The sequence below is a fragment of the Oncorhynchus nerka genome, linkage group LG5 (assembly GCF_034236695.1).
Source record: "Oncorhynchus nerka isolate Pitt River linkage group LG5, Oner_Uvic_2.0, whole genome shotgun sequence".
Classification (NCBI taxonomy): Eukaryota; Metazoa; Chordata; class Actinopteri; order Salmoniformes; family Salmonidae; genus Oncorhynchus; species Oncorhynchus nerka.
In genome coordinates, this window is record NC_088400.1 from 11892908 (window position 1) to 12002568 (window position 109661).

The following is a 109661-nucleotide window of genomic DNA, read 5'->3' on the forward strand; positions in this document are numbered from 1 at the left end:
CTCTTTTGTATTTTAACCATTTGCACATCGTTACAACACTGTATATAGACATAATATGACATTTGACCTGTCTTTAGTCTTTTGGAACTTCTGTGAGTGTAATGTTTACTGTTCATTTTGATTGTTTATTTGACTTCTGTATATTATCTAGTTCACTTGCTTTAGCAATGTTAAAATATGTTTCCCATGCCAAGAAAGCCCCTTGAGAGAGAGAGAGAGAGGCTGTACAAAGAGAGGGAGAGAGGGGCTGTAGAGGAGAGAGAGAGAGAGAGAGAGAGAGAGAGAGAGAGAGAGAGAGAGAGAGAGAGAAGAGGCCTACAGACAGAGTGGATGCCAGAATGTGCTGAAGGGAGGGAGGAAGAGGGTGGGAGTGGGGAGCTCCTCTGAGTGGTTCCTTCTGCATGCATAGCACTCTCTATGTTCTGTTCTAAACACGTGGTGCTTCTTACTCACTCTTACTCTCTCTCCTTCTTACTCACTCTTACTCTCTCTCCTCTCTCTCTCTCTCCTTCTCTCTCTCTCCTTCTCTCTCTCTCTGCTTCTCTCTCTCTCTCTCTCCTTCTCTCTATCGCTCTCTCTGTTTCTTCACTCTTGTCCTGAATTCCAGGGAGACGTCCTCACGGTCATCAGAGGAGCGAATGAAAACTGGATTGAAGGAAAGCTGGAGAGACAAAGTTGTCATTTTCCCTTTCCAGTTCACTGAGGTTAGTCCTTTCTGTTCCTATCTGTCTATGTCGTGTATAGTGAGAGTACCGTGCGGTTAGATATGATCAACGTTGTGATACCTACCCTCTCAGGACCCTATACATTGGTATTATGTAATAAAGTCTTTAATGTGGTTAATACTGGCTCAGTGCTGGGGCAGTACTTTGATTCCTCTCAAATCTCTCCTCCTTGATTAATACTTAAATGTCAGGCCTTCTGCACTGCAGTGTAGTGAGGCGAATAGAGCAAATCCTGCTCTCCCTACTGAGTCTGGCTCAAATTGCTCCCTGATCCCTATAAAGAGCACTACTTCTACCAAGGGCCCTCTTCTCTTTCCTCCTTTCCTATATGCCACTCTTCTGTTCTATATTTAACCTTCCTTTCTTCTATCTAACACTCTCTTTCCTCCTACCTCCTCTTCTTTCCTCTCCTCCTCTCCTCCTCCTCTCCTCCTCTTTCCTCTCCTCTTCTTTCCTCCTACCTCCTCTTCTTTCCTCCTACCTCCTCTTCTTTCCTCTCCTCCTTCTCTTTCCTCTCCTCTTTCCTCTCCTCTTTCCTCTCCTCTCTGTCCTGATGTTACATCTCATATCTCCTCTCCTCTTTCCTCATGTTTCCTCTCCTCTTTCCTCTCTCTACTCTTTCCTCTCCTCTTTCCTCTCCTCTTTCCTCTACTCTTTCCTCTCCCCTTTCCTCTCCTCTTTCCTCTCCTCTTTCCTCTATTCTTTCCTCTCCTCTTTCCTCTCCTCTTTCCTCTCCTCTTTCCTCTACTCTTTCCTCTATTCTTTCCTCTCCTCATATCTCCTCTCCTCTTTCCTCTACTCTTTCCTCTATTCTTTCCTCTATTCTTTCCTCTACTCTTTCCTCTACTCTTTCCTCTGCTCTTTCCTCTCCTCATATCTCCTCTACTCTTTCCTCTCCTCTTTCCTCTCCTCTTTCCTCTACTCTTTCCTCTCCTCATATCTCCTCTACTCTTTCATCTCCTCTCCTCAAATCTCCTCTCCTCTTTCCTCTCCTCTTTCCTCTCTCTACTCTTTCCTCTACTCTTTCCTCTCCTCTTTCCTCTACTCTTTCTTCTCCTCATATCTCCTCTCCTCTTTCCTCTCCTCATGTTTCCTCTCATATCTCCTCTCCTCTTTCCTCTCCTCCTCTTTCCTCATGTTTCCTGTCATATCTCCTCTCCTCTTTCCTCTCCTCATGTTTCCTCTCATATCTCCTCTCCTCTTTCCTCTCCTCTGCTTCCCTGCTCACCTGCTCTGCCTGTGTAGCAGCATCACTCTGCTCCACTCTGCCTCCTGCTTGTCTCAACATCCGTCACGACTGACTGCCTGCCTCAACGGGGGCTTTTCTGCCTGCCTGCCTGCCTAACTGCCTAGAGAGCCTAGAGAGCCAAGAGAGCCAACAAGTGCAGCATGACTGCTAAGGAGTGAGAGAATACAGGCTTCTTTAAAACAGCTGCGTCACAGATCAGAGATGACCACAGTGGTGATCCAAGGGATGGCAGGTAAAGTGGCTGAGAGAGGGTGAAGGAGGAGGGAGGAGGGAGAGGAGGAGGGAGGAGGGAGAAGGAGGAGGGAGGAGGGAGAAGGAGGAGGGAGGGGAGAGGAGGGAGAAGGAGGAGGGAGAAGGAGGAGGGAGGGGAGAGGAGGGAGAAGGAGGAGGGAGGAGGGAGAAGGAGGAGGGAGGAGGGAGAGGGAGGAGGGAGAAGTAGGAGGAGGGAGAAGTAGGAGGAGGGAGAGGGAGGAGGGAGAAGTAGGAGGAGGGAGAGGGAAGAGGGAGAGGAGGAGGGAGAGGGAAGAGGGAGAGGAGGAGGGAGCGGGAGGAGGGAGAGGAGAGGAGGAGGGAGAGGAGAGGAGGAGGGAGAGGAGGAGGGAGAGGGAGAGGAGGAGGGAGAGGGAGAGGAGGCGGGAGCGGGAGGAGGGAGGAAGGAGCGGGAGGAGGGAGGAAGGAAGGAGGATTTCCTGTCTCTCGGTCTCTCCCTGTCACTCGGTCTCTCACTCTCTCGGTCTCTCCCTGTCACTCGGTCTCTCACTCTCTTGGTCTCTCCCTGTCACTCGGTCTCTCACTGTCCCTCGGTCTCTCACTCTCTTGGTCTATCCCTTTCACTCGGGCTTTCACTCACTCGGTCTCTACCTGTCACTCGGTCTCTCCCTGTCACTCGGTCTCTCCCTTTCACTCGGTCTCTCACTCTCTCGGTCTCTCCCTTTCACTCGGTCTCTCACTCTCTCGGTCTCTCCCTGTCACTCGGTCTCTCACTCTCTCGGTCTCTACCTGTCACTCTGTCTCTCCCTGTCACTCTGTCTCTCCCTGTCACTCGGTCTCTACCTGTCACTCGGTCTCTACCTGTCACTCGGTCTCTCACTCTCTCGGTCTTTCACTCTCTTGGCCTCTCCCTGTCACTAGGTCTCTCACTCTCTCGGTCTCTCCCTGTCACTCAGTCTCTCGGTCTCTCCCCGTCACTCGGTCTCTCACTCTCTCGGTCTCTCCTTGTCACTCGGTCCCTCAGTCTCTCAGTCTCTCCCTGTCTCTCAGTCTCTCGGTCTCTCCCTGTCACTCAGTCTCTCGGTCTCTCCCTGTCATTCGATCTCTCACTCTCTCAGTCTTTCCCTCTCACTCAGTCTCTCCCTGTCACTCGGTCTCTCACTCTCTCGGTCTCTCACTCTCTTGGCCTCTCCCTGTCACTAAGTCTCTCACTCTCTCGGTCTCTCCTTTTCACTCGGTCTCTCAGTCTCTCAGTCTCTTCCTGTCACTCAGTCTCTCGGTCTCTCCCCGTCACTCGGTCTCTCACTCTCTCGGTCTCTCCTTGTCACTCGGTCTCTCAGTCTCTCAGTCTCTCGGTCTCTCCCTGTCTCTCAGTGTCTCGGTCTCTCCCTGTCACTCAGTCTCTCAGTCTCTCCCTGTCACTCAGTCTCTCACTCTCTCAGTCTCTCCCTGTCACTCAGTCTCTCATTCTCTCGGTCTCTCACTCTATCGGTCTCTCCTTGTCACTCGGTCTCTCAGTCTCTCGGTCTCTCCCTGTCACTCAGTCTCTCGGTCTCTCCCCGTCACTCGGTCTCTCACTCTCTCGGTCTCTCCTTGTCACTCGGTCCCTCAGTCTCTCAGTCTCTCCCTGTCTCTCAGTCTCTCGGTCTCTCCCTGTCACTCAGTCTCTCGGTCTCTCCCTGTCATTCGATCTCTCACTCTCTCAGTCTTTCCCTCTCACTCAGTCTCTCCCTGTCACTCGGTCTCTCACTCTCTCGGTCTCTCACTCTCTTGGCCTCTCCCTGTCACTAAGTCTCTCACTCTCTCGGTCTCTCCTTTTCACTCGGTCTCTCAGTCTCTCAGTCTCTTCCTGTCACTCAGTCTCTCGGTCTCTCCCCGTCACTCGGTCTCTCACTCTCTCGGTCTCTCCTTGTCACTCGGTCTCTCAGTCTCTCGGTCTCTCCCTGTCACTCAGTCTCTCAGTCTCTCCCTGTCACTCAGTCTCTCACTCTCTCAGTCTCTCCCTGTCACTCAGTCTCTCATTCTCTCGGTCTCTCACTCTATCGGTCTCTCCTTGTCACTCGGTCTCTCAGTCTCTCGGTCTCTCCCTGTCACTCAGTCTCTCGGTCTCTCCCTGTCACTCGGTCTCTCACTCTCTCGGTCTCTCCTTGTCACTCGGTCTCTCATTCTCTCGGTCTCTCCCTGTCACTCAGTCTCTCATATAAGTCTCTCATTGTCACTCGGTCTCTCCCTGTCATTCAGTCTCTCCCTGTCATTCAGTCTCTCCCTGTCATTCGGTCTCTCCCTGTCACTCGGTCTCTCAGTCCCTCATCTCTCCCTGTCACTCGGTCTCTCACTCTCTCAGTCTCTCATTGTCACTCGGTCTCTCAGTCACTCGGTCTCTCCCTGTCATTCAGTCTCTCCCTGTCATTTGGTCTCTCCCTGTCACTAGGTCTCTCAGTCCCTCGTCTCTCCCTGTCACTCGGTCTCTCGGTCTCTCCCTGTCACTAGGTCTCTCTCTGTCATTCGGTCTCTCAGTCTCTCCCTGTCACTCAGTCTCTCAGTCCCTCATCTCTCCCTGTCACTCGGTCTCTCACTCTCTCAGTCTCTCATTGTCACTCGGTCTCTCAGTCACTCGGTCTCTCCCTGTCATTCAGTCTCTCCCTGTCATTTGGTCTCTCCCTGTCACTAGGTCTCTCAGTCCCTCATCTCTCCCTGTCACTCGGTCTCTCAGTCTCTCCCTGTTATTTGGTCTCTCCTTGTCACTCAGTCTCTCCTTGTCACTCGGTCACTCCCTGTCACTCGGTCTCTCAGTCCCTCATCTCTCCCTGTCACTCGGTCTCTCAGTCTCTCCCTGTCACTCGGTCACTCACTCTCTCGGTCTCTCCCTGTCTCTCAGTCTCTCACTCTCTCGGTCTCTCCCTGTCACTCGGTCTCACAGTCTCTCCCTGTCATTCAGTCTCTCCCTGTCATTCAGTCTCTCCCTGTCAGTCGGTCTCTCCCTGTCATTCAGTCTCTCCCTGTCATTCGGTCTCTCCTTGTCACTCGGTCTCACAGTCACTCCCTGTCACTCGGTCTCTCCCTGTCACTAGGTCTCTCCCTGTCACTAGGTCTCTCTCTGTCACTCGGTCTCTCAGTCTCTCCCTGTCACTCGGTCTCTCTCAGTCTCTCGGTCTCTCCCTGTCACTAGGTCTCTCCCTGTCACTCGGTCTCTCACTCTCTCAGTCTCTCATTGTCACTCGGTTTCTCAGTCTCTCGGTTTCTCCCTGTCACTCGGTCACTCCCTGTCACTCGGTCTCTCACTCTCTCAGTCTCTCATTGTCACTCTCAGTCTCTCATTGTCATTCGGTCTCTCCCTGTCACTCGGTCTCTCCCTGTCATTCAGTCTCTCCCTGTCATTCGGTCTCTCCCTGTCACTCGGTCTCTCAGTCCCTCGTCTCTCCCTGTCACTCGGTCTCTCGGTCTCTCCCTGTCACTAGGTCTCTCTCTGTCATTCGGTCTCTCAGTCTCTCCCTGTCACTCAGTCTCTCACTCCCTCATCTCTCCCTGTCACTCGGTCTCTCAGTCTCTCCCTGTCATTTGGTCTCTCCTTGTCACTCAGTCTCTCCTTGTCACTCGGTCTCTCAGTCCCTCATCTCTCCCTGTCACTCGGTCTCTCAGTCTCTCCCTGTCACTCGGTCACTCACTCTCTCAGTCTCTCCCTGTCACTCGGTCTCTCAGTCCCTCATCTCTCCCTGTCACTCGGTCTCTCAGTCTCTCCCTGTCACTCGGTCACTCACTCTCTCGGTCTCTCCCTGTCTCTCGGTCTCTCACTCTCTCGGTCTCTCTCTGTCACTCGGTCTCTCTCTGTCTCTCGGTCTCTCACTCTTTCGGTCTCTCCCTGTCACTCGGCCTCTCCCTGTCTCTCACTCTCTCGGTTTCTCACTCTCTCGGTCTCTCACTCTCTCTCTGTGTCTCTCTCTCTCAGATCCTGTAATGTGTTTCATTTTCACAGAGAGAATAGGAGTGAGTGGGTTCTCTATGTATGTTCTCTCACTTTCTCTCACACTCGGTCTCTCTATCACTCTCTCTCGGTCTCTCCCTGTCACTCCGTCTCTCCCTGTCACTCGGTCTCTCATTCTCTCGGTCTCTCCCTGTCACTCGGTCTCTCATATCAGTCTCTCATTGTCACTCGGTCTGTCCCTGTCATTCAGTCTCTCCCTGTCATTCGGTCTCTCCCTGTCACTCGGTCTCTCAGTCCCTCATCTCTCCCTGTCACTCGGTCTCTCATATCAGTCTCTCATTGTCACTCGGTCTCTCCCTGTCATTCAGTCTCTCCCTGTCATTCGGTCTCTCCCTGTCACTCGGTCTCTCCCTGTCATTCGGTCTCACCTTGTCACTCGGTCTCACAGTCACTCCCTGTCACTCGGTCTCTCCCTGTCACTAGGTCTCTCTCTGTCACTCGGTCTCTCAGTCTCTCCCTGTCACTCGGTCTCTCTCAGTCCCTCGGTCTCTTCCTGTCACTCGGTCTCTTCCTGTCACTCGGTCTCTCACTCTCTCAGTCTCTCATTGTCACTCGGTCTCTCAGTCTCTCGGTCTCTCCCTGTCACTCGGTCACTCCCTGTCACTCGGTCTCTCACTTTCTCAGTCTCTCATTGTCACTCGGTCTCTCAGTCACTCGGTCTCTCCCTGTCATTCAGTCTCTCCCTGTCATTCGGTCTCTCCCTGTCACTAGGTCTCTCAGTCCCTCGTCTCTCCCTGTCACTCGGTCTCTCGGTCTCTCCCTGTCACTAGGTCTCTCTCTGTCACTCAGTCTCTCAGTCCCTCATCTCTCCCTGTCACTCGGTCTCTCAGTCTCTCCCTGTCACTAGGTCTCTCTCAGTCTCTCGGTCTCTCCCTGTCACTAGGTCTCTCCCTGTCACTCAGTCTCTCAGTCCCTCATCTCTCCCTGTCACTCGGTCTCTCAGTCTCTCCCTGTCACTCGGTTACTCACTCTCTCGGTCTCTCCCTGTCACTCGGTCTCTCAGTCCCTCATCTCTCCCTGTCACTCGGTCTCTCAGTCTCTCCCTGTCTCTCGGTCTCTCACTCTCTCGGTCTCTCTCTGTCACTCGGTCTCTCTCTGTCTCTCGGTCTCTCACTCTCTCGGTCTCTCCCTGTCACTCGGCCTCTCCCTGTCTCTCACTCTCTCGGTTTCTCACTCTCTCGGTCTCTCACTCTCTCTGTGTCTCTCTCTCTCAGATCCTGTAATGTGTTTCATTTTCACAGAGAGAATAGGAGTGAGTGGGTTCTCTATGTATGTTCTCTCACTTTCTCTCACACTCGGTCTCTCTATCACTCTCTCTCGGTCTCTCCATCTCTCCCTGTCACTCTGTCTCTCACTCTCTCGGTCTCTTCCTTTCTCTCTCTCTCTCTCTCTCTGTCTCTCTCTCTGTGTCTCTCTCGCTCTCTCTCTTTCTCTCTGTCTCTCTCTATGTGTCCTCTTGGTCTCTCTCGGTCTCTCTCTGTCTCTCTCTCTCTCTCTCTCTCTGGCTCTGTCTCTCTCTGTGTCCTCTCGGTCACTCTCAGTCTCTCTCCATCTCTCTCTCTCTCTCTCGGATCCTGTAATGTGTTTCTTCTCTCCTAGCCAATCACAGCGGCAGCAGCCAAGCTTCTGGAGGGAAAGCCTTGGAAGGGGAGTGACATCTCGGCTGGATCTTGCCCATGGATCAGGAGTGAGAGTGGGTTTAGCAACAGCGGGACCGGTGACTCAACAAACCCCAACTGGACAACCTGCTTCAACCTGCCCCCAGAGCCCCACAAAGACCCCCAATATTTCTGCTCTCAATCCCCCCCCCCACCACCACCCAGGAAAAAAACCTAACAAGCTGCTAATATCAACAGTGTGTACCAGCCGACCCAGGGGCAGGCTCAGCCACCCAGCGTTAGTGCCTTCAACAGCCTGAACCAGCCCCCCCCCTCTGCCAATCACAGCTCCTCTAACCGCTCAGGCTCAGGTGTGACCTCCCAGCGCGTGAAGCGAAGCACTGGCGGACACCTGTCACAAAAGGTGAGTCCTCAGATGTGTGTGTGTGTGTGTGTGCGTGTGTGCGTGCGTGTGCGTGCGTGCAGGGGAGCGTAGAGGATTTGGATAAAGCTTAAAGCCATTTACTCTGTTGCTTAGTGTCTTGGTGTTGACTTTGTGCTTCTTACATAGTCCGATCTGGTTTGCTGTTGGTTATATTCTTCCTCCTTGGAATTCCCCTATAAACTGTCTCTCTATTGCTGTTGTCTCAAGATCTCTGTGGAATGCCAGGGTTTTCATCGACTAGAGAGAGAACACGTCCCCACCCCTCTCCTTCCTTGCCTTATCTCCTCCTCTCCTCATCTCCTCCTATTCTCCTGTCTTCCACCCTCTTCTTTCTCTCAGTTTTCCTTTCATATCCATATCTACACTGTTTTCAGACTAACTAGTCCTTTAAGACCGTCTGTTTTCAGACTAACTAGTCCTTTAAGACCGTCTGTTTTCAGACTAACTAGTCCTTTAACACAGGCTGTTTTCAGACTAACTAGTCCTTTAAGACCGTCTGTTTTCAGACTAACTAGTCCTTTAAGACCGTCTGTTTTCAGACTAACCAGTCCTTTAAGACCGTCTGTTTTCAGACTAACCAGTCCTTTAAGACCGTCTGTTTTCAGACTAACTAGTCCTTTAACACAGGCTGTTTACAGGATAACTATGATAGATGGATGGAGGGAGTGAATGATAGATAGATGGAGGGAGTGAATGATAGATAGATAGAGGGAGTGAATGATAGATAGATGGAGTGAATGATATATAGATGGAGGGAGTGAATGATAGATGGATGGAGGGAGTGAATGATAGATGGATGGAGGGAGTGAATGATAGATGGATGGAGGGAGTGAATGATAGATAGATGGAGGGAGTGAATGATAGATAGATGGAGGGAGTGAATGATAGATAGATGGAGGGAGTGAATGATAGATAGATGGAGGGAGTGAATGATAGATAGATGGAGGGAGTGAATGATAGATAGATGGAGGGAGTGAATGATAGATAGATGGAGTGAATGATATATAGATGGAGGGAGTGAATGATAGATAGATGGAGGGAGTGAATGATAGATAGATGGAGGGAGTGAATGATAGATAGATGGAGGGAGTGAATGATAGATGGATGGAGGGAGTGAATGATAGATAGATGGAGGGAGTGAATGATAGATAGAGGGAGGGAGTGAATGATAGATAGATGGAGGGAGTGAATGATAGATGGATGGAGGGAGTGAATGATAGATAGGAGGGAGTGAATGATAGATAGATGGAGGGAGTGAATGATAGATAGATGGAGGGAGTGAATGATAGATAGATGGAGGGAGTGAATGATAGATAGAGGGAGGGAGTGAATGATAGATAGATGGAGGGAGTGAATGATAGATAGAGGGAGGGAGTGAATGATAGATAGATGGAGGGAGTGAATGATAGATAGGAGGTATTGGAAGATGGAGCATAGTGTATAGGAAACAGCAAGGAAGCTGTATAGGAAACAGCAAGGAAGCTGTATAGGAAACAGCAGGGAAGCCCAGATTCCAATCAGAGTTTTTAGTAAGAGGCCAGGCTTTCCTAAAGCTGATGAGCAGCAGTCTGAAAGTACATTGCATGGTCCTCCTGTGGTCTGGCCTGGGAGATGGAATACACCTGTGTCCAAAATGGGACCCTATACCCCTATATAGACCAGGGCTCTGGTCAAACGTAGTGTACTATGTAGGGTGCAATTTGGTATGGAGACACAGACAGGAAGGGTGCTTAACGATGCTTCCCAGGTGCTCATTTAGCAGAGGTGCATCTGAGAAGAGATGGAGGGCACAACAACCTTGACCTTCCTTGGTGTACCATAAACATCATCTGGACTGCTGGTGCAGAGTTAGCTACGCAGCTACGCTAACTCGGGTGCAGTACCTAACGTGTGTTATGTTGTACCTGGTCCCAGATAAAGAAATGAATCCTCTACCTTTTAACCCAAAGTGAAACTGTACTATGCTGTGTAGCCTTAGTCGTTTCAAAGCAGGTTATTCTGACGCTAGTGCTATGCCATCCTTACCAACACAAAAACACACCTGCAGAGATTTAATTTCAAACCTCAGGGCTCTGCACTGAACTTTTTTTTAATACTGAACAAAAATATAAATGCAACATGTAAAGTGTTGGTCCCATGTTTCATGAACTGATATAAAATATTGCATATTTTTTTCCATGCACACACAAATCTTATTTCTCTCAAATGTTATTAACAAATCTGTTTACATCCGTGTTAGTGAGCATTTCTCCTTTGTCAAGAAAATCCATCCACCTGTGTAACGGTTTTCTAGGTGTGGTGAAGGAGAGTCGGACCAAAACGCAGCGTGTAGATTGCGATCCATGTTTAATCAAACAAACGTAAACACGAAATAGTACAAACACTACAAAACAATAAACGTAACGAAAAACCGAAACAGCCTATACTTGTCAACTAACACAGCGACAGGAACAAAGACACTAAGGACAATCACCCACGACAAACTCAAAGAATATGGCTGCCTAAATATGGTTCCCAATCAGAGACAACGATAAGCACCTGCCTCTGATTGAGAACCACTCCAGACAGCCATAGACTTTGCTAGATAACCCACTAAGCTACAATCCCAATACCACCACCAAAACCCCAAGACAAACACACCACAATTACAAAAACCCCATGCCACACCCTGGCCTGACCCAATACATGAAGATAAATACAAAATACTTCGACCAGGGCGTGACAGAACCCCCCCCCCCTAAGGTGCGGACTCCCGAACGCACCTCAAAACAATAGGGAGGGTCCGGGTGGGCGTCTGTCCATGGTGGCGGCTCCGGCGCGGGACGTGGACCCCACTCAGTCAATGTCTTAGTCCCCTCTCCTCGCGTCCCTGGATAGTCCACCCTCGCCGCCGACCATGGCCTAGTAGTCCTCACCCAGAAACCCACTGGACTGAAGAGCAGCTCGGGACTGAGGGAAAGCTCGGGAGTGAGAGAAAGCTCGGGAGTGAGAGAAAGCTCGGGAGTGAGAGAAAGCTCGGGAGTGAGAGGAAGCTCGGGAGTGAGAGGAAGCTCGGGAGTGAGAGGAAGCTCGGGAGTGAGAGGAAGCTCAGGCAGGTTGATGGATCTACCAGATCCTGGCTGGCTGGTGGTTCCGGCAGATCCTGGCAGACTGGCAGATCCTGGCTGACTGGCGGATCATGGCTGACTAGCAGATCTGGCGGATCCTGGCTGACTGGTGGATCCTGGCTGACTGGCGGATCCTGGCTGACTGGCGGATCCTGGCTGACTGGCAGATCCTGGCCGACTGGAAGTTCTGGCGGATCCTGGCCGACTGGCGGATCCTGGCCGACTGGCGGATCCTGGCCGACTGGCGGATCCTGGCCGACTGGCACTTCTGGCGGATCCTGGCTGACTGGCACTTCTGGCGGATCCTGGCAGACTGGTGGATCCTGGCTGACTGGTGGATCTAACTGATCCTGACAGACTGGCGACGCTGGGCAGACTGGCAGCGCTGGGCAGACTGGCAGCGCTTGGCAGACTGGCAGCGCTTGGCAGACTGGCGACGCTGGGCAGACTGGCGACGCTGGGCAGACTGGCGGCGCTGGGCAGACTGGCGGCGCTGGGCAGACTGGGGGCACTGGCGGCGCTGGGCAGACTGGCGGCACTGGCGGCGCTGGGCAGACTGGCGGCACTGGCGGCGCTGGGCAGACTGGCGGCTCCTTGCAGACTGACAGCTCTTTGCAGACTGACATCTCTGTCTGCTCCATGCAGACTGACATATCTGGCTGCTCCATGCAGACTGACAGCTCTGGCTGCTCCATGCAGACTGACAGCTCTGGCTGCTCCATGCAGACTGGCAGCTCTGGCTGCTCCATGCAGACTGGCAGCTCTGGCTGCTCCATGCAGACTGGCAGCTCTGGCTGCTCCATGCAGACTGGCAGCTCTGGCTGCTCCATGCAGACTGGCAGCTCTGGCTGCTCCATGAAGGCTGGCAGCTCTGACTGCTCCATGCAGGCTGACAGCTCTGGCTGCGCTGAACAGACAGGAGACTCCAGCAGCGCTGTAGAGGAAGAAGGCTCCGACAGCGCTGGAGAGGCGAGACGCACTGTAGGCCTGATGCGTGGTGCTGGCACTGGTGGAACTGAACCGAGGACACGCACAGGAAGCCTGGTGCGGGCAGCTGCTACCGGAGGGCTGGGGTGTGGAGGTGACACAGGAAGGGCTAGACCGTGAAGGCGTACTGGAGATCTTGAGAGCAGTGCTGGCACAGGACATGCATGCCTAGGGGTGTGCACAGGAGGCCTGGTGCGTGAGGCTGGCACCAACTTCACCAGCCGACTAACACGCACCTCAGGACGAGTATGGAGCGCTAACTCAGGTGCCATCAAATCCCTGACACGTTCCGTCGGGCGAATTCCATGCTTAAACCACCAACACAGCAACTCCCTCATTTCTCTCTCCTCCAATTTCCCCATTAACTCCTTCACAGTCTCTGCTTCGCTCACCTCCAACACCGGCTCTGGTTCTGGTCTCCTCCTTGGCTCCTCACGATAAACAGGGAGAGTTGGCTCAGGTCTGACTCCTGATTCTGCCACACTCTCCCTGAGCTCCCCCCCCCAATACATTTTTGGGGCTGACTCTCAGGCTTCCATCCGCGTCGCCGTGCTGCCTCCTCATACCAGCGCCTCTCCGCTTTCTTCGCCTACAGTTCTTCCTTGGGGCGGCGATATTCTCCAGGCTGAGCCCAGGGTCCTTTACCGTCCAGTTCTTCCTCCCATGTCCATTTCTCCAGGTGGTGCAGCCTCTCCCACTGCAGCTGCTGCTGCTCCTGCTGCTGCTGCCTCTGCTGTGGCTCCTGCCTGTTAACACGCTGCTTGGTCCGTTGGTGGTGGGTGATTCTGTAACGGTTTTCTAGGTGTGGTGAAGGAGAGTCGGACCAAAACGCAGCGTGTAGATTGCGATCCATGTTAAATCAAACAAACGTAAACACGAAATAATACAAACACTACAAAAACAATAAACGTAACGAAAAACCGAAACAGCCTATACTTGTCAACTAACACAGCGACAGGAACAAAGACACTAAGGACAATCACCCACGACAAACTCAAAGAATATGGCTGCCTAAATATGGTTCCCAATCAGAGACAACGATAAGCACATGCCTCTGATTGAGAACCACTCCAGACAGCCATAGACTTTGCTAGATAACCCACTAAGCTACAATCCCAATACCACCACCAAAACCCCAAGACAAACACACCACAATTACAAAAACCCCATGCCACACCCTGGCCTGACCCAATACATGAAGATAAATACAAAATACTTCGACCAGGGTGTGACAACCTGACAGATGTGGCATATCAAGAAGCTGATTAAACAGCATGACCATTACACAGGTGCACCTTGTGCCGGGGACAATAAAAGGTCTCTTTAAAATATGCAGTTTTGTCACACAACATAATGCTACAGATGTCTCATTCTGATTGGCTGGACCTGGCTCCCAAGTGGGTGGACCTATGCCCTACCAAGCCCACACATGGCTGCTCCCCAGCCCAGTTATGTGAAATCTATAGATTAGGGCCTCATTTATTTATTTCAATTGATTTCATTATATGAATTGTAACTCATTAAAAGGAATTTAGGAACACATTTTATTGGAGGTGGGAGACTTTTAAAAAAAACTCTTATTTTTAGGTACACTGATAGTCCAGGTCGCACGGCAAAATATTTAGCCGTATATGTGAGTAAAATGGTCACACTGCAGAGTCCTGCATCCTCCTTCTCATTGACTGTTGCCAGCTGACCTACCCTTTAAGATAATGACTTTGATTAAATAGAAACATCACTGCTCTGCCCTGCAGTTATACATGTCAGGGAGGGAGAGAATCATGTGCAGATGTAGACTCATGCTCTCAGGCAGGGATGAAGAGAAGGAGGAGGAGGGTCCAGAGCACCCCACTGTCTCTCTGTTGATCCCTCATAGGAGGAGTAGAAAGAGGAGGAGGAGGGGGAGGGTCCAGAGCACCCCTCTGTCTCTCTGTTGATCCCTCATAGGAGGAGTAGAAAGAGGAGGAGGAGGAGGGGGAGGGTCCAGAGTACCCCTCTGTCTCTCTGTTGATCCCTCATAGGAGGAGTAGAAAGAGGAGGAGGAGGAGGGGAGGGTCCAGAGCACCCTCTGTCTCTCTGTTGATCCCTCATAGGAGGAGTAGAAAGAGGAGGAGGAGGGGGAGGGTCCAGAGCACTCCTCTGTCTCTCTGTTGATCCCTCATAGGAGGAGTAGAAAGAGGAGGAGGAGGGGAGTGTCCAGAGCACCCCTCTGTCTCTCTGTTGATCCCTCATTGGAGGAGTAGAAGAGGAGGAGGAGGAGGAGGGGAGGGGGTCCAGAGCACCCCTCTGTCTCTCTGTTGATCCCTCATAGGAGGAGTAGAAAGAGGAGGAGGGGAGGGGAGGGTCCAGAGTACCCCTCTGTCTCTCTGTTGATCCTTCATAGGAGGAGTAGAAAGAGGAGGAGGATGAGGAGGAGGGGGAGGGTCCAGAGCACTCCTCTGTCTCTCTGTTGATCCTTCATAGGAGGAGTAGAAAGAGGAGGAGGAGGAGGAGGGTCCAGAGCACCCCTCTGTCTCTCTGTTGATCCCTCATAGGAGGAGTAGAAAGAGGAGGAGGAGGGGGAGGGTCCAGAGCACCCCTCTGTCCCTCTGTTGATCCCTCATAGGAGGAGTAGAAAGAGGAGGAGGAGGAGGGGGAGGGTCCAGAGCACCCCTCTGTCTCTCTTTGATCCCTCATAGGAGGAGTAGAAAGAGGAGGAGGAGGAGGGGGAGGGTCCAGAGTACCCCTCTGTCTCTCTGTTGATCCCTCATAGGAGGAGTAGAAAGAGGAGGAGGGGGAGGGTCCAGCACACCCCTCTGTCTCTCTGTTGATCCCTCATAGGAGGAGTAGAAAGAGGAGGAGGAGGGGGAGGGTCCAGAGCACTCCTCTGTCTCTCTGTTGATCCCTCATAGGAGGAGTAGAAAGAGGAGGAGGAGGGGGAGTGTCCAGAGCACCCCTCTGTCTCTCTGTTGATCCCTCATAGGAGGAGTAGAAAGAGGAGGAGGAGGGGGAGGGTCCAGAGCACCCCTCTGTCTCTCTGTTGATCCCTCATTGGAGGAGTAGAAAGAGGAGGAGGAGGAGGAGGAGGGGGAGGGTCCAGAGCACCCCTCTGTCTCTCTGTTGATCCCTCATAGGAGGAGTAGAAAGAGGAGGAGGGGAGGGGGAGGGTCCAGAGTACCCCTCTGTCTCTCTGTTGATCCTTCATAGGAGGAGTAGAAAGAGGAGGAGGAGGAGGAGGAGGGGGAGGGTCCAGAGCACTCCTCTGTCTCTCTGTTGATCCTTCATAGGAGGAGTAGAAAGAGGAGGAGGAGGAGGAGGGTCCAGAGCACCCCTCTGTCTCTCTGTTGATCCCTCATAGGAGGAGTAGAAAGAGGAGGAGGAGGGGGAGGGTCCAGAGCACCCCTCTGTCCCTCTGTTGATCCCTCATAGGAGGAGTAGAAAGAGGAGGAGGAGGAGGGGGAGGGTCCAGAGCACCCCTCTGTCTCTCTGTTGATCCCTCATAGGAGGAGTAGAAAGAGGAGGAGGAGGGGGAGGGTCCAGAGCACCCCTCTGTCTCGTTGTTGATCTCTCATAGGAGGAGTAGAAAGAGGAGGAGGAGAGGGAGGGTCCAGAGTACCCCTCTGTCTCTCTGTTGATCCCTCATAGGAGGAGTAGAAAGAGGAGGAGGGGGAGGGTCCAGAGCACCCCTCTGTCTCTCTGTTGATCCCTCATAGGAGGAATTGAAAGAGGAGGAGGGGGAGGGTCCAGAGCACCCCTCTGTCTCTCTGTTGATCCCTCATAGGAGGAGTAGAAAGAGGAGGAGGGGGAGGGTCCAGAGCACCCCTCTGTCTCTGTTGATCCCTCATAGGAGGAGCAGAAAGAGGAGGAGGGGGAGGGTCCAGAGCACCCCTCTGTCTCTCTGTTGATCCCTCATAGGAGGAGTAGAAAGAGGAGGAGGGGGAGGGTCCAGAGCACCCCTCTGTCTCTCTGTTGATCCCTCATAGGAGGAGTAGAAAGAGGAGGAGGGGGAGGGTCCAGAGCACCCCTCTGTCTCTGTTGATCCCTCATAGGAGGAGTAGAAAGAGGAGGAGGAGGAGGGGGAGGGTCCAGAGCACCCCTCTGTCTCTCTGTTGATCCCTCATAGGAGGAGTAGAAAGAGGAGGAGGGGGAGGGTCCAGAGCACCCCTCTGTCTCTGTTGATCCCTCATAGGAGGAGTAGAAAGAGGAGGAGGGGGAGGGTCCAGAGCACCCCTCTGTCTCTCTGTTGATCCCTCATAGGAAGAATAGAAAGAGGAGGAGGAGGGGGAGGGTCCAGAGCACCCCTCTGTCTCTCTGTTGATCCCTCATAGGAAGAATAGAAAGAGGAGGAGGAGGGGGAGGGTCCAGAGCACCCCTCTGTCTCTCTGTTGATCCCTCATAGGAGGAATAGAAAGAGGAGGAGGAGGGGGAGGGTCCAGAGCACCCCTCTGTGTTGATCCCTCACATGATGACGATGGTGAGTCACTGTAGTCAGTTATATAACAAAACCTCTCATCTCTCTCCCTCTCTTTCTCTCTCATTCCTGATCTCCCTCTCTCTCTTCATTTCCCTCTTTCTCTCCCTCCCGCTCTCATCTCTCTCTCTCACTCCCTCTTTCTCTCCCTCCCTCTCTGATCTGCCTGAGAGCTCCTTCCTCTTCACTGAGCAGGTAATACTCCTTCACATTGCTGTGCCTAGTCCTGCCCTTCCTTCCTTCCCTCCCACCCAGCTAAACAGAAGGAGGTTGTTGATGTTACGTGTTTTCTTCCCACCTCAGCACTATTGTTGTGATGTCATGATGTTGATGGTGGTATTATAGGGAGTAAAACAATCTTTAACATGGCTGTTTATTTAACGTTAATGTTATACAGTACGGGCTTCATAATCAGAGAACCAACATTTCCAACATGTCAACAACGGCTATAAAATGCTATGAGGCTGTCTGTGGAGAAGAGTTTATTTATTGACATGTTTCTTTGCCAGATCTGATTTGTGTGAGTGCCAGTCATGTTTGGGATGACAACCAAAGGAAGAGGTGTTGGCGTATGAAGCACAAACAAACAGATCTGTGCTAACAGTCACTAACAGTTCAACAGTTGCTCAGAAGTTACCTGCGGCAAACAGTTGACTTGTTATGTTGCTGGAGATGGTATGAGATTATACCAAGTGGAGAGACAGTAGGAACACCCTGCTAGGCTGTGTTTCTAGAGGTGTGATGCTAATAGCCTGGGTCTGGAACACCCTGCCAGGCTGTGTTTCTAGAGGTGTGATGCTAATAGCCTGGGTCTGGAACACCCTGCTAGGCTGTGTTTCTAGAGGTGTGATGCTAATAGCCTGGGTCTGGAACACCCTGCCAGGCTGTGTTTCTAGAGGTGTGATGCTAATAGCCTGGGTCTGGAACACCCTGCCAGGCTGTGTTTCTAGAGGTGTGATGCTAATAGCCTGGGTCTGGAACACCCTGCTAGGCTGTGTTTCTAGAGGTGTGATGCTAATATCCTGGGTCTGGAACACCCTGCTAGGCTGTGTTTCTAGAGGTGTGATGCTAATAGCCTGGTTCTGGAACACCCTGCTAGGCTGTGTTTCTAGAGGTGTGATGCTAATAGCCTGGTTCTGGAACACCCTGCTAGGCTGTGTATCTAGAGGTGTGATGCTAATAGCCTGGGTCTGGAACACCCTGCTAGGCTGTGTTTCTAGAGGTGTGATGCTAATAGCCTGGGTCTGGAACACCCTGCTAGGCTGTATTTCTAGAGGTGTGATGCTAATAGCCTGGGTCTGGAACACCACTATGTAGTGTTTCTAGAGGTGTGATGCTAATAGCCTGGGTCTGGAACACTCTGCCAGGCTGTGTTTTTAGAGGTGTGATGCTAATTTGCTGGGTCTGGAACACCCTGCCAGGCTGTGTTTCTGGAGGGGGCTCTGGTCCTGGGTCTGGAACACTATGCTAGGGGGCTGTGTTTCTAGAGGTGTGATGCTAATAGCTCTGGGTCTGGAACACCCTGCCAGGCTGTGTTTCTAGAGCATTATGTAGGGGGGCTCTGGTCAAAAGTAGTGCACTATGTAGGGGGATCTGGTCAAAAGTAGTGCACTATGTAGGGGGATTGGTCTAAAGTAGTACACTATGTAGGGGGCTCTGGTCTAAAGTAGTGCACTATGTAGGGGGCTCTGGTCTAAAGTAGTGCACTATGTAGGGGGCTCTGGTCTAAAGTAGTGCACTATGTAGGGGGCTCTGGTCTAAAGTAGTGCACTATGTAGGGGGTTCTGGTCTAAAGTAGTGCACTATGTAGGGGGCTCTGGTCTAAAGTAGTGCACTATGTAGGGGGGCTCTGGTCTAAAGTAGTGCACTATGTAGGGGGATTGGGTCTAAAATAGTGCACTATGTAGAGGGGCTCTGGTCTAAAGTAGTGCACTATGTAGGGGGATTGGGTCTAAAGTAGTGCACTATGTAGGGGGATTGGGTCTAAAGTAGTGCACTATGTAGAGGGGCTCTGGTCTAAAGTAGTGCACTATGTAGGGGGTTCTGGTCTAAAGTAGTGCACTATGTAGGGGGCTCTGGTCTAAAGTAGTGCACTATGTAGGGGGCTCTGGTCTAAAGTAGTGCACTATGTAGGGGGCTCTGGTCTAAAGTAGTGCACTATGTAGGGGGCTCTGGTCTAAAGTAGTGCACTATGTAGGGGGCTCTGGTCTAAAGTAGTGCACTATGTAGGGGGATTGGGTCTAAAATAGTGCACTATGTAGAGGGGCTCTGGTCTAAAGTAGTGCACTATGTAGGGGGCTCTGGTCTAAAGTAGTGCACTATGTAGGGGATTGGGTCTAAAGTAGTGCACTATGTAGAGGGGCTCTGGTCTAAAGTAGTGCACTATGTAGGGGGTTCTGGTCTAAAGTAGTGCACTATGTAGGGGGATTGGGTCTAACGTAGTGCACTATGTAGGGGGCTCTGGTCTAAAGTAGTCCACTATGTAGGGGATTGGGTCAAAAGTAGTGCACTATGTAGGGGGCTCTGGTCTAAAGTAGTGCACTATGTAGGGGGATTGGGTCTAAAGTAGTGCACTATGTAGAGGGGCTCTGGTCTAAAGTAGTGCACTATGTAGGGGTTCTGGTCTAAAGTAGTGCACTATGTAGGGGGCTCTGGTCTAAAGTAGTGCACTATGTAGGGGGATTGGGTCTAAAGTAGTGCACTATGTAGGGGGATTGGGTCTAAAGTAGTCCACTATGTAGGGGGATTGGGTCTAAAGTAGTACACTACATAGGGGGGATCTGGTCAAAAGTAGTGCACTATGTAGGGGGGCTCTGGTCTAAAGTAGTGCTCTATGTAGGGGGGTTCTGGTCTAAAGTAGTGCACTATGTAGAGGGGCTCTGGTCTAAAGTAGTACACTATGTAGGGGGGCTCTGGTCTAAAGTAGTGCACTATGTAGAGGGGCTCGGGTCTAAAGTAGTGCACTATGTAGAGGGGCTCTGGTCTAAAGTAGTGCACTATGTAGGGGGTTCTGGTCTAAAGTAGTGCACTATGTAGAGGGGCTCTGGTCTAAAGTAGTACACTATGTAGAGGGGCTCTGGTCTAAAGTAGTGCACTATGTAGGGGGGTTCTGGTCTAAAGTAGTGCACTATGTAGGGGGGCTCTGGTCTAAAGTAGTGCACTATGTAGGGGGGATTGGGTCTAAAGTAGTGCACTATGTAGAGGGGCTCTGGTCTAAAGTAGTACACTATGTAGGGGGGTTCTGGTCTAACGTAGTGCACTATGTAGAGGGGCTCTGGTCTAAAGTAGTACACTATGTAGGGGGGTTCTGGTCTAAAGTAGTGCACTATGTAGAGGGGCTCTGGTCTAAAGTAGTACACTATGTAGGGGGGTTCTGGTCTAAAGTAGTGCACTATGTAGAGGGGCTCTGGTCTAAAGTAGTACACTATATAGGGTACAATTTGTTTGCATCCATTGACTAATTGTCAACCTTTCAAGTGTTTCTAAAGAAGAGCCTAAATAGATGGCTCTCTCTGCTGTCTACCCTATTCCCTGGATGGTGGAACTGTAATGAACTGTCACCATTCACCCTTCCAGAATCCTCTTAAACAACAGCAGCATGTCTCCAGGACATGCCATGGGACGCTCACCTGGTGTCACGTTACTTCTGCCTCATAGCATTGCTTTTTATATTGCAAAGTGCATGTCATGCAGGAGACTGTGGCTGATTGTATAGCTACTGTATAGCAGGCATGCATCCCAAATGCCACCATGTATTATTTTTTTTTACATAGGGCACTACTTTTGACCAGAACCCTATGGACCATGGTGAACGATGTAGGAGATAGGGTGGCATTTGAGACTGTCAGGATCTTAATCAGGACTTCCTTTGTCCCTCTTCAGGGTACAATGAGAACATAATGCTGCCTAATGGGGGGGACATAATGCTGCTAATGGGGGGGGAGAACATAATGCTGCCATAATGGGAGGGGGGAGGGGAGAAGGGAGAACATAATGCTGCCTAATGGGGGGGAACATAATGCTGCCTAATGGAGGGGAGGGAGAACATAATGCTGCCTAATGGGAGGGGGAGAGGGAGAACATAATGCTGCCTAATGGGGGGAAACATAATGCTGCCTAATGGGAGGGGGAGAGGGAGAACATAATGCTGCCTAATGGGGGGGGGGGAACATAATGCTGCCTAATGGGGGGGGGGAACATAATGCTGCCTAATGGGGGGACGGAGAACATCATGCTGAGGTTAGAAAGGAGTCTGCTGGCAGAGACCATTGCTGAGATTATTATAATTTTTTCTCTACCCGTCATCAAATAACAATTACAGGGGCTTACTAGGTGGAGCAGTGAGTGTACGTCCCAAATGCACCCTATTCCCTATGTAGTGCACTTCCTTTGACCAGAAGTACACTTCCTTTGACCAGAAGTACACTTCCTTTGACCAGTAGTGCACTTCCTTTGACCAGTAGTGCACTTCCTTTGACCAGTAGTGCACTTCCTTTGACCAGTAGTGCACTTCCTTTGACCAGTAGTGCACTTCCTTTGACCAGTAGTGCACTTCCTTTGACCAGTAGTGCACTTCCTTTGACCAGTAGTGCACTTCCTTTGACCAGTAGTGCACTTCCTTTGACCAGTAGTGCACTTCCTTTGACCAGTAGTGCACTTCCTTTGACCAGTAGTGCACTTCCTTTGACCAGTAGTACACTTCCTTTGACCAGTAGTACACTACATAGGGAATAGAGTCCCATTCGGGATACAGATTGCTACTTCATCACCTGGTATCTACAGTATGGGGTAAATCCCCTTTTGATAGGGACGAAACCTTCCATACATATTTGCCCATTGTAGAAGTGCTCAGAACGTGACTTTCTGGACCTGAATGACAAAACATTGAAGAGATAAAGGTGTTCAAAGTTGACCCATTTTGCATACCCCACCATACCATGAGACATCCGTGTCTTCATCACTGGAAAAAATACAAACAACAATGTTATTGTTTAACCTTTCAACCTTTTTATTTAAAAACTCTGTTTTCATATTCACATTTGTTGACCTTATTGTACGTCATCTAAGGTTTTTGTGTTGTGCCCGCAATCTGTTGAGACACAACATGCTCTTGAATTTCTTTAAATATTTGTATTTATTTCACCTTTATTTAACCAGGTAGGCCAGTTGAGAACAAGTTCTCATTTACAACTGAGACCTGGTCAAGATAAAGCAAAGCAGTGCGACACGAACACAGAGTTACACATGGGATAAACAAATGTACAGTCAATAACACAATAGAAAAGTCTATATACAATGTGTACAAATGTATTTAAGATTAGGGAGGTAAGGCAATAAATAGGCCATAGTGGCGAAATAATGACAATTTAGCAATTAAACACTGGAATTATAGATGTGCAGAAGATTAATGTGCAAGTAGAGATACTGGGGAGCAAAAAATAAATAAATATGGGGATGAGGTAGTTGGGTGGGCTATTTACAGATGGGCAATGTACAGGGGCAATGATCGGTAAACTGCTCTGACAGCTGATGCTTAAAGTTAGTGAGGGAGATATGCATCTCCAGCTTCAGTGATTTTTGCAATTTGTTCCAGTCATTGGCAGCCAAGAACCGGAAGGAAAGGCGGCCAAAGGAGGAGTGGACTTGAGGGTTACGCGTAGGTATTTGTAGTTGTCCACATATTATATCTCACTGGTCATCCCCAAAGCCAACACTTCCTTTGGCCGCTTTCCTTCCAGTTCTCTGCTGCCAATAACTGGCACGAATTGCAAAAATCACTGAAGCTGGAGTCTTAATTCTCCCTCTCTAACTTTAAGCATCAGCTGTCAGAGTAGCTTACTGATCACTGTACCTGTACACAGCCAATCTGTAAATCGCCCACCCAACTACCTCATCCCCATATTGTTATTTATCCTCTTGATCTTTTGCACCCCAGTATCTCTACTTGCACATCATCTGCATGTCTATCACTCCAGCGTTAATGCCACAGATTCTGTAACGGCTTTCTTGTGGTGAAGGAGAGTCGGACCAAAATGCAGCGTGATGATGATTCATGATATTTTAATGAAGGAAAAAACTATACATAAAGAAACTACAAAATAATGAAATGTGAAAACCGAAACAGCCCTATCTGGTGCAAACACAAAGACAGGAACAATCACCCACGAAACACTCAAAGAATATGGTTGCCTAAATATGGTTCCCAATCAGAGACAACGATAATCACCTGCCTCTGATTAAGAACCGCCTCAGGCAACCATAGACTTTCCTAGACAAACCTACTCAGCCACAATCCCAATACCTACTAAAAACCCCAATACAAAAACACACCACAAAATAAACCCATGTCACACCCTGGCCTGACCAAATAAATAAAGAAAACACAAAATACTAAGACCAAGGCGTGACAGAACCCCCCCCCAAGGGGTGGACTCCCGGCCGCACACCTAAACCCATAGGGGAGGGTCCGGGTGGGCGTCTGTCCACGGTGGCAAGCTCGGGGAAGCTCGGGACTGAGGGGTAGCTCGGGACTGAGGGGTAGCTCGGCACTGAGGCGTAGCCCGGTACTGAGAGGAAGCCCGGTACTGAGAGGAAGCCCGGTACTGAGAGGAAGCCCGGTACTGAGAGGAAGCCCAGTACTGAGAGGAAGCCCAGGCAGGTAGTAGGCTCTGGCAGATCCTGGCTAGCTGGTGGTTCTGGCAGATCCTGGCTGACTGGCGGATCCTGGCTGACTGGCGGATCTGGAAGATCCTGGCTGACTGGCGGATCTGGAAGATCCTGGCTGACTGGCGGATCTGGAAGAGTCTGGCTGACTGGCGGATCTGGAAGAGTCTGGCTGACTGGCGGATCTGGAAGAGTCTGGCTGACTGGCGGATCTGGAAGAGTCTGGCTGACTGGCAGATCTGGAAGAGTCTGGCGGATCCTGGCAGACTGACGGATCTGGCTGCTCCATGCTGACTGGCGGCTCTGGCTGCTCCATGTAGACTGACAGCTCTGGCGGCTTCTTGCAGACTGGCAGGTCTGGCGGCTCCTTGCAGACTGGCAGCCCTTGTACTGGCAGCTGGCAGCTCTGGCTGCTCCATGCAGACTGACCGCTCAGGCTGCTCCATGCAGACTGACCGCAGGCTGCTCCATGCAGACTGGGCTGCTCCATGCAGACTGACATCTCAGGCTGCTCCATGCTGGCTGCTCCATGCAGACTGGCAGCTCTGGCTGCTCCATGCAGACTGGCAGCTCTGGCTGGCTCCATGCAGACTGGCAGCTCTGGCTGGCTCCATGCAGACTGGCAGCTCTGGCTGCTCCATGCAGACTGGCCGCTCTGGCTGCTCCATGCAGACTGGCCGCTCTGGCTGCTCCATGCAGACTGGCCGCTCTGGCTGCTCCATGCAGACTGGCCGCTCTGGCTGCTCCATGCAGACTGGCAGCTCTATGCAGACTGGCAGCTCTGGCTGCTCCATGCAAACTGGCAGCTCTGGCTGCGCTGAACAGGCAGGAGACTACAGCAGCGCTGTAGAGGAGGAAGGCTCTGGCAGCGCTGAACAGGCGGGAGACTCCAGCAGCGCTGTAGAGGAGGAAGGCTCTGGCTGCGCTGAACAGGCGGGAGGCTCCGGCAGCGCTGTAGAGGAGGAAGGCTCTGGCTGCGCTGAACAGGTGGGAGACTCCGACAGCGCTGGAGAGGAGGAAGGCTCTGATAGCGCTAGACAGGCGAGGCGCACTGAAGGCCTGGTGCGTGGTGCTGGTACTGGTGGTACTGGACCGAGGACATGCACAGGATGCCTGGTGCTGCCATCGGAGGACTGGTGTGTGAAGGTGGCACAGGATGGACCGGACCGTGAAGGCATACTGGAGAGCCTGAGAGCAGGACTGGCACAGGACGTGCAAGGCTAGGTAGGTACACAGGAGGCCTAGTGCGTGAGGCTGGCACAATTTTCACCAGCCGACTAACACGCACCTCATGACGAGTATGGAGTGCTGACCCAGGTGCCATCAAATCCCCGACACGCTCCGTCGGACGAATATCGTACCTAAAGCACCAAACTAGCAACTCCCTCATTACGCTCTCCTCCAATTTCCCCATTAACTCCTTCACAGTCTCTGCTTCACTCACCTCTAACACCGGCTCTGGTTCTGGTCTCCTCCTTGGCTCCTCACGATAAACAGGGAGAGTTGGCTCAGGTCTGACTCCTGACTCTGCCACACTCTCCCTGAGCCTCCCCCCCAATACATTTTTGGGGCTGACTCTCGGTCTTCCGTCCGTCCGCGCCGCCATGCCTGCTTCGCCAACTCCATTCTCCGATAACCTGCTTCGCACTGCTCCAGCGAATCCCAGGCGGGCTCCGGCACTCTCTCTGGGTTGACCGCCCACCAGTCTATTTCCTCCCAAGTAGTGTAGTCCCGATATTGTTGCTCCTGCTGCTGCTGTTGCTTCTCCTCATATCAGCGCCTCTCAGCTCTCGCCGCCTCCAGTTCTTTGGGGCGGCGATATTCTCCAGGCTGATCCCAGGGACCTTCTCCGAACAATTCATCCTCCCATGTCCGTTCCTCCTTTCGCTGCTTCTGCTGTCGCTGCCTGTTGACACGCCGCTTGGTCCAGTTGTGGTGGGTGATTCTTTAACGGCTTTCTTGTGGTGAAGGAGAGTCGGACCAAAATGCAGCGTGATGATGATTCATGATATTTTAATGAAGGAAAAAACTATGCATGAAGATACTACAAAATAATGAAATGTGAAAACCGAAACAGCCCTATCTGGTGCAAACACAAAGACAGGAACAATCACCCACGAAACACTCAAAGAATATGGTTGCCTAAATATGGTTCCCAATAAGAGACAACGATAATCACCTGCCTCTGATTAAGAACCGCCTCAGGCAACCATAGACTTTCCTAGACAAACCTACTCAGCCACAAACCCAATACCTACTAAAAACCCCAATACAAAAACACACCACAAAATAAAACCATGTCACACCCTGGCCTGGGGCCTGTTGCACAAAACTAGGATAAGGGATTAAGCCAGGATATCTTGGTGATCCTGGCTCAATTGATCCGTAATCCGGTTGCACTAAAGATGGATAGGGGGCAGGAGGATATGTTATGGTATAAATTACCATGGAGATTTATTCTGTGGAGCTAGCCTGCTCCAGACCAGGCTAAATTCCAGGATCTATTTAATCTCATCCCTAATGTCAGTCAGCAGTCACCACAAATGGAAACCAATAGTTATTTCACTGCTCACTATACATTGTTATCACATATAACTAGACCCACTGTTATTATTTAAACGTTTGTGATCATTAATTTCAATGATTTTGGATAAAAAATGATTTTTAGATGATGTTGCTATCATTAGATAATTTACAGTTTCCCATAGACTATAAGGCTATATATAAAATGATAGAATATTAGGGCCACAGAGGGGAAAAAAACACAAGTCATAATATTGTAACCAGTTGTTTTAAAGGAGGACAGTTGTTAAAATGACAGATGTGGGGCATTTCGTGAAATTGTACTTCAGTATGGTTTCATAAACAAAGACATGCTGATGTGCCAGAATATTAAGTATCACATTGTCATAAGTATCAAAACTGTAAAAACAATATGTAGCTTTTCTGCAGAAAGAACCAGCCTCATAAATTTATGACTTTATCCTTTTTCTTCAGTGTGGCCCTAGTACTCTGTCATATAAACAAATACACATTCCATATGAATATAAAAACACAATGTGTAACATTATGTTCCTTTATTGAATAAGGACAAAACAAAGCAGGTAAACCATCAGCTCCTTTCGAAACTGAAGTTACAGTGACTCTACAAGATGGAAAGCACAGAATCCAAGCATATTATACAAAATGATACATACACATTCAAAGGTCTGTATATAACACACCCTGCATGTCTGCACACTAAAATAAATGCAGGACAAATCCATACACATCAACTGAACAGACAAATGAATGGATGCAGTAGCCTCCCTGCAGCCTTGTATTACACACAGTATACCGCACAAACATCATAAGAGGCCAAATTCACAAAAACGAACCCAAAAAACCCAAATTCCTCTGCCACCGCAGGACATATTTAACCAAAATTGAAAGCACACATACTAACTAAAATAATTCAACACATATTGGTCCCTCAGCAGCCGACCACTGTCGTCATCAGGGAAGATTGCCGGATTGTCCCAGTCCATGGCTGGTGGCACTCTGGGGGCCCTCTCCTTCCTCAGGCAGGCCACATTGTGGAGGACAGCACAAGCCACAGTAATATCACATGCCCTAACAGGGCTGACCCTTAATTTGTGAAGGCAGTGAAAGCGTGCCTTCAGGAGGCCAAAGGTCATTTCAACTCTGGCCCTGGTCCTGGCATGGGCATGGTTGTAGGCCTGATGTGCTTCCTGGGGGTCTGTGAAAGGTGTCAGGAGAAAAGGCTGGCAGCCATACCCCCTGTCTCCCAGCAACACACCAGAGAATTCACCTGTCAACACAAAATCTCATCATTACTACCTCATAAACACAGTGATATTCTTGACACAGCCATGATGGTTATAAATAGGGGTTGTGTGGCTTACCTTGTGATAGGCACTGATAGATTTCAGAGGCCCGAAAGATTCTGGAGTCATGGACTGAGCCAGGCCATTTTGCCACAACATTGCTGATCACACAGTCAGCATTGCAGACCATCTGAAATCATAAGATGAGGAATATTACACCAATCAATGCACATCACTGGCAATGCAGAGTGTTCGTCAATGGACAATATCAAAAGTTATGTTCACCTGAACATTAATGCTGTGAAAGGATTTCCTATTCACAAAATCGGCCTCATGGGCACCTGAGGGGCTTTTATCCTTATGTGTGTGCAGTCCACTGCACCAATGACATTGGGGAAACCTGTCACACAAAGTAATGAGTATCCTACTATGTGTTAACAGTTGTCCTGTAATTTGTAGATCCTCTTACCTGCAATCCTATAGAACTCCTCTTTGATGTCACAGAGTCTTCTGTGGCCAGGGAAGGAGATGAAGACATCTGCTAATGCTTTGATAGCCAGACACACACTCCTCATTGTGCGGCAAATTGTGGCCTTGTTCAGCTGTTCTGCATCCCCCACTGAGTACAGGAAGGCTCCACTAGCAAAAAAGCGCAAGGCCACACAAACCATTTGCTCCACACTCAGTGCATGGCTCCGTGCAGTGCGGTGCTTAATCCTGGGACCCAGTAGTCTGCATAGATACCTGATGCCATCTGCAGAAAACCTGTATCTTTCATATAGATGGTCATCAGGGAAGGCCAGTGGGTCCAACCGGTCCCTGAAGACCCTTTCTCGCCTGAAGGCTCTCCTCAGCACAAGTGCTTCTTCATCCACCACATCTCGCACGAATGGGCATGCCATTGTCAGAGCAGAAAGGAACACACAATTTTGGGCCTTCATATAGGCTAGTGGCCACACCTGGTGCTGGGGGGTGGGCAAAAGAGGGCGATGCCTTATAACGATGACTTGGTTGTACTGATTGCTGGGAAAATAAAAAATCTTAGAAAGATGCCACCGTCCTGTGTGCTCACAATAAGAGCTCATATGTCATGGCTCACTTGACTTTACGAGAATATACCTAATTTTTATTTTGAGCTGTGTCATCTTCTTGGAGCTGGGGAGGAAAGAAAAATAATGATTAATACATTTGTGTTACAGTTAGCATACAGTGTACATTGAAGGCATATCTCACCTCCCTCTCAAGTTTTTTTATTTCAAGGTCCAGTTTCCTAATTGTCCTCTTTTTTATTTCGACTCCAGTGCAAGATTTTCCATCTTTTTCTTCTTGTACTGAATGTCTATGTCTGCCAGTTCTATTTGGCGCCGGAGGTGGTTGCCATACAACTTTCTGATAGCTTGTGAGCTCTGTGAACACAATACAATTAGCGCAGCTGGAATTTGGCAGGATGTGGTGTCCTTTTATTAATACGCACTATGTTGCCAGGCTGGTTTTCCCACTGTATAGCATCTGGGTCCTGTAAAAGAAATTAGATTTTTTGATTTTGATGAGGACTCCTCACCATTGTAGAGTAAATAGTACTTTCACAGTCTTAACATGATACCTCATGCCTTCTGGAATCCAGAGAGATGGTCTCCTCCTCATCATCGTCTCCATCATGTGCTGTTGCTGCTGCACTGGGGCCTTCACCCTATCACATTTAATCGGATTCATATTGAAGCTAGTAGACAAGACATGCCAGGCCTACAGTATGCCTTTGATGGAGTACTCACTGGATCAGCATCGTCTGGTGCTTGTGCTGGTGGCTCTAACAGGAACACAGTGCTGCCAGGCACTGCAAGGCAATAGGTAAACCAAAGTCAGACAGTCCAAATTGATTCAATATGAATGTGGTTGTATCCCATGTAGAGATGGAAGGACATACCTTGAATGAAGCGGGTGGCATCTTGGGAGGAACCTATGCTCGTCTCTTTCCCCCCAGGGATCCCCTCTAAGACGGGCCTGCCTTTATTTAGCTCCAAGGCCATGTCCTCTGCTGGGGTAAGGTCAGCCTTTGGTGACCCACCACCCGTGCCTTGTCTGTGGGTATTCTTTTTCACTGCTAAAACAGTACAGACAATGTGTGAGCAGGCACCTTCTGGGTACAATATATGCTTGTGCTTTGTTAAATATTAGTCAGGGACCATACCATTCTGCAGAATGTTCTTGTATTTGATTTTGACCTGCTGCCATGTCCGTTTTGGCCCGTTCATGTTTAATCTACACACACACACACACACACACACACACACACACACACACACACACACATTTAATGGAGTCACACTGCAAAAAATTACTTGGTATTTTTGTCTTGTTTTCAGTAAAAATATCAAAAAATGTATCATAGCTTTATACAGTGTGATGGAGATACTTTACACAATTTCACTCATATCTGCAGTGCATTTCAATTAAAAATTTAACCGTTTCATAATTACAGTACAACTGCATTTTTGGAGATGTGAATTAAATATTTGAATTGTAATTGTGATGTTTCAGCGGAGCGGTGAGTGTGTAATTGTGCACTACTTACGCATTCAGGCGGTCTGCAATACTTTGCCACGCTTTTTCTCTTTGCTTTATCACTGTGGCGGTGTTGCCTTTCTTCTTAATTATATATTTTACCTCCTCGTATGCCTCCATGAGGATTTGTGCTTCCGACGGGGAAAAGTACGCGGCTCTAGTTGCCATGGTAAATCAGTTAATCTGTGATCTGTGGCGGGGTCTATTTGAGTGAGCCGTGAGCGCGCACCTATCCAGGATTGGTTTCACCTGGCTTAATGAATCCGTGTCTGCTCATCCTGGCTTGGTCTTTGTGCAACCAATTAAGCCTGGACGCACATGTTTTGGCTTCATTGAGCTCAGCTGAGTCATTTATCCCGGATGTCTTAATTCTACTTTTGTGCAACAGGCCCCTGATCAAATAAATAAAGAAAACACAAAATACTAAGACCAAGGCGTGACAACATTGTAATTATTTCACCTCTGTGTCCTATTTATTGCTTTACCTCCCTACTCTTCTACATTTGCACACACTGTACACAGATGTTTCTATTGTGTTATTGACTATACATTTGTTTATGTGTAACTCTGTGTTGTTTTTGTCGCACTGCTTTGCTTTATCTTGGCCAGGTTGCAGTTGTAAATGAGAACTTGTTCTCAACTAGCCTACCTGGTTAAATAAAGGTAAAACCATTTTTTTTTTAATGGTGGGGTATCGTTTACCTTTATGTTCTGGCATTGGCAAACATGCATGTAGTTGTTTGTTGAAATCAAAAGGGATGCTGTCAAAGAGTGACTAAATTCAATGACTTGCATTCATATCCTATTTTTAAATCATACAGGTTTACGTCTGTCTATCTTCCTGTTTCCTGTTTCCTGTCTCTCCCACGTTCTCTTTCTAGCAGTCCTGCTTTAAAGTCTACTTTATTTCTCCTTTATACCTCATAAATGCCCTTTTCCACATTTAATATGAGGGCATCTTAGTCGTCCACTGTCAGTTTACATGATATCTTCTCCGACTTTACTGTTTGAATTCTTCCTCTTTTTTTCTATATAGAGTGAGAGGAAGAACACTATGGCAGTATACATATTTACATCCTGGTCTTCCTCCTCTGTTTCTATAGGGCGAGAGGAAGATGAGTAGTGGTGAAGCTCCTCCCACCATCACCATGGCTCTGATCAACCCCCAGACCCCCTCCGCCTCAGCCGACACCAAACAGTCTTCCACTCAGCAGCTCTCCATCAGTGTGTGAGTAAAACTGGAGAAACATTAGAGTAACGTAGTAGTAACATAGTAGTAACTATGGAGTAATACAGTAGTAAAATGGTAGTAACAACCTCCGCTGATACCAAGCAGTTCGCCGCCTAGCAACTCCATCAGCTTTTGAACACTGGACTAACACTGGACTAACACTGGACTAACACTGGACAAACACTGGACAAACACTGGACTAACACTGGACTAACACTGGACTAACGCTGGACAAAAGCTGGACTAACACTGGACAAACGCTGGACTAACACTGGAGAAACACTGGACAACCACTGGACTAACACTGGAGAAACACTGGACTAACACTGGACTAACGCTGGACTAACACTGGACTAACACTGGACTAACACTGGAGAAACACTGGAGAAACACTGGACTAACACTGGACTAACACTGGACTAACACTGGACTAACACTGGAGAAACACTGGAGAAACACTGGAGAAACACTGGACAAACACTGGACTAACACTGGACTAGCACTGGAGAAACACTGGAGAAACACTGGACTAACACTGGACTAACACTGGACTAACACTGGACTAACACTGGAGAAACACTGGAGAAACGCTGGACAAACACTGGACTAACACTGGACTAACACTGGACTAGCACTGGAGAAACACTGGAGAAACACTGGAGAAACACTGGACAAACACTGGACTAACACTGGAGAAACACTGGACTAACACTGGAGAAACACTGGAGAAACACTGGAGAAACACTGGACTAACACTGGACTAACACTGGACTAACACTGGACTAACACTGGACTAACACTGGAGAAACACTGGAGAAACACTGGACTAACACTGGACTAACACTGGAGAAACACTGGACTAACACTGGACTAACACTGGACTAACACTGGACAAACACTGGACTAACACTGGACAAACACTGGACTAACACTGGACTAGTAACAGCTGTAGCGTTGGAGCAACACTGCAGGAACACAGTAGTAATAACCAGTCTACAGCATCTACCGTGACTTCCTTAGTGTGTCTGTATCTACAGTGACTTCCTTAGTGTGTCTGTATCTACAGTGACTTCATTACAGTGTCTCTGTATCTACAGTGACTTCATTAGTGTCTCTGTATCTACAGTGACTTCATTACAGTGTCTCTGTATCTACAGTGACTTCCTTAGTGTGTCTGTATCTACAGTGACTTCCTTAGTGTGTCTGTATCTACAGTGACTTCCTTAGTGTGTCTGTATCTACAGTGACTTCCTTAGTGTGTCTGTATCTACAGTGACTTCCTTAGTGTGTCTGTATCTACAGTGACTTCCTTAGTGTGTCTGTATCTACAGTGACTTCCTTAGTGTGTCTGTATCTACAGTGACTTCCTTACAGTGTGTCTGTATCTACAGTGACTTCATTACAGTGTCTCTGTATCTACAGTGACTTCGGAAAGTATTCAGACCCCTTGACTTTTTTCCACATTTTGTTACTTTACAGCCTTATTCTAAAATGTATGACTTTTTTTTTGCTTATCAATCTACACACAATACCCCACAATGACATCACAATACCCCACAATGACATCACAATACCCCATAATGACATCACAATACCCCATCATGACATCACAATACCCCACAATGACATCACAATACCCCATAATGACATCACAATACCCCATAATGACATCTCAATAGCACATAATGACATCTCAATACCCCATAATGACATCTCAATACCCCATAATGACATCTCAATACCCCATAATGACATCTCAATACCCCATAATGACAAAGCAAAAATAGTTGTTTATACATTTTTGCTACAAGCTTGGCACACCTGTATTTGGAGAGTTTCTCCCATTCTTCTCTGCAGATCCTCTCAAGCTCTGTCAGTTTGGACGGGGAGCGTTATTGCACAGCTATTTGCAGGTCTCTCCAGAGATGTTAGATCGGGTTCAAGTCCAGATTCTAGCTGGGCCACTCAAGGACATGTCCCAAAGCCACTCCTGCATTGTCTTGGCTGTGTGCTTAGGGTTGTTGTCCTGTTGGAAGTTGAACCTTTGTGAGCGCTCTGGAGCAGGTTTTCATCAAGGAACTCTCTGTACTTTGCTCTGTTCATCTTTCCCTCAATCCTGACTAATCTCCCAGTCCCTGCTGCTGAAAAACATCCTGTCTCGGAGCTCTACGGACAATTCCTTCCACCTCATGGCTTGGTTTTTGCTCTGACATGCACTGTCAACTGTGGGACATTGTATAGACAGGAGTGTGCCTTTCCAAAGCATGTCCAATCAATTGAATTTACCACAGGTGGACTCCAATCAAGTTGTAGAAACATCTCAAGGTTGATGTATGGAAACAGTATACCCCTGAGCTCAATTTGGAGTCTCATAGCAAAGGGTCTGAATACTTATGTAAATAAGGTATTTCTGTTTTTCATTTTTAATAAATGTGCACCAAATTTGTCATTATAGGGTATTGTGTTTAGATTGGTGAGGGGAGAAAATGATTGAATCCACTTTAGAATAAGGTTGTAACGTAACAACATTTTGAAAAAGTGAAGGGGTCTGAATACTTTCCGAATGTACTGTATGTGAGATTGTTGTAACCTAACATATAATTCGTTCTTCAGGTGTGCTGCTCTGTACTCCTACAAGCCCCGTCGTTCTGAGGAACTGGAGCTGAGGAAGGGGGAGATGGTGGGGGTGTATGGGAAGTTTAAGGAGGGCTGGCTCCGAGGCCTCTCTCTACGGACGGGCAAAGTGGGCATCCTCCCCGGCAACTACGTCACACCTGTCCTCAGGTAAGTGGGCATTCTGCCCAGCAACTACGTCACACCTGTCCTCAGGTAAGTGGGCATTCTGCCCAGCAACTACGTCACACCTGTCCTCAGGTAAGTGGGCATTCTGCCCGGCAACTACGTCACACCTGTCCTCAGGTAAGTGGGCATTCTGCCCGGCAACTACGTCACACCTGTCCTCAGGTAAGTGGGCATTCTGCCCGGCAACTACGTCACACCTGTCCTCAGGTAAGTGGGCATTCTGCCCGGCAACTACGTCACACCTGTCCTCAGGTAAGTGGGCATTCTGCCCGGCAACTACGTCACCCCTGTCCTCAGGTAAGTGGGCATTCTGCCCGGCAACTACGTCACCCCTGTCCTCAGGTAAGTGGGCATTCTGCCCAGCAACTACATAACACCTGTCCTCAGGTAAGTGGGCATTCTGCCTAGCAACTTCGTCACACCTGTCCTCAGGTAAGTGGGCATTCTGCCCGGCAACTACGTCACCCCTGTCCTCAGGTAAGTGGGCATTCTGCCCGGCATCTACGTCACACCTGTCCTCAGGTAAGTGGGCATTCTGCCCGGCATCTACGTCACACCTGTCCTCAGGTAAGCGGGAGAGACATTTCTGCCGGTTTCATTACGCAGACCATGAGAAACGAGTGGCAATTGATATTTGGATTGTAATGCTGTGGTTAAAGTTATCAGAGGGATCAGCCTTTCTGTTAGCTGATGTGGGGGTCATCAGTGACACTACTTTCCTACAGTGGTTCTATCTTTTTTTTACTTTCATTTGTGTCATGGACACCTAATTAATTGATTTTGACACCAATATCTATTTATTCCCTGTCTAACACAGAACTTCTGCCAGGCTCTTGGATTCCAAGGCAGTGACAGCAGGCCCTGGTACAGTCTCTGGAAGAAGAACCTCCTCGTCCTCCAAAACGCCAGCGGTGGTTCTAGCTCTCGACAGGGTCAACTCAGATGGCACTAGTTACTCTACTGGACAACGGCTACCGCAGCAGTCTGTTCCCATGGCCACGCAGCCTATGATATCATCAGGCGGCGCCACCAGACAATCCCTGCATGGGGTGAGCTCGGAGGGATGGGACACAGTGAGGAGGGTCTTCCATCGTTCACACAGAGGTAAGAGTGAAGGAAGTTTGGAACTCTACAGTTCAATTTTCAGGTGTTGGGTGGTTCCACAGTTCCATAGTGCTGTATTCTCAGTCTCAACCATGTTGGTTGGTTATTATCCTAACATTATGCAGTATTGACCAGTCAGAGATAGTACACCTGTAAAGAAGGCTTCTCTATTCAGTATTGACCAGTCAGAGACAGTAAACCTGTAAAGAAGGCTTCTCTATTCAGTATTGACCAGTCAGAGACAGTAAACCTGGAAAGAAGGCTTCTCTATTCAGTATTGACCAGTCAGAGATAGTAAACCTGTAAAGAAGGCTTCTCTATTCAGTTTTGACCAGTCAGAGATAGTAAACCTGTAAAGAAGGCTTCTCTATTCAGTATTGACCAGTCAGAGATAGTAAACCTGTAAAGAAGGCTTCTCTATTCAGTATTGACCAGTCAGAGATAGTAAACCTGGAAACAAGGCTTCTCTATTCAGTATTGACCAGTCAGAGATAGTAAACAAGGCTTCTCTATTCAGTATTGACCAGTCAGAGATATTAAACCTGGAAAGAAGGCTTCTCTATTCAGTATTGACCAGTCAGAGATAGTAAACCTGGAAAGAAGGCTTCCCTATTCAGTTTTGACCAGTCAGAGATAGTAAACCTGGAAAGAAGGCTTCTCTATTCAGTATTGACCAGTCAGAGATAGTAAACCTGGAAAGAAGGCTTCTCTATTCAGTATTGACCAGTCAGAGATTAAACCTGTCTATTCTAGTTGATATGTCAGATCGTACAATGTGGAACCCAGAACAGTGCAGTGGAAATTACATTGCGTTGATTTGACAAGGGATCCATTTTGAGTGACTTCAAAGTATGTTTCATGTCCTCTCAGGCTCATCTCAGCGGGGAAAACACTACCCCCACACCACCATCTCATCCAGCTCAGCCCTTCAATCCCAGACCCACAGTCAGAGCTCATCCCAGTGCAGTAACCACTACCCCCACACTACCACCGCCACCTCGGGCCTTCAGCCCCATTCTCAGTCCCAATCTCACAGCCAGAACTTTAGTCACATCCAGGGCCCTGGCTTCTCCCCTGCTCTGCTCAAGAAGAAACAACACATGAGCATCCTGCCCAATCACTACAGAACTCTGGCCTGGATGTCTGAAGGTCAAGCGCCCCCTAGTGGTAGTTCTATGAAGGACAGGGACACGGCTGCCAGAGAGGTATTTGATAGGCAGGTGTTGGAGACGAGGCAGGTGTTGGAGACGAGGCAAGCAGCATCGAATGGTCAGCACCCCATACACTCTATCCTAGTGAGACCAGACGCCCTCAAGAACAACACAGAGAAGGTAACACGCACACCTGCCTTCTAGATCTTATTAAGTAGCTTAGAGGGATAGTTGACTGGTTTCATGTCTACTTTGACTTCTATTTCGTTTTTATTTATTTTGAAATTCTCTCTAACCATGATCTCATTCACGTAGCACAAGCTGACTACCACAGTCTGCTATATCCAGCATCAATCTTCTGTATTCCTATTCCACTGCTGTATCAGAATGTCAACATTGTGTTTTATCCCTCAGCCCACCAAGTCAGTGCGGTTCCTGACCCAGCCTGATTCCCCTACACCACGGCCCAGGACCACCTCCCTGCCCTCGGGTAGCCAGCCCCCCGCCAGTACCCGGCCTGGTCCACCTCCCCTGGAGGTCTGGGCTCCATCACTCACACTGGGGCGAGATGGGCCTGGGATCATCCTGAAAGAAGGCAAGGCTCCTGTTCTTAGGAAAGGTCTGGAGACAAACCCCTCTGATGTTCTGACTTCCAATCAGAAACCTACCTCTTCATTATCATCATCAGCACCACCTGCGTCAATGCAGTCCAGCAGCCCTAGCAGGTAGGAGAGGAACCAGCACCTCCTTTTTCACAAACTGGCATGCTTAGTGTCTGGCTTCAGGAAGTAGGATTTCTGTATTCTGTATGTGATGGTGGTCCTCTGTGGCTCACTTGCATCACAAGGGTCGTGAATTCAATTCCCGCTGGGGCCCCTCCATACGTAAAATATATGCTTGACTATAAGTATTTTTGAATAAAAGCGTCTACTAAATGGCAAACGTCCTCTTACTGTCAACTGCAGTGGGAGGACAGTTCTTTTTTGGGGGGGGCTGCAGTGGGCCTAGTGGTTAGAGTGTTGGTTTTGTAACCGAAAGGTTGCAAGATCAAATCCCTGAGCTGACAAGGTTAAAAAAATGTTTATTTTAATTTTAAATCTGATGTTCTGCCCCTGAACAAGGCAGTTAACCCACTGTTCCTAGGCTGTCATTGTAAATAAGAATATGTTATTAACTGACTTGCCTAGTTAAATAAAGGTTAAAAAAAACTGTTTATTTTCAGCAAACGTGTAAATATTTGTATGAACATAACAAGATTCAACAACTGATACATAAACTGAACAAGTTCCACAGACATGTGACTAACAGAATAATGTCTCCTTAAACAAAGGGGGGTCAACATCAAAAGTAACAGTCAGTATCTGGTGTGGCCACCAGCTGCATTAAGTACTGCAGTGCATCTCTTCATGGACTGCACCAGATTTGCCGGTTCTTGCTGTGAGATGTTACCCCACTCTTCCACAAAGGCACCTGCAAGTTCCTGGACATTTCTGGGGGAAATGGCCCTAGCCCTCACCCTCCGATCCAACAGGTCCCAGATGTGCTCAATGGGATTGAGATCCGGGCTCTTCGCTGGCCATGACAGAACACTGACATTCCTGTCTTGCAGGAAGTCACGCAAAGAATGAGTAGTATGGCTGGTGGCATTGTCATACTGGAGGGTCGTGTCAAGATGAGCCTGCAGGAAGGATACCACATGAGGGAGGAGGATGTCTTCCCTGTAACGCACAGCGTTGAGATTGCCTGCAATGACAACAAGCTCAGTTCGATGACGCTGTGACACACCGACCCAGACCATGACGGACCCTCCACCTCCAAATCAATCCCGCTCCAGAGTACAGGCCTCGGTGTAACGCTCATTCCTACGACAATAAACTCGAATCCGTTCATCACCCCTGGTGAGACAAAACCGCGTCTCGTCAGTGAAGAGTTCTGTCTGGTCCAGCGATGGTGGGTTTGTGCCCATAGGCAACGTTGTTGCCAGTGATGTCTGGTGAGGAACTGCCTTACAACAGGCCTACAAGCCCTCAGTCCAGTCTCTGTGAGCCTATTGTGGACAGTCTGAGCACTGATGGAGGGATTGTGCGTTCCTGGTGTAACTCAGGCAGTTGTTGTTGCCATCCTGTACTTGTCCTGCAGGTGTGATGTTCGGATGTACCGATCCTGTGCAGGTGTTGTTTCACGTGGTTTGCGACTGCGAGGACGATCAGCTGTCCACCCTGTCTCAATGTAGAGCTGTCTTAGGCATCTCACAGTTTATTGCAATTTATTGCGCTGGCCACATCTGCAATCCTCATGCCTCCTTGCAGCATGCCTAAGGCACGTTCACGCAGATGGGTGGGGAACCTGGGCATCTTTCTTTTGGTGTATTTAAGAGTCAGTAGAAAGGCCTCTTTAGTGTCCTAAGTTTTCATAACTGTGACCTTAATTGTCTGCCTTCTGTAATCTGTTAGTGTCTTAATGACCGTTCCACAGGTGCATGTTCATTAATTGTTTATGGTCCATTGAACATGCATGGTAAACAGTGTTTAAACCGTTTACAATGAAGATCTGTGAAGTTATTTAGATTTTTATGAATTATCTTTGAAAGACAGGGTGCTGAGTTTATGTTGTGTTAGATAGACAATCTCTTTCTCTATTCCACTCATTCCCCTTTCTCTATCCCCCCCTCAGACACAGAGTAGCGACGTCCTACCAGGCCCAGACAGAGTCAGAGATGAGCCTGATGCAGGGTGAGCCTGTCCTGCTCCACAGACATCGGCCTGACGGACGGGTTCTGCTCACCCAGGAGAGCAGTGGCCACACGGGCCTCTTCCATAGCAGTGTTCTACAGTTCCTAGACCGGTTCAGTTGACGGCCTGTAGTGTTTAGTTATTATAGGTGTGTTTTTCACATAGAAATAGAATGACTAGAATGGGGGAAGCTCCTTAGAACGTGACAATTTGATATGCAACTCGTACACTCAATATGGCCACCGGCCCACCCCATCACGTGACGTTGACTTGAAAAGGAATGTCCATTCTAGAAATTCTATTTCTATGGATCTCCACCTGTTGACACTGCCAAACGAGATGCCAAATCTGTGGAAGAGCGTGCGTGTGTATTTTATGTGTGTTGAAAATAATATATTATATTACTGCCATATAGTGACCAAAATGCAAAGGGAAACAAGTTTCCCCCTTGAGATTCATTGGACCAGTTTTAAACTGTAGACAGATAATTATAAGGTTCTGAGATATATTTGTGTATATGTTGATGTGCAGAAGCATGAGTTGCACATAGATCTACTGTATACAGTTATTTTTACCAATCCGTTGCACAAAACCACCTCAGACCAATGTTTTGCACAAAGATTGAGTGTTTTCTTTATTCAAGAGCTAAAGGACACACTGGTCAGTGCCTTTGCAAAGCCCACAGAGTCTAGATTTGAAAAACAACAACAGTGCTCTTACCAGAGGCTAAATGTATATCATATAGTGGTAATAAACAATGCTTTCGTCAACTATAGTATGCGTTTGTTACATTCTCAACATGATTTTGCTGAATAACTGCACATCCATGTTATGTATCAGACTTTTCTGATAAGAGACACACATGTCCTCTAAGGGATTCTCCTTCTCTGCTCTTTGAGTGCTGAAAATAAATCATTTATGACACATTATAGCAAAAAGACTCGTTTATTGGCTGTTGCATGGGATCGTGTTCTCCTGTTCTGTTTTTCATCTTACTCTTTCTTACTCACATTTTAGGTGAATACAAAACGGTGACGTTGTTCACTAAGACAAACATAGTGAGCCAGGCCTTTTGCCTCCACTTATAGCTATGCCATCTCTACTGTCCTCTACTGTACACCACCAAGCTATTGCCCCCCATCATTTTACTGCGCAGCCGCAGATTCAATGTGTCCAGACGTGACAACAAACGTTATCAGCATTGGAGAAAATGGGCACAGCATTGGCATCTAAATCATTTTGATAAGATAAAAACTTCCATCAAACCATCAAAACGCGTTTGCTTTTGTCTCATATGATTTAATAATCAAAACTGAAGTCTTAAAATGCCGGTAAGTGGGCTCTTTTGTATTTGTCTGTATTTGTGTTTTTCAGAGGGGTCCTCCCTTTTTTTGGATGTGATGCTAACTACCTTACCTTGCTATAGTTAGCTTCGTCTTGTGTTTTGGATGAGTTAGCATTAGCTATTTTATATCTGTTTTCAGACCAGTGTCATTATATTTGATAGAGATGTAGCCACGTTAAAACTAGGATGCAACAAGCTCTTCCAGCCAAGTTGTTGTGTTAACTACGTTTTATTCGTTGTGCATAGCGATGCTGCAGCTGGTTAGTTAACATGCTAACATTAGCTTCCTTGCGTGCAATACATTGCAGTATAGCGAGCCAGCTAACTAACTAGCTACGTGCCAGCACGTATTGATTGGTCATCCATTGAACTAGCGACTAGATGTTTCAACTATCTTGACAGTTAATTAGCTACCTAACTAACTATCTTTGCTAACGTTAGCTGTACTGTAATGTTAGCTTGCTAACTGAATTCATTGAGACAAGTTAGCCAGCCAGTTTGATCTCTCCCTTTGCTGTGGTGAGGTTAATAACGTTAGCTATGAGCAGTGGTTTCATATTGCATTACATGACATCATGCTGAGCCATCGGCTCTGACATCACGTAGCTACTAGGTGGCTGGCATCATGCATAGTTATTCCCCTTTGCAGAGCAACAAGATGGACAAATCTGACAAGCCGGAGGTCATGGACAACGTCAAAGTGGTTGTGCGATGTCGACCGCTGAACCAGAAGGAGAGGAGTATGGGCCACAAGCAGGCCGTCAGTGTGGATGAGAACCGAGGGACCATAACCGTCAACAAATTAGAGACCACCCACGAACCCCCCAAGACCTTCACATTTGACACGGTGTTCGGACCAGACAGCAAACAGCTGGACGTTTACAATCTGACAGCCCGCCCCATCATAGACTCAGTATTAGAGGGTTACAATGGTAAATGCAGAGAGGATTTGAAATGATCTGAATGATGGAAACGCTTTTTCCTATTTGCTGTTGCTGACGCGCCATGTCAAACGACACAACTGCATGTGTTGACTGACTGAAAATGACAGGCCTATTATCAGATGGCTTTTGTGAATACCTTGTCAGCATAGCCCCCCCCCTTCCCCATTGTTTATAAGTGATAGCCTCCATTCAGTTGTAGTGATGTGTGCTGTCAGTGTGTATTCAGATTAGGAGGGTTTCTGTTTCATCCACCACGAGGAGGTGGTTTCCCAGACACAGATTAAGCCTAGTAGATATTCTCCATGGATGCGTTTTAGTCCAGGGCTAGGCTCAATCTGGCTGGGGAACCGCCTCCTCAGTGTTTTAATACTGACCCTGTGTTTTCTCCAGGTACCATCTTCGCGTACGGACAGACAGGGACAGGAAAGACATTCACCATGGAGGGCGTGAGGGCAGTGCCAGAGCTCCGAGGAATAATCCCCAACTCCTTCGCTCATGTGTTCGGCCACATCGCCAAAGCAGAGGGCGACACCCGGTAAGGACATTTAACACAAACAGGCAAAAACAATGAAACAATACTAGTTTATTGGCAATTGTTTGATGCACCATGATAAGACTGACTTGACTTATTCCTTTCAGCCCATAGGAGAGCAAAATGCCTCAATCACTCTGGTTAAGACACTGGTTGGAGTCAATGTAAACGGAACATTCTTAGGCATATAAGAAAAAAAAGACAGGCACTGTTTTTGACATGCTTGTTGCTCACTGTCTCTCAGTTGAAGGTTGATCTGAAATAAGTAGCTTTCCTGTCAACCGCAGGTTCTTAGTTCGCGTCTCTTATCTGGAGATTTACAATGAAGAAGTGAGGGACCTGCTGGGGAAGGACCAGATGCAGAGGCTAGAGGTAAGAGGATATGACATTACATGCTTCTCAGAATAAACATCCCATTCATTTAGCAAGAAGTAGCCGTATGCCAATGCTGTAGAAATGAAGAACATGACCCATAATTATGATCGTTCATTAGATTAACCATACAAGAATATAAGGCACTAAACCATGGCGCTAGGTAGTAGTTTATTGGTTGGATTTGAAGACCACAGTGATCAAATGATAAAGTGGAGTATGATAACGTTGTTGGTTCCGTGAAGGACAGAACAGGACATTACATCATACTAAGGGGCCCAGAAAGGGAACTAAAGATGATTTCCTTATCATAACTAATCTCCATTGGTTTGTCAATAATACAGCAATGTTGTTGGTTCCTGAAAGGAGACAACAGGACATAGCACATGACTGTGGGATGTTCTCTGTTAAGGGAACTATAGACGATTAAACCTCTCATAATTCACTTCTTAGTTTCTAATACAGATGAGCATGATAACGTTGTTGGTTCCCAGGAGGGAATTTAAGATATGAATGTAAAATAGGAATTAGAGAGTATTGCCGGCTCCTAACTCATGTCATTGCTTTGTGTTGGTGTGACCGCCAGGTGAAGGAGAGGCCAGATGTGGGTGTTTACATCAAGGACCTGTCTGGTTATGTGGTGAACAACGCTGATGACATGGACCGGATTATGACAATGGGGCACAAGAACCGTAAAGTTTCACATTAAACATTTTATAAGTGTTCTAAGTATTCAAATTCATGAGCATTTATACCATTTTCAAGGCCCCCCCTCACAAAAGAGGTTTATGGGGCGGCAGGGTGGCCTAGTGGTTAGAGCGTTGGACTAGTAACCGGAAGGTTGCAAGTTCAAACCCCTGAGCTGACAAGGTACAAATCTGTCGTTCTGCCCCTGAACAGGCAGTTAACCCACTGTTCCTAGCCCGTCATTGAAAATAAGAATTTGTTCTTAACTGACTTGCCTAGTTAAATAAAGGTAAAATAATAAAAATAACCTCAAGGGTCTTTTCCTGCTTGAATAAAGGTTACACCAACACTCATGGAAGTGTAACCAAGAAAATGCAATCTGATGAATTTAGGTTTCTGAAAGTGTTCTTTATCCCACCCAGGCTCGGTTGGCTCCACCAACATGAATGAACACAGCTCTCGCTCTCATGCCATCTTCACCATCACCATCGAGTGCAGCGAGAAGGGTGTGGATGGGGACCAGCATGTACGCATGGGAAAACTCCACTTAGTGGATCTGGCGGTAAGGAAGTCGCATGAAGAATTAAAAATATCATTTTTTTCTCAACAGATGGAATCTCCCATAGAGGATTGGTAACTGTTTTTTGAGATATAAGAACATCATCTGTATAGATTACTTTCATACATTACTCTGCCTTGGGTCTTCTTAGTCTCTGCAATGGGAATTATAATTATAATTTCAATACAGGACTTTTATGAACATTTTGACTCCAATGATGAGTTTTTAAAGGCCGCTAGGGGAAGTCAGTAAGGCATGTTGAGCGTGTTCTTATCACATTCAACATTTATTGTGGAATAGAAATGCATCTGTGGCTTTATAAGGTGTGGCCCCTCTGTCTGTCTCTGTCTCTCTGTCTGTCTCTCTGTCTGTCTCTCTGTCTCTCTCTCTGTCTCTCTCTCGGTCTCTCTGTCTGTCTCTCTGTCTGTCTGTCTGTCTCTGTCTGTCTCTGTCTTTCTGTCTCTCTGCTGTCTCTCTATCTCTGTCTGTCTTTCTGTCTCACCCCCCCCCCCACATAGCAAACGGAAGAAAACATAAAAACACCAGTTAACCCACCACACTGTACCCTGTCCCCTCCCAGGGTTCTGAGCGTCAGGGGAAGACAGGAGCGACGGGCCAGCGGCTGAAAGAGGCCACTAAGATCAACCTGTCTCTGTCCACGCTGGGTAACGTCATCTCCGCTCTGGTGGACGGGAAGAGCACCCACGTCCCCTACAGGAACTCCAAACTCACCCGCCTGCTGCAGGACTCACTGGGGGGAAACTCCAAGACCATGATGGTAACTAACAACACTTCCTGCTTTTACTTCCGTCTGCTTTAATGCTATGGGTACACCCCATTAGTGTCAATGGTAGCAATGACTCAAGTTAATGATTCAAGTTAATGTCACATGCACAAGTACAGTGAAATGCCTTTCTTGTCAACTCAGAACCCAACAATGTAAATCTAGAAAAAACACATCAGAGAAATATGAAGAACACAATAAGTAAGTAAGTATACTATATACAGGGTCAGTTCAATACCATACTATATACAGGCTCAGTTCAATACCATACTACAGTGCCTTGCGAAAGTATTCGGCCCCCTTGAACTTTGCGACCTTCTGCCACATTTCAGGTTTCAAACATAAAGATATAAAACTGTATTTTTTTGTGAAGAATCAACAACAAGTGGGACACAATCATGAAGTGGAACGACATTTATTGGATATTTCAAACTTTTTTAACAAATCAAAAACTGAAAAATTGGGTGTGCAAAATTATTCAGCCCCCTTAAGTTAATACTTTGTAGCGCCACCTTTTGCTGCGATTACAGCTGTAAGTCGCTTGGGGTATGTCTCTATCAGTTTTGCACATCGAGAGACTGAAATTTTTCCCCATTCCTCCTTGCAAAACAGCTCGAGCTCAGTGAGGTTGGATGGAGAGCATTTGTGAACAGCAGTTTTCAGTTCTTTCCACAGATTGGATTCAGGTCTGGACTTTGACTTGGCCATTCTAACACCTGGATATGTTTATTTTTGAACCATTCCATTGTAGATTTTGCTTTATGTTTTGGATCATTGTCTTGTTGGAAGACAAATCTCCGTCCCAGTCTCAGGTCTTTTGCAGACTCCATCAGGTTTTCTTCCAGAATGGTCCTGTATTTGGCTCCATCCATCTTCCCATCAATTTTAACCATCTTCCCTGTCCCTGCTGAAGAAAAGCAGGCCCAAACCATGATGCTGCCACCACCATGTTTGACAGTGGGGATGATGTGTTCAGGGTGATGAGCTGTGTTGCTTTTACGCCAAACATAACGTTTTTGCATTGTTGCCAAAAAGTTCAATTTTGGTTTCATCTGACCAGAGCACCTTCCTCCACATGTTTGGTGTGTCTCCCAGGTGGCTTGTGGCAAACTTTAAATGACACTTTTTATGGATATCTTTAAGAAATGGCTTTCTTCTTGCCACTCTTCCATAAAGGCCAGAATTGTGCAATATACGACTGATTGTTGTCCTATGGACAGAGTCTCCCACCTCAGCTGTAGATCTCTGCAGTTCATCCAGAGTGATCATGGGCCTCTTGGCTGCATCTCTGATCAGTCTTCTCCTTGTATGAGCTGAAAGTTTAGAGGGACGGCCAGGTCTTGGTAGATTTGCAGTGGTCTGATACTCCTTCCATTTCAATATTATCGCTTGCACAGTGCTCCTTGGGATGTTTAAAGCTTGGGAAATGTTTTTGTATCCAAATCCGGCGTTAAACTTCTTCACAACAGTATCTCGGACCTGCCTGGTGTGTTCCTTGTTCTTCATGATGCTCTCTGCGCTTTTAACAGACCTCTGAGACTATCACAGTGCAGGTGCATTTATACGGAGACTTGATTACACACAGGTGGATTGTATGTATCATCATTAGTCATTTAGGTCGACATTGGATCATTCAGAGATCCTCACTGAACTTCTGGAGAGAGTTTGCTGCACTGAAAGTAAAGGCACTGAATAATTTTGCACGCCCAATTGTTCAGTTTTTGATTTGTTAAAAAAGTTTGAAATATCCAATAAATGTCGTTCCAGTTCATGATTGTGTCCCACTTGTTGTTGATTCTTCACAAAAAAATACAGTTTTATATCTTTATGTTTGAAGCCTGAAATGTGGCAAAAGGTCGCAAAGTTCAAGGGGGCGAATACTTTCGCAAGGCACTGTATATACAGGCTCAGGTCAATACCATACTATATACAGGCTCAGGTCAATACCATACTATATACAGGCTCAGGTCAATACCATACTATATACAGGCTCAGGTCAATACCATACTATATACAGGGTCAGTTCAATACCATACTATATACAGGCTCAGGTCAATACCATACTATATACAGGCTCAGGTCAATACCATACTATATACAGGCTCAGGTCAATACCATACTATATACAGGGTCAGTTCAATACCATACTTTAAACAGGGTCAGTTCAATACCATACTTTAAACAGGGTCAGTTCAATACCATACTATATACAGGGTCAGTTCAATACCATACTATATACAGGGTCTGTTCAATACCATACTATATACAGGGTCAGTTCAATACCATACTATATACAGGGTCAGTTCAATACCATCCTATATTCAGGGTCAGTTCAATACCATACTATATACCATACTATATACAGGGTCAGTTAATACCATACGATGTACAGAGTCAGTTCCATACCATATTTACAATGTGCAGGGATACTGGAGTGATGGAGGTAGATGTGTATAGGGGGAAGGGGACAGAGCTACTGGAGTGATGGAGGTAGATATGTATAGGGGTAAGGGTACAGGGAGGTAGATATGTATAGGGGTAAGGGGACAGGGAGGTAGATATGTATAGGGGTAAAGGGACAGGGAGGTAGATATGTATAGGGGTAAGGGGACAGGGATACTGGAGTGATGGAGGTAGATGTGTATAGGGGTAAGGGAACAGGGAGGTAGATATGTATAGGGGGAAGGGGACAGAGATACTGGAGTGATGGAGGTAGATATGTATAGGGGTAAGGGAACAGGGAGGTAGATATGTATAGGGGTAAGGGAACAGGGAGGTAGATATGTATAGGGGTAAGGGGACAGGGAGGTAGATATGTATAGGGGTAAGGGGACAGGGAGGTAGATATGTTTAGGGGTAAGGGGACAGGGATACTGGAGTGATGGAGGTAGATGTGTATAGGGGTAAGGGGACAGGGAGGTAGATATGTATAGGGATAAGGGGACAGGGATACTGGAGTGATGGAGGTAGATATGTATAGGGGTAAGGGGACAGGGAGGTAGATATGTTTAGGGGTAAGGGGACAGGGATACTGGAGTGATGGAGGTAGATGTGTATAGGGGTAAGGGAACAGGGAGGTAGATATGTATAGGGGGAAGGGGACAGAGATACTGGAGTGATGGAGGTAGATATGTATAGGGGTAAGGGGACAGGGAGGTAGATATGTATAGGGGTTAGGGAACAGGGAGGTAGATATTTATAGGGGTAAGGTGACAGGGAGGTAGATATGTATAGGGGTAAGGGAACAGGGAGGTAGATATGTATAGGGGTAAGGTGACAGGGAGGTAGATATGTATAGGGGGAAGGGGACAGGGAGGTAGATATGTTTAGGGGTTAGGGAACAGGGATATTGGAGTGATGGAGGTAGATATGTTTAGGGGCAAGGGGACAGGGAGGTAGATATGTATAGGGGTAAGGGGACAGGGAGGTAGATATGTATAGGGGGAAGGGGACAGGGAGGTAGATATGTTTAGGGGTAAGGGAACAGGGATACTGGAGTGATGGAGGTAGATATTTATAGGGGTAAGGGGACAGGGATGTAGATATGTATAGGGGGAAGGAGACAGGGAGGTAGATATGTTTAGGGGTTAGGGAACAGGGATATTGGAGTGATGGAGGTAGATATGTTTAGGGGCAAGGGGACAGGGAGGTAGATATGTATAGGGGGAAGGGGACAGGGAGGTAGATATGTATAGGGGTTAGGGGACAGGGAGGTAGATATGTATAGGGGTTAGGGAACAGGGATACTGGAGTGATGGAGGTAGATATTTATAGGGGTAAGGGGACAGGGAGGTAGATATGTATAGGGGGAAGGGGACAGGGAGGTAGATATGTTTAGGGGTTAGGGAACAGGGATACTGGAGTGATGGAGGTAGATATGTATAGGGGTAAGGGGACAGGGAGGTAGATATGTATAGGGGGAAGGGGACAGGGATACTGGAGTGATGGAGGTATATATGTATAGGGGTAAGGGGACAGGGAGGTAGATATGTATAGGGGTAAGGGGACAGGGATACTGGAGTGATGGAGGTAGATATGTATAGGGGGAAGGGGACAGGGAGGTAGATATGTTTAGGGGTAAGGGAACAGGGATACAGGAATGATGGAGGTAGATATGTATAGGGGTAAGGGGACAGGGAGGTAGATATGTATAGGGGGAAGGGGACAGGGATACTGGAGTGATGGAGGTATATATGTATAGGGGTAAGGGGACAGGGAGGTAGATATGTATAGGGGTAAGGGGACAGGGATACTGGAGTGATGGAGGTAGATATGTATAGGGGGAAGGGGACAGGGAGGTAGATATGTTTAGGGGTAAGGGAACAGGGATACAGGAATGATGGAGGTAGATATGTATAGGGGTAAGGGAACAGGGAGGTAGATATGTATAGGGGTAAGGGGACAGGGAGGTAGATATGTATAGGGGTAAGGGGACAGGGATACTGGAGTGATGGAGGTAGATATGTATAGGGGTAAGGGAACAGGGAGGTAGATATGTATAGGGGTAAGGGGACAGGGAGGAAGATATGTATAGGGGTAAAGGGACAGGGAGGTAGATATGTATAGGGGTAAGGGGACAGGGATACTGGAGTGATGGAGGTAGATGTGTATAGGGGTAAGGGGACAGGGAGGTAGATATGTATAGGGGTAAGGGGACAGGGATACTGGAGTGATGGAGGTAGATATGTATAGGGGTAAGGGGACAGGGAGGTAGATATGTTTAGGGGGAAGGGGACAGGGATACTGGAGTGATGGAGGTAGATATGTATAGGGGTAAGGGGACAGGGAGGTAGATATGTTTAGGGGGAAGGGGACAGGGATACAGGAATGATGGAGGTAGATATGTATAGGGGTAAGGGAACAGGGAGGTAGATATGTATAGGGGTAAGGGGACAGGGAGGTAGATATGTATAGGGGTAAAGGGACAGGGAGGTAGATATGTATAGGGGTAAGGGGACAGGGATACTGGAGTGATGGAGGTAGATGTGTATAGGGGTAAGGGAACAGGGAGGTAGATATGTATAGGGGGAAGGGGACAGAGATACTGGAGTGATGGAGGTAGATATGTATAGGGGTAAGGGAACAGGGAGGTAGATATGTATAGGGGTAAGGGAACAGGGAGGTAGATATGTATAGGGGTAAGGGGACAGGGAGGTAGATATGTATAGGGGTAAGGGGACAGGGATACTGGAGTGATGGAGGTAGATATGTATAGGGGTAAGGGGACAGGGAGGTAGATATGTTTAGGGGGAAGGGGACAGGGATACTGGAGTGATGGAGGTAGATATGTATAGGGGTAAGGGGACAGGGAGGTAGATATGTTTAGGGGTAAGGGAACAGGGATACAGGAATGATGGAGGTAGATATGTATAGGGGTAAGGGGACAGGGAGGTAGATATGTATAGGGGTAAGGGGACAGGGAGGTAGACATGTATAGGGGTAAGGGAACAGGGAGGTAGATATGTATAGGGGTAAGGGGACAGGGAGGTAGATATGTATAGGGGTAAGGGAACAGGGATACAGGAATGACGGAGGTAGATATGTATAGGGGTAAGGGGACAGGGAGGTAGATATGTATAGGGGTAAGGGGACAGGGAGGTAGATATGTATAGGGGTAAGGGGACAGGGAAGGTAGATATGTTTAGGGGTAAAGGGACAGGGAGGTAGATATGTATAGGGGTAAGGGGACAGTGAGGTAGATATGTTTAGGGGTAAGGGGACAGGGATACTGTGAGTGTGCGTGTAGGGCCCTGTGAGTGTGCGTGTAGGGCCCTGTGAGTGTGTGTGTAGGGCCGGCCCTGTGTGTGTTCGTGTAGGGCCCTGTGAGTGTGCGTGTAGGGCCCTGTGAGTGTGTGTGTAGGGCCGGCCCTGTGTGTGTGTGTACGGCCCTGTGAGTGTTCGTGTAGGGCCCTGTGAGTGTTCGTGTAGGGCCCTGTGAGTGTGCGTGTAGGGCCCTGTGAGTGTGCGTGTAGGGCCCTGTGAGTGTGCGTGTAGGGCCCTGTGAGTGTGCGTGTAGGGCCCTGTGAGTGTGCGTGTAGGGCCCTGTGAGTGTGTGTGTGTAGGGCCCTGTGTGTGTGTGTACGGCCCTGTGAGTGTGCGTGTACGGCTCTGTGAGTGTGTGTGTGTGTGTGTGTAGGGCCCTGTGAGTGTGCGTGTACGACCCTGTGAGTGTGCGTGTACGACCCTGTGAGTGTGTGTGTGTGTGTGTAGGGCCCTGTGAGTGTGTGTGTGTGTGTGTGTGTAGGGCCCTGTGAGTGTGCGTGTACGACCCTGTGAGTGTGTGTGTATGTGTGTTGGGCCCTGTGAGTGTGTGTGTGTGTGTGTATGACCCTGTGAGTGTGCGTGTACGACCCTGTGAGTGTGTGCGTACGACCCTGTGAGTGTGTGCGTATGTGTGTAGGGCCCTGTGAGTGTGTGTGTGTGTGTACGACCCTGTGTGTGTACGACCCTGTGAGTGAGTGTGTGTGTGTACGACCCTGTGAGTGTGTTTAGAGACAGGGCAGTAATAAAAGGTCAATAAAGATACAAGCTTAACTCAGTCTGTGTATCTATGTTGTTAGCTATTTATCAGTCTTATTGCCTGGAGATATATTAGATTAAATAGCAACTTACATCCAACTGGAATCAAATTAGAACACTATTATAAATACATATAAATAAACACACAAATATGACATGTATTTGGATCAAGTCTACTCTCGTTCCTTGCTGTTCTCTCAAAGAAAGGTTTTGCTCTCGTCATATGTATTGTCATAAACCTTCTCCACGGTCAGTGTGCGAACATCGGCCCGGCGGACTACAACTACGACGAGACCATCAGCACGCTGCGTTACGCCAACCGGGCCAAGAACATCAAGAACAAAGCCCGGATCAATGAAGACCCCAAGGATGCCCTGCTACGGCAGTTCCAGAAGGAGATCGAAGAGCTTAGGAAGAAACTCCAAGAAGGTCAGTTAGTGGTCCTCTCTATTGATGCTGTCTTCATTTGGGACAGGAGTTGTAATATGACAAACACACTTCTGGACTAAGGGTTTGATGAGAGTTAGCCTGGACTAAGGGTTTGAGGAGAGTTAGCCTGCACTAAGGGTTTGAAGAGAGTTAGCCTGCACTAAGGGTTTAAGGAGAGTTAGACTGCACTAAGGGTTTAAGGAGATTTAACCTGCACTAATGATTTAAGGAGAGTTAGCCTGCACTAAGGGTTTAAGGCAGGTTAGTCTGCACTAAGGGTTTAAGGCAGGTTAGTCTGCACTAAGGGTTTAAGGCAGGTTAGTCTGCACTAAGGGTTTAAGGAGAGTTAGCCTGCACTAAGGGTTTAAGGAGAGTTAGCCTGCACTAAGGGTTTAAGGAGATTTAACCTGCACTAAGGGTTTAAGGAGAGTTAGACTGCACTAAGGGTTTAAGTAGAGTTTAGAACTGAATTCTGTTCTGCTGTTCCAGGGGAAGAGATCTCCGGGTCGGAGGCCAGTGGATCAGAAGAGATGGATGAAGGAGATGACGAGGGAAGAGAGGGACGAAGGAAGCGGAGAGGTAAGGGGCCCCTTTCTCCCTCTCTCCCAACAGGACTGTGCTAATAGTACTTTGGCTCCTTATGAAGTTCACTAGGCTACTTTGAAGGGTACTAGTTCTAGTTCTCTGTGAAGCGCCCTTGGCTTCTAAACTGTACTGGGCTTTGGTTAGAAGGAGTCCACTATATAGGGAACAGGATGCTATTTGGGATGCGGCAGATGACTGTTCCCCATGTTGCTTTTTAAAAACGGAATATATGAATAAAATATGTTTCAGAGAAGTTGGGGTTTGTTTATGGAAACTTGCTTCCAGCACTACAGCAGAAAGATGCAATCTGAGGGGGGGGGGGGAAGCTGATGCATGAATGCTTCTACATACGCTTATCTTAACCATTTGTGGTTGATGCTATCATCAAAGTGTTAACCCTCCCACATGTAAAACATATTGGCCCTAAAAGTTGTCAGCGAGATGTTTGTCATGATTATTTAATGTGGGCTTATTTCCTGATGACTAAAATGAGTCAGCGTCCCCTTATCTAATTAATCGCACTAAAAGTACCTAGAAGACGTGTAGAGAGAGAGTGAACCATGGCATCTGCCCTTTATGTTAGACAAAAGGTAGAAAATATGAATCTGTGAAACTGTTCACACTTACTTCAATGTCTTTACATCCTTTTATTTATTCCACATTTTGTTACAGCCTGAATTCAAAATGGATTAAATATGTTTTTCTCTCACCCATCTATACACAATAGCCCACAATGACAGGGAAAACATGTCTTTTGAAATGTTTGCACATTTATTGAAAATGAAATACAGAACTATCTCATTTACATAAGTATTCACACCCCTGAGTCAATATTTTGAAGATGCACCTTTGGCCGTGATTACAGCTGTGAGTCTTTCTGGGTAAGTCTCTAAGAGTGATTACAGCTGTGAGTCTTTCTGGGTAAGTCTCTAAGAGTGATTACAGCTGTGAGTCTTTCTGGGTGAGTCTCTAAGAGTGGTTACAGCTGTGAGTCTTTCTGGGTAAGTCTCTAAGAGTGATTACAGCTGTGAGTCTTTCTGGGTAAGCCTCTAAGAGCTTTGCACACCTGGATTGTACAATATTTGCCCGTATTTCTTTTCAAAATTCTTCAAGCTCTGTCAAATATGAAGTCGATCGTTACTAGACAACCATTTTCAAGTCTTGCCATAGATTTTCAAGCTGATTTAAGAAGACAAAAATGAAACTTGGCCATCCAGGAACATTCACTGACTTCTTGGTAAAGAACTTCAGTGTAGATTTGGCCTTGTGTTTTAGGTTCTTGTCCTTCTGAAAGGTGACTTCATCTCCCAGTGTCTGATGGAAAGCAGACTGAACCAGGTTATTTTCTTTCTGAAAGGTGACTTCATCTCCCAGTGTCTGGTGGAAAGCAGACTGAACCAGGTTTTTGTCCTTCTGAAAGGTGAATTCATCTCCCAGTGTCTGGTGGAAAGCAGACTGAACCAGGTTATTGTCCTGCTGAAAGGTGACTTAATCTCCCAGTGTCTGGTGGAAAGCAGACTGAACCAGGTTATTGTCCTTCTGAAAGGTGACTTCATCTCCCAGTGTCTGGTGGAAAGCAGACTGAACCAGGTTATTGTCCTGCTGAAAGGTGACTTCATCTCCCAATGTCTGGTGGAAAGCAGACTGAACCAGGTTATTGTCCTTCTGAAAGGTGACTTCATCTCCCAGTGTCTGGTGGAAAGCAGACTGAACCAGGTTATTGTCCTGCTGAAAGGTGACTTAATCTCCCAGTGTCTGGTGGAAAGCAGACTGAACCAGGTTCTTGTCTTTCTGAAAGGTGACTTCATCTCCCAGTGTCTGGTGGAAAGCAGACTGAACCAGGTTCTTGTCTTTCTGAAAGGTGACTTCATCTCCCAGTGTCTGGTGGAAAGCAGACTGAACCAGGTTATTGTCCTGCTGAAAGGTGACTTCATCTCCCAGTGTCTGGTGGAAAGCAGACTGAACCAGGTTCTTGTCCTGCTGAAAGGTGGCTTCATCTCCCAGTGTCTGGTGGAAAGCAGACTGAACCAGGTTCTTGTCTTTCTGAAAGGTGACTTCAGCTCCCAGTGTCTGGTGGAAAGCAGACTGAACCAGGTTCTTGTCTTTCTGAAAGGTGACTTCATCTCCCAGTGTCTGGTGGAAAGCAGACTGAACCAGGTTATTGTCCTGCTGAAAGGTGACTTCATCTCCCAGTGTCTGGTGGAAAGCAGACTGAACCAGGTTCTTGTCCTTCTGAAAGGTGACTTCATCTCCCAGTGTCTGGTGGAAAGCAGACTGAACCAGGTTCTTGTCCTTCTGAAAGGTGAATTCATCTCCCAGTGTCTGGTGGAAAGCAGACTGAAGCAGGTTCTTGTCCTTCTGAAAGGTGACTTCATCTCCCAGTGTCTGGTGGAAAGCAGACTGAACCAGGTTCTTGTCCTTCTGAAAGGTGACTTCATCTCCCAGTGTCTGGTGGAAAGCAGACTGAACCAGGTTCTTGTCCTTCTGAAAGGTGAATTCATCTCCCAGTGTCTGGTGGAAAGCAGACTGAAGCAGGTTATTGTCCTTCTGAAAGGTGACTTCATTTCCCAGTGTCTTGTGGAAAGCAGACTGAACCAGGTTATTGTCCTTCTGAAAGGTGACTTCATCTCCCAGTGTCTGGTGGAAAGCAGACTGAACCAGGTTATTGTCCTGCTGAAAGGTGACTTCATCTCCCAGTGTCTGGTGGAAAGCAGACTGAACCAGGTTATTGTCCTGCTGAAAGGTGACTTCATCTCCCAGTGTCTGGTGGAAAGCAGACTGAACCAGGTTATTTTCATTCTGAAAGGTGACTTCATCTCCCAGTGTCTGGTGGAAAGCAGACTGAACCAGGTTCTTGTCCTTCTGAAAGGTGACTTCATTTCCCAGTGTCTGGTGGAAAGCAGACTGAACCAGGTTATTGTCCTGCTGAAAGGTGACTTCATCTCCCAGTGTCTGGTGGAAAGCAGACTGAACCAGGTTATTGTCCTGCTGAAAGGTGACTTCATCTCCCAGTGTCTGGTGGAAAGCAGACTGAACGAGGTTCTTGTCTTTCTGAAAGGTGGCTTCATCTCCCAGTGTCTGGTGGAAAGCAGACTGAACCAGGTTATTGTCCTGCTGAAAGGTGGCTTCATCTCCCAGTGTCTGGTGGAAAGCAGACTGAACCAGGTTCTTGTCTTTCTGAAAGGTGGCTTCATCTCCCAGTGTCTGGTGGAAAGCAGACTGAACCAGGTTATTGTCCTGCTGAAAGGTGGCTTCATCTCCCAGTGTCTGGTGGAAAGCAGACTGAACCAGGTTCTTGTCTTTCTGAAAGGTGACTTCAGCTCCCAGTGTCCGGTGGAAAGCAGACTGAACCAGGTTCTTGTCTTTCTGAAAGGTGACTTCATCTCCCAGTGTCTGGTGGAAAGCAGACTGAACCAGGTTATTGTCCTGCTGAAAGGTGACTTCATCTCCCAGTGTCTGGTGGAAAGCAGACTGAACCAGGTTCTTGTCCTTCTGAAAGGTGACTTAATTTCCCAGTGTCTTGTGGAAAGCAGACTGAACCAGGTTCTTGTCCTTCTGAAAGGTGACTTCATCTCCCAGTGTCTGGTGGAAAGCAGACTGAACCAGTTTATTGTCCTGCTGAAAGGTGACTTCATCTCCCAGTGTCTGGTGGAAAGCAGACTGAACCAGGTTATTGTCCTGCTGAAAGGTGACTTCATCTCCCAGTGTCTGGTGGAAAGCAGACTGAACCAGGTTCTTGTCCTTCTGAAAGGTGACTTCATCTCCCAGTGTCTGGTGGAAAGCAGACTGAACCAGGTTCTTGTCCTTCTGAAAGGTGAATTCATCTCCCAGTGTCTGGTGGAAAGCAGACTGAAGCAGGTTATTGTCCTTCTGAAAGGTGACTTCATCTCCCAGTGTCTGGTGGAAAGCAGACTGAACCAGGTTATTGTCCTGCTGAAAGGTGACTTCATCTCCCAGTGTCTGGTGGAAAGCAGACTGAACCAGGTTATTTTCTTTCTGAAAGGTGACTTCATCTCCCAGTGTCTGGTGGAAAGCAGACTGAACCAGGTTCTTGTCCTTCTGAAAGGTGACTTCATTTCCCAGTGTCTGGTGGAAAGCAGACTGAACCAGGTTATTGTCCTGCTGAAAGGTGACTTCATCTCCCAGTGTCTGGTGGAAAGCAGACTGAACCAGGTTATTGTCCTGCTGAAAGGTGACTTCATCTCCCAGTGTCTGGTGGAAAGCAGACTGAACCAGGTTCTTGTCTTTCTGAAAGGTGACTTCATCTCCCAGTGTCTGGTGGAAAGCAGACTGAACCAGGTTATTGTCCTGCTGAAAGGTGGCTTCATCTCCCAGTGTCTGGTGGAAAGCAGACTGAACCAGGTTCTTGTCTTTCTGAAAGGTGACTTCAGCTCCCAGTGTCTGGTGGAAAGCAGACTGAACCAGGTTTTCCTCTAGGATTTAGCCTGTGTCTAGCTCCATTCCATTTCCAGTCTCCGGTCCTTAAGGGTTACAAGCATAACAATTACCCACAGTATAACATGATGCAGCCACCACTATGCTTGAAAATATGGAGAGAGGTACTCACTAATGTGTTGTATTGGATTTGCCCCCAAACATAACACTTTATATACAGGACAAAAAGAGAATAGCTTTGCCACATTTTTTGCAGTGTTACTTTATGCAAAGTGTAATTAATATCACCATGCTCAAAGGGATATTCAATGTCTGCTTTTTACATTTTTTACCCATCTACCAATAGGTGCCCTTCTTTGTGAGTCATTGGAAAACCTCCCTGGTCTTTGTGGTTGAATTTGTGTTTGAAATTCACTGCTTGACTGAGGGACCTTACAATTATCTGTATGTGTGGGGTGCAGAGATGAGGTAGTCATTCAAAAATCATGTTAAACACTATTATACAGAGTGAGTCCATACAACTGATTATGTGACTTGTTAAGCACATTTTTACTCCTGAACTTATTTAGGCTTGTCTTAACAAAGGGGTTGAATACTTATTGGCTCAATACATTTCAGATTTTCATTTTTAAATTAAATGGTTAAACTTTCTGAGAAACATAATTCCACTTGGACATTATGGGGTATTGTGTGTAGGCCAGTGACAACAAATCTCAATTTAGTCCATTTAAAAACTCAGACTGGAACAACAACAAAATGTGGAAAAAGTCAAGGGGTGTGAATACTGTCTGAAGGCGCTGTCATCATTCTCAAAGTATTGCGGTATTTATTGGGACCTTCTGATACTCTTTCTATCGTGGTATAGCTAGTGCCTTGACAGTTGTTCTTGGTCATGTGACCTGATCAGTAAACTGTCTGGATGTAGCCTTTGTGCTCTTAGTTTTAAATTAGATGCTATGGTCCTGCACTGTACATTATTTAGTGTATTAGGGCTGGGTGATATGACCTAAAAATATATATTTTATTTATTTACTTATGGACGATTCACATTATACACAGAGGACACCTGCTGTTTTAATGAAATAGACTGACCAGGTGAATCCAGGTGAAAGATATGGTCCCTTTTTGATGCCATTTGTTAAATCCACTTCAATCAGATTTTCAATTATTGAGACAATTGAGACATGGATTGTGTACGTGAGCCATTGAGGGTGAATGGACAAGACAAAATATTTCAGTGCCTTTGAACAAGGTATGGTAGTAGGTGCCAGGCGCACCGGTTTGTGTCAAGACGTGCAACGCTGCTGGGTTTTTCACGCTCAACAGTTTCCCGTGTGGATCAATAATGGTTCACCACCCAAAGGACATCCAGCCAACTTAATACAACCGTGGGAAGCATTGGCGTCAACATGGGCCAGCATCTCTGTGTAACGCTTTCGACACCTTGTAGACTCCATGCCATGACAAATTGAGGCTCTTCTGAGGGGGACGCTCTGAATGTTTAATGTTTAGTACACTGTATATCTAGATTTGTTTGAATGTTTTCTCAAAATGAACTTTGTTGTACAATTTAAGTCAAATAGGCCGCATTTCAAACAGTCAGCAATAATCTGATGAATTCACGATTTATAAAGCCTTCCAGAACCATCAGACCCACTAATAATTTATAAGCCTTCCAGAACCATCAGACCCACTAATAATTTATAAGCCTTCCAGAACCATCAGACCCACTAATAATGTATAAGCCTTCCAGAACCATCAGACCCACTAATAATTTATAAGCCTTCCAGAACCATCAGACCCACTAATAATTTATAAGCCTTCCAGAACCATCAGACCCACTAATAATTTATAAGCCTTCCAGAACCATCAGACCCACTAATAATGTATAAGCCTTCCAGAACCATCAGACCCACTAATAATGTATAAGCCTTCCAGAACCATCAGACCCACTAATAATTTATAAGCCTTCCAGAACCATCGGACCCACTAATAATTTATAAGCCTTCCAGAACCATCAGACCCACTAATAATTTATAAGCCTTCCAGAACCATCAGACCCACTAATAATTTATAAGCCTTCCAGAACCATCAGACCCACTAATAATTTATAAGCCTTCCAGAACCATCAGACCCACTAATAATGTATAAGCCTTCCAGAACCATCAGACCCACTAATAATTTATAAGCCTTCCAGAACCATCAGACCCACTAATAATTTATAAGCCTTCCAGAACCATCAGACCCACTAATAATTTATAAGCCTTCCAGAACCATCAGACCCACTAATAATTTATAAGCCTTCCAGAACCATCGGACCCACTAATAATTTATAAGCCTTCCAGAACCATCAGACCCACTAATAATTTATAAGCCTTCCAGAACCATCAGACCCACTAATAATTTCATTATTTTATAAAAAATAGTTGAATCTGCGTTTTTGCAATAGTCACTGATCTGTCCATGAAAATGCCCCTTTGGTTACAAATCTGCCTGCAATTTGAGGAGTTGAAATGTTAACTTCCCTATTGGTGTTTTTTTTTTAACATCGATTCTTGTTATTCAGGCGTGTGGAACATGGAACTAAAATATACATTCAAATTAAAGTAATATCGCCCAGCCCTAGTGTGTGTACATCCACTCTCCCAGCACTAGTGTGTGTGCATCCACTATCCCAGCCCTAGTGTGTGTACATCCACTCTCCCAGCCCTAGTGTGTGTACATCCACTCTCCCAGCACTAGTGTGTGTGCATCCACTCTCCCAGCCCTAGTGTGTGTGCATCCACTATCCCAGCCCTAGTGTGTGTGCATCCACTCTCCCAGCCCTAGTGTGTGTGCATCCACTCTCCCAGCCCTAGTGTGTGTGCATCCACTCTCCCAGCCCTAGTGTGTGTGCATCCACTCTCCCAGCCCTAGTGTGTGTGCATCCACTCTCCCAGCCCTAGTGTGTGTGCATCCACTCTCCCAGCCCTAGTGTGTGTGCATCCACTCTCCCAGCCCTAGTGTGTGTGCATCCACTCTCCATGCCCTAGTGTGTGTGCATCCACTCTCCCAGCCCTAGTGTGTGTGCATCCACTCTCCCAGCCCTAGTGTGTGTGCATCCACTCTCCCAGCCCTAGTGTTTGTGCATCCACTCTCCCAGCCCTAGTGTGTGTGCATCCACTCTCCCAGCCCTAGTGTGTGTGCATCCACTCTCCCAGCCCTAGTGTGTGTGCATCCACTCTCCATGCCCTAGTGTGTGTGCATCCACTCTCCATGCCCTAGTGTGTGTGCATCCACTCTCCCAGCCCTAGTGTGTGTGCATCCACTCTCCCAGCCCTAGTGTGTGTGCATCCACTCTCCCAGCCCTAGTGTGTGTGCATCCACTCTCCCAGCCCTAGTGTGTGTGCATCCACTCTCCATGCCTTGCTAAATGTTGCTGGCTGTATAAAGCATTTAGGATTGGCCTCTAGGCTCATTGGCTACAGGTTATACAAAGCATTTAGGATTGGCCTCTAGGCTGATTGGCTAAAGGTTATATAAAGCATTTAGGATTGGCCTCTAGGCTGATTGGCTACAGGTTATATAAAGCGTTTAGGATTGGCCTCTCGGCTGATTGGCTCCAGGTTATGTAAAGCATTTAGGATTGGCCTCTAGGCTGATTGGCTACAGGTTTGTTGCTCTTTTTACAGGATCCCATCCCCTGATCTTCCTCGCTTTCTCCTCTCTCTTTCTCTCTCTCCCCATCCTTCCATCGCCCCCCCTCTCTCCATCTCTCTCTGTGTTTGACGTGTCCCTGTTGAGTGTCTACTCTACTCTGTGTTGCAGGCAGTGGCAGCAGCATCAGTAGCTCAGACTCCTCTATAGAGGCACATACCACTGAGGAGAAACCCAAGGCTCAGACTAGTGAGTGGGAGCAGCTTGCTGTCTGCACTACCAACCCTACCACCAACTGCTAGTTAATATGTTCCAGGGACTGTATTCACAAAGCATCTCTGAGTTGATAGTGCTGATCTAGGATCTGTTTTGGCTTTTAGGCCTATATCATAATGCTTTTATGGACAGGGTACCTGCTCCTAGATCAACACCTACTCTGAGGAGCCTGTATACATCAGGAACAGGCTAACCAACTACCCCTTCTTAATGTTAAACTCCCCTGCCTGCCCGTCCTAATGTTAACCTCCCCTGCCTGCATGCCTCCCCCTGCCAGTCCTATAGATAGAAGGTACCCAGCCTGTCCTATAGATAGAAGGTACCCAGCCTGTCCTATAGATAGAAGGTACCCAGCCAGTCCTATAGATAGAAGGTACCCAGTCTCCCCCTTCCAGTCCTATAGATAAAAGGTACCCAGCCTGCCCTGCCTGTCCTATAGATAGAAGGTACCCAGCCAGTCCTATAGATAGAAGGTACCCAGCCTGCCCTGCCAGTCCTATAGATAGAAGGTACCCAGCCTGCCCTGCCAGTCCTATAGATAGAAGGTACCCAGCCAGTCCTATAGATAGAAGGTATCCAGCCGGCCCTGCCAGTCCTATAGATAGAAGGTACCCAGCCTGCCCTGCCAGTCCTATAGATAGAAGGTACCCATCCTGCACTGCCAGTCCTATAGATAGAAGGTACCTAGCCAGTCCTATAGATAGAAGGTACCCAGCCGGCCCTGCCAGTCCTATAGATAGAAGGTACCCATCCTGCCCTGCCAGTCCTATAGATAGAAGGTACCCAGCCAGTCCTATAGATAGAAGGTACCCAGCCAGTCCTATAGATAGAAGGTACCCAGTCTCCCTGCCAGTCCTATAGATAGAAGGTACCCAGCCTGCCAGTCCTATAGATAGAAGGTACCCAGCCTGTCCTGCCAGTCCTATAGATAGAAGGTACCCAGCCTGTCCTGCCAGTCCTATAGGTAGAAGGTACCCAGCCTGTCCTGCCAGTCCTATAGGTAGAAGGTACCCAGCCAGTCCTATAGATAGAAGGTACCCAGTCTCCCTGCCAGTCCTATAGATAGAAGGTACCCAGCCTGCCCTGCCAGTCCTATAGATAGAAGGTACCCAGCCTGTCCTGCCAGTCCTATAGATAGAAGGTACCCAGCCTGTCCTGCCAGTCCTATAGGTAGAAGGTACCCAGCCCAAACGCCTCTACAAACAGCAATACAAACTGCTTTCTACAACCTTCATTGTATTGCTGGCTGTAAGTCATATTGTACATGAAAGATGGTTTCACAGAAGTCGGTTGGTGCTAGACTGACTGGGGTGGATAGAGTTGAACCTAAGAAGGATGATGTCTCAGCTGACACTACTGCTACATGTCAATCTATCTAACCACTATATCAACACTACTGTTACATGTCAATCTATCTAACCTCTATATAAACACTACTGTTACATGTCAATCTATCTAACCACTATATCAACACTACTGTTACATGTCAATCTATCTAACCACTATATAAACACTACTGTTACATGTCAATCTATCTAACCACTATATCAACACTACTGTTACATGTCAATCTATCTAACCTCTATATCAACACTACTGCTACATGTCAATCTATCTAACCACTATATAAACACTACTGTTACATGTCAATCTATCTAACCACTATATAAACACTACTGTTACATGTCAATCTATCTAACCTCTATATCAACACTACTGTTACATGTCAATCTATCTAACCTCTATATCAACACTACTGCTACATGTCAATCTATCTAACCTCTATATCAACACTACTGCTACATGTCAATCTATCTAACCTCTATATCAACACTACTGTTACATGTCAATCTATCTAACCTCTATATCAACACTACTGCTACATGTCAATCTATCTAACCACTATATAAACACTACTGTTACATGTCTATCTAACCTCTATATAAACACTACTGTTACATGTCAATCTATCTAACCTCTATATCAACACTACTGCTACATGTCAATCTATCTAACCACTATATAAACACTACTGTTACATGTCAATCTATCTAACCTCTATATAAACACTACTGTTACATGTCAATCTATCTAACCACTATATAAACACTACTGTTGGGTTTCTGTGTCTCAATTTGTCTGTCTCTCCCTCGTTCTGTCTGTCTGCCTCTCTCCCTCTGTCTGTCTGCCTCTCTCCCTCTGTCTGTCTGCCTCTCTCCCTCTGTCTGTCTGCCTCTCTCCCTCTGTCTGTCTGCCTCTCTCCCTCTGTCTGTCTGCCTCTCTCCCTCTGTCTGTCTGCCTCTCTCCCTCTGTCTGTCTGCCTCTCTCCCTCTGTCTGTCTGCCTCTCTCCCTCTGTCTGTCTGCCTCTCTCCCTCTGTCTGTCTGCCTCGCTCCCTCTGTCTGTCTGCCTCGCTCCCTCTGTCTGTCTGCCTCTCTCCCTCTGTCGGTTTATCTCTCCCTTTATCTCGTTCTGTCTCTCTGTTTGGGTGTGTCTGTGCCTCCTCTCTGTAGAATCTATAAGACTGTTCCAGCTCACTGTGTAATCTCTTCTTTCTCCTGCTGGTGCTAAATGCTTCCTGTTTGACTCTGACTCGCTATTCTCCTCTTAATACAAGAAGACAGAGGTTGGTGCCAAAACATCCTCTATAGATAAATAACTCTCAACTGACCACAATCAATGGCTGTGTTCCAAACTGTACCCTATTCTCCACATTTTTGGCCCGGGTCAAAAATAGTGCACAAAATAGTTAAGGAGCCGTTTGGGATACAACCAATGTCTCTGGTCTGGTCTTGGATCTGTATGTGCCCAGGCAACTTCTTTACTCTGGTTGTCAGACAGATCTGGGACCAGGTTATATTTGCAATGTCTTTCAGTGAACTATAGAATGTTTTTAAATGATCCAACTAATATAATTGAATTGACTAACCAGCTTTTAAAGCGAAAAAAAGACAAGAAAATCGGCAACGGAATGAAATCTATGGTTGAGTCGGTCAGTCAATATGAATGAAGGTTCTCTACTGTACTGCCACTCTGTCTGTCAAGGTCTTTCCCATCACGTACGTCTTCATGTCTCTGAGAGAGAGACGTGCTTGACGTATGAATAGCTGAAGAGGAAATAACTGCCCTGAGCTTAAGTTAGAAGGCCTGAGGCCTGCACGTTGTTTAGCAACCGGTTCTCAGATGGCACACTGTTCCCTTTATGGTGCACTACTTTTGACCAGGGTTCATAGGGTAGTGCCCCTACTTTTGACCAGGGTTCATAGGGCTCTGTGCAAATGTAGTGCACTATAAAGGGCACAGGGTGTCAGTTGGGACATACACAGAGGTTCTTTTAAAATCACCCTTCAACTTCCTGCTCTTAATCTGATGAATATCTTCTCCAGAAAGTACTGACTGCTGTCTCATCAAGGAGCTAATTCATGTCGATAGTGTTTTTACTGCTCTGTAGAAGAGCAGCTACTATCTAACACGTTGAGAGTGTATTAAATGTAATAATTGACTAATTGACCGTTGTAATATGGTGTGTTGTCTTAGCCTGGTCCCAGGTCTGTTTGTGCACAGTGTGACAACGACCATAGGAGTTGGCAAGATAAGCACCAACAGATCTGGAATCAGACTAGTGCTGTCTAAGCAAACCTACGAATCAGACTGGGTTGGGTGTAGGGTGATGTTCGCTCTGAGATGCAGATCTTATTTCAGCATTCTGTACCTACTTCCACCCTTAGTGGGTGGGTTGAGGTGGTGGGTGGGTTGAGGTGGTGGGTGGGTTGAGGTGGTGGGCGGGTTGAGGTGGTGGGCGGGTTGAGGTGGTGGGCGGGTTGAGGTGGTGGGAACTAAACAATGACACAGCATTAAGAAACATCCATGATGTTATCATCTACATGTACTCTCAATTACCTCGACTAACCGGTGCCCCCGCACATTGACTCGTGTACCGGTGCCCCCGCACATTGACTCGTGTACCGGTGCCCCCGCACATTGACTCGTGTACCGGTGCCCCCACATTGACTTTCACTGTGGTCTACCTACACCTGTTGGTTAGCCCCACTGTAAGGCACATTGAGGGGCTCATAAGTAAGCATTTCACTGTACCGGTGCCCCCGCACATTACACAGGCTCATAAGTAAGCATTTCACTGTAAGGTCTACCTACACCTGTTGGTTAGGGGCTCATAAGTAAGCATTTCACTGTAAGGTCTACCTACACCTGTTGGTTAGGGGCTCATAAGTAAGCATTTCACTGTAAGGTCTACCTACACCTGTTGGTTAGGGGCTCATAAGTAAGCATTTCACTGTAAGGTCTACCTACACCTGTTGGTTAGGGGCTCATAAGTAAGCATTTCACTGTAAGGTCTACCTACACCTGTTGGTTAGGGGCTCATAAGTAAGCATTTCACTGTAAGGTCTACCTACACCTGTTGGTTAGGGGCTCATAAGTAAGCATTTCACTGTAAGGTCTACCTACACCTGTTGGTTAGGGGCTCATAAGTAAACATTTCACTGTAAGGTCTACCTACACCTGTTGGTTAGGGGCTCATAAGTAAACATTTCACTGTAAGGTCTACCTACACCTGTTGGTTAGGGGCTCACATTTCACTGTAAGGTCTACCTACACCTGTTGGTTAGGGGCTCATAAGTAAACATTTCACTGTAAGGTCTACCTACACCTGTTGGTTAGGGGCTCATAAGTAAACATTTCACTGTAAGGTCTACCTACACCTGTTGGTTAGGGGCTCATAAGGTTTCACTGTACTACCTACACCTGTTGGTTAGGGCTCATAAGTAAACATTTCACTGTATCTACCTACACCTGTTGGTTAGGGGCTCATAAAACATTTCACTGTAAGGTCTACCTACACCTGTTGGTTAGGGGCTCATAAGTAAACATTTCACTGTAAGGTCTACCTACACCTGTTGGTTAGGGGCTCATAAGTAAACATTTCACTGTAAGGTCTACCTACACCTGTTGGTTAGGGGCTCATAAGTAAGCATTTCACTGTAAACACCTTTGGTTAGGGGCACTGTAAGGTTTCACTGTACCTACACCTGTTGGTTAGGGGCTCATAAGTAAGCATTTCACTGTAAGGTCTACCTACACCTGTTGGTTAGGGGCTCATAAGCATTTCACTGTCTACCTACACCTGTTGTTAGGGGCTCATAAGTAAGCATTTCACTGTAAGGTCTACCTACACCTGTTGGTTAGGGGCTCACTGTAAGTAAACATTTCACTGTAAGGTCTACCTACACCTGTTGGTTAGGGGCTCATAAGTAAACATTTCACTGTAAGGTCTACCTACACCTGTTGGTTAGGGGCTCATAAGTAAACATTTCACTGTAAGGTCTACCTACACCTGTTGGTTAGGGGCTCATAAGTAAACATTTCACTGTAAGGTCTACCTACACCTGTTGGTTAGGGGCTCATAAGTAAACATTTCACTGTAAGGTCTACCTACACCTGTTGGTTAGGGGCTCATAAGTAAGCATTTCACTGTAAGGTCTACCTACACCTGTTGGTTAGGGGCTCATAAGTAAGCATTTCACTGTAAGGTCTACCTACACCTGTTGGTTAGGGCTCATAAGTAAGCATTTCACTGTTGGTTAAGGTCTACCTGTACACCTGTTGGTTAGGGGCATTTCACTGTAAGGTCTACCTACACCTGTTGGTTAGGGGCTCATAAGTAAGCATTTCACTGTAAGGTCTACCTACACCTGTTGGTTAGGGGCTCACATTTCACTGTAAGGTCTACCTACACCTGTTGGTTAGGGGCTCATAAGTAAGCATTTCACTGTAAGGTCTACCTACACCTGTTGGTTAGGGGCTCATAAGTAAGCATTTCACTGTAAGGTCTACCTACACCTGTTGGTTAGGGGCTCATAAGTAAGCATTTCACTGTTGGTTAGGTCATAAGTAAGCATTTCACTGTATAAGTAACATTTCACTGTTGGTCTACCTACACCTGTTGGTTAGGGGCTCATAAGTAAACATTTCACTGTAAGGTCTACCTACACCTGTTGGTTAGGGGCTCATAAGTAAGCATTTCACTGTAAGGTCTACCTACACCTGTTGGTTAGGGGCTCATAAGTAAGCATTTCACTGTAAGGTCTACCTACACCTGTTGGTTAGGGGCTCATAAGTAAGCATTTCACTGGGGTTAGGGGCTCATTTCACTGTAAGGTCTACCTACACCTGTTGGTTAGGGGCTCATAACATTTCACTGTAAGGTCTACCTACACCTGTTGGTTAGGGGCTCACATTTCACTGTAAGGTCTACCTACACCTGTTGGTTAGGGGCTCATAAGGTTTCACTGTAAGGTCTACCTACACCTGTTGGTTAGGGGCATTTCACTGTAAGGTCTACCTAACCTGTTGGTTAATAAGTAAGCATTTCACTGTAAGGTCTACCTACACCTGTTGGTTAGGGGCTCATAAGTAAACATTTCACTGTAAGGTCTACCTACACCTGTTGGTTAGGGGCTCATAAGTAACTGTATCACCTGTTGGTTAAGGGGCTCATAAGTCTTTCACTGTAAGGTCTACCTACCTGTTGGTTAGGGGCTCATAAGTAAGCATTTCACTGTAAGGTCTACCTACACCTGTTGGTTAGGGGCTCATAAGTAAACATTTCACTGTAAGGTCTACCTACACCTGTTGGTTAAGGGCTCACTGTAAGTAACCATTTCACTGTAAGGTCTACCTACACCTGTTGGTTAGGGGCTCATAAGGGGGTCTACACACCTGTTGGTTAAACATTTCACTGTAAGGTCTACCTACACCTGTTGGTTAGGGGCTCATAAGTAAACATTTCACTGTAAGGTCTACCTACACCTGTTGGTTAGGGGCTCATAAGTAAGCATTTCACTGTAAGGTCTACCTACACCTGTTGGTTAGGGGCTCATAAGTAAGCATTTCACTGTAAGGTCTACCTACACCTGTTGGTTAGGGGCTCACCTGTTGGTTAGTTGGTTAGGGCTCATAAGTAAACATTTCACTGTAAGGTCTACCTACACCTGTTGGTTAGGGGCTCATAAGTAAACATTTCACTGTAAGGTCTACCTACACCTGTTGGTTAGGGGCTCATAAAGCATTTCACTGTATCTACCTACACCTGTTGGTTAGGGGCTCATAAGTAAACATTTCACTGTAAGGTCTACTGTAAGGTCTACCTACACCTGTTGGTTAGGGGCTCATAAGTAAGCATTTCACTGTAAGGTCTACCTACACCTGTTGGTTAGGGGCTCATAAGTAAACATTTCACTGTAAGGTCTACCTACACCTGTTGGTTAGGGGCTCATATTTCACTGTAAGGTCTACCTACACCTGTTGGTTAGGGGCTCATAAGTAAACATTTCACTGTAAGGTCTACCTACACCTGTTTTCACTGTAAGGTCTACCTACACCTGTTGGTTAGGGGCTCATAAGTAAGCATTTCACTGTAAGGTCTACCTACACCTGTTGGTTAGGGGCTCATGTTTTCACTGTAAGGTCTACCTACACCTGTTGGTTAGGGGCTCATAAGTAAGGGGTCTCATGTTGGTTAAGGCTCAAAGCATTTCACTGTAAGGTCTACCTACACCTGTTGGTTAGGGGCTCATAAGTAAGCATTTCACTGTAAGGTCTACCTACACCTGTTGGTTAGGGGCTCATAAGTAAGCATTTCACTGTAAGGTCTACCTACACCTGTTGGTTAGGGGCTCATAAGCATTTCACTGTAAGGTCTACCTACACCTGTTGGTTAGGGGCTCATAAGTAAGCATTTCACTGTAAGGTCTACCTACACCTGTTGGTTAGGGGCTCATAAGTAAGCATTTCACTGTAAGGTCTACCTACACCTGTTGGTTAGGGGCTCATAAGTCATAAGTAAGCATTTCACTTTCTACCTACACCTGTTGGTTAGGGGCTCATAAGTAAACATTTCACTGTAAGGTCTACCTACACCTGTTGGTTAAGGGGCTCACCTGTTGGTTAGGGGCTATAAGTAAGCATTTCACTGTAAGGTCTACCTACACCTGTTGGTTAGGGGCTCATAAGTAAGCATTTCACTGTAAGGTCTACCTACACCTGTTGGTTAGGGGCTCATAAGTAAGCATTTCACTGTAAGGTCTACCTACACCTGTTGGTTAGGGGCTCATAAGTAAGCATTTCACTGTAAGGTCTACCTACACCTGTTGGTTAGGGGCTCATAAGTAAACATTTCACTGTAAGGTCTACCTACACCTGTTGGTTAGGGGCTCATAAGTAAGCATTTCACTGTAAGGTCTACCTACACCTGTTGGTTAGGGGCTCGTAAGTAAGCATTTCACTGTATGGTCTACACCTGTTGTATTCAGCATTTCACTGTATGGTCTACACCTGTTGTATTCAGCATTTCACTGTATGGTCTACACCTGTTGTATTCAGCATTTCACTGTATGGTCTACACCTGTTGTATTCAGCATTTCACTGTAAGGTCTACCTACACCTGTTGCATTTGACGCATGTGACTAATACAATGTGATTTGATTTGATGATGGTTGTGGACTTAGGGGATGGTTCTATAAGTCAAATAAATGATGATCACTATTATTATTATTATTATTATTATTATTAAAGGGAAGAAGAAGAAGGTTTCTCCTGACAAGATGGTGGAGATGCAGGCGAAGATCGAGGAGGAGAGGAAGGAGCTAGAAGCCACGCTGGACATGGAGGAGGAGGAGAGGAACAAGGCCAGGGCAGAACTGGAGAAGAGAGAGAAGGATCTCCTCAAAGCGCAGTGAGTCTGGGGTTACAAACATTCCCGAAGTTCCCAAGTTTTACAGAAATCACGGTTGAAGAATAATCCACTGCTTTGAAATATTATCTAACGTTAGCCCCACCCCTAGATACTTTTGGATGCCCTCTTGTCGATCAGAGACCACTAGAAGGGTATAAGGAATATGTCAGAAACTCCATCTAGCCAACTAAAGCTACTTTCAGATCTACTGAGCCCTGACCTCTAACCTCCTTCCCCCAGGCAGGAGCATCACCTGCTGCTGGAGAAGCTGTCAGCCCTGGAGAAGAAGGTGATCGTAGGAGGAGTGGACCTCCTGGCCAAGGCTGAGGAGCAGGAGAAACTACTGCAGGAGTCTAACAATGAGCTAGAGGAGAGACGCAGGAGGGCTGAGCAGCTCCGCAGAGAGCTAGAGGAGAAGGAGGTATACCATCTTACACACTGTATTACAGGGCCTTCAGAAAGTATTCAGACCCTTTTACCCTTTTTCCACCTTTTAGTTGTTGCAGCCTGAATTTGAAATTGATCAAATTTAAATTGTTGTGTCACTGGCCTACACACAATACGGGGAGGCAGGGTAAGCCTAGTGGTTAGAGCGTTGGACTAGTAACCGGAAGGTTGCAAGTTCAAGCCCCTGAGCTGACAAGGTCAGGTCTGTCGTTCTGCCCCTGAACAGGCAGTTAACCCACTGTTCCTAGGCCGTCATTGAAAATAAGAATTTGTTCTTAACTGACTTGCCTGGTTAAATAAAGGTAAAATAAATATCCCATAATGTCAAAGTGGAATTATGTTTTTTTTTTTTTAATTCAGGCTGTAACACAAGAACATATGGGAAAAGACAAGGGGTGTGAATACTTCCTGAAGGAACTGTACATCATACCATCAAGTCACCTGGAGGAGAAGCAGTTCTATCACAGAATATGATATCATCTACAGTACATGGTAGAGGGTAGCCAGGGTCGTTGTTCAGACAATTGAAGAGTTGTAAATACATATATGGCTTAGTGGTTAACTCCCCTTGCTCATCTGACATGTCTCATTTCTGCATCAAAATACTCACCACTACACTTCCTCTGACTGTTTGAGCGGGGTTGATTCTCAGTGACAAGTGACGCTGATGAGGGGTGATATTTTGGTGACATGGCATATGCCCAGCATATTGGGAAACTAAATGAGTCATAACGTATAACGTATAAACAACTGTCCCATGTCCAACTGGCACCCTATTTCCTACATAGTGCACTACTTTTGATTAGAGCCCTATGTCGGGGGAGGGACAAAAATTGAGACTACAGATTATTTTATGGGACAATATATATATATATGTTGTTGTGGAGAAAGATGAGTAAATGTATTTATTGGTTCTTGTAATTTTCATGAGAGATGAAAATGTCAGGAATTTAACTTTTTCATTTAAATATTTTTTTAAAATATATTTTTAAGGATGTCATTAATTAAAAAAAATGTATATATTATTATTTTTTAAGGTAGTCATTACATTTTGGGTGGAGTGGGGTTGCCAGAATTTCTGGTGAAAAAAATGGAGTCCATGCTGAAAAAGTTTGCATACCACTGCCTTTAAAGTCTACTAAGTCACACCAGTCAGCACCTTGCTAGTTCAGATAAGGTGCCTGCTTTGCTTTCCCTGAAAATGGCAATGGCATCTGTCGATGAGCAGAGGAATTGAACATAATAAAAGCTGCAAACTGACTCTGGTCAGAAGCAGTGAACTACATAGGGAATAGAGTATATTTTAAAAATGTACGTAGTTCTGTCCTTGAGCTGTTCTTGTCTAATGATGTTCTGTTTCATGTCATTCTGTATTATGGTTCATGTTCTGTGTTGGACCCCATGAAGAGTAGCTGCTGCTTTTGCAACAGCTAATGGGGATCCTAATAAAATACCCAAATACTCACATCTTGTTTCCATCAGGGGGAAAAGCCTTCAGGTGTTTCTGCATGTTCTGTTGTCTCCTATGTTCAAGGGAGACTACACATTTTTAACGTCAGATTCAGTATCTCCAGCACCATACTAGTATCTACATGGGAGATAATTAAATGAGGTTCAAAAGTGGTAAGGTTTCCCGTTTTAATGATTAAATAAATGAAATGAAATCCAAAACTCCATGTCTTGTTTGTGGCGTCCATGCAGGCGGAGCGTCTGGACATGGAAGAGAAGTACTCCAGTCTGCAGGAGGAGGCTCAGGGGAAGACCAAGAAGCTGAAGAAAGTCTGGACCATGCTGATGGCTGCCAAGTCAGAGGTAAGAATGTCCAAGTCCCATAGGACTCTGGTGAAAACTAGTGCACTATATAGTGAATAGGATGCATCCCAAGTGGGTTCAAACACAGGACTGGGGCCTTGTTGTGTTGTGGATGACCTGTAGCAGGAGCAGAACATTAACACAAATCATTGGTTCATTACTTCATTAACACACATCATTGGATCATTGGTTCATTAACACACAGCATTGGTTCATTAACACACAGCATTGGTTCATTAACACACAGTGTTGGATCATTACTTCATTAACACACACACTGACTGTACACAACATTAAGGACACCTTCTTAATATTGAGTTGCACCCCCCTTTGCCCTCTGAACAGCCTCAATTCATCGGGGCATGGACTCTACAAGGTGTCGAAAACTTTCCTCAGGGATGTTGGCCCATATTGACTCCAATGCTTCCCACATTTTTGTTAAGTTGGCCGGATGTCCTTTTGGGTGGTGGACCATTCTTGACACACACGGGAAACTGTTGTGCGTGACAAACCCAGCACCGTTACAGTTCTTGACACAAACCGGTGCGCTTTGCACCTACTACCATACCCTGTTCAAAGGCACCTACTACCAGACCCTGTTCAAAGGCACCTACTACCATACCCTGTTCAAAGGCACCTACTACCATACCCTGTTCAAAGGCACCTACTACCATACCCTGTTCAAAGGCACCTACTACCATACCCTGTTCAAAGGCACCTACTACCATACCCTGTTCAAAGGCACCTACTACCATACCCCGTTCAAAGGCACCTACTACCATACCCCGTTCAAAGGCACCTACTACCATACCCCGTTCAAAGGCACCTACTACCATACCCCGTTCAAAGGCACCTACTACCATACCCCGTTCAAAGGCACCTACTACCATACCCCGTTCAAAGGCACCTACTACCATACCCTGTTCAAAGGCACCTACTACCATACCCCGTTCAAAGGCACTTCAATCTTTCGTCTTGCCCGTTCCCCTCTGAATGGCACACAGACACAATCCATGTCTCAATTGTCTCAAGGCTTAACAATCCCTCTTTAGCCTGTCTCTTCTCCTTCATCTACACTGATTGAAGTGGACTTAACAGGGGACATCAATAAGGGATCATAGCTTTCACCTGGATTCGCCTGGGCAGTCTGTCATGGAAAGAGCAGGTGTTCCTAATGTTTTGTACACTCAGTGTAGAACACACATAATTAATACATTCTCAATAATTATTTAGAATACAGACTTCAAAGGTATGCCAAACATCCTTCACCAAAAGGACATTTTCTGTGGCTCTAATTTCAGAAAGATCCAAAAGATCATGAATATCTTTGTGGCCATTTCGTATGGAATTGTCCAGAAGCAGTCATGTCAACACGTGGCATTGGCTCATTTCTTCGTCAACACGTGGCATTGGCTCATTTCTTCGTCAACACGTGGCATTGGCTCATTTCTTTGTCAACACGTGGCATTGGCTCATTTCTTCGTCAACACGTGGCATTGGCTCATTTCTTTGTCAACACGTGGCATTGGCTCATTTCTTCGTCAACACATGGCATTGGCTCATTTCTTCGTCAACACGTGGCATTGGCTAATTTCTTCGTCAACACGTGGCATTGGCTAATTTCTTCGTCAACACGGCATTGGCTAATTTCTTCGTCAACACATGGCATTGGTTCAGTGGTAGTCTTGTGGTAGTTGAGAGGTTGTTGTTGTGTTGTCAGATGGCCGACCTGCAGCAGGAGCATCACCGGGAGATCGAGGGCCTGCTGGAGAATATCCGCCACCTCAGCAGAGAGCTACGACTGCAGATGCTCATCATAGACAGTTTCATCCCACAGGAATACCAGGTGTGTGACAACTACCTGTCTGTCTACATGTCGTAGACCTGTGTGGGTGTGTGTGTCTGTCTACATGTCGTAGACGTGTGTGGGTGTGTGTGTCTGTCTACATGTCGTAGACCTGTGTGGGTGTGTGTGTCTGTCTACATGTCGTAGACGTGTGTGGGTGTGTGTGTGCGACATGTCGTAGACGTGTGTGGGTGTGTGTGTCTGTCTACATGTCGTAGACCTGTGTGGGTGTGTCTGTCTACATGTCGTAGACCTGTGTGGGTGTGTGTGCGACATGTCGTAGACCTGTGTGGGTGTGTGTGTGCGACATGTCGTAGACCTGTGGATATGTGTGTCCGTCCATTTATGTTTGTGTGAGAGCGTATTTAGTTAGCACAGATGCTAATATGGTTCCTGCTTCTTCCTGTCTGGTGCAGGAGATGATTGAGAACTATGTACAGTGGAATGAGGACATTGGGGAATGGCAACTGGTGAGTTCTGCATACAGCCACAGTGAAATATTTAACCTGAGAATAGTCAGGCTAAGGGGAGGGAGTTTCTCCATTAACATAGACAGTACAGAGCCACGTTGGTGTGATTGCCTCATGCTTATGACATTGTTTACTTGTTGGTCCTCAGAAGTGTGTAGCGTACACTGGTAACAACATGAGAAAACAGACCCCCGTGCCGGACAAGAAAGAAAAAGATGTGAGTTCTTCGTTCACACCGACATAAGAAGACAGGCAAGCATAGTGCATCTGGATAATATTATTTGACCCTCTCTTTATGTTCCTCTCTATCCCCCTCTCCTTCCTCTCCCCACCAGCCGTTTGAGGTGGACCTGTCTCATGTGTACTTGGCCTACACAGAGGAGAGTATGAGACAGTCACTGATGAAGCTGGAGAGGCCCAGGACCTCCAAGAGTATTAGGCCCAAGACTGGACGAAGGTAAACCACCACCACCGCCTGTCTCCCAGCTGCTGCCGGCACATCGTTATCCACCATGAACAATAGTGGTAGTACCAACCAGGATAACAGTACTAATATACCAACCAGGATAACAGTACTAATATACCAACCAGGATAACAGTACTAATATACCAACCAGAATTATAGTACTAATATAACAACCAGGATAACAGTACTAATATACCAACCAGGATAACAGTAGTAATATACCACCGAGGATAACAGTACTAATATACCAACCAGGATAACAGTACTAATATACCAACCAGGATAACAGTACTAATATACCAACCAGGATAACAGTACTAATATACCAACCAGAATTATAGTACTAATATACCAACCAGAATAATATACCAACCAGGATAACAGTACTAATATACCAACCAGGATAACAGTACTAATATACCAACCAGAATTATAGTACTAATATACCAACCAGGATAACAGTACTAATATACCAACCAGGATAACAGTACTAATATACCAACCAGAATTATAGTACAAATATACCAACCAGAATAATATACCAACCAGGATAACAGTACTAATATACCAACCAGGATAACAGTACAAATATACCAACCAGGATAACAGTACTAATATACCAACCAGAATTATAGTACTAATATACCAACCAGAATTATAGTACTAATATACCAACCAGAATAATATACCAACCAGGATAACAGTACTAATATACCAACCAGGATAACAGTACTAATATACCAACCAGGATAACAGTACTAATATACCAACCAGGATAACAGTACTAATATACCAACCAGGATAACAGTACTAATATACCAACCAGGATAACAGTACTAATATACCAACCAGGATAACAGTACTAATATACCAACCAGAATTATAGTACTAATATACCAACCAGAATTATAGTACTAATATACCAACCAGGATAACAGTACTAATATACCAACCAGGATAAGAGTACTAATATACCAACCAGGATAACAGTAATAAGGGAATAAAACTCCCTAGAAAGGCCAAAACCTAGGAAGAAACCTAGAGAGGAACCAGCCTATGTGGGGTGGCCAGTCCTCTTCTGGCTGTGCCGGGTGGAGATTATAACAGAACATGGCCAAGATGTTCAAATGTTCATAAATGACCAGCATGGCCAGCAATAATAATAAGGCAGAACAGTTGAAACTGGAGCAGCAGCACGGCCAGGTGGACTGGGGACAGCAAGGAGTCATCATGTCAGGTAGTCCTGAGGCATGGTCCTAGGGCTCAGGTCCTCCGAGAGAGAGAGAAAGAAAGAGAGAATTAGAGAGAGCAGACTTAAATTCACACAGGACACCGGATAGGACAGGAGAAGTACTCCAGATATAACAAACTGACCCTAGTCCCCCGACACATAAACTACTGCAGCATAAATACTGGAGGCTGAGACAGGAGGGGTCAGGAGACACTGTGGCTCCATCCGAGGACACCCCCGGAGAGGGCCAAACAGGAAGGATATAACCCCACCCACTTGGCCAAAGCACAGCCCCCACACCACTAGAGGGATATCTTCAACCACCAACTTACCATCCTGAGACAAGGCTGAGTATAGCCCACAAAGTTCTCCGCCACGGCACAACCCAAGGGGGGGCGCCAACCCAGACAGGAAGATCACATCAGTGACTCAACCCACTGAAGTGACGAAATCATCTCATTTGCATCTCAAATGGCACCCTATTCCCTATGGGCCTAGGTCAAAAGTAGTGCACTATATAGGGAAAGGGTGCCATTTGTGATGCAACCCTCTTATCTCCTGACAGGAAAAGATCAGCGAAGCCCGAGGCTGTGATGGAATCCCTGCTGCAGTGAGAGAGCCAATCAGGGCTGGAGCCCCATGTACTGCAATGAATCTACACTACTTTACCTTAGAATGAACAACAGTCAGTCAATGAATCTACACTACTTTACTTTAAAATGAACAACAGCAGTCAGTCAATGAATCTACACTACTTTACCTTAGGATGAACAACAGCAGTCAGTCAATGAATCTACACTACTTTACCTTAGAATGAACAACAGTCAGTCAGTCAATGAATCTACACTACTTTACCTTAGAATGAACAACAGCAGTCAGTCAATGAATCTACACTACTTTACCTTAGAATGAACAACAGCAGTCAGTCAATAGTCGAACATGAAGATCTTTATTGTCGTTATTTAAACAGATTTTCTTAATACACTGTTTAGCCAAGTAAGGTTTTAAATGTGAAGGGAGGAGAGGAAACGGTTGGTCGGCCGGTCAGGGAGGGAGGGAGCGAGCAGGCAGCAGAAACTACTGTAGGATTTAGCTAGCGTCCCAAATGGCGCACCCTATTCCCTATTTAGTGCACTACTTTTGACCAGAGCCCTATGGGATACCCTATGAGCCCTGGTCAAAAGTAGTGCACTAAATAGGGAATAGGGTGTCATTTGGACCTGCCCCTTAGACTGCTCAAGTCAAGGGGACCTTGTATTATAATAAGGGGAGGCTTGTTGAGGATAGTCAGCTTAATGTTGAGTCTTAATGTAGTCATCGAGCACAGTTCAGTGGGCAACACCCATCTACGCCCCAAATGAAACCCTATTCCCATTATAGTGCACTACTTTTAACCAGGGCTCACAGGGTGTCCTGTAATGCTCTGGTCAAAAGTAGTGTACTAAATAGGGAATAGGGTCCCATTTGGGACTTAGGAAATTAGTCTATGATGAGCACAAGCCATGGTTTTTGAACAGGTCTTCAAAGACGAAAGCGACGACAACAACAAACACTGTTTTGAGATGACGATGTCACCACTCCTACTGGCAGGATGTAATGGATACATCTGATGGCCTTTAACAAAAAAACGATTCCAGAAATGATTCACATGTGCACCACAGGTCATAATGCCCTTATTTCAAGCATCAAACTTATGGGAGTCTAAAGTATGCTTTACGCTTAGTTTCCTTCTTTATGTCTGAAGGGTAGGACATGCATGCCATGCCGCTTCCATAGACAAGTGCGCAACAATGGGACAAACTACACTATATTTACTCTCCAATTGTTTAGTGAAAACGAATACATTTGCACAATGAGCGCTTATCTCTAAAATGCATCATTACAAGTTGTTGGTTAGCGAGGATATTTTCACCATATTAGCATGGACGTGACATCAGTCGAAACACCTCAAAATAAAACGTTATATTAATAACGAGATACTACAAGCTGAAACCAGCCACTTACGATTCCCCACGTTGCAGCTTTCTGTCATTGTTGTTCGCTATCTGAACGTTCAGAATCGTAACGCCACACGGACTTCTGTCTTGTCGAGACGCACATCATTTCCTGATGTCAGCTAACCCGTCTATATAGTAATGCCATTCGTCCATTAAACACTAACTAAGGCATTTTTTTGGCACGCTTTGTGATTTCTTCCTTTTCAGCTCATCGTTCATGGTGTATTGTAGTGGAAGCAAAGTGTCTTTATTTTGGAATTTACTGTATTTCAAATGTTTACATCTACTGAGCCCCCCCTCTTTTTTGTTAATTTATTAAATTATTGCACATGTCTAATCTCACTCTCTTTATTTGTCTCTTTAGATTTGATTTGTCTGGTTGCCGTGTGATGTAGCATGTTTTAAGATTGGAATCAGGCTAGGTTTCTTCCTCTAGGTTTCTTCCTGCCTTCTTGTTGGGAGTTTTTTTTTCTAGCCACTGTGCTTCTGCATATCTTGCTCTCTGGGGATTTAGGCTAGGTATCTCTAAAGTACTTTGTGAAAACTGCTGAAGTAAAAAGGGCTTTATAAAATAATTGTGAATGATTGATTGATGCTTTAACGGCATGGTCAAGAATTTTCCTTGTTCCACGATTTGCCTGGTTGTCCACACACATGAAATAGTTTAATGTTAAAGATTGTGATTCCACATTATGAAATGTAGTTTGAGGCTAGAGTCAGGAATGGGTCAAGTCTAGAAAATCTATGGTGTAGTAGTATCAACACACTTAAACCACATTTACAACAATACAATTTTGCCACTTTTACAAGTTAATTTATTCATAAATAGTACAAAAATAACTGTCATAATACATTTAAATAATACAATAAATAACAATATGAGGTACTGGACTATGCAGAGTTGACAGAGTTTCCATCAGTCCTCTCAGCAAAGCTCTAGGGTTGTTTGTGATGAGCGGCAGGGAGGGGGACGAGAGTAGATGACCTGGGCACAGTTGAAGAGGTTTGTCAGGAGATCGTGGAGCTGTTCCTCATCACCGTTCTCCTCCACAGTGCAGTTGGCTGGATGAAACTTGGGAGAGAACAGAGAACATTCCACTGAGAACCATAGACTGCTTAAGGAACCCAGGTCACTACCTTTAGAACCCTAACATGCTGTACTTCAACAAGGCTCAGGGTGTTTGTCTACAACATGCATGGTGCTCAGTACACCTTGTGTAAAGAAACAAGATTTTTTGCAGATGAACCAAATAGTATTGCATTATGGGGTCATTTTCCTGGACTAGGATGAAGCCAGTTTAATGGACTCAGATTAAGATCATTTACAATGAAAGTTATTTTTATTCCAGGCCTAGACTTCATCCATGTCTGAAACACCGTCCTCTTATGTTTTGAGTTACTTTTTCTACACTGATAATTGTTATGGCTTAATAGTCAGAGTAGTAGTTACTGTTTGATTGACACGAGCAGGGCTCTGTTCAAGTGTGTGCAACATTACAAGATATAAATACATTGTGTTGAACAGACATAATCTCTACTCATTTTGGATATTTCACTGAATACCCCTAAGCTAGCCCGGGTACCAGTCTGTTTGTGCCATCATGCCACTCCTTTGGCATGACAAGAATTTGCAGCCCAGGCTAGAGTAGACCCCACAACCAAGTTTAGATTTGTCTGAATGATTCCTTACCTTATTGTACTGCTTCAGCACTCTACTGATTGTAGATATGTTTAATGGAATCCCGTGCCTCGTATGGCTCATGGCAGACAGAATAGTCTCAGCTATGCAGAAATCTGTAGGCTGTAATTTGAGAAAGTCATGATTATTGATGAATCTGCTGCTGTAATGGCTACAATAGCCTGTAGAAATGTATTAAATACATTGTCACCTTTCTGGTCAGCACTAATAAGTGTCTGATTGCATCAACAAGTGTTGACATGGGTAAGTTAACAGTAGTTATCACTGATGGACATGAGGGTCCCGTTATCCAGACACAAATGAAGGCTAGTCTTGGGACCAAAGAGCACTTTCAATGGTGAATATCCATCGAACGTGGTTTTTATTCTCTGGGACTAGGCTTAATCTGTGTCTGGGGAAAACTGCCCATGATGGAACGTTGTCTACCATGTTTTCGGCCTATTCATCAAGGTTATGGATACAATTTACCCCGTTTGCCCTGCAGCGATCTTGATCGAATCCCGCCGGCACTAGACTGTCCAAAAGGGCCTGAAACTAGAAACAACATGTCACAAAATGTTTGTTATTTGTGTCAATTTTTCATGACCCCTTTGCTCTCATTTTTAACAAGAAGCTTTCTAATCCGATAGAGCAGAGCAACATTTGATAACACTGTAGAGACAAAGGATTATAATGCTGTTATAACACTTGTCATATGCAACATTTCAATCTTCTTACCTCCAGACCTCCTTTGAGGATCTTGTTAACCTCGTAGATGACCCTATGCAATAGATGAGTCTCATCAGTGGGCGCAGTGAAGACCAGCACAAATGCAAAGGAGAAGAGGAGAGCGACAGTCTTCATGGCTTTACAGCAGTAGTAGTAATGGTAGTAGTAGCAGCAGGCTATGACTAGATACAGTCTCAGCCCTCGGGGTGAAGAAGGTTCAAATGTGACTGACTTGCAACGTCAGTCACAGGCCTCTTATACTGTCTCTTGACACTGAAACTCCTCACAGAGCACATTAGATAGAGATCACTAAGTCACAGCTAAAATTATGACAATCAACATCCAGGATGTCCTTATATGGGAAGTAATATTGCATAGGATCATTTAGCAATCAAACTGAAACTTGATGATTGACAGAGTGAAAATGTATGAAGTTTAATTTAAAAACGCTATATATTTTTCACATTTGTGTTATTTCATCAGAAATTATTGTTTGTAGGTACCTTAATGTGCGTGTAAAATATTACTGTTCTCAGGTTTTGTATTCACCTAGCTATGTTATTAAGACGGATTAACTAACTGTAAGTGGCTCTGGATAAGATTATCTGCTAAATTACTAACATATAACATGTATATGTCGGCAGCAGCCACTCTGTGCAAGTGATGGCTCTTTAACAGTCTGATGGCCTTGTGATAAAAGCTGTTTTTCAGTCTCTAGGTCCCAGCTTTGATGCACCTGTACTGACCTTGGGTGGTTGTTGTCCTTGATGGTATTTTTGGCCTTCCTGTGACATTGGATGCTGTAGGTATCCTGGAGGGCAGGTAGTTGGCTCCCAGTGATGCGTTGTGCAGACCGCACCACCCTCTGGAGAGCTCTGCGGTTGTGGGTGATGCAGTTGCCGTACCAGGCAGTGATACAGTCCGACAGGATGCTTTCGATTGTGCATCTGTAAAAGTTTGTGAGGGTTTTAGGTGCCAAGCCAAATGTCTTCAGCCTCCTGATGTTGAAGAGGCGCTTTTGCTCCTTGTTCACAACACTGTCTGTGTGTGTGGACCATTTCAGTTTTCAGTGATATGTGCACTGAGGAAATTTATACCTTCTCCACTGCTGTCCCGTCAATGTGGATAAGGGGGTTCTCCCTGTGCTGTTTCCTGAAGTCCACGATCATCTCCTTTGTTTTGTTGATCTTGAGTGAGAGGTAATTTCCTGACACCACACTCGCAGAGCCTTCATTTCCTCCCTTTTGGCTGTCTCGTCATTGTTGGTAATCAAGCCTACTACTGTTGCGTCGTCTGCAAACTTGATGATTGAGTTGGAGGCGTGCGTGGCCACGCGGTCATGGGTGAACAGGGAGTACAGGAGGGGGCTGAGCATGCACCCTTGTGGTGCCCCAGTGTTGAGGATAAATGAAGTGGAGGTGTTGTTCCCTACATTCATCACCTTGGGGCGGCCCGTCAGGAAGTCCAGGACCTAATTGCACAGGGTGGGGTTCAGACTCAGGGCCTCAAGCCTAATGATGAGCATGTAGGGTACTATGGTGCTGAATGCTGAGCTATAGTCAATGATCAAATCAAATGTTATTTGTCACATGCTCCAAATACAACAGGTGTAGGTAGACCTTACAGTGAAATGCTTACTTACAAGCCCTTAACCAACAATGCTTTAAGAAGTTACGATTTAAAAAAGACGTTAAGTAAAAAATAGATACGTCGAAAATAGAAAATACAAGTATGTTAAAAGATTGAAATCATGCTAGGTTTCTTCTTACTTCCTCTCTAGGTTTCGTCCTGCCTTCTTGGGAGTTTTTTCTAGCCACTGTGCTTCTTCATTGCTTGCTCTCTGGGGATTTAGGCTAGGTATCTGTAAAGCACTTTGTGAGAACTGCTGATGTAAAAAGGACTTTATAAAATAAATGTGAATAATTGATTGATGCTTTAACGACATGGTCACTGCCAAGAATTTGCCTTGTTCCACGATTTGCCTGGTTGTCCACACACATGAAATAGTTTAATGTTAAAGATTGTGTTTTACTGGTGCTTTAGTGTGGAGTCAGGAATGGGTCAAGTCTAGAAAATCTATGGTGTAGTAGTATCAACACACTTAATAAACCACATTTAGAACAATACTTTTTGCCACTTTTACAAGTTAATTTATTCATAAATAGTACAAAAATAACTGTCATAATACATTTAAATAATACAATAAATAACAATATGAGGTACTGGACTATGCAGAGTTGACAGAGTTTCCATCAGTCCTCTCAGCAAAGCTCTAGGGTTGTTTGTGATGAGCGGCAGGGAGGGGGACGAGAGTAGATGACCTGGGCACAGTTGAAGAGGTTTGTCAGGAGATCGTGGAGCTGTTCCTCATCACCGTTCTCCTTCACAGTGCAGTTGGCTGGATGAAACTTGGGAGAGAACAGAGAACATTCCACTGAGAACCATAGACTGCCTAATGAACCCAGATCACTACCTTAGAACCCTAACATGCTGTACTTCAACAAGGCTCAGGGTGTTTGTCTACAACATGCATGGTGCTCAATACATCTTGTGTAAAGAAACAAGATTTTTTTGGCAGATGAATCAAATAGTATTGCATTATTGGGTCATTTTCCTGGACTAGGATGAAGACTGTTTAATGGACTGGATTAAGATCATTTCCATAGAAAGTTATTTTTAGTCACAGCTAAAATTATGACAATCAACATCCAGGATGTCCTTATATGGGAAGTCATAATGCATGTAATCAATTAGCAATCAAATAGTATCAAACGGAAACTTGATGACTAACAGGGAAGATGTCCTGAAATTTCCATCCCTAACTATAACATCTTCCGACAAGATAGAACTGCCAAAGGGGGCGGAGTTGCAATCTCCTATAGAGAAACCCTGTAGAGTTCTGTCATACCACCCAGGTCTTTGCCCAAACAATTAGAACTTCTACTTTTAAACATTCACCTTTCCAAAAACAAGTATCTCACTGTTGCCACTTGTTATAGACCCCTTCAGACCCCAGCTGTGCCCTGGACACCATATGTGAATTAATTGCTCCCCATCTATCTTCAGAGTTCGTACTGTTAGGTGACCTTAACTGGGATATGCTAAATAACACCACGGCCGTCCTACAATCTAAACTAGATACTCTCAATCTCACACAAATGATCAAGGAACCTACCAACCTAAATCAGTAACCATGGGCACCCTCTTAGATGTCATCCTGACCAACTTTCCCTCTAAATACACCTCTGCTGCCTTCAACCAGGAAGCCTTCATGCGTAATGGGTCCGCGGTCAAACGACCACCCTCATCACTGTCAAACACTCCCCAAAACTCTTTAGATAGCAGGCCTTTCTAATCGACCTGGCCCGGGTATCCTGGAAGGATATTGACCTCATCCTGTCAGTAGAGGATGCCTGGTTGCTGTTTAAAAGTGCTTTCCTCGCCATCTTAAATAAGCATGCCCCATTCCAAAAATGTAGAACAAAGAACAGATATAGCCCTTGGTATGAAACTTTTCAGGGAAGTCAGGAACCAATATACTCAGTCAGTTAGGAAATCTAAGGCTAGCTTTTTCAAACAGAAATTTGCATCCTGTAGCACTAATTCCAAAAGGTTTTGGGACAATGTAAAGTCCATGGAGAATAAGAGCACCTCCTCCCATCTGCCCACTGCACTGAGGCTAGGAAACACTGTCACTCACCACTGATACATCTACGCCCCCCGCTTCTCCTTCACCCAAATCCAGGCAGCTGATGTTCTGAAAGAGCTGTAAAATATGGATCCCTACAAATCAGCTGGGCTAGATAATCTGGACCCTCACTTTCTAAAATTATCCCCCGAAATTGTTACAACCCCTATTACTAGCCGTTTCAACCTCTCTTTAGTATAGTCTGAGATCCCCAAAGATTGGAAAGCTGCCGCGGTTATCCCCCTCTTCAAAGGGGGAGACACTCTAGACCCAAACTGCTACAGACCTATATCTATCCTACCCTACATTTCTAAGGTCTTCGAAAGCCAAGTTAACAAACAGATCACCGACCATTTCGAATCCCATCGTACCTTCTCCGCTATGCAATCTGGTTTCAGAGCTGGTCATGGGTGCACCTCAGCCACGCTCAAGGTCTTAAACGATATCATAACCGCCATCGATAAAAGACAATACTGTGCAGCCGTCTTCATCAACCTGGCCAAGGCTTTCGACTCTGTCAATCACTGTGTTCTTATCGGCAGACTCAACAGCATTATTGATAAAGCCAGTGACTGATGTGGTGTACTCCTCAATGCCATCGGAAGAATCCTGGAACATGTTCCAGTCTGTGCAAAACAGTCCTGTAGTTTAGCATCTGCTTCATCTGACCACTTTTTTATAGACCGAATCACTGGTGCTTCCAGCTTTAAATTTTGCTTTTAAGCAGGAATCAGGAGGATAGAGTTATGTTTGGATTTACCAAATGGAGGGCGAGGGAGAGCTTTGTACTCGTCTCTGTGTGTGAATTACAGGTGTCGTGACGTTGTATTAGTTAATGTGACGACTGTTGTTCATCGAATGATTACAAGTTTCTAATTACGTGATTAACTGAATGAAGCAATTATTAACTCATTAACCTTTTATTGAGGTTCTATTTCCCAAATGAACTCAAAGAATATCAGAATATCGATTTTACAACAGCCGCTAATTAACCAGTTGTCTTTAACAAACTCGTTCTGAACGTCGTATAGCCCGTGAATCTGCACGGAACCAGGTCTCACCAATGAATTCGTACCACACCAATCTTAGTTGAATATTTATTTACTAGAAAGCTAAAATAATGATAAAAGATACACATAGACAAAACACATTATAGGCTATCAATTATAACTTAATATAACGGGCCAACACACTATGGCGCGTGTTACCCACAATCGGAATTTCAAAATAGAGAGAAAAAAGTACACGAGAAATATACATTTGGGTGAATTTGTCAGCTATGCTATTCTAACCCTAGCATTGCCCCAAACTGCCGCTCTTATGGGTCAGAATATAATGATGTAATTACGTGGGGATGATCTCTGAGGATTTTCTGCATGGACTGTTCCGCTGTTCGATGACGCACTTCTCCTGCGCACCTCCCTGCTCGTCCTCCCGGTGTCAGTGTCCTTTTTGGCTTAGGAGTCTGTTCCATCACCCCTTTCTCTGGAAGAGGTCTTCTGAGGACAGACAGCTCTGTAGCTCAGAGCTCACAGCATAGGAATGAAACCCTTTAGATACCACGATTCACTGGGAGATGGAGGCTAGGTGGTTCGACTTGAATTCACCAACTTAGACACAGCTACTCATCAGTAGCTTGGTTAGAAAAGGATTTCTTTGTCCTCAAATTTGCGTTGCGTTCTGGGTTCGTTGACGTTTTTAGACCTCGCTGCAGCTGGAGTCACGTAGTCCTCCTGTAAATTCTATACTCACAGGTTCTATACCCTTGGGTCAGAAGTGGGCGTAGCCGCATTTAGGGAAATTCTCTGGGCGTACCAAGTTATGGAGGCAAGGTCTAAGTTTTTCTCAAATCCAATTTTAGACAACTAACTTAACATTTCATCTTCCCCAAAACATTCTCTTTGATTTGGATATTTTCCATACAACGTACAATGTATAAACATCAAACATATACTAGGAAAACCCTTCACATTACAATGTTTTCGTAATAACATCATCTATTAACCTTTAATAACAGAACAAAAATGACATACATTTTCATATTCCATCTATCGTCATGACCACCATTGTGGCTGACGAAAACCATTGTTCCAAAGTCCCTTTAGTTCATGTTTAATGTTCTGAGGCTGGTTCTCCATAGTAACAGGACAAAGGAATTTGTCTGTGGCCTGAGATTTACCAGGGGCTTGAGGGGCCATAAAACCCCCCACATCTTCAGACCCCTAGATCTCTTCTCCTCTGTTGGGGATGAGAGATAATATGTAGGGTTGTGGTCTCCTGTAACCTGACCTGATCAAGACAGTCATGACACAGGTGATCTAGAATTATTTTCCCTCTGGTTGCACATTTAACATGTTGATGGAAATGTGATAGAACTGATTTAAGTTTCCCTGCATTAAAGTCTCTGGCCACTAGGAGTGCTTCCTCTGGGTGTGGTTTCCTGTTTGCTTATTTACTTATACAGCTGACTGAGTGCGGTCTCAGTGCCAGTGTAACGGATGTGAAATGGCTAGCTAGTTAGCGGTGGTGCTCGCTAATATCATTTCAATCAGTGACGTCACTTGCTCTGAGACCTTGAAGTAGTGGTTCCCCTTTGCTCTGCAAGGGCCGCGGCTTTTGTGGAGTGATGGGTAACAATGCTTCGAGGGTGACTAGTTGATGTGTGCAGAGGGTCCCTGGTTCGCGCCCGGGTATGGGCGAGGGGACGGTCTAAAGTTATACTGTTACACCGGCATCTGCCTGTGGTGGTAAATAAACAGCCACAAAAAGTATAGCTGAAAACTCTCTAGGCAAGTACTGCAATTTATCACAATATACTCAATATACAATACACACAATATACTTCAGGTGAGCAAAATCGAGAGATTTCCTTAGATTTCGTGCACCAGCTGTTGTTTACAAATACGCACAGACTGCCCCCCGTCTTACCAGAGTGTGCTGTTCTATTTTACCGGTGCAGTGTGTATCCCGCTAGCTGAATATCCATGTCGTCATTCAGCCACAATTCCGTGAAACATAGGATATTATAGTTTTTGATGTCCCGTTGGTAGGATATTCGTCATCGTACCTCGTCTAGTTTATTGACCAATGATTGCATGTTGGCGAGTAGTTATGACGGTAATGGCAGCTTTCCCACTCTCTTTTTTCGGGTCCAGACCAGGCATCCCGCTTATTGTCCTCTGTACCTGCGTCGTTTCCTCTTGCAAATAACAGGAATGTCGGCCCTGTTTGGTGTTTGGAGAATGTCCCGTGTGTCCTCCTTGTTGTAGAACAAATCTTTGTCTAATCCGAGGTGAGTGATCGCTGTCCTGATATCCAGAAGCTCTTTGTCTGATCCGAGGTGAGTGATCGCTTTCCTGATATCCAGAAGCTCTTTGTCTGATCCGAGGTGAGTGATCGCTGTCCTGATATCCAGAAGCTCTTTGTCTAATCCGAGGTGAGTGATCGCTGTCCTGATATCCAGAAGCTCTTTGTCTAATCCGAGGTGAGTGATCGCTGTCCTGATATCCAGAAGCTCTTTGTCTAATCCGAGGTGAGTGATCGCTGTCCTGATATCCAGAAGCTCTTTGTCTAATCCGAGGTGAGTGATCGCTGTCCTGATATCCAGAAGCTCTTTGTCTGATCCGAGGTGAGTGATCGCCTTCCTGATATCCAGAAGCTCTTTGTCTAATCCGAGGTGAGTGATCGCTGTCCTGATATCCAGAAGCTCTTTGTCTAATCCGAGGTGAGTGATCGCTGTCCTGATATCCAGAAGCTCTTTGTCTAATCCGAGGTGAGTGATCGCTGTCCTGATATCCAGAAGCTCTTTGTCTAATCCGAGGTGAGTGATCGCTGTCCTGATATCCAGAAGCTCTTTGTCTAATCCGAGGTGAGTGATCGCTGTCCTGATATCCAGAAGCTCTTTGTCTAATCCGAGGTGAGGGATCGCTGTCCTGATAACCCGAAGCTCTTTGTCTAATCCAAGGTGAGTGATCGCTGTCCTGATAACCCGAAGCTCTTTGTCTAATCCGAGGTGAGTGATCGCTGTCCTGATAACCCGAAGCTCTTTGTCTAACCCGAGGTGAGTGATCGCTGTCCTGATAACCCGAAGCTCTTTGTCTAACCCGAGGTGAGTGATCGCTGTCCTCATATCCAGAAGATCTTTTTTTCCGTAAGATACGGTGGCAGAAACATTATGTACAAAATAAGTTACAAATCATGCAAAAAAAACACATAACACAATTGGTTGGACGCCTGTAAAACTGCTGCCACATCTTCTGCCGCCATTTTACATTTTGTAGTCAATATGGTAATTGCACGCTCCCTCAAAACTTGTGACATCTGTGGCATGTGTTGTGTGACAAAACCACACATTTTAGAGTGGCTTTATAGTCCCCAGCACAAGGTGAACCTGTGTAATGATCATGCTATTTCATCAGCCTCTTGATATGCCACAACTCTTAGGTGGATGGATTATCTTGGCAAAGGAGAAATGCTAACTAACAGGGATGTAAACAAAGTTATGCCCAACATTTTAGAGAAATAAGCTTTTTTCTGTGTTCAACGTTTCTGTGTTATTTTATTTCAGCTCATGAAACACGGGACCAACACTTCACATGTTGCGTTTGTATTTTCATTCAGTGTACATTGGTTTAGCCAATCTGCACCGAGACTTGTTCAAACTCAGCTGTTCAATGAATTACTCAATTTCTGTTCAAGTCATTATCAAAATGGATCTGCAGAGATGAAGAAAGGAAAAGCTGGAATGTCTGGAACAGAAATCCTAGATTAGCTAGACTGGAATGGTCCTGCTGTTGGAGAGCTATTTACACCAACAAATTAATTACAGGCTGATCATTTTTTGTTGTTTGAATCCCAGATTGCCCCTTTCATAAATGTACATTAAAATGTTTTGCAGGTCTCTGTCAGCAGTTAGGATTTTGATTTGGATCAGATTTGATTAGGATCCCCATTAATTTACGCCGTGACGACAGGTCGTTCTCCTGGAGTCTGGCACAGAACTAAACCATTACAAACAAAATACTTTACAGTTTACATTGAGACAGTGGTAGACATACCTGAAATACCTGAAAGTTAACACATCTAACGTCCAATAAGCACTTTATGGGATCAGTATCTGTCCAGTTAGGCTAGATGGGGAAAACATGTGCAGAGAAAAAAGTCCTAAAGGTGGAAGGAAATGACTAAGTGTCTTGCATCAGATAACGCTGGTCCCGCTGAGCTGAAGGAAACTCATGTTTCCCCGCTGTCATTGATATAATATCTAATCCTAAATGTCAGGTTAGTATTAATCAAGAGCTTTTTTGGTGACAGATTTTTAAAATTCTACATATCCCCGATAGTAGGCCTAGAAAAACGTATACCAGCCTGACACAGGATGACCCAACCTTAAAGAAACACAAATCGAAGCCCATAATATTGTAGTCATAACGACCACATTTTCAGTAGCCTGTACAGGTTTGATTTTGTATTCTGTGATGTAATTTGATGTTGTGTAGGAAAGCCTATAACCTGAAATGGCCACCCGGACTATGTAGATTGACCCCCCCCCCTGCTACATGCTGTTTATTATCTATTTACCCCTACCTACATGTACAAATGACCTCAACTAACCTGTACTACTGTTTATTATCTATTTACCCCTACCTACATGTACAAATGACCTCAACTAACCTGTACTACTGTTTATTATCTATTTACCCCTACCTACATGTACAAATGACCTCAACTAACCTGTACTACTGTTTATTATCTATTTACCCCTACCTACATGTACAAATGACCTCAACTAACCTGTACTACTGTTTATTATCTATTTACCCCTACCTACATGTACAAATGACCTCAACTAACCTGTACTACTGTTTATTATCTATTTACCCCTACCTACATGTACAAATTACCTCAACTAACCTGTACCCCTGCACATTGACATGGTACCTATACACCCTGTATATAGCCTCGTTATTGTTATTTTATTGTGTTACTTTTTATAATTTTTTACTTTAGTTCATTTGGTAAATATTTTCTTAACTCTTCCTGAACTGCACTGTTGGCTAAGAGCTTGTAAGTAAGCATTTCATGGTAAGGTCTACTACACCTGTTGTATTCAGAGCATGTGACAAACAAAGTTTGATTCAATTCGACAAACATGACATTCTGAGTAATTCACACAATGTATGCATCCCAAATGGGAAAGAGAAGGGAGGATCCCTAGTCAGTTGTACAACTGAATGTATTCAACTGAAATGTGTCTTCCGCATTTAACCAAACCGACCCCCTATTCTGTATATAGTGTACTACTTTTGACCAATAGGGTGCCCTATTCCCTATATAGTATACTAATTTTGGCCAATCAGGTGCCATTTGGGACCAGTCCAAAATTTAAGGTGGACCTGCCTGCTTGCGCAAATCTGGTGGGATGCTCAAAGAGAAGAGTGGAGATTACGTCTTGCTGTCTAAACTTCCTTCCGTATACTGACAAGGCAAGCGGATATTCTTTTACAGAACTAAATACCACTAGCTCAGTTCAACAGAACACAGATTTCCTCACGGAATCAAAGAGTGAATTGATGAACGTGTGAAGAAATAAACTGCTGACGTAATAAAATAAACTGCTGATGTCATAAAATAAACTGCTGATGTCATAAAATAAATTGCTGATGTCATAAAATAAACTGCTGATGTCATAAAATGAACTGCAATTGGAATTAAGGAGATAATTCAGTCAACCATTCTTTACTGAAACATCAGGCAATACGCTTTAGGGATTTATCAAGACTGTACTGGTCCTTCATTGTCGTTCTGTTATTGTCATTTTAAAACAGCACCAACTAGACCATGTGGATGACTGCTCATTAAATACATGTTGCTTCTTATCCCTGCTCTGTTGCCAATGCTGCTGTTTCAGAGTGAGTGTGTATGAGATTGTTATCTCTTTAGCATCCTGTGAGAGATTAAACGTAGAACTAATCCTAACCATAGCTTTATAAAGGGCCAATTTGCAGTTGCTACATACAGTTTTGGACTGGTGAATTAAAGGATATGTACCCGTTGATTACTGAAGATTATACCTTATAAATGCCTCATGAGCTTTGTTCAACTGTCATAGCCCATCAGAACCCAAAATATGAGCTTGTTTTACAACATGTATAAACAAAGTACATGTAAAAACCACTATATAGCCTAAAAACATGGTAAAAACCACTATATAGCCAAAGAACATGGTAACAACCACTATATAGCCTAAAAACATGGTAAAAACCACTATATAGCCGAAGAACATGGTAAAAACCACTATATAGCCTAAAAACATGGTAAAAACCACTATATAGCCTAAGAACATGGTAAAAACCACTATATAGCCTAAAAACATGGTAAAAACCACTATATAGCCTAAAAACATGGTAAAAACCACTATATAGCCTAAAAACATGGTAAAAACCACTATATAGCCTAAGAACATGGTAAAAACCACTATATAGCCTAAAAACATGGTTAAAAACTATCATTTTGATGTCATGGTCATTCTTTGCATCCATAGCTCTGTCTATGAATTTCCCTCAGATTTTTACTGAAACACGGGAGGAGGGGGAGGACACACACACGCTTGAACTGCTGATTGCCACTTTAACAGTAACCAATGTGTCACAGATTTACATGAATTCATCCTTATTTTCAATACCCTTTCAGATACTCTTGGAACTGACCAGGGGTCGTATACATCAAACGACTCAACTAACCCCTGTCCATGTAATCATATCCACTATGATGTAACAGGTCAATATGATACAAAAGGTCAAAATGATCCCAGATCAGCTACCTATTGCTCGACATTGCTGACATATAGTCCAATATAAAGTCTGTTGACATGAATAAGAAGCTAATGATCCAAATGTACATTGATATGTCTATAGGCAACTTGCTCTCCATCCAATAAAGTTGTAAAGGTGCATTTTGTAAATATTTTTCTCTATTCTATTCAGCATCCTCTGATGTCACTATGTCAGCAATCGTTAGCCACTGTTAACGAGATAGTTGGCTATTTCATGATCACGCTGCAAAATGAAGGCTGTTGTAGAACTGTCGAATCCAGCCTGCAGAAGAGTATTGTTCTGATCGGCGCCAAACCTGCTGCCTGGCTGGGTGTGGATAGCTTCCTATAGATAGATCCAAGTGGCTGGGTGTGGATAGCTTCCTACAGATAGATCCAAGTGTCTGGGTGTGGATAGCTTCCTGTAGATAGATCCAAGTGTCTGGGTGTGGATAGCTTCCTGTAGATAGATCCAAGTGTCTGGGTGTGGATAGCTTCCTGTAGATAGATCCAAGTGTCTGGGTGTGGATAGCTTCCTATAGATAGATCCAAGTGTCTGGGTGTGGATAGCTTCCTATAGATAGATCCCAGTGTCTGGGTCTGGATAGCTTCCTACAGATAGATCCAAGTGTCTGGGTGTGGATAGCTTCCTATAGATAGATCCAAGTGTCTGGGTGTGGATAGCTTCCTATATATAGATCCAAGTGTCTGGGTGTGGATAGCTTCCTACAGATAGATCCAAGTGTCTGGGTGTGGATAGCTTCCTATAGATAGATCCAAGTGTCTGGGTGTGGATAGCTTCCTGTGGATAGCTTCCTATAGATAGATCCAAGTGTCTGGGTGTGGATAGCTTCCTGTGGATAGCTTCCTATAGATAGATCCAAGTGTCTGGGTGTGGATAGCTTCCTATAGATAGATCCCAGTGTCTGGGTCTGGATAGCTTCCTACAGATAGATCCCAGTGTCTGGGTGTGGATAGCTTCCTGTGGATAGCTTCCTATAGATATATCCAAGTGTATGGGTGTGGATAGCTTCCTGTGGATAGCTTCCTGTGGATAGCTTCCTATAGATAGATCCAAGTGTCTGGGTGTGGATAGCTTCCTATAGATAGATCCAAGTGTCTGGGTGTGGATAGCTTCCTGTGGATAGCTTCCTATAGATAGATCCAAGTGTCTGGGTGTGGATAGCTTCCTGTGGATAGCTTCCTATAGATAGATCCAGGTGTCTGGGTCTGGATAGCTTCCTACAGATAGATCCAAGTGTCTGGGTGTGGATAGCTTCCTATAGATAGATCCCAGTGTCTGGGTGTGGATAGCTTCCTGTGGATAGCTTCCTACAGATAGATCCAAGTGTCTGGGTGTGGATAGCTTCCTGTGGATAGCTTCCTATAGATAGATCCAAGTGTCTGGGTGTGGATAGCTTCCTATAGATAGATCCCAGTGTCTGGGTCTGGATAGCTTCCTACAGATAGATCCAAGTGTCTGGGTGTGGATAGCTTCCTGTGGATAGCTTCCTACAGATAGATCCAAGTGTCTGGGTCTGGATAGCTTCCTGTGGATAGATCCCAGTGTCTGGGTGTGGATAGCTTCCTGTGGATAGATCCCAGTGTCTGGGTGAGGATAGCTTCCTACAGATAGATCCAAGTGTCTGGGTGTGGATAGCTTCCTACAGATAGATCCCAGTGTCTGGGTGTGGATAGTTTCCTGTGGATAGCTTCCTATAGATAGATCCAAGTGTCTGGGTGTGGATAGCTTCCTGTGGATAGCTTCCTATAGATAGATCCAAGTGTCTGGGTCTGGATAGCTTCCTACAGATAGATCCAAGTGTCTGGGTGTGGATAGCTTCCGATAGATAGATCCCAGTGTCTGGGTGTGGATAGCTTCCTGTGGATAGCTTCCTACAGATAGATCCAAGTGTCTGGGTGTGGATAGCTTCCTGTGGATAGCTTCCTATAGATAGATCCAAGTGTCTGGGTGTGGATAGCTTCCTATAGATAGATCCCAGTGTCTGGGTCTGGATAGCTTCCTACAGATAGATCCAAGTGTCTGGGTGTGGATAGCTTCCTGTGGATAGCTTCCTACAGATAGATCCAAGTGTCTGGGTCTGGATAGCTTCCTGTGGATAGATCCCAGTGTCTGGGTGTGGATAGCTTCCTACAGATAGATCCAAGTGTCTGGGTGTGGATAGCTTCCTGTGGATAGCTTCCTGTGGATAGCTTCCTGTGGATAGATCCCAGTGTCTGGGTGTGGATAGCTTCCTACAGATAGATCCCAGTGTCTGGGTGTGGATAGCTTCCTACAGATAGATCCAAGTGTCTGGGTGTGGATAGCTTCCTACAGATAGATCCCAGTGTCTGGGTGTGGATAGCTTCCTACAGATAGATCCCAGTGTCTGGGTGTGGATAGCTTCCTACAGATAGATCCCAGTGTCTGGGTGTGGATAGCTTCCTACAGATAGATCCCAGTGTCTGGGTCTGGATAGCTTCCTATAGATAGATCCAAGTGTCTGGGTGTGGATAGCTTCCTATAGATAGATCCAAGTGTCTGGGTGTGGATTAGAGGTCGACCGAATATGATTTTTCAACGCCGATACCGATTATTGGAGGACCTAAAAAAGCCGATACCGATTATTGGAGGACCAAAAAAAGCCGATACTGATTAATCGGACGATTTTTAAGCAATGTATTTATTTGTAATAATGACATTTACAACAAAACTGAATGAACACTTATTTTAACTTAATATAATACATCAATAAAATCAATTTAGCCTCAAATAAATAATGAAACATGTTCAGCTATTTAGCTAACTGGCTAGCTAGCTAACTAGCTAGCCATTTCACATCGGTTACACCAGCCTAATCTCCGGAGTTGATGGGCTTGAAGTCATAAACAGCGCTGGCAAAACGCACGAAAGTGTTGTTTGAATGAATGCTTACGAGACTGCTGGTGCCTACCATCGCTCAGACTGCTCTATCAAATCATAGACTTAATTATAACATAATAACACACAGAAATACGAGCCTTTGGTCATTAATATGGTCGAAACCGGAAACTATCATTTCTAAAACAAAACGTTTATTCTTTCAGTGAAATAAGGAACCGTTCTGTATTTTATCTAACGGGTGGCATCCATAAGTCTAAATATTCCTGTTACATTGCACAACCTTCAATGTTATGTCATAATTACGTACACTTCTGGCAAATTAGTTCGCAATGAGCCAGGCTGCTCAAACTGTTGCCAATACCCTGACTCTGCGTGCAATGAACGCAAGAGAAGTGACACAATTTCACCTGGTTAATATTGCCTGCTAACCTGGATTTCTTTTAGCTAAATATGCAGGTTTAAAAATATATACTTCTGAGTATTGATTTTAAGAAAGGCGACTAGAGGACGCCACTGGACTGATGGTCGAGTCTGGAGTGAGTGGCGCCTCTGGACTGGCGGGAGACTCTGGCAGCGCCGAACAGGCGGGAGACTCTGGCAGCGCCGAACAGGCGGGAGACTCTGGCAGCGCCGGACAGGCGGGAGACTCTGGCAGCGCCGGACAGGCGGGAGACTCTGGCAGCGCCGGACAGGCGGGAGACTCTGGCAGCGCCGGACAGGCGGGAGACTCTGGCAGCGCCGGAGGCGGACCTGGAGGGAGGAGACAGAGAGACAGCCTGGTGCGTGGGGTTGCCACAGGACCCATCAGGCTGGGGAGACCTACAGGAGGCCTGGTGCTTGGAGGAGGCACCGGATAGACCGGGCTGTGGAGGAGCACTGGAGCTCTGGTGCGCAGCCTTGGCATCACTCCTCCAGACTGGATCACTACTCTAGCCCGGACCCTCCAGAGTGCAGGCACAGGTTGAACCGGGCTGTGGGTGAGCACTGGAGATCTGGTGCCTACCACTTAGGCTCAATAACCACATTCGCCCGGCACGGGCGGAGAGCAGGCATAGAACCCACTGCATCCTCCCAGCGCCCTGGAGACACAGCACGCAGCGCCGGCGCAGGATACCCTGGGCCGAAACGGCGTACTGGAGACCAAACACGCTGGGCTGGCACAACATGCCCTGGCTGGATGCCCACTCTCGCATGGCACTTGCGGGGGGCTGGCCTATAGCCCACCGGGCTGTTTTTTGGGGGGCTGCCTCTCGTGCCTGTTGCGCTGCCGTGCTGCCTACTCATATCGCCGCCGCTCAGCTTTCGCTACTCCCCAGCCTGTGCCCAGGGTCCTTCTCCGTCCAGTATTTCCTCCCATGTCCATTTCTCCAGATATCGCTGTTCCACCTTATCACGCTGTTTGGTCCTTGTTTGGTCCTTGTTTGGTGGGTGATTCTGTCACGTTCGTTATAGCGATGACATGAATACATCTTATATTTTAATGAAACGAAGAACACTTCAACAAACTTACAAAAACAACAAAACGAACGTGAAGCTATATAGAATAAGTGCAGACACAAGCAACTAATACATAGACAATCACCCACGAATTACCCAAGGAATATGGCTGCCTAAATATGGTTCCCAATCAGAGACAATGATAAACAGCTGCCTCTAATTGAGAACCAATCTAGGCAACCATAGACATACAAAACACCTAGACTAGTAAACAACCCCATAAACATACAAAAACCCTAAACAGGCGAAAACACAAAAAACCACCCCTTGTCACACCCTGACCTAACCAAAATAATAAAGAAAACAAAGATAACTAAGGTCAGGGCGTGACACTAGGAGACTGTTCTCTGTGTCTTTGGGATACATCTCAAATGGCACCCTATTCCATATATATAGCGCCTTCGGACAATATTCAGACCTCGTGATTTCCAAATGTTGTTACCTTACAGCCTTTTTCTAAAATTGTTTAAATCATTTTGCCCCCTGATCAATTACCCATAACAACAAGGCAAAAACAGCTTTTTAGAAATGTTTGCTAATTTATTACAAATAAAAACCTGAAATATGACATTTATACAGTGGTGGAAAAAGTACCCAATGTCATACCTGAGTAAAAGTAAAGATACCTTAACAGAAAATGACTCAAGAAAAAGTGAAAGTCACCCAGTAAAATACTACTTGAGTAAAAGTCTAAAAGCATTTGGTTTTAAATATACTTATGTATGAAAAGTAAAAGTAATTTCAAATTCCTTATATTAAGCAAACCAGACGGCACCATTCTTATTTTTATATTTACGGAGAGCCAGGGGCACATTCCAACACTCAGACATCATTTACAAACAAAGCAAAAGCATTTGTGTTTAGTGTGTCTGCCAGATCAGAGGCAGTAGGGATGACCAGGGATGTTCTCTGTTTAGTGTGTCTGCCAGATCAGAGGCAGTAAGGATGACCAGGGATGTTCTCTGTTTAGTGTGTCTGCCAGATCAGAGGCAGTAAGGATGACCAGGGATGTTCTCTGTTTAGTGTGTCTGCCAGATCAGAGGCAGTAGGGATGACCAGGGATGTTCTCTGTTTAGTGTGTCTGCCAGATCAGAGGCAGTAGGGATGACCAGGGATGTTCTCTGTTTAGTGTGTCTGCCAGATCAGAGGCAGTAAGGATGACCAGGGATGTTCTCTGTTTAGTGTGTCTGCCAGATCAGAGGCAGTAAGGATGACCAGGGATGTTCTCTGTTTAGTGTGTCTGCCAGATCAGAGGCAGTAGGGATGACCAGGGATGTTCTCTGTTTAGTGTGTCTGCCAGATCAGAGGCAGTAGGGATGACCAGGGATGTTCTCTGTTTAGTGTGTCTGCCAGATCAGAGGCAGTAGGGATGACCAGGGATGTTCTCTGTTTAGTGTGTCTGCCAGATCAGAGGCAGTAAGGATGACCAGGGATGTTCTCTGTTTAGTGTGTCTGCCAGATCAGAGGCAGTAGGGATGACCAGGGATGTTCTCTGTTTAGTGTGTCTGCCAGATCAGAGGCAGTAAGGATGACCAGGGATGTTCTCTGTTTAGTGTGTCTGCCAGATCAGAGGCAGTAGGGATGACCAGGGATGTTCTCTGTTTAGTGTGTCTGCCAGATCAGAGGCAGTAGGGATGACCAGGGATGTTCTCTGTTTAGTGAGTCTGCCAGATCAGAGGCAGTAAGGATGACCAGGGATGTTCTCTGTTTAGTGTGTCTGCCAGATCAGAGGCAGTAGGGATGACCAGGGATGTTCTCTGTTTAGTGTGTCTGCCAGATCAGAGGCAGTAGAGATGACCAGGGATGTTCTCTGTTTAGTGTGTCTGCCAGATCAGAGGCAGTAGGGATGACCAGGGATGTTCTCTGTTTAGTGTGTCTGCCAGATCAGAGGCAGTAGGGATGACCAGGGATGTTCTCTGTTTAGTGAGTCTGCCAGATCAGAGGCAGTAAGGATGACCAGGGATGTTCTCTGTTTAGTGTGTCTGCCAGATCAGAGGCAGTAGGGATGACCAGGGATGTTCTCTGTTTAGTGTGTCTGCCAGATCAGAGGCAGTAGGGATGACCAGGGATGTTCTCTGTTTAGTGTGTCTGCCAGATCAGAGGCAGTAGGGATGACCAGGGATGTTCTCTGTTTAGTGTGTCTGCCAGATCAGAGGCAGTAGGGATGACCAGGGATGTTCTCTGTTTAGTGTGTCTGCCAGATCAGAGGCAGTAGGGATGACCAGGGATGTTCTCTGTTTAGTGTGTCTGCCAGATCAGAGGCAGTAGGGATGACCAGGGATGTTCTCTGTTTAGTGTGTCTGCCAGATCAGAGGCAGTAGGGATGACCAGGGATGTTCTCTGTTTACTGTGTCTGCCAGATCAGAGGCAGTAGGGATGACCAGGGATGTTCTCTGTTTAGTGTGTCTGCCAGATCAGAGGCAGTAGGGATGACCAGGGATGTTCTTTTGATGCATGAATTTGACTGTCACGCCCTGATCCTTTTTATGTCTCTATTTTGGTTTGGTCAGGGCGTGAGTTGGGGTGGGCATTCTATGTTTTGTGTTTCTATGATCTTCTATGTTTTGGCCGGGTAGGGTTCTCAATCAGGGACAGCTGTCTATCGTTGTTTCTGATTGAGAACCATACTTAGACTGCCCTTTTTCCCACCTGTGTTTGTGGGAAGTTGACTTTGTTTAGGGCACATAGCCTTTAGCTCCACGGTTTGTTTTTGTAGTGTTTATTGTTTTGTTTGGAGTCATTTTGAGTTAATAAAGAAAATGTACACTCACCTTGCACCTTCAACAGCCATGACATTGACCGTTCTCCTGTCCTGCTGAGCATTCAAAATGTAACGGGCACTTTTGTGTTTCAGGGAAAATGTATGCAGTAAAAAGTATATTTGTATAATGTAGTGAAGTAAAGTTGTCAAAAATGTAAATAGTAAAGTACAGAGCAGGATTTCTCTGTAATTTGCTCCGTTCATCCTTGCCTCGATCCTGACTAGTCTCCCAGTCCCTGCCACTGAAAAACATCTCCACAGCATGATGCTGCCACCACCATGCTTCACTGTAGTGATGGTGCCATATTTCCTCCAGACGTGACGCTTTGCATTCAGGCCAAAGAGTTCAACTTGGATTCATCAGACCAGAGAATCTTGTTTCTCGTGGTCTGAGTCCTTTAGGTGCCTTTTGGCAATCTCCAAGCGGGCTGTCGTGTCTTTTACTGAGGAGTGGCTTCTGTCTGGCCACTCTACCATAAAGGCCTGATTGGTGGAGTGCTGCAGAGATAGTTGTCCTTCTGGAAGGTTCCCCCATCTCCACAGAGGAGCTCAGGAGCTCTGTCAGATTGACCATCGGGTTCTGGGTTACATCCCTGACCAAGGCCCTTTTCCCCCAATTGCAAAAGTCTTGGTGGTTCCAAACATTTTCCATTTAAGAATGATGGAGGTCACTGTGTTCTTGGGGAACTTCAATGCTGCAGAAATGTCTTGGTATCCTTCCACAGATCTGTGCCTCGACACAATCCTGTCTCGGAACTCTATGGACAATTCCTTCAACCTCATGGCTTGGTATTTGCTCTGAAATGCATGTCAACTGTGGGACCTTGTATTGACAGGTGTGCCTTTCCAAATCATGTCCAATCAAGTGAATTTACCACATGTGGACTCCAATCAAGTTGTAGAAACATCTCAAGCATAATCAATGGAAACAGGATGCACCTGAGCTCAATTTCGAGTCTCATAGCAAAGGGTCTGATTACTTATGTAAATAAGGTATTTCTGTTTATTGTTTTATTTCATACATTTTATACATTTGCAAAATTCTCTAAAAACCTGTTTTTGCTTCGTAATTTTGCGTTATTATGTGCAGATTGATGAGGAATTTATTGAATCCATTTTAGAATGAGGCTGTAACGTAACAAAATATGGAAAAATTCAGGGGGTCTGAATACTTTCCGAGGGCACTGTATATAGTGCGCTATGTAAGGAATAGGGTGCTATTTTGGACCAATACCTTCACAGTATTACTGTATGAGATGATCACATTGTTTCTGGGACCCTTCATCTTCTGCTGAAACTACTGCAGGACAGGTGCTATACTGTATCACCACTAGGTGGCAGCAATACCTTGTCTCAAAAAAATGGGAATGCTGTCAGTGTCCTTTTGCCTAAGCAAATTTGCTGTCAAATAGTTGGTGCATATTTAGGATAATTAGTTTTATTTGTGATACAAATAAAACAAAGTATTCTAAATATCCACCAACTATTTGGATATTTAATATAGTTTGTTTTACACACACACACACACACACACACACACACACACACACACACACACACACACTTGTTAGAGTAATTGCTTTCCTCTTTAGCAAATGGCCTAATCTAGAATCTATAGTTAGAAAATAAATAGTTCCAACCAAGGGAGACAAAACAAGTCAGAAGTCTATTGAAAGTAATGGAAGTGAGCGTGGCTAGCTGGTGACTGGGGGCTCAACCTAAGCACGTCGGACGCCTCATCCAAGCAGCCAACAACAATGAGCTGGAGAAGCAGAAGGCTTGTAAATGGAAGTAAGCATTCTGGAACAGTCAGCAATACCTTTCATTTGAGACCGGGTGAATCCCAAATGGCATCTTGTTCCCTTCAGGACTGGGTTCCCAAACTCGCTCGTGCACCCCCCATCATGTTTTGTTTCTTGCCCTAGCATTACACAGATGATTCAAATAACCAAAGCTTGATGATGAGTTGGTTATGTGAATCAGCTGTGTAGTGCTGAGTTAAAAAACAAAATGTGTACCCAGGGGGGCCCCGGGACCGAGTTTGGGAAACCCTGCTAAAGGCTATAGTCCACTACATGCCGATAGGGATCTGGTAAAAATTAGTGCGCAATATAGGAATAGGGTGCTTCTAAATAGGGAATAGGGTGATTCTATATAGGGAATAAGGTGCTTCTACATAGGGAATAGGGTGCTTCTATATAGGAATAGGGTTCTTCTATATAGGGAATAAGGTGCTTCTACATAGGGAATAGGGTGCTTCTATATAGGAATAGGGTTCTTCTATATAGGAATAGGGTGCTTCTATATAGGAATAGGGTTCTTCTATATAGGAATAGGGTGCTTCTATATAGGGAATAGGGTGCTTCTATATAGGAATAGGGTTCTTCTATATAGGAATAGGGTGCTTCTATATAGGAATAGGGTTCTTCTATATAGGAATAGGGTGCTTCTATATAGGGAATAGGGTGCTTCTATATAGGAATAGGGTTCTTCTATATAGGGAATAAGGTGATTCTATATAGGGAATAGGGTGTTTCTATATAGGGAATAGGGTGATTCTATATAGGGAATAGGGTGATTCTATATAGGGAATAGGGTTCTTCTATATAGGAATAGGGTTCTTCTATATAGGGAATAAGGTGATTCTATATAGGGAATAGGGTGTTTCTATATAGGGAATAGGGTTCTTCTACATAGGGAATAGGGTGCTTCTATATAGGGAATAGGGTGCAGAGACCTAGTTTACACTGCTTATGTTTGTGTGTTGGTTGACAAACATTCAGTGGCACATGAATGCCCTCCAGCTATAGAATAACAAGCTGCAGTCCTGTAGTGTAGTTTGTTTTGGTATCATCATAATGATTAGTTGATATTTGTTCGTGTTTGGAAAGAGAAGTGCTCTGATCATTCTTCTGACAGTAGTGCTCTGATTATTCTTCTGACAGTAGTGCTCTGATCATTCTTCTGACAGTAGTGCTCTGATCATTCTTCCGACAGTAGTGCTCTGATCATTCTTCTGACAGTAGTGCTCTGATCATTCTTCTGACAGTAGTGCTCTGATCATTCTTCTGACAGTAGTGCTCTGATCATTCTTCTGACAGTAGTGCTCTGATCATTCTTCTGACAGTAGTGCTCTGATCCTTCTTCTGACAGTATTGCACTGATCCTTCTTCTGACAGTAGTGCTCTGATCATTCTTCTGACAGTAGTTCTCTGATCATTCTTCCGACAGTCGTGCTCTGATCCTTCTTCTGACAGTAGTGCTCTGATCATTCTTCTGACAGTAGTGCTCTGATCATTCTTCTGACAGTTGTGCTCTGATCATTCTTCCGACAGTAGTGCTCTGATCATTCTTCTGACAGTAGTGCTCTGATCATTCTTCTGACAGTAGTGCTCTGATCATTCTTCTGACAGTAGTGCTCTGATCATTCTTCCGACAGTAGTGCTCTGATCATTCTTCTGACAGTAGTGCTCTGATCATTCTTCTGACAGTAGTGCTCTGATCATTCTTCTGACAGTAGTGCTCTGATCATTCTTCTGACAGTAGTGCTCTGATCATTCTTCTGACAGTAGTGCTCTGATCATTCTTCTGACAGTAGTGCTCTGATCATTCTTCCGACAGTAGTGCTCTGATCATTCTTCTGACAGTAGTGCTCTGATCATTCTTCTGACAGTAGTGCTCTGATCATTCTTCTGACAGTAGTGCTCTGATCATTCTTCTGACAGTAGTGCTCTGATCATTCTTCTGACAGTAGTGCTCTGATCCTTCTTCTGACAGTATTGCACTGATCCTTCTTCTGACAGTAGTGCTCTGATCATTCTTCTGACAGTAGTTCTCTGATCATTCTTCCGACAGTCGTGCTCTGATCCTTCTTCTGACAGTAGTGCTCTGATCATTCTTCTGACAGTAGTGCTCTGATCATTCTTCTGACAGTTGTGCTCTGATCATTCTTCCGACAGTAGTGCTCTGATCATTCTTCTGACAGTAGTGCTCTGATCATTCTTCTGACAGTAGTGCTCTGATCATTCTTCTGACAGTAGTGCTCTGATCATTCTTCCGACAGTAGTGCTCTGATCATTCTTCTGACAGTAGTGCTCTGATCATTCTTCTGACAGTAGTGCTCTGATCATTCTTCTGACAGTAGTGCTCTGATCATTCTTCTGACAGTAGTGCTCTGATCATTCTTCTGACAGTAGTGCTCTGATCATTCTTCTGACAGTAGTGCTCTGATCATTCTTCTGACAGTAGTGCTCTGGTCATTCTTCTGACAGTAGCGCAGAGATTGCGGCATATGAATTTCTCTCAGTCCCCAATACTTACTTCCCCCTCCGCAACAATGCAGTATACTTTTATCTTTAATATTATTGCACAGCACAGCATATCAGGCAGCATCAGTAAACAGAGTTCCTGCTCTGTAATGTGGTTCTTCCTGCTACCTCATTCTCCTGTAAATTAAAAACACATCCCGTCTCTCTCTCTCTCTCTCTGTCTCTCTCTCTCTCTCTCTCTCTCTCTCTCTCTCTCTCTCTCTCGTCTCTCTCTCTCCATCTCTCTCCGTCTCTCTCTCTCTCTCTCTCAATTCAATTCAATTCAATTCAAGGGCTTTATTGGCATGGGAAACATGTGTTAACATTGCCAAAGCAAGTGAGGTAGACAACATACATAACATAATATGAAACATAAACATACATACATACATAATATCTCTCTCTCTCTCTCTCTCTCTCTCTCTCTCTCTCTCTCTCTCTCTCTCTCTCTCTCTCTCTCTCTCTCTCTCTCTCGTCTCTCTCTCTCTCCGTCTCTCTCAGTCTCTCTCTCTCTGTCTCTCTCTCTCTCTCTCTCCGTCTCTCTCTCTCTCTCTCTCTCTCCCTCCGTCTCTCTCTCTCTCTCTCTCTCCGTCTCTCTCCGTCTCTCTCTCAGTTTCATCAGCTGTCCGTCTGTCCGTTTGTGAGACCGGTTGGATGTACTGCCAAATAAATAAAAAAAATCATTTTAGAGGTGGTTTATGGTAGAGAAATGAACATTACATTCTCTGGCAACAGCTCTGGTGGACATTCCTGCAGTCAGCATGCCAACTGCATGCTCCCTCAAAACTTGAGACATCTGTTGTGTTGTGTGACAACTGCACATTTTAGAGTGACCTTCTATTGTCCTCAGCACAAGGTGCACCTGTGTAATGATCATGCTGTTTAATCAACTTCTTGATATGCCACAACTGTTAGGTGGATGGATTATCTTGGCAAAGGAGTAATGCTCCCTAAAAGGGATGTAATCAAAAATGCCTAAAAAGTGAGAGAAATACGCTTTTTCTGTGTATGGAACATTTCTGGGATATTTAATTTCAGCTCATGAAACATGGGACCAACACTTCACATGTTGCATTCCAATTGTTGTTCACTGTAATTGGTTACACTGTAATTGGTTACACTGTAATTGGTTACACTGTAATTGGTCCACACAGAATTAGCGCTGTTGACAAATATTTTAATTTTCAAAAGTTTTGTCTTTCTTTTCCTTGTTCTGAAAGCGCCCCCCCCCCAAGTGCTGGTTGCACTTGTTCACGTTCTGCATTTTCACACACAGCCTAAAACCCCAAACAGCAAGCAATGCAGGTGTAGAAGCACGGTGGCTAGGAAAAACTCCCTAGAAAGACCAAAACCTAGGAAGAAACCTAGAGAGGAACCAGGCTATGTGGGGTGGCCAGTCCTCTTCTGGCTGTGCCGGGTGGTGATTAGAAACCTAGAGAGGAACCAGGCTATGTGGGGTGGCCAGTCCTCTTCTGGCTGTGCCGGGTGGAGATTATAAACCTAGAGAGGAACCAGGCTATGTGGGGTGGCCAGTCCTCTTCTGGCTGTGCCGGGTGGAGATTATAAACCTAGAGAGGAACCAGGCTATGTGGGGTGGCCAGTCCTCTTCTGGCTGTGCCGGGTGGAGATTATAAACCTAGAGAGGAACCAGGCTATGTGGGGTGGCCAGTCGTCTTCTGGCTGTGCCGGGTGGAGATTATAACAGAACATGGCCAAGAAGAGAAAGCTGCTCAAAGCGTAAGACGTCATGTACGGTGACAGTTCACGATTGGTGGGTTGGAGAGGAGTTATACACTACCACAGTGATGCCGAAACGTTGGTGATTTACCCAATCAATTACTGGGACTGTGTAACTCTCTTTATTTTTATAGCTTATAGTTTATTCTCCGTTAGTCAGCACCAATAATTTCCTCTGGGTGTGCGCCAGCTCATGTTTTTTATTGGAGAGGAGTTATTAACATTGTGTAGATAGACAGAGACCATGTCTCACTGTGGCCTGTTAGCATCCATACCATCTGCTGTGTTAGGGTCTACACCTGCTCCAGTTAAAGACATGGAGCAGAATCACAGTGGCACGGTCCCCTTAGCTTAGTGTCCTCTGATTGCTCTCTCTCTCTCTCTCTCTCTCTCTCTCTCTCTCTCCATGTGTTTGTGTCCCCCATGTCTCTAAGGGCCAGACACACAGGCCAGATGGTCAAGTGTCCTCTAATTTATCTCTCTCTCTCTCTCTCTCTCTCTCTCTCTCTCTCTCTCTCTCAATTCAATTTCAATTCAATTCAAGGGCTTTATTGGCATGGGAAACATGTGTTAACATTGCCAAAGCAAGTGAGGTAGACAACATACAAAGTGAATATATAAGGTGAAAAACAACAAAAATGAACAGTAAACATTACACATACAGAAGTTTCAAAACAGTAAAGACATTACAAATGTCATATTATATATATATATATATACAATGTACAAATAGTTAAAGGACACAAGATAAAATAAATAAGCATAAGCATCTCTCTCTCTCTCTCTCTCTCTCTCTCTCTCTCTCTCTCTCTGTCTGTCTGTCTGTCTGTCTGTCTGTCTGTCTGTCCATGTCCCCATGTCTCTTCGACTAAGGGCCAGACACACAGGCCTGATGGTCAGAGATCAGGATCAGAGCTCAGTGTTTACAAGGCCACCACAGAGCCAATAAATACTGACGAGGATAAAGGATGATATACTGAGAGCTGTTCATAACGCATCAAATGAAACGTCCAAAACAAGAGACTACCAGCAGTATAACATAATGCAGTCTCCTCGCAATTAATGAGGAGACATTCCTTCATAACTGGATAGTCGTGTCGACGCTTCACTTCTTATTCAGTTGTATTGATTAGTCAATTACAAGGCAGGGAGGGGTACATCAATACACTGTTAGTTATTACAGAGAGGACTACTTTAGTTGTATTGATTAGTCAGTTACAAGGCAGGGAGGGGTACATCAATACACTGTTAGTTATTACAGAGAGGACTACTTTAGTTGTATTGGCATCATCTAGTAGTCATACTGTTCTGGGCCGTGTCAGGCATGGTGACTGGTGTAAACTGTTAATGGATGATAATGGGAGAAGACACTTGTGCGCTATACGTTTATGACATCATTAGGCCTCGTGATAGAGTCCAGGCTGTAACCTAGTTCGCTGAATGAGATGATAAATGTTATGTTCCTGTGTGTGGAAAAGGTGCCATTTGGTGAGGGGGATATGTTTTAATAATCAGAAATAACAGCTGAAGCAGATGCAGTACAGTTCTATGTACTCAAACGTGTGCCATTCAACAGACTTCACCTCAAAATGAAATGTTGATGTCCACACAGAATGTCCACACGGAATGTCCACACAGAATGTCCACACGGAATGTCCACACAGAATGTCCACACGGAATGTCCACACAGAATGTTCACACGGAATGTCCACACAGAATGTCCACACGGAATGTCCACACGGAATGTCCACACAGAATGTTCACACGGAATGTCCACACAGAATGTCCACACGGAATGTCCACACAGAATATCCACACGGAATTAGCGCTGTTGACAAATCTTATAATTTGCAAAAGTTTTGTCTTTCTTTTCCTTGTTCTGAAAGCGGGCGCCCCCCGATGGGGGGGGAAATGAATTAACAATCATTTAATTCTTCGCTGGTTGCACTTGATCACGTTCTGCATTGTCACACTGAAGAAACCCTCTTCCCTTTCCTCTATGGCTTGGATCGACACCGACCACATCTATATTTATAACACAGTCGTGTCGACGCTTCACTTCTTATTCAGTTGTATTGATTAGTCCCTTAAAAGGTAGGGAGGGGTACATCAATACACTGTTAGGTATTACAGAGAGGACTAAGCGTGGAAACATAACTTTCCTTTATTTCGATCTATAAAAATGAATGAAGGATTGTGATTCCCCATTTCGGCTCACAGGAAACTGACCACTCAGAGGATACTGTAGTTCCACCATGGGGTTAATAAGGAAACCAGCACACTTAATCAGTTCCTAGTATTATGACCTGTCTGTATGTCTGTCTGTGTGGTCAAAAAACTATACCGCTCCCGCATCTAGCAAGGACTCTCCCTCCCGAAGGCCCAACTTCCTGCCTTTATCCTAACACACTTACCACAATACAATGAATAGGCAAGAGGGGGGGCCAAAAACTAAGTTACACTAACAACAAATGAATATATCTCAATCAGGTAAATATAAATCATAAAGGTACGTACCTAATATTTCATCATTTACATTCATATTTAATATATTTACACAAATATACATGGAGCTCCAAATGTTCGGTCTTTTATACAAATATGTCCAAATCGGCTCTAACACCTAGGTCAGGGCCATCAACGACTGTGAACCTTTCATTAGAAGCGCGTTCTGACCTTAAACACATGCTCTTTGGTTGTCAATTCTGATCAGCCTATCAGGAGCTCCAGTAAAAGACTGTAGCATTAGATAGCTTGTGTCCCCAATGGCACTCTATTCCTTTTAAAGTGCACAACTTTTCATGCGGACCCAATTATTTCACCAACTTAACATTTTTAGTTGGCCCAAACTTAGCTCAAACTTGAGAAACCTTAGGCAAAAAAGCAAGGCAACTTAAATGATGTGTTTACTCAACTTGTTGTCACACCCTGATCTGTTTCACTTGTATAGTGCTTGTCTCCACCCCCACCAGGTGTCTCCTATTTTCCATTATATCCTGTGTGTTTATACCTGCGTTTCCTGTCTGCCTTGTTGCCAGTTCATCTTGTTTTGTCAGGTCCTGCCAGTGTGTTTCTCTGGTTCTTGTTTTCAGGTCTTCCCGGTTCCGACCTTTCTGCCTGTCCTGACCTTGAGCCTGCCTGCCGTTCTGTCCCTGATTGACTCTGCCTTGGACTACGAACCTCTGCCTGCCCTTGACCTGCACTTTGACTACCCCTTGGTTATAATAAATAGTCTGATAACCAAACTATCCGCCTCCTGTGTCTGCATTTGTTGAAAAGCTTATATGTTAAACCAGTTCCACAGCCTCTTTTAGATAAGATACCCAAATAAGAAGTTCTAGTTGAACAATTTGAGAAAACATAGCATTTGAAGTTGACTACGTTTTCTCAAGTTAAGATTCGGCCAACTAAAATGTTCCGTTCGGGTAACACTTTGTCCGAAAAGTTGATGAACAAAAAAAGGCTGTGGAACAAATTAACTTAATAATTTATTGCAACAACTATGTATGTCTGCTTAGTATCAAAGAAAGTCAGTAAAGCAGTGTCCTCATACCCTACGGGCCCCTAGGGACTCATAAGAAGAGTGTTGTGTCGTCCTCATCGGAACCTTGTGTTGTGTAATCCTCATCATAACATTGTGTTGTGTAATCCTTATCAGAACATTGTGTTGTGTGGTCCTCATCAGATCATTGTGTTGTGTGGTCCTTATCAGAACATTGTGTTGTGTCGTCCTCATCAGATCATTGTGTTGTGTGGTCCTTATCAGATCATTGTGTTGTGTGGTCCTCATCAGAACATTGTGTTGTGTCGTCCTCATCAGATCATTGTGTTGTGTGGTCCTTATCAGGACATTGTGTTGTGTGGTCCTCATCATCAGGACATTGTGTTGTGTGGTCCTCATCATCTCATTGTGTTGTGTGGTCCTCATCAGAACATTGTGTTGTGTGGTCCTCATCAGAACATTGTGTTGTGTGGTCCTCATCAGAACATTGTGTTGTTTGGTCCTCATCAGGACATAGTGTTGTGTGGTCCTCATCAGAACATTGTGTTGTGTGGTCCTCATCAGAACATTGTGTTGTGTCGTCCTCATCAGATCATTGTGTTGCGTGGTCCTCATCATAACATTGTGTTGAACAGAGCCCACTATGAGGCTGCATGTGTTCCAGTTCTACATTAGGTCATTGTTCCCCGCTGAACTAAGCCAGAGCTCTAGAGAAGAGGAGAGAGCCAAGCTGCAAGTTACTGATAACAAAACCTATAACGTAGAGTGTGAATGCAGTACATCCTGCCTTCTGAAAGCACATTTTTAGTAATGAAATGTTGTTGTTGCTCCATGATAACTTTGTCCTAATTTCCTTTTTCATTTCCCCCTGTTTAGCCGTGGAGCGGCATTTGACTGGAGAGACCTTTCAAATCAGCCAATAGGAGCACTGTCGGATTTGTTTATGTTATTTTGAATCCCACAGGTCGTTGTAGTGATGCGAACGTTATGGGATGAACCACCAGCACCCAGAATGCTTCCGCTGCAAAACGGCTCGTAATGAAAAATATGTCCTTTTCTTTATATCTGAGGGTTCTGTGGGTTTTCTTGAATTCTGTGGCAATGTTCTCTACAAATAAATAATGGTTGTTGTTGGTGCAGACAGTTTATAATACTATCGGATGGGTTGCAGTTGGCTCAATAATAATGTCCAACGTGTCAAAAAACATCAGGGCCTCAGTAATCTTGGTTACCCAGAAGTCAAATTATAGCGAAAGTTGTCACTTCCTGTTTAACACATGAATCTGTCCACGAGAGATTAGTGCCTCAGATTACCATATGACATAAAAAACTTTGATCCAATCAAATATCTATTAAAGAATCCTATCACAGATACAGTGATGGTGGCTCTCGCTTGCCTTCTCCTCCCTCACACATGACTGAAAATAGTGCTTTGAGTTGGCTAATGACACCACACCATGTAATTATCCCTGGTAAGTGTTTTAATGACAGACATTGACATTAGCGGATCCTGCCCTCCTCGTCTCTCAGCTCCAACCATGTTGTTCTAGTGCCAGGCAGGTTGTTTGGTCTACCCAGAGGCCATTTTCAAACACGCTAATATCTAGTGCTACCTAGACCAGGAGGCCATTTTAAAACACGCTAATAGCTAGTGCTACCTAGACCAGGAGGCCATTTTAAAACACGCTAATAGCTAGTGCTACCTAGACCAGGAGGCCATTTTAAAACACGCTAATAGCTAGTGCTACCTAGACCAGGAGGCCATTTTAAAACACGCTAATATCTAGCTAGTGCTACTGGAGCTAATGCTATAGGTCATAATGTGATGTCCATTCTGTGGTTATCATGTTTTAATCCCAACAACAAGTCATTAGATTATAATACTAATGGAGGTGTTTCTGTACTAGAAGGATAATTGGCTAAACCTGTGATGGGGAGTAGGACCTCAATACCATCATTACCACAACTCCTTATTGCCCCACCATAAGCACTAAGCACCTTACGCATGCTTTTGTCTCCTAAACATGCTTGTTTGTGAACTTTAAATATCAAGTTCCACATTGTGTTGATAAATTCCATGGCCCAGTGCATTTACCGTTCCCTCTATGGAAGGGCTTTACAGTAAGGAAATAGCTGAATTAGTTAGGCTAGCTAACT

At 45.7% G+C, this 109661-nt stretch overlaps 3 protein-coding genes and 1 long non-coding RNA gene across 6 annotated transcripts; 2 read left to right on the forward strand and 2 right to left on the reverse strand.

Annotated features, from left to right (window-relative positions):
• Positions 1 to 362: 362 nt before the first annotated feature.
• On the forward strand, positions 363 to 39595 carry LOC115118089 (E3 ubiquitin-protein ligase SH3RF3-like). The gene is made up of 8 exons (XM_065018368.1): positions 363 to 704; positions 7766 to 8188; positions 30909 to 31033; positions 33650 to 33820; positions 34656 to 34942; positions 35813 to 36273; positions 36508 to 36818; positions 38767 to 39595. The coding sequence occupies exons 3-8, from the start codon at positions 30921 to 30923 to the stop codon at positions 38945 to 38947; spliced, it is 1524 nt and encodes a 507-aa protein (XP_064874440.1). The 5' UTR covers positions 363 to 704; positions 7766 to 8188; positions 30909 to 30920; the 3' UTR covers positions 38948 to 39595.
• LOC135571755 (putative nuclease HARBI1) lies at positions 26809 to 28400 on the reverse strand. The gene is made up of 4 exons (XM_065018369.1): positions 28363 to 28400; positions 27713 to 28266; positions 27322 to 27433; positions 26809 to 27227 (listed from the first exon to the last, which is right to left on the reverse strand). Exons 2-4 carry the CDS (start codon positions 27779 to 27781, stop codon positions 26857 to 26859), a joined length of 552 nt encoding a protein of 183 aa, XP_064874441.1. The 5' UTR covers positions 27782 to 28266; positions 28363 to 28400; the 3' UTR covers positions 26809 to 26856.
• Positions 28852 to 30197, reverse strand: LOC135571756 (uncharacterized). The gene is made up of 5 exons (XR_010463895.1): positions 29816 to 30197; positions 29432 to 29502; positions 29168 to 29344; positions 29016 to 29077; positions 28852 to 28933 (listed from the first exon to the last, which is right to left on the reverse strand). It is a non-coding gene; the product is annotated as an uncharacterized LOC135571756 (long non-coding RNA).
• A 393-nt stretch (positions 39596 to 39988) lies between the features above and the next one.
• On the forward strand, positions 39989 to 77240 carry LOC115123949 (kinesin-like protein KIF3A). 3 transcript variants are annotated; one of them, XM_065018370.1, is made up of 17 exons: positions 39989 to 40156; positions 40820 to 41102; positions 41505 to 41649; positions 41934 to 42018; positions 42605 to 42710; positions 43128 to 43267; positions 43845 to 44042; positions 50822 to 50996; positions 51486 to 51575; positions 68480 to 68639; positions 68880 to 69060; positions 70788 to 70898; positions 72619 to 72744; positions 73161 to 73214; positions 73363 to 73431; positions 73550 to 73671; positions 75477 to 77240. In XM_065018370.1, exons 1-17 carry the CDS (start codon positions 40151 to 40153, stop codon positions 75523 to 75525), a joined length of 2100 nt encoding a protein of 699 aa, XP_064874442.1. In that variant the 5' UTR covers positions 39989 to 40150; the 3' UTR covers positions 75526 to 77240. The 3 variants fall into 3 exon arrangements, with proteins under 3 accessions (XP_064874442.1, XP_064874443.1, XP_064874444.1); XM_065018371.1 differs by lacking the exon at positions 40820 to 41102; XM_065018372.1 differs by lacking the exons at positions 70788 to 70898; positions 72619 to 72744; positions 73161 to 73214; ... (1 more) ...; positions 73550 to 73671; positions 75477 to 77240 and adding an exon at positions 69447 to 70551.
• The last annotated feature ends 32421 nt before the right edge of the window (positions 77241 to 109661 follow it).

Bases quoted from the DNA above. Each gene is read 5' to 3' on its own strand.
- LOC135571755 (XM_065018369.1), bottom strand. From the start codon at position 27,781: ATGTCTTCATCTCCTTCCCTGGCCACAGAAGACTCTGTGACATCAAAG. The intron at 27,434-27,712 runs GTAAGAGGATCT...TTATGATTTCAG, and splicing joins GGAGTTCTATAGGATTGCAG to ATGGTCTGCAATGCTGACTG. The intron at 27,228-27,321 runs GTAAGCCACACA...TTGTGTTGACAG, and splicing joins CTATCAGTGCCTATCACAAG to GTGAATTCTCTGGTGTGTTG.
- LOC115118089 (XM_065018368.1), top strand. From the start codon at position 30,921: ATGAGTAGTGGTGAAGCTCCTCCCACCATCACCATGGCTCTGATCAAC. The intron at 31,034-33,649 runs GTGAGTAAAACT...TTCGTTCTTCAG, and splicing joins CAGCAGCTCTCCATCAGTGT to GTGTGCTGCTCTGTACTCCT. The intron at 36,819-38,766 runs GTAGGAGAGGAA...TCCCCCCCTCAG, and splicing joins CAGTCCAGCAGCCCTAGCAG to ACACAGAGTAGCGACGTCCT.
- LOC115123949 (XM_065018370.1), top strand. The intron at 43,268-43,844 runs GTAAGGAAGTCG...GTCCCCTCCCAG, and splicing joins TCCACTTAGTGGATCTGGCG to GGTTCTGAGCGTCAGGGGAA. The intron at 73,432-73,549 runs GTGAGTTCTTCG...TCTCCCCACCAG, and splicing joins CGGACAAGAAAGAAAAAGAT to CCGTTTGAGGTGGACCTGTC.